General features: G+C 38.0%; 7 protein-coding genes across 8 annotated transcripts in view; 5 read left to right on the top strand and 2 right to left on the bottom strand.

Annotated features, from left to right (window-relative positions):
- Nucleotides 1-89: 89 nt before the first annotated feature.
- On the top strand, nucleotides 90-6,300 carry LOC115920725 (transmembrane matrix receptor MUP-4-like). The gene is made up of 6 exons (XM_030977245.1): nucleotides 90-137; nucleotides 1,177-1,335; nucleotides 1,867-1,902; nucleotides 2,321-2,514; nucleotides 3,337-3,492; nucleotides 4,987-6,300. The coding sequence occupies exons 1-6, from the start codon at nucleotides 116-118 to the stop codon at nucleotides 5,155-5,157; spliced, it is 738 nt and encodes a 245-aa protein (XP_030833105.1). The 5' UTR covers nucleotides 90-115; the 3' UTR covers nucleotides 5,158-6,300.
- Nucleotides 6,301-12,635: 6,335 nt separating this feature from the next.
- On the top strand, nucleotides 12,636-50,962 carry LOC100893314 (alpha-2-macroglobulin-like protein 1). The gene is made up of 32 exons (XM_011677836.2): nucleotides 12,636-12,723; nucleotides 15,787-15,964; nucleotides 16,943-17,192; nucleotides 17,568-17,757; nucleotides 18,086-18,138; nucleotides 19,072-19,270; nucleotides 19,680-19,764; nucleotides 20,307-20,427; nucleotides 22,075-22,198; nucleotides 23,181-23,290; nucleotides 23,956-24,132; nucleotides 26,159-26,380; nucleotides 27,002-27,208; nucleotides 27,913-28,071; nucleotides 28,393-28,644; nucleotides 29,332-29,401; nucleotides 29,949-30,090; nucleotides 30,891-31,107; nucleotides 37,149-37,293; nucleotides 38,577-38,677; nucleotides 39,087-39,138; nucleotides 39,583-39,675; nucleotides 40,283-40,455; nucleotides 41,230-41,478; nucleotides 42,367-42,441; nucleotides 44,187-44,346; nucleotides 44,739-44,956; nucleotides 45,459-45,680; nucleotides 47,343-47,470; nucleotides 48,414-48,578; nucleotides 49,501-49,603; nucleotides 50,139-50,962. The coding sequence occupies exons 2-30, from the start codon at nucleotides 15,825-15,827 to the stop codon at nucleotides 48,505-48,507; spliced, it is 4,428 nt and encodes a 1,475-aa protein (XP_011676138.2). The 5' UTR covers nucleotides 12,636-12,723; nucleotides 15,787-15,824; the 3' UTR covers nucleotides 48,508-48,578; nucleotides 49,501-49,603; nucleotides 50,139-50,962.
- On the top strand, nucleotides 48,564-66,206 carry LOC115920671 (alpha-1-inhibitor 3-like). Its single transcript, XM_030977040.1, has 9 exons — nucleotides 48,564-48,578; nucleotides 49,501-49,603; nucleotides 61,334-61,511; nucleotides 62,492-62,741; nucleotides 63,120-63,309; nucleotides 63,638-63,690; nucleotides 64,751-64,949; nucleotides 65,359-65,443; nucleotides 65,939-66,206. The coding sequence occupies exons 1-9, from the start codon at nucleotides 48,564-48,566 to the stop codon at nucleotides 66,204-66,206; spliced, it is 1,341 nt and encodes a 446-aa protein (XP_030832900.1).
- Nucleotides 66,207-66,940: 734 nt separating this feature from the next.
- On the top strand, nucleotides 66,941-93,642 carry LOC115918403 (pregnancy zone protein-like). The gene is made up of 25 exons (XM_030977041.1): nucleotides 66,941-67,066; nucleotides 67,970-68,093; nucleotides 69,174-69,283; nucleotides 71,954-72,127; nucleotides 72,878-73,099; nucleotides 73,718-73,924; nucleotides 74,557-74,715; nucleotides 75,033-75,206; nucleotides 75,903-75,972; nucleotides 77,084-77,228; nucleotides 78,049-78,265; nucleotides 79,429-79,573; nucleotides 80,377-80,480; nucleotides 81,969-82,020; nucleotides 82,511-82,603; nucleotides 83,211-83,383; nucleotides 84,133-84,381; nucleotides 85,406-85,480; nucleotides 88,123-88,282; nucleotides 88,680-88,897; nucleotides 89,915-90,136; nucleotides 90,947-91,074; nucleotides 91,886-92,051; nucleotides 92,850-92,952; nucleotides 93,461-93,642. The coding sequence occupies exons 1-25, from the start codon at nucleotides 66,941-66,943 to the stop codon at nucleotides 93,586-93,588; spliced, it is 3,744 nt and encodes a 1,247-aa protein (XP_030832901.1). The 3' UTR covers nucleotides 93,589-93,642.
- An 11,954-nt stretch (nucleotides 93,643-105,596) lies between these two features.
- Nucleotides 105,597-110,423, bottom strand: LOC115920625. Of its 2 annotated transcripts, none has more exons than XM_030976841.1 (2): nucleotides 108,807-110,423; nucleotides 105,597-106,848 (listed from the first exon to the last, which is right to left on the bottom strand). In XM_030976841.1, exon 1 carries the CDS (start codon nucleotides 110,387-110,389, stop codon nucleotides 108,827-108,829), a length of 1,563 nt encoding a protein of 520 aa, XP_030832701.1. In that variant the 5' UTR covers nucleotides 110,390-110,423; the 3' UTR covers nucleotides 105,597-106,848; nucleotides 108,807-108,826. The 2 variants fall into 2 exon arrangements, 1 of the variants encoding a protein (XP_030832701.1); XR_004062435.1 differs by having other exon boundaries at nucleotides 106,040-107,638; nucleotides 107,701-110,423.
- A 10,636-nt stretch (nucleotides 110,424-121,059) lies between these two features.
- Nucleotides 121,060-141,473, top strand: LOC115918155 (alpha-1-macroglobulin-like). Its single transcript, XM_030977366.1, has 15 exons — nucleotides 121,060-121,291; nucleotides 121,862-122,006; nucleotides 122,823-122,923; nucleotides 125,640-125,691; nucleotides 126,142-126,234; nucleotides 126,865-127,037; nucleotides 127,726-127,974; nucleotides 128,419-128,493; nucleotides 132,347-132,506; nucleotides 132,798-133,015; nucleotides 133,487-133,708; nucleotides 135,506-135,639; nucleotides 136,609-136,774; nucleotides 138,183-138,284; nucleotides 141,066-141,473. The coding sequence occupies exons 6-15, from the start codon at nucleotides 126,939-126,941 to the stop codon at nucleotides 141,102-141,104; spliced, it is 1,464 nt and encodes a 487-aa protein (XP_030833226.1). The 5' UTR covers nucleotides 121,060-121,291; nucleotides 121,862-122,006; nucleotides 122,823-122,923; nucleotides 125,640-125,691; nucleotides 126,142-126,234; nucleotides 126,865-126,938; the 3' UTR covers nucleotides 141,105-141,473.
- A 2,264-nt stretch (nucleotides 141,474-143,737) lies between these two features.
- Nucleotides 143,738-144,179, bottom strand: part of LOC578888 (zinc transporter 5) — a 14,742-nt gene continuing 14,300 nt past the window's right edge. The window contains exon 16 of the mRNA XM_779030.5: nucleotides 143,738-144,179. This exon is cut by the window's right edge and continues 1,826 nt beyond it. The gene's annotated coding sequence lies outside the window, so the exon portion shown is untranslated.

The following is a 144,179-nucleotide window of genomic DNA, read 5'->3' on the forward strand; positions in this document are numbered from 1 at the left end:
CGGAGATGAAAATTTCGTTGGCAATGCGACCACATTGATGAACGCCCTCTTGCAAGAGAGTATGGACAGCGATAGCCAGCCACTAATAGCAGACAATACCACTCTTCTTATCAACATGGCATCTCTTAGTGTTACAGGTATTAGATCTGCCATTGAGTCTTTTTTTGAAAGATTTATATCATCTGAAAAATTAATGAAATGATTACACGTTCATCCAGAGACGACCTTTTAGATTCACCTGTTATATTGTATTTCAGTGCCAGAGGGCAATTTACTAATAGTTGTGCCTATAAAGTCGTTCAAACATACCTAAAATACGTAATGCAGGATATGTAATTTGTGTTCTTACTACTGAAATTCAACTATTTGTAGCCGCAAATGAATGATAATATTCTTAACGAAGCAAATAAGAAAGACATATGCATAAAAAACTGTTGTCACATCACTATAGCTTATAGCAAAAGGATTACATATGGAAGTTTCTTGAACGACTTGTATAATTGCATTTGTTTACCGGGTGAAGATGCACACAAATCAGACGATTTTTATTTGATACGACATTCTAATCATACTTGAATAATTTTATACCAAATCAGTTTTTCATTTTGTTTAGATCATTAGGTATAGTCGATTGATTCTTCGTGATTTATATTGTTGTCCTTGCCTGGAAAACCTTTGAAGCATATGAGAGGGATTTGTGTGTGCAATTTTCTTTATGATGCGTTTAAATTGAATTTGGTTATGCTCAATTAAATATATGCAAGCACCCTTAGCACGTTTTTGTTGAATATCCACATAATAATAATAATAATAATAATAATAATAATAATAATAATAATAATAATGATAATAATATTAATAATAATAATAATAATAATAATAATAATAATAACAATGATAATAATAATAATAATAACAATAATAATAATAATAATAATAATAATAATTATGATAATAATAATAACAACGATAATATATTATGTCAACACCAATGATGATAGCATTCATGACTGGCACATATATTGCCAATTATGGGGATCCATTATTATTATCCCTGCTTTTCAACACGGCTGCCATTACAAGCATTTTAAGGAATAAATTCACCCAATGGTTTCCATTTTCCTCACCTGGGTCTGGTGTGGCAGATAAATAACTCTTTCGTTTTTTCGTTTTAAGAAATTACCGATGTGGATGAATGTGCTGATGGATCTCATGACTGCGCAGATAATGCTCTGTGTATTAACACCGATCCAGGACTAGGCTTTGAGTGCCTCTGTAATGAGGGCTACGATGACCTCTACCCAGCCACACTCCCTGGACGCTACTGTATGCTCGGTACGGATATATTAATCTATTGAATCCCTTAAACACTGCATTTTACGTGCATTGCTTGTCTCCACCCAGGTGGTACATGGATTCCCGGTGGGACAGATTCATTGTGGCTAGATTTAGGAGAAATGAAGTGGGCCTGTGACGGCATACTGGAATGCTTGTGAGTGGAATGGAAGATGAGCAAAATCGGCGCAGAATCGTATCCGATTCACAGTCCAGAGTATAGAGGCATTTGAGTAGTCAATATTAGAAAAGATGTTATACAACAACAAGAACAGCCTTAATCCCCAGCGTGTTAATTTATATAAATTACATTTCTGTTCAGGATTTGAAATAACATTAGAATAGAGCACTACTGTTTCATAATTTCAAGTCGCATATTCGCCCCTTTAAGCATCAAGAGCATGTTCAATTTCCATTTCTTCTCATTTCTTGCTCCCTTTCTGAGCATTTTGCCAACCCTTGATTATGCATGTTGGTTTCCACCAAAATATTCCATTTTGTCCATTAATTAAATGTTTTACCTTTTCATAGCATCTGATACAGCGGACAATACAATTAACGAGGCGGGTGAGTTCGAACAAAATGTTTTTATTTCAATATTGCAATCGGAGAAAGTGATGAAGAACTAAATGATCTACGAATGCTAATCCTTTACTCAAGCATGTGCAATATTTGTGTATTTATTCATTTTTTTAAAACGGTTAATTAAAAATAAAACGTATGCGGCCAGATGACCGAATTGCAGATTCTTTAACAATCAGAATAAATAAAAATGGATACATGTGTGTAGACAAACGACGCAATGACGCAGGGCACCGATATACATACACGTACATTAAACATGTATAAGGACAGAGAAAGCGAAGTAACATTTGATGTAAATTTATGTTCAGAACTCAACAGTACTTGGTAACTTTTGGGAACAGTGCATTACCAAATACACTGGACTTGTCCATGATTTCCAATACTTGTCGTATTCTTACAGATGATTCCTTAAACGTCGGGCTTATTGCTGGCCTTGTTCCTGGCCTGGGCTTTGCCTTGGTCCTCATCTTTGCCTGCACTGCATATGCATGCATGAACTTTGTCCGCATTCAGAGGGAGAAGCATATAGCTCAATTTGTGATGAGAGGTCGACCTTCTTCCTCCCATCACTCTAGCGGAACCTCGAACGACCAGGTAGGAATGCTTTCTTGTGGCTTTATAAGTGTGTCTAGTAACTATGAATAACTCTTTAAAAAAATTGTTTTAGAAGAATCCCTGGCATATGGAATTGCCCGATGATTTATGTAAATATATTTTGGACATGTTTCGTTTTAATTGACAGTTGTTTGGTTTGTATACGCCGTGCTGTTGTCTGTAAACTTATATCATAATTATGCAATATCTATCAGGTTCATATATTTGAAGATTTATCAAAATTGATTTAAATTCATAGCAATGATTTCACATTAAATGGCCTTTATATTTTTTGTTGGAATATGCATGCCCAAGTTTCCCTCAAATTGTTAGAGATTTTCGTTCTCTCACCCATTTACATCAGATGTAATATTATGTGGCCTAGTAAAGTGAAATTTAGAAATGTTAAACTTGTCTGAGCTAGTACCGTTACATAGTGTACCTGACCGACATTCAAAATTTATTTTCTTTCGTCTGTATCAGTGATTTTCCCGTTCATAAGTGTATAGAAAAATATATGTGAGAGGATATAATGATACAAATCTGTCAAGCCACTACGAATACGTTCGATCTTGTAGTACTTTTATGTTAATGACATGCAAATTTCAGAGTGACCTGTAGCAATTTAATCGACCTAATGTTAGAAGGTTACGTAATCATAGCCATATTAGCAAACCAAAATGAGGCAGAACGACTTTCTTGACCATGGGATACAAATATCTTGTAAGTTGTAGCACATTATATACGATTAATTCCTTAATGAAATCATTTGGCATCGTTAAATTAAAAAACAAACAAACGTATTTTCTCGTTGATTTAAAGCTGTCGTACCGCATTGAGAGCTCGCAATCAGATGTGTACTATCACATCACTGGCTCTAACAACACACGTTCAACACTTGGGACTAGTCAACGAAGTGGAGATCGCCGAGTGCCGAGTAGCAAACGCTCAGGCTCAAGTGCCCGATACAGCACAGGGGTTAGCAACCACGATTCTATTTGAGTCTGCAGTCTTAAATAACAATTTCAGTTCTAGTTACGCTATGCCGAAATGGATCTTTAACGACTACGTCGACGTCAAGTACTGTCCACGTATAGGTCATACACCTAAATGATAATGACAATGGGGCACTCATATACATTTTGATAATCTTGTTCTTTTTAAAACATAATTCTTTAAATTATATATACACTGTCGCTCATAAAGGTGGAATATTTTAGTTTTACCCCAATTCATGGAATTATTTTAAAAATTATTTAAAAATAATAGATCTAGATAATAGTATACATTCTCAGATTTTATTGAATAATAATTTTCCAATGTGTGTTTTGCGGGACTGCTAAAGCATGTGTATGCTACTATGCTAATTAACTAGGGGACTTACGCCCTCAAGTCATAAATGACAGTAATGAGGATTAATGCCCCACAAAAGGGCACTAATATAGCACATCGACACGGTTTTGATCCTGGGGCCTTACAGTTACGAGGCCATTGTTTTGTCACTGAACCACGACTGTACGCAGCGGGGGCCAGGGTAGGGGGCAGTTTCCATAAATAAAAAAAATCACAGAAAATGCAATACATTTTCAATAATTTATTGCATTTTACCCCGGTCCCCAACATAAAAAAATCCTCTGGACAGTCATGCATTATGGCTCAAGGCATGGGCACACAGAAGATTTGTTTATGTTGGGGACCGGGGTAACATGCAACAAATTATTGAAAATTTATTGCATTTTCTGTGTTTTTTTTATTTATGGAAACTGCCCCCTACCCTAGCCCCCGCTGCGTACAGTCACGGTTGAGTGACAAAGCAATGGCCTCGTAACTGTGAGGCCTCATGATCAAAACCGTATCGATGTGCTATATTAGTGCCCTTTTGTGGGGCATTAATCCTCATTACTGTCATTTTATGACTTAAGGGCATAGGTCCCCTAGTTGATAAGCATAGTAGCATACACATGCTTTAGCAGTCACGCAAAACACACATTGGCAAATTATTATTCAATAAAATCTGAGAATGTAAACTATTATCTAGATCTATTATTTTTAAATTATTTTTAAAATAATTCCATAAATTGGGGTAAAACAAAATATTCCACCTTTATGAGCGACAGTGTACATATATTAAAAACTCTTTACTATGGTTAGCAACAGGACTTCAAGACTGATTTCGTTGACAAATACCATTTTGATTACTTGTCTTTTATCATAACCTTCAACGAAATTATATCGTTATTGTAATACGTAAAAAGCAAATGATCATGCAATTTTGAAAGTATTCTAAAATAGATTAAATCATCTCATGACAGATGAGTGTACAAAACGAGTAAGACCTTGATTAGACTGCACTATCTTTTACCACAGCATACATGTACTTCAATACCTTCCTCAAATTATAACATTCAATTGTAACACAAAACAATAATTCAAGTGAAAATAAAAAACTTCTTATTTTTTTTTAATTTAAAGTTGCCTCCACGCATGGGAAGCTCACAATCCAATCACTACAACAAGTACCCAGGCTCTGACAGCAAACGTTCTATTAAGGGGTACGGTCAGCGAAGTGGAGATCAAGTGTCGAGTAGCAGACGTTCAGCCTCGAGTGGCTTTTACAACAGCGGTCTCACGATCCATGAATGAACAGGGAACTTTTAGGTGTACTGTTAGAAGCTCTACTGAAAACTACACTGTGTTAATGCTACATGTATATAATGCCCTAAAATTAAAGTACTTGGCTATTTCATTTCCCATACGAGTATTGTGTTGTTCTGCCGATGAATCGATATGAAATGTATTATTTCACTTGATATTTAATCTTACCTAAACAATCAATGATCAGATATTCTAAAATCTAAGATGTGGTAAATAACGTATGGAACAAACAGTCTGGAATATCGTAATATCAATTAAATAGAATCAAAGGCCTGGAATTAATTCACAGATTGGAGAACGAAGTTTTCAAAACATTAACCTGGTAATATAAAATAGGTTACCACGTAAATTGTTTTCCATTACGGTAACTCCTACTAAATCATTTAAGAAACATTTTAAAACTAGTTTATACATATGTAAATGTTAGCATTGTAGTAGGATGTGTTATTGTTTTGAATATTCTGGACTCGGAGGTTTTGATGCTGTTGGTAATCTGCTCTGTAAAGCGCTTTGATCAGCTTTGAATCTGATATAGCGCTATGAAAGAACCTAAATACTGTCATATTTTGTTATTCCTAATGTTTGAAGTGTTGAATGTTAAACATGCAAAACCTTGGAATGTAATTCACTCTATTATTCGTACAAGTGCATCTATTTAAACAAATATCAATATATTATAAAAAAAACTATATATGTAAATAAAACCCTCGTCGATGTATCGTATATTTGAAGACATGGAAAGTAAGTGAACCTTAATTTAGAACTTTAACTAATTTACTTACTATATATGTTTATATTTTGAGGATATTTTTCTATATCAAAGTTTTGTATTCATATATGTATGAATTGTTGCATATTATACAATGGGGATTTACTATTGGACTGTGATAAAGCTGTAATTAAGATGTATCTTACATGTAGTTCCGTTCTGCTATGTCTTAGATTTCATGAACGTTTTGCGAATTCAAAACTTTGGAACATACTATTCTTGAATTAAATGTTTCTAGTTTAAATTCTTAGGAATCATTCTATGAAGCTAGAGTAGGTCGTATGATCAATATTACAAATATAAACTAGGATCACAATTAATTTTGGTCATAAGTGTTTTCAGTGATTTAATTTAGTTTCCAAGAACTGCATAATCTTGATACAGCAGATAAAATATGTACAGTAATTGACTATACTCTTTAACTGGTCCATGTTATTTGCAAGATTATTGAAATGTTATATCCTTTCTAATATATTATAGAATATGGTAAGTTTTTACAATCTGTATCAAACTTGGTGATAAATGAACTCCATTTAGAGTGAAATTATTTGGGAGTGCAGTAAAAAAAAAAAAAAAAATTAATATGATGTATAGAATACCATGATACTCATGTCGTATTATGGGTTCTAGGAAAGACCATTCGTATGCTAAATATACTTCGTCGTTACTCGAAAGGCGTAGAAAGAGTACCATCCTAAAACGACCTAAAACGGTGTTGACTAAGTGGATAAGTAAGGTTATGATGTGATGATGGCATCCTTACAGATTATATATAGTTAAAACTGAATTATTCATTATCATTCGGTTATGAGTCTACTAGGTGCACAGCAGATAGAGAAGGGACATTTTTACCTTTTCATGGGCCTTTGTTCTATCTGTATCACATGCGTGGAATTTGTTCACACAGAAACGTTTTTTTTTGTAGCAGGAAGGGGACTTGTCTTGATTTGTTTTTAAAAGGAAGGTAGCTCCTCTCCTCAGCCCCGTCCCCCTCCTTTCCCGGCGCTACAATTCTTAGTTTGGTATCTCGTTTAACGTTACTGCTGTTATGGTTCACGCCCTGTTCTTATCCTTCGATCTGAATGAATGGGTCCTATTATGAAATTAGTGATGACATAATCTGTTGTTTTAGGAATGAGGTATATGACGAGATGTTCTTACATTTGTTTTATTGATTCTGTTTTACGTCATCAGGTATTATGTACATTTACAAAGGGTAAAAGGAGGTCGTTTTGATGGTAAATGTGAATCCAGGTACTACCCATAATTCAACTCAGTTGAGCCTAGTCGTGTCAATAACAATTGTATCTATTGTGGTCAAATATACGGCAAGCCTCTCACAAATTTGATAGCTCCAACCAAACTGGAACTAGATTTTGCCGACACCAACAAGCCAACCACAAATTGACCAGCAACTGAAAACCTAATTATGTAATACCTACCGGCCCGCAATTTTTTTCTTCCCAAACAGGTTTGAAAATTACTAATATTTCCGGTCTTCTGATTCGCTGATATGTTAAGGTGTGGTGCGAGTAGTGCCGTATCAGCTCAACGTACCAAGGAAATTCACCTACCAAAATTCACATTTGATATTGGATATTTTGCAAGAATGAACAAGCACTTTCAGAATAAGTACCCATGAACATAAGATTACACGGTGTGAAGGGTTCAAGACAAAATTGCAAACACCAAATCAGGAAAGATCACAAATATAGACCCCCCTCCTGTATTGTAAATGTATCCACCTTCCCCTATTCTTTACTATTCTATCATCATTATTTTGCATTTGCTATTTCTATTTCGATTCTATTTTATTATTGATGTACTTCTTTTAAAATCGTTTTTGTTGTTGATCTGTGTTTAACAAACTGTTTTTCTTTACGGACCACTTCTTTTCGACATGTTCAATGTTTTTATAACTTTCTTGTTATTGTCCATGAATTTTATGAATAAATCTTAAAATCTTGAAATATTGAGACTTATAAATATTGTTCGAATCGAAGTACGTACGTGTGTGCAACTTATAAACTGTGTGCATAAGCAGCTATAGACGCACGAGCCAGTCGTTTTTAGGAAATTAAGATTCACATAATTTTAAAGCTAGTAAACACAATAAACACAAGATAAACACAAGATAGCCAACATAGTGGGATTTGGGGTGTATATATTTATCTTAGACTTTCATCTATCAATGAAAACTTTCTACTTTTAATTAATTAATTAATGTTGGTAAGAATAATTTTTGGATTGTTTTTAACCCGTTGTCTTCTGAATCAAACAATACAGGGACCATTCAGCTACCGTATACAAAGTGTTAAATTGACTTGCTAACATTGTTAAAGGTTGATGAATAAACGGTGTAATCTTTGAATGATATGTTACTTTACATTCCTTGTACTGCACTTACCATCGAACAGGCAAAAAATCCAGAAAAAATTCTTAAACCACAAATATATTTATGGTTTGATTTGATATCATCACTGTGAAACACCCTCTATCAGTGATTAACAGTAAATTCTCCCAACCTGTTTTGATTTTCCAAACCGTTTTTCCTTGAAAATAAGACATAAGACAGGCTTTAAAAATCTTTCAACACTTAAATGTCTGGAATAATATAGAGCTAAATCATTCCTTTTTGACAATTCACATTCACCAAAAATGTAATTAGATTGTAATAATATAGTTGGGAGAATTAAGGAATCGATCAAATCAGTTTTTTCCGATTTGTATCATTATTAATGGTTCATTTTCACTCAAACTTTCAGATTATCTTTAATTTTACATCTATCATTAAAGTCAGTACCTTAGCACCATTTCCCCTCATCTGAACAATCTTACCAAGTCCCTATAATGTTTTTTCTAGAGGCCTTTTCCAAGGTGCTGTACCAATATCAACGAACTATTGGTTGTTTGTTATAGCACAGCTGTTATACTGTTATGTAATTAAAACTTGAGAACACTGCTATCTCAAATTGTTATATGGGCTATATTTCATGAAAATGGCAACGCGTGTTGAGGTCTTAAAGTGTAACATGGTCTAAAGTGTAACACGACTCCCTAGCTCCTGAAAAAATAGTCGCTGCGTGCGCGCGGCGCGTACGCACAGCTGTAGCTAGCTAGCTGTACATGATTGTATGTGTAATATGCTCGCTCTCGCTTATGCTACGGTCACAAATGGTTCGTACGAACGATAATTTCGTACGAATCTCCCTGTTTTTCCATTGTCTTCTCGAATTTCCATTGTCTGAAAATCGTTCGTACGGCGTTCGTAGCAGTTCGTAATGGCATTTGTGACCGAGGCTTAAATTGGGCTAACTAGCTAGTTGGCAGCAATAATTCAACATCTTAAAAAGAGGGAATAAAGACCGATCAGAGCACATAGTTCCATGAGTAGGTATTTTTTGTTTATCCCATACACAAAACGTTGCCAATATAGGAGGGAAAATGAGATAGAAAAGAAAGGAAGAATAGAAAGAAAGTAAAAAGAATTAAATAAAAACGAAGACACATAATTATTTATAAAAAAAAAAATTATGGAAGAAATGAAGAATATGGGAAAAACGAACTACCAAAAAAAAGAAACATGAAATGTTTTATTAAAGAAAAAATGAATTGAAAGGAAAAGAAATAATATGAATGAAAGGAAGACGACAGAAGAAGGAAACGAGGAAGAGTTACATTAATACCATATGTCTTCTATCTTTTTTTTTATTTATTTTATTCATTTTCAGTTCTGAATACAAAAAAACATCAGTATACATTAAAACATACATAAAGAAATATGAATATATTTTAAACAGAACTGGCCAGTGCTCCAAGATAAACAAATGTTAATGCCTTGTGAGCGCTGACAATTAAGTAGATGTTCAAGCAAAATGCATACATTTGGAGTACCTGATAATGCAAACGTACAGCAAACAGATTAAGAGAAGAATATTAGGTAGAAAGAATGAAACAAAATGCAAATGGCAAAGGACGATGTTTCAAGTGCTGTGCAGAGCAGTGATATAACGAAATCTTTGCTATATAAGGTATAAAATTGATAAGAAGACGAAGGGGATGGAAGAGAATTGGTTTGCGTCAAACAAAAATTATAGATTAAAGTAGGAATAATAAGCAGGGCCCAGGGAATGACTTTAGTAAGGATGCGAGGTGCTGACAAGCAAGGAAAAAGTAGGAAAAACACAGATCCTAAGATAATAGGTCCTGTAAATTTGCCCGAGTGTGAAAAACGAAAACAAGTCATTATAAAAAAAAGGGAATTATATAGAAAGAGAAAAGGGTCCTCGTCTCTTGACAAACGTAGGCCTAAAAAGAGTTTCTTATACACTGGCCAGGATAGTTATGCAGCTGTTTGATGTGCTTGCTAGCTAGTTTTCAAAGTACAAAGTGCGTCTGCGAGCTCCACGTACGCATGTTCAACGCAGGGACTATTTTTTCAGGAGCTAGGGAGTCGTGTTACACTTTAAGACCATGTTACACTTTAAGACCTCAACAAACGCGGCTGTCTCATACTGTTATATTGGCTATATACATGTATCATGACAATCATTAAAAGGTATCTGTCTCCCTGAATCCCGCACCCCCTCCACCGGCGCCACAATTCTGAGCTTGATATCTCGTTTAAAGTTTCTGCTGTTATGATTCACGCCCTGTTCTTATCCTTCGATCTGAACGGATTGGTCCTATCATGAAATTAGTGATGACATCATCTGTTGTTTTGGGAAGGAGGTGTGGATATGAACAGATGTTTATGGAATTTGCTTATCGATTCTGTTTTACGTCATTAACACCATTATGTGAAATAAATAAGATCAGTGATTAATCCACTAAACTATGCATCAGGTACATGTACAAAAGGTCAAAGAAGGTCGTTTTGTTTACGTGAATCCAGGTACCACCCAAACTTCAACCCAGTTAAACAGAAGGTTTATTTATGCAAGGGGAGAGGTGAGCAATTATTTGTCAGCGTTATTATTGTTATTTTGCAAGCGTAGAAGAACATTAGAGAAAAAAATGTTCCCTGAAAAACAAGGCTCTTCAAATGCCTCCATATCCTAAATATTACAAGTAACAGTTTAAAAGCGAGGTCCGAATTTTATGCCACATGGTTGTGTAGTCCCATATACATCTTTCTGTGCACAGTGCTTCTTACTTTACCAAGACTGGGCCAAATGTCTTATCATTTTGATGACTCCAGAACCTTGCAGTACGCACCAATACTTATATGCTACATGATCAACCTTTTCTGATCGATTCCAAACCGTTTCTTTCACAATGCAATCGCACGACCAGAACCTAACTATATCTTTGAGCCCAGTCGTGTTAATGATAATTGTATCTATTGTGGTCAAATACTATGGTCAAATATCTATTATGGTCAAATAAACCTCTCAAAATTCGACAGCTCGTATATATTTGAAACTAAACTTCGCCGAGGCACATAACACATAATATATAATACTGACCGGCCCACGAGGAAAACTGCCAAACCGCCCAGTAATGATGATGGTGATGATAATGATGATTAAGAGAATGTTGACGATTTCGACATCAAACTGTAAGGATGATAGTGATGATGATTATGGTAACGATAGCTCTAATGGTGATAGTGATAATAATGATGATGATATAGTGATGAAAATGATGGTAGTTATAATGATGATGATGATGATAGTGATGCAAATGATGATTAAGAGAATGTTGACGATTTCGAAATCAAATTGTAAGGATGGCGGTGATGATGATTATGGTAATGATAGGTCTAATGTTGATAGTGATAATAATGATGATGATGTAGTGATGAAAATGATGGTAGTGATAGTGAAGGAGATGATGATGATGATGGTGGTGGTGATGATGATTTATGTATCTATCTATCTATTTCTGATATTTAGACAGGGTGACTCATTATCACCAACAATACTTCCATGAGGCCCTATTAAACATAATAAGGAACAATAATATGAAGGAAAAAAAAATAATAGTATGAACCTAAATTCTTAACAGCAATAGAGAATAAGTAAGAACGTGTAAAACATATGTACAAAGTAATTCCTCGTAATGGATGAATGGTTTGTTTATTTTCTCTTGCTTTGCTATTTCGTTCAAGAAAACGTTGTTGCATATTTATAATATCTTAATGTTACATTATAGTATAGACGGTAATACGTTTTTAAATCCGATGAAATGTTACTATTAGTATATTTCGGTATGTATTCAACTTTGAAAAAAGAAAACATATACTTTTGAGAGTTCATAAACAAAGTACTGAAACTACTTAGGCTCAGTTAAGAAAGAAATTAGGGATATCATTTGTTTAAATCAAATTTGTATTAATAAATTGTTATTGTCATCATGATGATCATGATGGCATTGATAATTATGATGATGATGGCTTAGAAGATAATTGATCATTTTAATATACAAATATGAGTGATTTCGATTATATGCCAAGAATGTCCACGCAAAAAAGTTGATATCAAATTAAATATTTGATATGACGCTATTCACCAGCACAACAAACGCCAATTCCAATACAGACATCAGATCAGACTTCAAAGTGTTAAAACTGCTAAGTGAGGATTATATCGATTTTGAGGAGGGGACCGAAATGATGACAACGATATGACCTTGTTTTGATCGGCAAAATCTGCATACTTTTCACAGATAAACTGAGCCTAGTTGTTCGCGTGGCATAACTGATTCTGGTTCTCGATCGGGTCGGACAAGAATTTTGTTTCTTCCGAGTCTGCATTCCAGATTGGGCTATAATCATCAGTAAGGTAGGCATCACTTTGTTAATATCTTATTTGATCTAAGACTTATTTGTGGCGCAATCCAAGAGTTTAGCAAAATGTAAGAACGCCTGTTGATTCAATAACCGTAATGTTCATTATTTATCAATGGATATAATTTCAAATACCTTGCTTCAAATGTCCCATTTTCTTCTTGTGTTGTTTTGCTTATCTTGTCATGTATTGTCTTGTAAGAACAAAAAGCTTTATGAATTTCATTTGCTGATATTATGGAAATACATAAAATGAATAAATGTAATGAATGAAATAAAACGCGCTCAGCGAGTTCATACGTAAAAAAAGGGAAAATTGTTATAACTGTACACTAATAGGTTTCGGGCATTTTGGAATTTCGAAACAATCGTGTATTTCATGGACGTTTTACTTTTAACATTGTATTCTTAATCGAAATGTAGCTTTTTCACGTATCTCACATTTCCGAAATAACCCAAACAAAGGATCATATAAAAGCTGTACATCATGCCTCATCTTTATTTTACTTTGTTCCCAAAGGTATTTGTAAGCTTATTGTATTTGAAATTAAGTAACACATGCTCTTTATTACGCACATGGTAAGAACCGTGCTAGGAAACAAAAGTTAATCAATTTCAAGATGCAATTAAACAATTAAAACAGACAATAATGATAAGGAATATCTCGTATTTTTTATATAAAAATGATTAAAGAAGAAGTGCGGAATGAAAATCGTCAATTGGTTGATGGATTTTCTTTGATGTATCATTTGCCATATACAAATAAGTGATTTAGCCTGAAAACATGGAATAATATCAAAATTGCACTTCAGAAGAGGAGGCAGGGTCACAGACGGGAGAATAAAAGAGAAACCCTCTTCCCCCTGAAAAAAATGCGCACCCGTTTGATAATAATCCTCCAGTGACACTCAAATCAAGGAGTTTTAAGAGATAGAGACCCAACTGGCAACAAATTATTCCAAGCAGCTGTCGTTTTCTACGGTTGCACAATAGAATCTACTGGTGGGCTGTTACCTTAGATGTCCGAGGTTCGAAGCCGCCAATATCATTGGAAAGCTTGAGTAGTGATTTTTGTCACAAAGAAATATCCTTAATATTTCACTTTTTATTTGAACTAACAAGGGGAAAATGGAACAGATAATAAAATATGAATACAAAAGCCTAATTGTGTCAAGAAATTTGCTGACATTGTATATATAATAGCAGCTTTAATTTTTTTTTTTAAAGTAAAAATTCACAGTCCTAAAACCTACAATTTGACACTTTTCCGATTACTTGCGGCTCGCGAAAATACAGAGTGAATTTGTTCATGTTCAGTTATTTATGATGTCATATGTCAGATTAGTGCTTTTAATATAATGATTAATATTTTAGAAAATTTTGCTCCATTTCCTTTTGCTTGTCTCCTGTAAAGGTTAACACTGTGTACTGCTCGTATTATCAGACGAGTGGTAGCGAAAAGTAATTATCATTACAAAAGCATATTTCCCTTTGAAGGGGGCACGTTAGTTCGTAGCTACGCAGGAATCTTTTGTCTACGTATCTACAAGGAAGATCCAGTTAAACACATGCCTGACATATTTTCTCCTGGCAGCATATGTCGAAGATGGTACAAAGGGAATGAGCTAGATAGGACTCCATCTCTTAAAACTTCTTGCTCAAATCACAAAACTTTCTGACGTAGAGATAACTCTCTGTGTTGTGCATTGTCTTTGGGGGCAAGGGAGTGACCGCTTTCAAACCAAACTGGCGTACCTGTAAAACACAACAATTTTGGCCTGATTCATTGTGTCTTAAATTGGATGGAATTGATGCCACCACCCCTTTATACAATTTTGTGATCTTCTCCCGCTCCGGGTTAAATGTATAAGAAAACGTTATTATCTTTTAGGGGTGAGAATCCCTGGGATCAGGGATCCGAAGCGGGCTTGATATGTGGTGGTTCTTCTTAGAATCGAATATAAAGGCTATGAATTAATTATTACATCAAATAAAATCAGCAATTATTACTATACTATTTTTTACCCTTTTATTGTTAGTTTTTGAAATAATCATACTAGATTATATGAAGAATGATTTTAGTAGGTTATGGGTCATAATGTATTAAAATACGAATCCCCGACCCGTTACGTGGCATTAACAAAACAAAGCTTGAAATTCTGAAGGCATTCGTGCAATATTATTCCAGGTGTTGATTTGAAATATCGATTTTTAGACAATAAAGCTTTTGTAGCTGATCAATGAACCTTTCCTGTTTACTCGGAATTGTTTTTGAAAGATGAGATAGGGGAAAAGAGGGAGAGCAAAACAAATTTGGATTGCTTTTGTGAAATTTGTGTTCAAGCTTCTTCTCTACATATATCTATACCAATATACAGACTTACCACTGCAGGCCATTAGTGCATTCTTGAAAGGTGTTTCAAAACATTATTTTTAACGTGAAGGTACAAAAAGAAAACGAGATTTGTTCCTTCAATTTAAAGTGTTAATGCATCTTCCTTCAATGGCGTATCCATACACCAATTAATACGGGCAGAATCCTCTACGGACATGGGCGGGGCGGAACGCATATTACCCAGAACTGCCTATTATGCTATAAGCCTTCATATGCAACTTCTCTTGATTGTTGTTTCTTCATGGGCTTCAAACTTGGAGAGAGGCCGTTCATCGATCGTACTATGAATAGTGTGATACTGTTCACCCCCCCCCCCCCGAGGCGGCCCCAAATACTTGAATAATGATAACAAATGGGATAATGCAAACAAGAAAAAAGAAAGAAATAGAAATATGGAAAGAAAGAAAAAGACAGAAGCAAAACAATATGCCCCTTCCCCGAAACATATTTAGTAGATATCAATGCAAAAATGTCGGCAGATCTTGATCAAGACACCCCTATCAAAATGGCACCCCTATTAAGGTTTGGTGGATATAGAAATGGTGAATAAATTATAACGAGTTGTTACAAATGAGGTAATGCTAGAGTTGTAGCAAAAATACGCCCTTCGTCCTTTTCACCTTTTTCATCTTATTTTTTGTTTTATATCTGTTGATATCATAGAGAGGGTTCACGTTTACTCGATCACGACTACCACCACGATGAGGCTTATCGTAAGTCTTCTCATCTTCACTATCGCAGTGATGGTGAGAGGACAGGAAGATGGAGATGAACTGCGGGTGGCTCTCACTTTACCTCCAATTGCCGAAGAAGTTACACAACTACCCGAACCGACTACAACGTAAGGCTTTAAGAAAATATAGTAACACCAATTTCAACAGACATTCGAAAAATCAACTTTAATTCATAATTGCCCTGCCCATCTTCTTTTGAAGGAACGAAGATTACAATGGTGTATTGCGTTATCCGATCTAAGTTGATTTTTCGAAAGTCCTTGCGATATATTCATTTAGAAACTTTACAATCATATTATAACATGAGTCTACCATTAATCTTTTAAAGCATATAATAACAAGGATTTTCTTTTTCTTTTTCTAAAAGAGTAATCTATTTAACGAACTTGCATTAAGGGTCGATTGTTTACATTCATATTTCGTTTCATGTTCACGGTTATACTATGTAATTTTACATTAGATTTATGTATAGACAAGTAGAAAAGGAGTTCCATTTTGTGTTTTTCACTTTTAGTCTTTCGGACAAGTTGGGGGTAAATTAAAAGAGGCAATATGACAATTTCCCAGAAAAAACTGCAAAGAACAAAATAACAAAAACAGAATTGATTAACACATAATCTTCTGGCATATTTCATTTTCTATCAACAAAATGTTAGCCTCAAGATTCATATTCGTCTTACCTGCAAACTTGCTTGAGCCGCACTTCCAGCATGACCAAGCTGACTTTAGGTAGCATTAAAGATGTTTGAAGCCAGTCGAGCGAAAAGGGTGGATATGAAAGTGTCGAGGATAATTTTTTTTACAAAGGCCAAGTGCAGTAAATCGTTTGCTATATTTTAGTCCACTTATGATTATAACAATCACATGTTGATGCAATATAAACATGACAAAAGTAATTATATGCTTTGAAAGAATATTTAGAAACAAAGCGGATACCAGAACATAATTTAGTCTAACAAATGTGTACCCCATACGAAGTTATTAAAGCAAACGTCATGCTCCACCTTACAGTGAAATGAAAGTGTTAAAGGTGGACAGGTGAATGGGTGAAATAATTCTTCATCTCATTTATTTGCGATGTACAGTCCAGCACTACCACTAAGCCCTGAGGAACTCCGAGAAGAGGATTTCAACAAGGAAATCTCCTACCTCTTCCTAATCCCTAAACTCTTCTACGTGCAAACCAAAGAGAGGATATGTCTCCTGGTAACCAAGAGCGACGGTCTCCTGGACTACCGGGTGTCTCTCCAGAAGATAAATGCAGGTCAATACGAAGAATACTGGAGTCCTGGAGAACAGGAGGCTAAACAAGGAGAGAACTGTTTCGAATTTGATGTAAGTCATAGATTGTCTTTTTGAGTAACAATATATCAATTCGAAGAACACTTTGAAAGGTGTCCGTCGTTATGTTAGTAACTAAACGCAATTCATGCTTGCCTGTAAAATAAACGTCGATTGAATGGGAAGGCGTGCAAAAGATTCCTTGTTTCATCAGTTGTATACAACATGATTGAAAAATCAAAATCAAGTCACCTATTGCATGAATTGAAATGCGCGAACATAACAAAATATATTATTACACAATGTGATCATTTATATAGGGGAAATAATTATAGGGTTTTGAAATGACGCTTTAATATCAAAGTTGATTCCATGACAGTCTTTGCGACCATGATAAACAAGTTATAAGTCGATGCCTACTCTTTTCAGGTACCAACGATCGAGTCGGGATCCAATCAAAGACAGAAAGTTCGTCTTCAACTGCGACGAAAGGGAGCCGAAGACTTGAACGAGGACGGATATGAAGTCACGAAAGAGAGATTCGTGAGGATCCAGGCCCAAGGCGGGTCGAAAACTTACGTCCAGACTGACAAACCCATTTACCAACCCGGTCAGACAGGTAAGTGTCTAATCATAAGATTAACCCGTTGCCACACAAGTTATCTCCACGTGCCACATTGTATTTGTTATGGAATAGATTATACTGTTTCCCGTACAAGATTAATCTATATTGGTGTTAATAGGGTTATCATGGAACTAATAAAGAACTTTGTAATTTTACAAATTCCTTCATAATTATTCTTTCATATTATTATTAAAATATTTCATATTCATTCATGCATGACAATGACAAAACAAAAATCAATATCCACGTTTGTTTTGTGTATGATTGTTCTTTAATTCTATTGAGCAGGCATGCATTTTGTATGATATTCTTGTTTTCCCAGTGAGATTCCGTGCTCTGACATTGAACAGTGAACTGAAAACCGTCACAGAACCAGTAAGTATTAATCAAAGTGTTCACCATGAAGATAAAGTTGAGTCGGGCAAAAGTCAGAAAATAAAATATTTTCCATTCTATTTATGATAGTTTGGAAAATCCCTCCATATTCCATATCGTAGAGGACCTCTATGCCAGCCGCATATAAACCTACACATTATTGTGTGCACTGCACAGTCATTACTTTCAACAAAATTGGGTCACTTTCATGTCATTTTGATTATGTTGATAATTCCCAAGCCTTAAAGTATGCGCCAATTTTTATGTACTGCACAAAATTAGCCTTTTCAAATGACTTCCAATTCATTTTACGCTGTAATCGCTTGACGGGGCCCTGCCTAATAAACAGATGCGATTAATAACAACTAATGTGCGATTTATATACATTGCAGCTATAAACATAAAAGATAGGGGACTGCATACTTATGACCGATTAGAGAATTAGCGATTGATCGAAATCAATCGCAAATCTTAATAAGACTGGGCCCAGAACTCAACCTCATATTTCAGAATTTATTTACGTACTAGAAAAAAATCATGTTATAATTCAAATCTATTCTGATATTGATAGTTTAAAATACAGGACTATAATGTCTAGTTGAATTTGGAATATTGGTTCGAGTAGACAAGAGAAGGCTCAGTAAGCAGACCAATGGTCCTTTTACTTGAAAGTCTTTCAGAGAGGACTTAAATCCGTTGATCTTTTTGTTGCATACTTGATATCATTCAAATGATTTTAACAGCAGTCAGGTAAAGAATACCGTCAACCGTAAATTTGAAGGAGAGGCTAATTAACGCAAGTAAAAATGACGCCTTGTTTGCATAAGGCGTTAGCTTAAGTTCAATAATGATTACCTTCACTATTGTACCCGGTCAAAATACAAATAACTTTGATTACCGTAATGTAATAAATGATAATCCATTTCCCCATAGTTCGATTCTGTTATAGTGGAGAGTCAGTCTCGCCAGCGCGTCAACCAGTGGACGGACGTCAAGGGTGAGGAAGGGCTGATTGAACTCGAGCACGAACTCCCGGACGAGCTCCCGGACGGGATCACGAAACTGACTTACTACATCAAGGTCTTGCGAGGCACCGAATCAGTAACGCAGACATTTACTGTTGAAGAGTACGGTGAGTAGTGTCTACTTTATTCCGTGACATAGTTGTATACCCAGAAACGTCACCACCTGTCCCTTTCTATTTAAACCTGTAGTTAGCCCATACGTCAATAATTCAAAACGATGTTTACATTGTTCATTTACAATCGCTGTGTCTACAATGTCACCCCCACATGGTGCGTCAATGACACGACAAGTTATTGACGCACACTTGTGTCAAATAAAATTGACGTCTCTGGCGAAGTCGGGTAGTCGGCATTCGAATAAAATTCCGTAACACTACGTGTTTGGGAGGCTGCACGTTTGTGTATTTTCCGTTATACACTTCCCCTTCATTCTATCCAGTTATAATAATATCACGAAAAGAAGACAATAACCAAGCACTGATTCAAGCGATGTTGATTTATCTTCTCCCATAACAGTTCTTCCAAGGTTTGAGGTTGAAGTTATAACACCTCCGTACATTCTCATCACCGATCCTACTTGCACAGTCAAGGTTTGTGGAACGTAAGTGAAACTTGTAAAAATCACAATGGACTCATATTGTTACTTTTATCATGTCTGTATCAAGTTTTATATATATATATATATATATATATATATATATGTCATACAAACTAAATAGGCCGTGAGTGTTTTAGTGTAGGTATCAGACATCAAGATTCGCCATGATCTGGCGGAAGACGAGACATCACATTAGGCCGACATTAGGCAACGGACAGACGGTCCACGAAACCGACAATGTCTAGTGAACCCTAACAAAAGTTGACAGGCATATCGTTGCCGTAGCCTCTCGATCTTTTAGGCCGTTGGTTTCATGGGGTTCTGACTATTTTTTCACAGATGTTGCGAGACCGACCATGTCTGTCTCGTGGGCTGTCGGTTTCGTGGGCTGTCGGTTTCGTGGGCTGTAGCCGGGGAGGATATTCCGCACATTGTCTTAAATTTTTTAGCTATCTGCAGCTCCACCTGTCGCAATTCGAGTGCATTATAACTGCCATGTCAGAGTAGCTTTTGACAATCTTTGCTCTTTTTTAATCATTGGGCAGTTACACCTATGGTAAACCCGTTCAAGGATCTGTGCAAGCAAATATCACTGCTGACGGGGGGCGATACGACTACAGGACTAGAACTCGGTCTTCTAGAGAGGTTCTGCCGTTCGCCATACCGGTACGTTTTTATGTGATTTATTTCCTCTTCTCGTTATTAATCACTAATCCGTGTAGAACCATCAGATTTAAAATTTCAAATTTCAAATCAAAACCCCACACTCGTGAAATTAGCCCGTATTTGCTATGGGTTTATATGTTTACAGTCTGTGTAAAAGAGGACATCTCAAATTTCAGTCCTCTTTTAGACGTTTGCTAACAATAAATACTTTTTTTTTCTATTCAAATTTAGTATGAAAATATTTCCTACCGTTGTCTGTTTTGTAATAATAATATATTTCGAAAGGAAATTACGCAAACAACTGTGCAATGGCAGAAGCCATGCACATTCGGGATCATCCTGTTGTGAATGATATTTTATAGTAATACTCAAAACAATTTGGACTTTATAGTCAAAAGGTTGACAACTAGCTCTATGCAAGCATTTGAGAGAAGCTGGGGGGCTAAAGGTTATCACAACTCCAGTTTCGAATAAAAACACCATCAAACAACATAAATATATAATTAAATATCAACGATTTAAAACGAAACAATACAAACAAATAATCTGGTTTATATAATCGTTTCGGCATACACAAAATACACTCAATATACAAATAGCAAATGGAGCGGATCACTCTCCTAGACGTCTATAATTATCACAAAAATAACATTTAGTCTCCTGTATATTGCAAAAAGCAATACAATAATTAATAGGATTACAAGTTATACAAAGGAGTAAAAAACTCACCCCGAGGTTAATCACCGTCACGATCAAATAATATACAATCATACAAACACAACAATAATTAATCAGCAAAAATCAAGCGCAAAAGCGCACATCAAATAATTCTGCAAAGATTCAAAAATAAATACATCAAACCAAAACAGCATTCACGGCGAAGTCAAGAATCATGTTGCAGACGTACGACGGCGAAATGGGGGCAAAAATAATGGTGACAATGATGGCGATGTTAATGAGGCAGACCATGATGACAGCGATGATGATGAGTGCGATGATGTTGTTGTTGATGATGTCAGTGACAATGTTGATGAAACAGTCAATAGACGAATTCAGTTAGGTTGTCGATGACAATGATTAGAAGATGATGGCAATCATGGTAATGACGATGATAATGATCGAAGAGTCAACACAACACAACGGATGACGGCAATTGAAGAGCCAGAAGCGTGATTGGTTGAAAATAATTTGAAATACGCGTATATTATTAACATACTAGCATACGCGCTGTACGTAACAATGGAATATCTACGTCACAAACAAATATATTAATATACCAGCCAGAACAGATTTGAACATGTCTGCAAAGCCAGACATGTGGAGCGGAAAAATGTCACGCGAGGGATCGCCATTTAAAAAATGGCAAAGCAATACATAACGAACATGTTCAAATCAATGCATAAAACTTGTAAACGTTATTACACATGAACAAATAAGATACAATCTCAACAAAAGTTAAAAATCGTGACATTTGGTCACTACATGCATTTTTCCAAATATGTCTTTTTTTTCTCTTGATAATTCATAGTTAAGCATTATCCGAATATTTTAATCATATATATCTGTTTATAAACTTGGTTATGTTGTTTTAATTATCACGTAGGTTACTCTTTAATTTGTTGTTGTTTTCTATTTTGTTTTTATTAGAGTACTGACGCCGATGGTTGTGCTGTTATCAATGTTAATCTCACACGCTTAGAGCTCACATCGAGAAAGTTCTATATCTATGGAAATCTGCAAGTATCCGCCAGGTTTACCGAAACGGCTACAGGTACGGATGATTGGCGTACGACACATGCTCTTACGACAATTGATCGCTGGTCTTTACCCTATATTAACTTAATTCCTAACTTTAACTCTAGTTTCAAAGAAAAAGTATTGAAACTGTACATAGCCTCACTCATAACCCGCACCCTAACCAACACACAAGTGTAATCACAACATCAGCCCTACATCTCTGATGAATGAGGCCCGGGCAATTTAGTGGCTGTGGTAAAAGTTTAAAGTTTCAAGTTTTTTCCAAGTTTTTATTGTTCCACATTTTACAGAAAAATAGACATACATTCAAATCAAAACAAATTATACAATACATGTAGTATAAATGAGCAGTCTCAATGATTCTCAATTCATATAATAGATTCTCAATTCATATAATAGATTAAGAAGAATATAAGAAACCTATTAAAAAGCAGTGCTTGTATATCATAGGTTCCTGGAAATATAAGTATTGTAAAATGAAAAAAACGTAGCAGTAGAGAAAGACGTAATTTAGAGGGGAGAATCTAAAACACAATGGAATAAGGAAATTTGTATACAAAATAATGCATTAAGCCTATATAGGAGTTGGATTGCATCCGATTAAATTTCCAAAATGACTTGTGAGCTTTTCCATTAATTTGTTTTGTACACAACTTGTGTAAGGACAAGCCGTCATCCGATGATCCCGCAAGTTGTTGTTGTTTTGATTGTTTTGGGGCTCCTGAAATTGGAAAATTACGTCGTCAGATAGTTTATTCTGAATCAGTGGCTTTAGGGGGGGGGGGGGGGGGGGAAGGACCAATTTTTTTTTTTTTTTTTTTTTTTTTTTGGGGGGGGGGCCTCCTTTAGAGCACTTTTTTTTGGGGGGGGGGGGGACGGGAAGGAACATTCTTTCTAACCTCCTTTAGCGCCCCCCCCCCAAAAAAAAAAATATGATGATAATGCCCATCGTTCTTTCTGTTATATTGAGTTAAAGTTGTGTTTTGTCTTTGAAGGTGAAACGCTGACTGATAAATCTACGTCCCGTATGAGCTCATATACACTAACCATGAGGGCTATAAACAAAAACAATTTCTTCAAGCCTGCACTACCATACTTTGGAGCGGTATGTTCAAGATCATTGCTCAACGAACAATTTTGTTACAATTTAGGGGTGACACCCCATAATTACCCATAATTATTATCTTCTGCCGGCAAATATTTCAAATAAAAAGGCTACTCGAAATTCTGCATTTACATATATATATATTGTTTATATTTATTAATAAGTATTGTGTATTACTATTTAAAAAGGAAACTCGAATATTCCATCAATTAATAGAAAGAAATATCATTCCTGATAGAGTCTTATTATTCATGTCAACTTTCCAATTCATCCTCTTTCATAATTTTGATACCAAATATGTTATGACATTGTCATACATAAATGAATATGAAATATTTTAATAAGTGGGTTATGTCAGTTTGTCTATTGTAATTCTGTTTAAATACAATGCAAGGAAAGCAAAGAAAATATAAAGACACAGGACAAAGATCAAAATAATTTATTGTGTTTCTTTATCCATCTTCCAATATGTTTTGCAACCTGGAATGAGACATGAGTCCATGATTAGCCCAGGCAAGCGGCCTCGTCTATGTGATTCGTGTACCATATTCTATTTTAATTCGTTATGGGAATTAGCAGTTCCACAAAGAAGGAAACAAAAGAGATGTTAGCTGATCACCCTTACCATACCTACTGTATTCCATTCTACTCTGCGTTTCTATCAGGTCGAGGTGACTAATCCCGATGGAGCCCCAAAGCCTGGTGAGAGCATTATCGTGCGATGCAATGCTTTGGATTCCCCTGTAGAAGCCACTTCTAATGACCAAGGATTCGCTGTGTTCACTTTACCACTTCAGGGAATCTACGAAGGATTCGATAGTGGAAACTCTCTCAGTTGCAATGTAAGATGGCGAATCTTACTTCTTTTTAGCCCACAAGTCAAACCAACATTTGTTTTGAAATAAATCAGGTGGCTCTTATTTGTTCTTTTATGAGGCACATAGGAACATACACAACTCTCTGCCTCCTGAAATCAGAAACCCGAGATCATTGCATTTATTTAAGAAAGCTGTCAAACCTTGTTAGTTACTGCGTGTGTTGTTATTGTCATATGTTACTTTTGTACGTGTACATCCTTATAAGATTTTCGAACGAAAGATAAGGTCGTATTCTACTTGTCACTATTAAGGAAGGGATATTTAAGCTGTCATGGTGAAAGGACTTTTCTTTACTTATAATACGGGTAAGGTAGAATTCACGAGAAAAAAAAAGAAATCATATTTAAATGACCTATATCCTTGCATTCTTGCACTTACCCATGATAGAAAAACAAGTTAACCCAATAAAAAGTGAATATCGCATGTGATACCATAAAGAATCGAACAATCACAGATTCATAATCCCATATTCGCCTGAACCCAGTTCTACCACAAATCACTGTTTCGGGCTGCAACCCGATTTTGAAACTCACTTCGAATAGTGTAAAAAATGAGGTGAAGGGTCAGGCTTTGATGGAGCTGGCAATGACATTGGTATAGTGCACATTGCTCCGTGTAAATATGTTTCCTTTATGGAAACCCACGTTTGTAACCGTACCTCGGCATTTTGCACTCAAGCAGCTGTAGGATTATAGATGTAATGTACTTAAAACAGAAGAAGATACTAAGAACTTTATGTGCCAAATCCGAAACGGCCTGACAAGATTTATTTCTTCTCTCTTTACCTCTTCAGAGGGACTTTATTGTTACATTTAAAAATACATATATATTATTTACAAAACAAGTAAAATGAACCATATAAATTATGTACAAGATAATATAATTTCTTAAATGATCATTATACATTTCTAATACTTTCTTAGCTTCTTCATTATCGAAGTATCTTATATTTTCTTTGTATTTCAAATATTATTTCAATGAAGAAATAAAATTATTTAATAACCTCTTTGGATTGGTTGGTACTTCCCTAAAGTTCCGCTTTACGCAGTCTTTGTATATTACCATTTGAGCATAATTTATCAAAAATAAATTAAAATAAATTTTCTATTATCTATTTTATATCCAATCAATAACATTTTCATATCAATTTCAATTTCTATTTTAAAGATGAAATATATAATTCTTATGATAATTTTCCAGAAAACTCTTAATTTCTTGCAACGAAATATAAAATGTTCAATAGTTTCTTTTTCACGACAAATTTCACATTCGTTAGGCTGTACGATTTTTCATTTAAAGAGATTGTCTTTAGAGGGCAATATCCTATGAATTAATTTGAAATTAAATTGTTTGATATTATCGTCTCTTATCTTATTAAATTTGAACTGAAATACATCTTTCCAAACAAATGTTTCTGGCAGGCCTAACATATTTTGCCAGAAATGGAAACCAATTTTTCTTTTTTCCTTTCTAGCATTTAATTATAGTAACTTGTCGCTTTGGTACGTTCAACGTTTATAACATCTAAAATTGTCTCAACGTACATTGTTTCATTGACACTTAAAGCTTTGTTTAAACGTAAATTTTGTGACCAATATTTTGGGAATGCTTATTATAATTTTGACATTTTGAATAAAAACAACAGATTCTTTACATCAAAATAGTTATTGAATAGAGAGTTATATATTGATGTACCTTGATTTATAATATGTTTGATTTGAAAAATTCCTTCTTTTATCCACGACGAGAAATACAGAGGTTTATTATCAATTACAATATTACTATTATTCCAAATTTGTTCATTGGGAGTATCTTTTACTTTTATTAATTTATGTACATAACGAATTTCTGACCATATGCAAAGCAAATCCATATAAAACATTGGTAAATTTCTTTTTTTACATATCATTTTCATGTGTTTATTTGACAATTATACTGTAAACTCACGACAAGATATGACATCTAACATTGCGCTATATTTTCCTCCTAGGTGACAGCCAAAGACTTCCAAGAGAACATTCCATATGACCCCGATGTCTGGACCCTGAATCGACCAATCACTTACTTCAGTCTGAGTCCTATGTACTCCCCGACCGACAACTATCTGGAGGTCGAAGCGGTGATCCAATTTGGCAATCCAATACAAGTTGGCGGCAGCGTATCTATTTCAGTCCACATGACCAAGGATTGCACTGATGGACCCAAGATACTGGTGAGCATGTGCAGTAATCTCTTTAATCTTTTAATAACTCTCACCTTGGATCAACACGGCTAGAATAGACTCCCACATTGTACCAACACAGGTTGACTGTGGCTCTCTCCTGCTCGTTCCGTTGGTCAGCCAGCAAAAAGCTGATATATTAATATATAAATAATATAATTAACGATCTATGAACAAAATTATTACCCCCAGCACTACCAGATATCCAACAATCTACAACTTGGGTCGATAGATACAGATATGGGTCGAACCTGGGTTCTCTCGGATGATAACCAAGAGCCTTTCCTTATGTACCAACTAACCACAGCTAGGAATCCATTCTGTCACGGCTGATGTCAGTTTCATAGCGAGCTTAAAATTAAAAAAAAGTCAGGCTTTTGCTTCGACTAACATGACTAAAAAGTTTGTTTGACAATTTTATTCCTCTGTAAAGAACACCTCTAATGTAGATTTTAATTAAGATACAAGACACAAGAAAACAAAATAGATACAACTATGATGAATATAATTTTCCCCTCCGAAACTCTCTAACATACTATTAGAACATACTAAATCTTGAAAATAAGCATGTTTCAGGACTTACTTTCGAGTAACTTTTTACCATGATCATAGGCTGTGTCTCGAGGGAACATCCTCCAGGATTTCGAATACAAGGCATCCCGTCAGGAGAGCGCAAACGGCATCATTTATGACGTCACCTTTGTTCTCACGCCGTTAATGACCCCGTTTCTCGACCTTCTAGTCTTTGGTATCCTTGATGACGGAGAGATGATCGCCGATAGTCTGGAAATCGAAAGCAAAGCCGTCTTTGAGAATGAGGTAACCACCAACACGTCATTAATCTTTCATTTGCCAAAATTACCATCTGTCATAGTCGTTCATTTGCCACACGTGCCAATGGGCACAAAACAGTGGGAACAAATAGGCTTAGAAGAATTGTTTGTGCAACACAAAATAGTCGCAAATAACAGATCTCGGTCTTGATTAGGTACGTGACAACACCATTATGGATAATTTAGAACTCCAGATGTAAGGAAAATATGGGAAAGATGGGAACTGGTCATGCAGTTTAAGTCTAAATTTTTTTTCTTCTAGAGGCTATCATTAATGACTGATAATATGATTTTTGGAATATAAACATTATACATAAGCCTATAATACACAGCAAATTATGTTACATGAGGTCATAAAAAATAAATATTATTATTATTACATACCATTACATATATAGAAAAGTGAAAAGATATAATCACTAACCCATGACAAACACCTAGCACTTGTCTGGGTGCAGGGGTTAAATGAACATGTGGCACCAGGATTTATTTGTCAACGTTTTAAACTATTTTGTATAAAATACTCAAATATGCATATAAGATCATTAGAAGAGTATTTCATTTTAGTATAAATTTACCTGTTTCTTCTTTCATAATTATCATCATAGGAAATACGAGAAAACCCAAGATTCTTTTCATACAATACCAGAAGTATTCTTCCTCTTTGGATTTTGACATTTCTGTTCCCAGGTTCACATCCAGGTCGCCGACGGACAGGATGCCACACTCGAGCCGGGGGCACGGACGAGCATCGAGATCATAGCATCCCCCGGATCGTTGTGCGCTGTCGGAGTGGTCGATAAGAGCGTGCATATTCTCGGAGGCAACAACCAGATGAAGACCAGCGACGTAAGAAAAATTATTTACAAATTAAAAAATAGAATCGGGCGAGGCCACAGCCGGGGCCACAGCCCACTATTGAGAATAAAATAAAAAAAAGTATCCGTTTGGGATAGGCCTATACACCCCTTGAAGCCATGCTCGGAGATTGTAGGGATGGGGTCACAGACGGTTAGACCAGTTATTTTATATTTCGTTTTGGAGAATTTATTCCCGAATAGTGATTTATTTTTAATTGTCGAGTATGAATAAGGAGTTCACAGAAGAAATATGAAGAGACACTTTCTGCATGCCGTAAGTTGTGCAATACTCTCTATTCTCTCATTGTAGGTGGTCAGCTTTCTGAACACATTCCAGTTGAGCTCAGGTGACAATGATAATCCGCGGTGCCAGGATCACGAGGACGAACCAATCAATATTGATGATGGCGGAGTTGGCGGCCCTATACCTTTTATACCGCGGCCAGTATTTGAAGTAGCACTGGAACCCCAAGTATTAGCTCGCAAGAAGCGACAGTTTGGTTTCTCACCGTATCGTAGAGATCCATATCCGTTATACTCCGACGTGACCAGGGAATTTGAGGTGAGATTATGTTTAAAAAGTAATAATCAGTCATCAAAACGTAATAAACAACAAAGAATTTTGTGTTTAATATAGTACGAAAATGATTCACACAGAGCTCAATGATATTTGTCTACGTTCTATCCGGTTTGAGTCGGAGGGAAACTTCAATGGCTCTCAGGTGTTCAAGCATTACAAAAATTTTCCTCCGGATTTTAAGAAATAAAACACAGATCTAAAATTCGGTATATCTTCTTGTCACATAACTTGGCAGCTTGGCAGACTGGGTGGCTTTGGGTTTTTTGCGTTGATGGTCTTCGTGCGCCTTGCTCAAATTGGTATTTAATAATATACATTCATAATTTTATTTATTTATTTGTTTCGGGGGGGGGGGGGGAGGGGATCGAGCTGTCCCTTTTCCCTGTAAAATCATTGATGCAGTCAAGCCTGGATTTGAAGCGTTTAATAACCGGTTATAAACTGATAGTATGATTATATCAACCTCAAGCTTTATCAAGGTGATCGAGAAGAGGTGGTACGTCTCAAACTCAAAATCGTTTTTATACCAAGTGAACGATCTTTACGACTTAACTTCCCTTTTTCATTAGATGGGAAAAGAAATTTGATAGTCAAATTAATGTTGTTGTAGACACGTGAGGATTCAGAATATTTCATCTGCGTTTTTTCCCTTCTTTTTCTTCATTCCAGCAACTGGGTCTTGTTCGGATTTCTAATCTTAAAGTCGAGACGAGTCCATGTCAGACGCCAGAACCCTATCGTAAGAAATATAACGTGTAATTAAAAACGTGGTCGCACAGACTTTGAAGAAATCAACTGTAGGCCAATTTCATAACACCTTTTGTACTTTATATTTAAATTTGTACGGATTATATTATATATATATATATATATATATATTTATTGTCACATTCTCAAACTTCCATAGGTGACTCACATGCCTACCGAAATTGTCTTTTGTTGAATTGTTAAAGTCTTAGCGATCGTGTTTCATAGGGTATTTACTCCGTGATGTCTATTACCTATCGTGCTGTATAGAAAAAACATGGCATCCTTTGAATATGAATGATGGAAATTATATATCGCTATGAATGTTCTCGTATTACGCCTGATTAGAAATATAATGGAAAACAACATTTCAAGGATAGAGACAAAATTACGTACATGAATAAACTCTGCAATTATTCCGGTATCATATGTAGATGTTGTAAGATTTTTTTCTAAATAAAGGTTATTTTCCTAAGGTAAGAACACATTTTCCTACAAATAATCCTTTCTGTTCGTAAATTATGTTTCGGTCCAAACAGCATATTACTTTCGGAATGAAGCGTTCGCGTTTGCTGCTCAGGCAGACTTTGCACAAGCACTTTCAGTTTCGGCGGTTTCAGCAGGTCCAGCCATTCGTAAATATTTTCCAGAGACTTGGCTCTGGTATATGCAACGTCCAGAGTAAGACACATTAACATTACACATCATTCTCACCCCAGTACAGATGTGGGGATATAGTCATTTATAAACCATGTGTAGGACTATTGTATATGAATTTAAATCTCTAAAGTTAATTAAATCCTGAAGAGACAGACTATAAATGGAATAAAACTAACTAAGAGATTTCATAAAATTGAACATCTCTCGGAAACGTATAATGAATAATTAATTAGGGTTAACAGTTGCATGGCTCTCACAGTTTTAGGATAAATGCCTTGCAAAGTCAATTATTAAAATTTTATTTACAGCTAACAACTAAATGATTAATTCCCTTAACAATATTATTATCCCGATGAATGTTGTTTGAAAATGTGAAATATTTAAGCTTACGCCTAAAAGTAGTCATCAAAATATTATTATTCAATCACTCCATCTTTGATTTAAGAGTTATGAAAAAAAGAACCAAAAAATCCAGTTAACAATGATTTAATGGTTAACTGTACTATTACAGTTCTTACTGTTATACATATGTTATTGGTATAATGTTACTATTATCATCGTAATAATCGTTATTATAACTATGGTTATTATTATTATTATTATTGTTATATTATTATTGCTATTATTATTACTATTATCATTACAATTATTATCGTTGTTTCTGTCATTACTATCATCATTTTCTAAGCAGCAGAAAGAATGGTGGTAGTAGTATTAACAATATAAGTAGTAGAAGTAGTAGTAATAGCAGTAGTAGTAGCAGTAGTAATATCGTTTAAATCAAATCACCATACCCATCATTATCTATGTATCTTTCCTAGGGAATCCCCAACCGTCACCGTCCCTGATACCATTACAGAGTGGGTTGGAAGTGGGTTCTGTATCTCCTCAACAACTGGCTTTGGTATCTCCGAACCCTTCTCAGTGACAGCTTTCAAACAGTTCTTTGCGGATTACAATCTCCCTTACTCTGTCATACGAGGCGAAGAGCTGGAGCTTCAAATTAACATCTTCAACTACTTGGAAAAGTGCTTACCGGTACGTGATAATAATACGATGTAAAATTGATAACCAATCACTGGTCCGCTTTCTTGGCCCGTATAGAGATACTACAGTGGAGCAACGTGAGGTGGCAGTGGAAAGAAGGGTGTGAGGGATGGGGCGGTGTGTAGGAGGCGGGGGCACCGGTCTTTCTCGGAAAAAGAAATGCGAATCTACAAGGCTACATCAGGGGCAGGGAGCTGGAGTCTTCTTTCTCCCTTTTTCTCTCTTACCCGCCTTCGCTCTTCTTCATTGCCCTTTCTATCTCTCTCTCTCTCACTCTCTCTCTCCTTCTTCTCCCTTGCCCTTTCTCTATTTTCTCGTTTGTTCCTTCTGTTTTTCACCACCCGACTCGATTGTAGGCATGGGTGTAAAATGCCACTGTATGTAAAGAGAGAATGAGAGAGAAACAGAGAGAGAGAGAGAGAGATGGGGGGGGGGGGGGGGGAGGTGGTGTGTGTGTGTGTGTGTGTGTATGTGTGATAGAGAGAGAGAGAGAAAAAGAGAGAGAGAGAGAGAACACGTTTCTCAAATGTGTACATAATATGATGAAGAGACAAACTGGACCAATGGGTTCAAGAATGACCACGGACCACCCGATAGAGCGCATACGCATTATGGTCCAGCAAGAAAATTGCTTTTAACACATTGCCCTATAAAAGTGACAGCAAAAGTGACTCCTTTATACACAAAAGGACCAAAGACCGACCCTGGAAATTACAGGCCCATTTCTGTTCTACCGGTCATTGCAAAGTCTTTGAGAAATAAGCTAATGGTCGTCTAATGAATTTTTTAGAATCTAACAGGATTTTGTATGAACATCAGTACGGTTTTCGCAAGCGATATAGTACGAAGTTATTATTGATAAATCTTGTAGATGCACTTATAAATTCAATGGATAAAGGTAAACCAACGCTAGGTATTTTCATAGACTTTAAGAAAGCTTTCGATACTATTGATCATGAAATCCTTTAGGAAAGTTAAACAATTATGGAATACGAGGCATAGCATTACAATGGTTTCAAAGTTACCTTTCAAATCGATCGCAAGTCTTATGCTACAAGGAAATAGTATCAAGTAGGAGAAGGATAACATATGGTGTCCCTCAAGGTTCAATCCTCGGGCCCACTTTGTTTTTACTATATATTAATGATTTACCCTCTTCTACTAAATATTTTGTATTTTAGATTATTTGCTGCTGATTCAAACCTATTTCATACTTTTGATAAAAGACAGAAAGAAATAGATATGAATGAAGTGAATAACATATTTGTGGAAGTCCAAAAATGGGGTTTTGTTAATAAGTTGACAATAAACTTAAAGAAAACAAACTATATGCTCATTAAAGGTACTATGTCCCTTTTGCAGCCAACCTCAAATTATGTAGAACTTTGCAGGAATTATGAATATGTCATGTATGTCCTATCTGTGAAATTTAAATGTTAGCAGTGTCCTCATATTCAAATTATGCAAGGAAAACCGTTTACTTGCTAGACTTCACTGTCAGACACTATTGAGTGACTGACTGGCCTTTTTCTTCTTTGGTAATAACATACATGAAAAGAGTTGTAAAGGGTGCATGAGCATTTCTCTACATCAATAACCTACTTCTTGTGATGGCCAAGATTAAACTGATTGAATCTTTGCGCAGCATAAAACGTATGACCATTCGGTACAATTGTCTAAAAATCAAGACTATTACTTTTGGGCTCTATAGCCCTAAAGTCGATTTGACAACTAATAGTCGTTATTTTCTCACTTGAAGACATTTTCAAGCCCCACTTTTTTTAGGGAAGTTCTAAATTAGTAATATCTTTCAAATACAATTGGAATTTAACTTTTTCATTTATTTGGCCTGCAAATGGGACATACAGTACACGCCGAAAATCTCCGCAACACGATTTACACGATTCAAAATTTACACGATTCGACTGCTCGCGGGAATCGTGTAACCATTTATTTTTACACGATTCGTTTTTTGCCAATGAAGCGAAATTTGAATCGTGTAAACGTGTAATCGTGTAAAATTACACGATTCCTCAATTCAGGTCGAATCGTGTAATCGTGTAATCTTCCCGCCGAAAATCTCCGCAACACGATTACACGATTCAAAATTTACACGATTCGATTGCTCGCTGGAATTGTGTTACAATTTATTTTCAGTGGTGATGGTGAGCAGGTTAAGGATGTCTAGTTCAGTAAAAGCAAGAAGTTACTTCTTGGTTGAACGAGGACAAGTGGACGATACGGGCGGATAGCGAACATTACGCTTTCTTTCTCTTGTATATATTTTAAATTGCAGTGTCTTGTCTCTAGTTTTATTATAGACTGTTTGAAAGTTAAAAAAATCAGTCCACTTCCCGAAAAGCACTCTCGGATTTAATCCTCGGTGAGAAAAAAAGAAAAAAGCGATGAACGACGAAGGAAGGGGGGAATTTTGTTATTCCTAAGTTGTAAATAAGTCAAAATGATTACAAAATGTAAAGGAGGGCTAACATAATTAAGTATGTTGTGATACTCTTACATTACAAGGCTGTACCAATTAGAATTATGTTCACCACCTCATTCGTTACTATGAATATCGTTATACTTTTTTTTTTATTCAATCATTATCCATTTTACAAACCTGGTTTGTAAAAACGCGTCAAAACGCGTCATATGACGAACAAAGACCAAGGTTTGACGACAAACCTCCTTTGTGAATTCGGGCCTTAGACTTTGATCACTTATTGGTTTTTTAGCGTTCCTCGATCATTTTCGTAAATTACCTTTTACAACATTGCATTATTCAGCTATATGTATAAAGAGCTACGGTCAAGGCTTAAGGGCACACTTCCTGTCACATACAAAAGAAGCTTACTCTGAATGTGGCCTGCCATTGACCCTCGCCGGGGACAAAGGCCGTTGCCCTAGCTACAGGCAGAGATCCTTACATAATACCTATTGTTCAGGGGGTTCCCCTTGAACATAGGATCCCCCTGAACAATAGGTATTACATGTACGTAAGTATGTAAGCCACTGGCTACAGAGTGTAGGGAACAGTTGCAAGCCGAGAATGAATAGAATAAGTGAATGGCCAACTGTCTTTGAGTTAGGTTTAGCTCTAGAGCGGCACAGTGTCCCCCACTTTTTCAAGTTCCCCCAAAGTGCCCCTTTGAGTGTAGGAAAAGTACCTATTTTACTTTGACAAGTGTCCCTATTATTTGTAAAAGTGCCCCTTCCCCTTTCAACTCTGATAAGTGCTCCTTTTCTTTTGACACACGCCCCCTTTCCTTCGACGAGTTCCTATTTTCCTTTGCAATAAGTGTCCATTTCCATTCTCATTAGCGTCCTTTTAATCTCTAGTAAGTATCCCCCTTTAAGTACGAGAAGTGCCCCTCTTCACTTTTGATAAATGCCCCATCAACTCCGATAAATGCCCCTATTAAAATCTGATCGGTGCCCCTTTTCTTTCAACTAAAGCTTTTTTATCGCTCTTTCTCTCTCTCTCTCACTCTCTCTTTCTTTCAATATCTTTCCATTCCCCCATATCTTTCTCGCCTCTATTTCCCTCATTATGTTCCCCTCTTACCTTATTTATTTGTCTCTATTCCTCTCCGTTTCATAGCCTTCTCATTTCTGTTAATTTTACTATGTTTCGCCCTACTTTTTTATCACTCTATTTCACTCTTTCTTTCTTCCGGTCAACTTTTTAGTTTTCCCATTTTTCTCTCTTGCATAATTTTTTCTGTTTATCTTTATCGTGCCTCTCAACCCTCATTTTCCTTTTATAATGTTCCCTTCTCCTCGTAGCTATCTTTTTTTCCTTTACTTTTTCATCTGTCTTCCTGTTTCTGACGTTTTCCTACCTTGTCTCACGGATTAGTATACGATACATGTTAGTGGAAAGTGCTGAGGTTTATACACGAATATAAAGTACAGTAATTAACTGATGTACACTGAAGGTAAGTTGTGTATAAAGCAATTGGTGTAAGCAGGATACGATTTAACGATTGTTGCAGCTTGTCGCATCGTTCTACCAATGCCCTTATAACCCTAATAACTATTTACACGATTACACGATTCAGAGCGACATTCTTCAATCGTGTAAATTTACACGATTACACAGTTACACGATTGTTGCATCTGGTCGAATCATCCGACCAATTGGCACTTAACTATTTACACGATTACACGATTCAGAGCGACATTCTTCAATCGTGTAAATTACACGATTACACAGTTACACGATTCAGGTGAATCGTGTAAACCGTGTAATCCTAAAAATAAATCGTGTAATCGTGTTGCGGAGATTTTCGGCGTGTACTGTAGTACCTTTAAGGGATAAAGGCAATCATGTGAAATTAGGGGCATTTTAAAACTAAGTGATACAGTGATAGATAGAGTCAGTGTAGCATCTTTCGTAGGAATTCAAATTGATGAAACCTTGATGTGGAAGGAGCAAATTCAGAACATTAATAAGTGTATACGGAGGAAGATTGGACTGCTGTGTAAGTTGAGACACTATGTCCCTAAGCACATTATCATGCTCTTGTATAAATCCTTTATCCAGCCGCACATACTTTATGGTATTGAAGTTTGGGGAAGTTGCTATAAAAGTCATTTAAATTGCATACTATTGGCACAGAAAATGGCCATGCGTGTGATAACATTTTCCCCATTTAAAACAAGTTCAAAGGCACTGTTCGTAAGTCTACAGGTATTAGATGTGCATAATCTGTTCAAGCATTCAGTATCGACATTTGTATATGACCTGCAGAAAGGACAATTTACCACACTCGTTAATGGATTACTTTGTTTTAATGAATCACATGCATAGAACAAGAGGGAGAGAACATTTAATGCTACGATTACCTAAATGTAGTACGACACATGGCACATTTTCAATTTATTTCATTGGAGCAAAGCTGTGGAATAATTTGCCAATAAAAATAAGAGAAAAAAAACAAACAAGATCATCATTTCGTCAAAATCTCAGAATTAAACTCCTAAGCAGAGATGAATCATGAGGATCAAATAATATGATATTAAGTCAAAATAAATATCAATATGAATTTGCGTACAGTTTTAGAAACTTGGAGAACCAATCCCGACTAGCACTCGTGCTAACTTTTGGATCTCCCTTTAACAACATTTTAAGTTTGTAAGTTTAAAAATATCCTTTATTTGAATCACTTACACGCTATTGGAACTCTGTGAATTTCAATTACAGCCACAAATCTTTACGTATTATTAAGTTATAGCTAATTCACAGGTTTTGATATGACATGGTATATGATTAATTTAATTTGTGCACATAGTTCAGCTATGGATATTTTCTCTTTCTTTGTAACTCATGTACATGGATATTTTTGTTATTTTGTGACCCACTTGAATACATTTGTAACATTGTGTTATGTTTTTGTTTTGTTGTTGTTAATAAATTCAAATTCAAATTAAAAAATTATGATAATCAGTATAAAAAAGGCCCGTCAAACAATTAATTTGACTTTATATCGCTCTCATAATTTTATCTCTCTCCGCCTCATCGTTCCCTGGGAGCTCCCTCTCCCCTTTCTCTCTTTCTCTCACCCAGTCTATCTCTCTACGTCTCTGTCTTCCACTTTATTATATCCCTTGATATTTTCTAATTCTTTATATTGTTTGTTCACGATTCACTCAGCCTTATTCTTTGCTCTTTCACCCTCCTTCTATATTATCTATTTCTAACATCCAAGTTGCTATGTAAGTTCATATGCTATGTTATATATTATTTACGTATATTTCAACATTTCATTTAATATACTATACTTCGAACCAGCTTCCTTAGTTTCACTCCGTCTCTCTCTCTCCCATACACACACACACGCACACACACACACACACACACACCACCTCTCACACACATTATCTCCACACCCCTCCCTCTATCTCTATCTTGCTCTCTCCTCTCTTCTTCCACGCCCGTCCTATGTATTTCTGCAAGTGTCTCGTCTTAAATCAGTTAACCGCCTGTCCATATTTATAACATTTTCCCCCTGTCATTGTTGTTCATAAAGGTTAAGGTAACTCTCACTGCGTCTTCTAAATTTGAGATCAAAGAGGAATCCAACAGCAAATACACTTGCGTATGTAGCAGCTCTGAACCAACCCAAGTGACCTTTAACGTTCGGCCCACAGCACTAGGGGACGTTGATCTTGAAAGTAAGTATACCATGCACCCCTGTCTATCAGTTTTGAAATAATGAGCGATGCCGTAAAGTATATGTCCTTTACGACATATCTTTCATCTATTGCACCACTAAGCTTTTTGCAGACGATTGCATGCTGTACCGTCCAATTAAATCAGTAAACGACGTGGACATCCTGCAACAAGACCTAGATGCAATGGTGGAGTGGTCTCAGAAATGGGGCATGAAATTCAACCCCAAAAAGTGTGAATCAATGCGTGTCACCAGGAAGAAGAAACCGGGTAAATCTTCATACAACCTCCTTGGTGTCACCCTGGAAGAATGTAAGCAGACAAAGTATTTTGGTGTTGTGATCCAGAACGACCTCCGATGGAATGGCCAAACTCACCTCGCTACAACAAAAAGCTATAGGAGTATTGAGTTTTCTGAGACGCAACTTTCATCACTGCTCAACTTCCATAAAGGAGAAACTCTACCTCACCCTCGTTAGACCACACTTAGATTACGCAGTTGCTGCTTGGGACCCACACACAGCTAAGAACATTTCTTCGATCGAACGAGTCCAGAGGCAGGCAGCCCGTTTTGTCACAAGCACATATCAGAGAGAAGCAAGCGTCACCCTCCTAAATTCTCTTTAATGGAACTCTCTCCAAGACAGACGCGAAGCTCACCGTCTAAGCTGTGTCCACAAAATGTTACATGGCCAGCTGGACATAGATGCCCAAACACACATTAAACCTAAACCAGATCGTAGCAGACGCGGGCACTCAAGTCAGTTCGAAATACCATTAGCCAGATTAGATGTATATAAAAACTCTTTTTTTCCACGCACAACCAGAGCATGGAATGATCTCGATTCGGCATTAGTATCCCTGACTGACTCAGCAAAGTTTAAAGTAGCACTCCTTCCGAAATAAGTCCACCCTCTGCCACCACGACCTCCGGTTTAAATTCCACTAGGAATATTTTGGAGAAACAACAACCAAGTACCAAGTATTGAACCCCTCCTCTCCAAAAGGCCTGCATCTATGGCCTTCATACATGTACATACACACACACGCACACACACGCACATAACCGCACCCATCCTCACACTCCCCCACCGGCGTATACACACGCTCCGTAAAAAAAGTACCTATACGCCTTGTTCTCATTGCTACATGCTTAGTTTTCGTTATTATGTCGAATGCCTGAATAATTTGTTATTGTTTTAAAGTTTTCTAAACTAAAAATTGAATAAAGAACTGAACTGAATTTCACATTCATATAACATAATATAAATATGTCTTCTCTCAGCAACCGTGATCGTTGCGTATGACCAGACTGTATGCAGAGGGAAACCTGTTGAAACTGGTGTGACACACAGTGATGGACTAAGCAAGCCTATTCTCGTAGAGGTAAGATGAAATATGTAACTGCATCAAAATGCCCAGTGCTGTATAAAGGTAGCCTTAAAAACCAAAGTAACGCTGTATTAAACTAAAATGACCTATTGGTAATATTATATTATATTATACTTTGACGGATGCCATTTCTATATGCATCGTATAATTACCCGGCAGTACGTGTCGACACCGTCGTTAAATCCCAATGCCTCACAAACCAGACCAACAGCCCGATCAAACAACGATATTATGTCCAACGGCCAAGAATCGGTCGGTTTGGAGTCGGTATGGATTCAGTCTGGCGGTGTGACTGAAGGTTAAAAAATGAATGTTTTATTGTTTAACGGTCAACTGAGAGCTCTTTACCTCCACCCAGTTTGCCATAACAATTCCCTCTAACTGCTTGTTTGTTTCCTTACAGCCTGAAGGAGAGGAGGTGGAGGAATCACTTAGTTTGTACTTCTGTCCAAAAGGTAAGCACTCATTGGTCATGTGATCATTTTGGACAAAATAAGGCTGTGGTGACGAATTGAAATATGATCTTAAGTTTGTACTCTCAACACGGTAAATGGGTATCGCGGGGAACATTTCTAATGTTTTCAGCACCTTTGGTCAGCTTGGCCAAAGCTAGATAGGGTAATAAATAATTTGTAAGACGACTTGGAGTTGATGTATAAGCAATATGAAATTCATCAATATCCTCATTTTATCAATACTATTATCATCATCATCAGTATTATCATTACTATTGTAATCATAAGTTGTAGTAGTGATATTACCATATTCTATTTTTTCTTCTTTTAGTACTATATAGTATTATAAGCATTTTAATAGTATTAGCGTTATTATTGTCATTTTTTTTGTTTTTATCGTTATTATTCTTACCTATATACTCCGTATTATCCCCTATTTTACAGAAGAGGAGGACGGCACATTCAGGCATACATTTGAGATCTCAGTTCCGGTGGAGTATGTTGCGGACTCGGGCAGAGTTACCATCTTCATGTCAGGTATTTAAAGAACCGTTCTGATCTATTACGCCATCTACTATTCAATATATTCCACCCAGAATTTGATAATAGACCAGTTCGTAGATAGCACATGGTACAAATCAGCCCTGAACAACAAACCTACACCCGTGTATCATAGGCTGTACCCTCGGTGCATAATTGCTTCATAATTACATGAATTTAATGGACAACTATTCAGTATTCATCTCGGTGGTTTTACACAATTACAAATGAACTGTAAAATGACGTGCGCAGGTAATACCTACGAGATGGTTTATATACATGCATGCTGGATGATTTGTATAAAATAGACCTACCTTTAGAACAAAGCAATGTTTTATCAGATTTACAGTAACACAATAAGCATAGGAATATATATATATTGCATAGTTCTGGTGTCTTTTCACTCGGAAATTAATTTCCCATTTCCAAGCAACACTGATTTTCTTGAGGGGCCCAGTGCTGAAGCACCCCACTACCCTCCGGCTCCCAGGGCTATAGACTTTGCTCAAATCCATTATTCAGGTTACCAAATGATTGGTACTAATATATAACCAAGTCTATTCCATTTTAATAATCGGAATCTCCTTCTATTCATCCAATCTAGGGGACATCCTCGGCAATAGTCTTGCGAACATCGACAGACTGCTCAGGATCCCGTCTGGATGCGGTGAGCAGAACATGATCGGGTTTGTACCAAACATCTACGCGCTCCAGTACCTCCAAGCGACCGAACAAGCTGACCAATCACAAGTCAACAAAGCCTTGTCAAATATGAGGGTAATTATAGTGTTTGTGTTCTTGAAGTTTAGTGTACCACGTCAGTTAACATTCATCATTATGAAAGACTATGTGCAGTTTCAAACTCAAAAATGTTGATTCATAGGAACCAAGCAGACACAATCTACCTACTGGCAATTGATATGGCGATAATCACATCAGATTGGTTTATACCGATCGCAACTTGATATCAATCGCAAATCTGTAGGAAAGAACCCTGAATGTGATTGTATATCGTGTTTGTTCCTGAGGGGTTGTTTCCTGTGTGAGATGACCTAGTATCCTAAAAATCCTTTTTTACTTAAGAATATTTGAGATGTGGGAATATTGGAAGAAGTAAATTAAACAGCGATCATAACTAAACCCATATTCATGATAAGTGAGAAACTATTAAAAGAAACGTTGATGGTGATCAATTACGTTTATGCATAACAAAATTAAACCATTCATATAATGGATTAATTAACGTGTGTTAAACCTACGATGCATACAATCATACAAAGAGTATCCATTATTGCAAACAAATACATGAGTAAAATAACGGAAATTAAAGGAACTACGTGATTCAAGAAAGAGGCGGAGAAGACGTAGCAGTAGAAAAATGAAAACAAATGATGACCACGACGATAATGGAGAAGAAGAAGAAGAAGAAGAAGGAGGAGGAGGAGGAGGAGGAGGTTGACCAAGAGGAAAAAAGAGAAATTAGTAATTTTATAAAAGTTGAACATATTTGTACTTGATTTAGACTTTTTCCCCCATTTTCATAATTTTCAGAAAGGATACCAGAAGCAGCTCAATTACCGGCGTAGTCGTGGGTCTTACTCGGCGTTTGGTAACAGGGACCCAGCAGGTAGTGCATGGCTGACAGCCTATGTGATTCGCTCCTTCGCTCAGGCCAGTCAATTCATTTCCATCGATACAAAGGACCTTGACGTCAGTATTAATTGGCTGTACAACACCCTCGGACAAGAGGAGAATGGGTGTTTCCGGTCAAGGGGTCGCGTAATCCACAAAGAGATGCAGGTATAAAAAGCGGGCCGCCACCCTGATATTAAATTGGTTTTATTAGAAGCAGATTCATGAGAGAAACAAGTCAGGGAAAGTTTGAGCACAAATTTATTAGAAATAGGAAAGTTATAATTTTTGAAGGTGCGATCATTCAAACGCAAATTTCCAACAATGTGACGAATCTTGCGTCACCACCCAGTTGCTCCCTGTACTAAAATAACTTCAAAAATTTAAATTTTCCCTTGAGAAAACTTTCAATCATACATTCACCTAAATGTATTATGAATGTCTACAAATAGTATGAAGCAAGCCCATTTCGTCATCAATAACTAAACAAAGAAAACTTTATATAATGTTCTTTTTACAGCAAATTGGAAAGGAGCTGTCAAGAAACGTTTGTCTTTCACTAAAAATGTATTAGAAAGTTTGTAACTGTGTAATTTTTAATTGAATATTGCTCAAATGTGTACTTATTTGTTATTTTTTTCTTTATTTTTTCTTTCATTAAACAATCCAAGTTGATATCACGTTGCATGCTAAATTGAGAAAATAATGTATCAGAGACTTCAGTCTTCGCACACAATATTGTTTTCAAATTAAGAAATGAAAAACTTTGTTTCATGTGATAAATTGCAGCATCTTATGTTCAACATGCATACAGATCGAGCATTTTGATCCAAGAATATTTAGCCATATATAATATCCCTTTTCTTCGTTTAACAGTTTAATTCACTGCTATCATCTTGGATGAAGAATGTGCAATGTTCACTCCCATTTTTTAAAATAATTTCATTGATTTACTTAATAATTCATTTATTTGCTGCAAAGAGCTAAGCTACATGACTTGTATGTATATATCTTCCACGATTATTTCTAATTTGTCTTCTCTTGACCTCTCTTTAGGGTGGAGTGAATGATGAGGTGACTTTGACAGCGTTCATAGTTGTCAGCTTACTGGAAGCCCAGCAGCCTTTGGAAGTACGTATGGTGGGCTTATTTCAAATCATTTTGTCATCCCGTCGGGTCGGGTGGTCGAGTTTCCCGACCTTTTGTCAAGACGTGTCCCTTTATTCGCGAAATGTAGGGGGTAATGGTTGTGATTTCACGAAAACGCGACCACCAGGCCAGACGCGATGATCGGATGATTCGAAGTGAGCCGTATGGTGCATTCACCGTTTTGAATTAGCAAGTAGAACCAATATGTGCATGTGCAATCAAATCTGCGTACACTATAAATATGACGGACAAAGGAAGAGGACAAAATATAAAGTTCCCAGGTAGACAAAGGAACATCCCTTCACTGCTAGTATGTAAAAAGTAGTAAAACAGATGAATATGCATGTGACACCTGTTCTGCACATTTGCACATAATAGCAGTGAAGGGATGTTCCTTTGTCAACCTGAGGGACTGTATATTTTGTCCTCTTTCTTTGTCCGTCATGTTCATAGTGATAATAAAGACCACAACTCCAAACAAATGAATAATGAATTTAATTGTGGCTTATAGGAAAAGAAATTTTAGAACACGAAAATGCACTTAAATGAGACAACTTACAAAATCTGGGTAGATCTACTAAATCTAGAGATGAGTTTTGATTTTTATTTAGTAATGCACACCTGTCATATTACGTACATTTTCGTGGAAAACGATTTGTTTTAGGTATGGTCAGACCTTTGCATATTTCCTGAATGTTCTGTAATTTTCATCCAAGTGAGATTATTTTCAGAGAGAAATAAAGGGGCGGAGTGGATTTATTATTACAAGCCTTTTACCAGTTCTGCATACTCTGTGAAAAAAAATTGAATCGGACAACAATAAAATAAAATTGATTCTTATTTATATTCAGTTCCAATAAACAGCTTAGTAATACTTGGTAAAGACTTTACCATAGACTTAACAGAGATGTCGTGGACGAGTGGATATTTTACCGGACTGTGGATCACAAGGTCCGCGGTTCAAGTCCCGCGGTTCAAGTCCCAGTGCGGCACTAATGTCCTTTGGCAAGTCTTTGATCTACATTGCCACTCTCCGCCCAGGTGTTAAATGAGTAGGCGGTAGGATGTGAAAGCTAAAGTGCTTAGATTAATAATTATATTTGCTTTTTATATAGCGCCTAACACTTACTTTATCAGAAGTCTCTAAACGCTCTACAATAATGCTGTATAATTACCCTGGCTTGAGCAGTGCAGCTGGTACGCGCGCTGCATTTCAAGGAATAAATTCCTACAGGGTCCCCATTCACTTAACCTGGGTGGACTGTGGAAATAGTAGATCAATGTCTGGCCAAAGGACATTAGTGCCGCGATGGGATTCGAATCACGGACCTTGGGATTGACAGTCCAGCGACGTATCCACGACACGACACCTGATTAGATTAGCATGTGTGCGCTTGGAAAAATGACGCCTGGCTGGAATGCCCCCAGGGAGTGGAGAATGTGCATACATTGTGTGCGAGTAAGCCTGAATCTATAAGGCGCTTTGAGAGGGCCTTCGGTCCTGAAAAGTGCTATATAAGAACTAGCTATTATTAATATTATTATTAAACTTTCCCATGTTGATAACAATCTAGGGGTTTCACCGATAGAACCAGAGACAAATAAAAACTTGAAATAGTGTAAATTTTTTTTTAAAAATGATAACCTATGTACCTAATAATGTAACAGTGCATGTCTATGTCTTTGTTAAGTTACCGAGAAGTAATGATTTTGATATTCTCTTTCAGACCCAGGCTATTCAAGACGCGTTGTCCTGTATCACCAACTCTATCGGCAGTTTGGAAGACACGTACACTGCCGCCCTCATCGCCTACGCCCTGAGTATAGCTAAGGATACCAACGTCGTTCAAGTCCTGGAATACCTCGAATCAGTCGACAAAAATGAAAGTACGTGTACTTTAGGGATGGTTTTATCTATATAAAACAGCGAGAATAGACCAGTGTGTAATTAGCTTATGACTACGACATATAGATGACCCCGAATATTATAATAAAGTGCTTTAAATATATAGTATTAACCCGGTCATTAGATTCAATACTTACCCACACACATTGTGTGCACAATCCCCACTCATTCCAGCCAGGCTTTACGTGGCGCTCAAAAATTGTTCCACCAACAATGACGGTCGCATCCTATCGGATACCCATTTAAAGACTTATAGAAAAGTCACTGCGAAAGAGATGAGATTTTAGTTTGTAAACGGGGGCCTTTTTTAAAGGGGCATTTCGACTCCAGTAATGATCTTGTGCTTTCACACCTTTGGAATTGATGTTGACAGTTGGAGTGAGATACTGGGTAAGCAGCCGAACGCAGACCCCGGGATCGCGTAGGTACGGCCGTGGTGCAACCGCTTCCTCCCTCAGCATTGAGATGACAGCGTACGTACTCCTAACCTACATCAATGTTTACGGTCATGACGCCATAGCTCGCGGCTCGGCTATCTCCAAGTGGCTTGTCTCACAGCAAGGACCTCACGGAGGGTTTAAATCGTCTCAGGTAACATTTTGAGGAAATTATGATGAAACGTTAATGCATTTTTACAGTTTTAGGACTATTTAGATATTCCCATCCTTATTAAACCTCTAAACTCATTGTGGTCATTATTGTTCTTGCGTTTCAGAAGGAGCATTTGGAATTATTACCATACAACCCCCCTGACAATTAACTAAACCCATTTCTAATCAAACTTCTGGGGGAAAATACCCGACCTCACACAGCAGACGAAGACTGTAGCTGAACAGCTGAAAGAAAACAAAAAAGTGGGGGGGGGATATTTTGTATTGGGATCAAAAGTTAATATCCCCAACAGACTTGAAGCTTTGTTCAGAGAGTTTATGAGAATATGACTCAATTTTTTAAAGAGCAGTTATTTAGATAATATAAGATAGCTTTTGGTTAATAGTCAGTAAGTTCTCTCATGCTGAATGGTAATCCAAGTAATGAAAGAAGGACATCATGCAACTATTCAGAATATTCTTCAAACCACTTTCTTTCCCAGGACACCGTCGTCGCCATCCACGCTCTCGCTGAGTATGCCCGTCTTGTGTTCGGCGGCGAGTCTAACCTGGGCATTGCGTTCAGCTACAAGGAGCATTGTTTGTGGAACTCAATATTCGTCATCCATGATGGAAATCGTCTCGTTCTCCAGCGGGCCGACCTCGACCAACTCCCAAAGGCAATCGCAGTCATCGCTACTGGCGAAGGATGTGCCCTTCTCCAGGTAAAGTTCATTTTATTTGATGTCGGTAATGACTGTAACAGGGGAAAACAAAAGAAAACCAGAGCAAAGCAAGATCAAGTATAACCGAATTATAGAATTTGATTTGAAGATTAAGCTTGAATCTATGGAGAAAAAAGAGAGAGAGAGAGAGAGAGAGAGAGAGGAAGTGAGAGAAAGAGAGAGAGAGAGAGGGGGGGGGGGGGAGATTGAGATTGAGATTGAGGGGGACCCGCACAAGCTTTTGATACAATATTTTTATACATACAGGCTTAATTTGCGTTTCGTTCATTAATTTAGCATCGAGAAAACTCTCTTCCTTCACTTCTTCAGTCAGTAGCGCTAGCAGCGCTGATGTGGCCATCACAAGTTTACGCGACCTTCTATGTACGTCTGATGTTGCTCTCGTTGCCTTTGACAGCTTTTTTCCTGTCCATATGTGGACGTCTTTCAACCAGGAAATAGCAGGTCTGTCTCTTTTTGCCTGGCTTCCACTGTTCTTAGGGACATTCCAAGACCATCCCTCCTTACTACATTGGCAAAAAACTGCAGTATACTTCTGGCAATACTCTTTCTGAGCAACATCTCTGTATCCAGCTTTTCCAGTATTCATCGATTTGTTCTTCTTTCTGTCCACGGAACCCTCAGTATTCGCCGGTATACCCACATTCTAAATGCATCTACTCTCTTTTTTAAAATCTCTTTTGGTCATGGCCCATGTCTCATTTCCGAAACAATGGGAAACATATAGATTTTAATGCTATCTTTAAATTTAAACTGTTATTTATTCCCCGGTTTCTCCAGATATTCCTTGCATTCCTTGCCATTGCTAATCTCATTTTGATTTCTTTCTCACTTGATCCTTTAGCACTTACAAGTGATCCCAGGTATATACAATCCTGGACTTCAGCAATGTTTTTCTCCATCCAAAATAAAATCTCTTCGTTTCGTGTCTATTACTAATATCTTTGTCTTCTTTGTGTTTTTAAAAGAGGAGATCCTTTTCATATAAACTGGCCTGTTTTGTTCTTCTCATCATGTCTAGCAGCTCTACCTTGCTGGTACATATTAAAGTTGTATCATATGCATACCTGAAATTGTGCCTTCTCTTGACTATGGAACAGGTAGTACTGGTTTTTATGTTACCAGTAGCAGACCAATGGAGTCTGACCTGACATACTATAATAATACCTCAATATCATAATGATTTTATTTAGCCTTTGGTTACCTAGCAGGGTTAATAGGGAAAAGACGTATTCTTCATTATTTTCCATGCTTAGGACTATCTGTCCTTAGTGGGAGCTTGTATAACGTAACGAGCAATGGTTTACAACTTCCGCAAACAGAGATAATCAGAGTCAAAAGGCATATTCATCGTGTTTTCACTATCCACTGGACAGTTTTGTCATGTTTACAAATCATCTGAAAGGATTCTTGCGCCTAATCCAAGTTTCAAAAGCGGTACTCGCCTAAGAAACAAAAACATAACACGCAAAAAAACAAACATAAAAACATCGAAAACAAATCCAAAAGCAAAACGCCACATGTTAGGTTAAACATCCACAATAAATGAATTTGTTTTCAATATTCTCGTTCCATTCCCGTCAGTTGTAATACTTACACCATACTTCTCTTTGCTTACGTTTTCTTTCAAATCATTATCAGGTGATCATTCGATATAACATTCATCCGGCTCTCCCTCCCGCACCAGCCTTCGAGATCATTTATAACGTGGGTCCTACGACGCAACAAGACGCCTGCCAGGGAAGCTTTAATCTCAATGTGTGTGTGAGGTAAATAAAGTTGGAAACCTTATTATCTTAGAATTTAGATGAATTTAAAGTGCACTGTAATAATGATCCTTCGTTTAGGTCTTAAATTATATCTACCGTCATCAACTAAACAAACGACAATAAAATCAATCGAATAATTATTAATCGACTTGTTGTTCCATCATTTAATAACTCATTCGTTTTTATCATCTCACACTAATTTTAGCATCATAACAATATGTCGTTCGTCTTTTGGATGAAAAACTAATCCTATTTCGGATTTGTTGTTGTTCGGAATTACGAAGTCCATTTAATTTTTCTGAAATATGAACACTATGTCAGTTTCGGAAATATATCCTTCGGAAGAAAAAAAAAACACGAGATATAACCAACCAAACAACCAACCTATAATATGAACCAGCCAACCTGCCAACCAAATAACAATCAACGACCAATACCAACCAAGCCTCGAGCCGCCTCGACGGGACGACGGGACGGCCTACCGACCAACCAACTAACCAACCAACTAACCAACCAACAACCCAATTAATCAACAATCTACCTTACGAACTATAACTTTGACCAAATCAACTATTACCCACCCGCGGACCATCAACATATCAAACTTACCCAGAAACCGAATTTAACTAACCAAATATTACGCATCAAAGCTAAATTTGTTAATCGGCCCACATAACCTACCGACCGAAGTCAACCAACCCCAACCATTCCACTGACTAACTAGCTAACCGATGAACGAACAACCAACCAAACAATCAACCAACTAACCAACCAACCAACCAAACCATCAACCAACTAACCAACCAACCAACCAAACAATCAACAACTAACCAACCAACCAACCAAACAATCAACCAAATAACTAACCAACCAACCAACTAAACAATCAACCAACTAACTAACCAACCAACCAACTAAACAAGACAATGTGTCGTTTTAACAGGTATCTCGGTGATGATGGATTTTCCAACATGGCCATGGTCGAGGTGAAGCTAGTTACCGGTTTGTTCCTGAGCAAAATTCCTTTAATTTGCTGAGGAATGGGTTCTACCCAGAACTCACTAGGGCTGAATATACAGGCAAGACGGTCGCCATGTATTTCAACCAGGTATCTATCTGTCCCACCCTTCCTACTCTTAACAGTATGCAGTGTATGCTATAATTATGCTTTAAGCTACGGTCACAAAGGTTCGTACGAACGATAATTTCGTACGAATCTCCGTTTTTCCATTGTCTTCCCGAATGTCCATTGTCTGAAAATCGTTCGTACGGCGTTTGTAGCAGTTCGTAACGGCATTTGTGACCGAGGCATTAGATACATTAGTAGAAAGGGCAGAAATCACAGAAAAGTTTGAATGATTTCCAATGCAGTACGTTGTGCAGTTCTTAAGTAAAAGCAATTCAATAGTAACTAATCATGAAAGCCTCTCAAGTGAAAATGAATATAATTATATAGAATCTTGTGCCAAAATTAGTAATTGTCAGAATGGTTCATTTAAGAACACTTTATTCTTCAAACAAGGAAGGGTTGGAACATAATATTAATTGTTGGGGGAGGGTAAACTGATTAATCTAATGAATAAGAAAACTCTAAACTGCTATGCCTATGGGTTACTAAGAAGTTTAAATGTAGTTGTATCGGGATTTGTCTTTGAACACTTTTTTCGGGGGGGGGGGGGGGGGCAAGGATTGCAATAGTAATGAAAAATAATCAATAAGGTCTATATTGATAAGTGTAACATCTATATGGCATATTAAACTGTATTCAATTCTTCCTAGAAATCAACATTATAAAGAGCAATATCATCATTATAATGCCTTCAGAAATCATTTTCAGCATATGCAATATGTCACTGTAAGTTCCGCACACAGTATTTGAAATCGCTACAGAGTGATTATGTCGAAAGTCTTTGTGATCGTTTTTTAGAAGAAATAATTACCTCGACGCCATTTTAAGTATTGTGTTTCCGGAAATTACCAAAACTTTTTTATCATTACACTTTATCATATTTTCTTTCATTCTATTTCAGTTTACCGCCACACTGTTGTGCTTTGATCTGGAGGTTAGACGTGTCCATCACGTCACAGATCCCAAGCCCGGTCTCATCACGGTTTACGACTACTACGCGCCAGGTAAATAGTCAGCTTTTAAAAGTATCTCGTCAAACAATGTACGATGGCACTGATCGTTTAAGTACATCCAATGTCACCTACATGTATGTGTGTATGGTGTCGTATTATCTTTAAACTTGAATCTATACGTCTATTTAAATCACGAAAAAACTACGCGGGTTCACATGGCACCGATACAACAACAGCTCGATCTTTTAAACTACAGTCGATATTGTTCACCCTTGAAGTTAGTTTGTAGGCACGGAACGTAACTTCGAATAGCTGCAACCGCCGTTAACCATAATACGCTCGTATTTTGAAACTTCGAGGAACCATCAAGTTCCCACCTGCGCGTTACATGATTTTTAACTACAATATATTAACCGCAAAGTTTAAATCTACGAAAAGAATTTCACATTTGTTTATTACCTGTCTTGTAAACGTGGTATCGTACAGGTTTCGTGAGAGTGAGCTGATTAATGACTTTCGTTCGAAATTGATATATTTATATGCTTTCCTCTATAAATCATTCGCCTACCATATTTTCATATCATAGATGTCATTCTCTCAACCGAGTACAGCATGGCTTGTCAATCGAATGGTCCACCTATCAAAGTCCTACCGGTCGAAGAGCCCGAGAGGCCTATCCAAATCCTACCGGTCGAAGCACTACCAGAGTAGGAGGTAATCCAAGTCCTTCCCGCTGATGAAAACCAGGTTTAACTTGATCATGAACCCGGTGTCATTGGTCACATGTTAGAAGTCTAACAATAAATCGAATATTGAATTAATGTCACAATGTTCTTCTAGCATAATAGGTGAAGGGTAAATAAAATATTGTTTTGAGAAATGTCACATTTGGTTTAAGTTTATAGTTTTATCATGATATTGGTTATACTTACAGGAGCATTATAAACATAAATTAAGTCAACTGAGACATTCAGTAGGCCTTAGGTACTGGGCAGAAATTATTTAATTGTTAAAAAGAAAATGAAATAAAAGTAGTGAGCTTAAGATAATTATCATGAAATACATAAAGTTATTCGGATTAGGTATAATTGTCAATGATTTCATATTCGTTCTATATTCTTTAATCATCACCTTAAAGCACAAGGGGGGGGGTAATCGAGCTAGCAACGTTATTTTTGTTTCGATATGATTATAATTATCTGGAAATAGAATTAATACCAACTGAAATTTCCACCAAAGTTAACATTTAGTTGAATGGATAAAGAATCGTAGAAACATAACGTCCGTTATATCATCTTAAAAGGCCCCTAAAAAACATTATCTTAATTACTACTCGATCTCAGAATGTCCTTCAACATCCAATTTTCTCTCTCTCTCTCTCTCTCTCTCTCATTTCTCTTACTTCTTTCTTCTTTTCTCAATCAGTCTCCCCCTTCCCCTCCTCCTCACTCACTCTCTCCCTACCCAATCCCTCCTCCTCTCTCTGTCATTCTCCCCTCCCCTTCTCCCTCTGTACCTCCCTCTTGATCCCTGACTCTTTTATATCCATGATGGTTTTCCACTATCAAGTATCATTTGCTAATTATATATCAATTTACTACTGTATAAAATCATAGGATCACAGGATTTCTATCAATAATTGTTTTCCACTATCAAGTATCATTCGCTATTATCAACTATTTATCAATTTACTAGTGAATAAAATCAATAAATACCTCTTCCCCTTACCACTTTTCTCCTTGTTCCATTTTGTTCAAGTGTGTCCTAAAAGAGTGCTATGAATTAAAGTGAAATTAGATTTAGATCGCAAAATGTTGAAAGAAAATCATTGGCAGACACATTTCCTTCTAAAACTTTTAACATTTAAAATTAATTTATTAATTTTACACAATCTTCTTCTTGATACAATAGATGAGATATACTAATCCATTTCTGTTAACCGATTCATCTATCCTCGCTTGTTGAATAGGCTTCATACAGACGTAGAGTACAAGCAAGAACACAAACTATCTAGAAGTTAATTATGAGTACCTACTACCATCCAAACACTACCTCTCAAACAAATCAATAACAAAACATAATTGCGTCATTAAATATTGAATAAATTAAAACGAGATTTTGTAAACTTGATTGCCATTTGTTACCACAGTCACATCGACAAGAGAAACATCAGACCGAATAAAAAATAACAAATTACCCAGAATGGCTGAGAATTGGTCGGTTTGGGAATCAGTGTGGAGATGAGATGGCTTTGAGGCGTGAGTGTGACTAAGTAATGATACCGGGGGGGGGGGGGGTTTACAAAGATCCCAAGTTGAACTTAACTCTAAGTTGGACTAAAATATTATGGAGAGCCATTTGTAGCCTTAAAATAAAACATATTTAAAAGGGAAAATTCAAGTATTTTAAACTTTTGTTTATAAATTCCGCATCAAGTACATGAAATCTCCTTGATAAAAGAAAATATGAATGATTTGAATCAACATGTTATGCCTTTTAAAATAACTTATACAAAATATTTTCATAGATGCTAACGGCTTTCTTGTTAAGTCCAACTAAGAGATAAGTTAAACTTAGGATCTTTGTGAAACACCCCTCCTGGACCCCAACAAATAGAAGACATTTAAGCAAATTTCCTTGTGTAATCTAAAGGCAATTATGCCTACATGATCAGAGTAAAAACAGACTTTCAAACACATCCATCTCACAATCTTAAATATACCAATACAGTCCTTGTTTTTAGGGATGCCCGTACATTGTGATGAGATCTGAGATGCCATTGTTACCATGTGTGCAAAAGCATAAGAAGGTGCCAAAAAGAAATCTAAGTCAATTTGTAAACTTTTTGCTTGAGTTTAGGCAACTAATTAATTGCATAATAGCCCTCGTATTAATGTTTGTAATAACAATCTGAACTCCTTTAAAGGTAATCAATAATTTGAACATTTAGCACAACAAAAACTATTCATCGTGCCATGGGAGATCTCGCTAGCATGATTTGAAAAGAAAACATTTCACAAGCAACTTGTAAAATATTGATTCTGTAAAACATCCTGCAGAGATTTTGGTAAATTTGTTGACAGAAATTGGAATGAATGACATGCATGCATATTAACCCTGACAAATGTATTAATATGTGTACAATCCTACATTTAAAACACAGATGATTAACTGTTCCATATTACCTGAAATACAGTAAAAACAAAGTAAATTGTAAACAGTAAATGCACAAGTTGTACAAATATGAGCACCCCTTTTCAGAACATATAAATTTAGACAATGTGTTATGTTAAGATAACATAGGATGACCATTGTGTTTTGTTTACTACTCTATGGAATAACAGATTTAATACGTCTTCTACCTCAGCAAAACTAAATTAAACACGTGTATATAGGAAGTCATTGTGGCTGAAAAGAACTAATATAATCCCGTATTTGATACACATGTTTCATTATTTAGGAAGGGAGGTGTGTATGCTTGCAACATCCTGAGTGCCACAAAGGACACTTTGGTTTCTAATTTGTATAATTTGACATTCCTTGTATTTCCTTATGAAACATTCATGTTTGAGAAAAATAAACAAAAATAGAATTTGAATAATGTAGCTACTCAATCGCACGAAAAATAGGCTGGTGTATTCAAATCAAATTTTTGTCGCAAGCATCCAATTTCCAATGGAACAGAAGACACATAATGGTAAACACCAAAAGGCCAATATTTTAAACAGCCTTCATAATATGCAGCTGGGAGACATTTGACCTAGACATTTATAAAACTTCGGCTTCAAAGAACCCGGACATAACGTGCATGCAGAAAGACACAATAAGCACAAGTTAAACTTTAAGTAGCTTTGATATCATACGTGTGATAGCTAGGAGTCCAAAATGGTTGATATAATGTATCTGATAATACTGAGAGCTTGAAAGACCTTAATTCAGAGGCGGTGCTCCCGGGGGCAGCGGGGGGAGGGGTGGGGGGGGGGGGCAGTCTCCCATTTGTTCAAGTACCCCAAAAGTGCCCCTTTAAATTTGTAAGAAATGCCCCTTTTTACATATAAAGTGCCCCTTTTACTTTGAAAAGTGCTCCTATTAATTTTTTAAAATGCCCCTTCCCCTTTCAACCTCTGATAAGCGCACCCCCCTTTTTTTTTTACACTGACCCCTTTTTCTTTGACAAGTTCCCATTTTCATAAGTGCCCTTTTAAATATCTAGTAAGGCCCCCTTTTCTGGTACGAGAGGCGCCCCTTTTCATTTTTCATAAGCACCCCCTTCACCTCTGATAATCGCTCTATTCAAATATGAGAGGTGCCCCTTTTACTTTGACAAGTGACCCTTTTCTTTTGAAAAAAATGCCTCTTCCCCTTTTAATAACTACCCCTTTTAAACTCGGATAAGCGTACATTATATGTGCCCCTGCCCCTTCTCATGCCCCTTTTCACCAATGAAAATAGTACCTTTAACTTTGACAAGTGCCCCTTTTCCTCCTGAGAAGTGCTCTTTTCATCTCTAATAACTGCCCCTTTTTATTTTGACATGTGCACCATTTCCTTCCTAATAAATGCTCTTTTTCCTTCTTTAAGTGCTCCTTCCACTTCTCATAATAACCTCTTTTCATCTCTAATGAGTGCCCCGTTCATTTGAACATATGCCTCTTTTTCTTTTTAATAAGAGCCACTTCCCCTTCTCATAAAATCTCCCTTTCACCTGCGATAAATGCCCCTATTTAAATTTGATCGGTGCCCCTTTGCTTTCAACAAATGCACATTTAAATTTATTATTTAGTGCCCCTTTTTCATTCTCGTAAGTGTCCCTTTTCAGATGCGATAAGTGTCCCCTTTCACCTATGATAATTACCCTATTAAAATATGATGGGTGCCTCTTTTCCGTCGACAAATCCTCATTTCCCATTCTCATAAGTGCCTTTTTCATCCCTGGTGGGTGCCCCTTTCTAAGGTGTAGGAGGTGCCCCATTTCACCCCTGATAATTACCCGTTGTAATTTGACGGGTGCTCTATTTCTTTTTGATTAAGTGTCATCCCTTTTGATAAGTGTCCCCTTTTCCTCTCATCATTAAACGTGCCCTAATTTCAAGCGACTTAGAGCAATATCCCCCGAAAGCTCGACGCATTTATAGATGTTACAATGATGTTACTTATCAAATGTCTTTTCAGTCTACTGTTTAATATGAGAATGTGCTTGTAACCCCATCAGAATTGGGTTTTTTTCTCTTTATAAGATGTAAATGTTCTCACTGCGTCTTCATAAATCTTAAAAATGTTCCTCGCTCGCTTTGCTCGCTCAAAAAATGAGTTTTTAAACCACTACACCCAACTGCAAGGTATGAAGCTTAAGCAATATCATTTTCGTTGTATAAAGAGAAACAAATATTGAAATCATCCCTCATAATGCAGTCGAAATACAGGGGTATATTCCAATGTCTAAAAAAATGTAAATTTTCGCTTAAAGATATCCCTTTGTAAGTGCCCTTTTTCCCCAGAAAAAGCCCTTTTGTGTTGGTGCCCCCCCCCCCCCCCACTTTGGAAGTCGCTCCGTCGCCTCTGCTTTAATTGATACGCATATAGGCAATTGGTCGATCTCTTGTAACAGAGTTAAGATTCCTAAATATCATATCTGGCTGATCTGCTATATGGTCGGTCTTCTTAAGCCGACCAGATAGCAGATCTTTTTCTCACAAATTAGACAGCTCGCACCAAACTGGAAGCAAACTTCGCCGAGACCAACTAGCCAACCACAAATCGGCCAGCAACTCAACACATAATACCGACCGGTCCACGGGGAAAACTGCCAAACTTCCCAGTAATGATGAAGGTGATGATACTAATAAAGAAGATGAAGTTGACGATTTCCATATTAAAGTATAAAGATGATGTTGATGGTTAATTGGTTATAATAATGATCATTATGTTGAAGATAGGTTTAATGATGATAGTGATAATAATGCGCATGATGATGATGAAGGCGTCGACATTTATGATGATGATGACCTTGAAGGTAAATGAGCATTGAAAAATACATGTACAACATTCGGGGTTCCGATTTTTTTTCCCATATGCCAAGAATGTCCACATTTAAAACTATTTTCTAGTAAACTAGTTTGTAAATCAGAATGTATGACGCAGTTCACCGTCCCATCCCAAGATAAAATAGATATGACGCCATGCCCCAGCACAACAATTAAAATCCAGACATCCGATCAGACTTCAAAGTGTCAAACCGGCCTAATAGTGAGGATTATATCGATTATGACAACGACAAGACCTTGTTTTGAGAGGCAAAATCTGCATACCTTTCACTCATAAACTGAAACCAGTTGTTCGCGTGGCATAAATGATTCTGGTTTTTGATCGGGTCGGACAAGGATCTTGCTTCTTCCGAGTCTGCATTCCAGATTGGGCTATAATCATCAGTAAGGTAGGCATCAGTTTGTTAATATCTTATTTGATCTAAAACTTATTTATGGCGCAATCCAAGAGTTTAGCAAAATGTAAGAACGCCTGTTGATTTAATAACCGTAATGTTCATTATTTATTAATGGATATAATTTCAAATACCTTGCTTCAAATGTACCATTTTTCTGCTTGTGTTGTTTTGCTTATCTTGTCAGGTATTGTCTTGTTTTGCACTTCCCGTTTGTATCACCCTATTTTCCCCATCTTTTCCTTGCATTTTCTATTTTATAATATTATGATATTTTATATTAGGGAACCCAAATTACAAGCTATGCTTTTCTATGTTTTCCTCTGCAATGAAGCAAGCAATTATCTTCTTAGTATCAACTGTATACTTTTATTGCATTGCATATACCATATTATGTATATTTCTCGTTCGTTAATATTTTAATTGGAATGACTTGTAAGAACAAAAAGCTTTATGAATTGCATTTGCTGATATTGTGGAAAAACATGAAATGAATAAATGTAATGAATGAAATAAAACGCGCTCAGCGAGTTTATACGTAAACAAAGGGAAAGTTGTTATAACTGTAAACTAATAGGTTTCGGGCATTTTGGAATTTCGAAACAATCGTGTATTTCATGGACGTTTTACTTTTAACATTGTATTCTTAATCGAAATGTAGCTTTTTCACGTATCTCACATTTCCGAAATAACCCAAAGCATCATATAAAAGCTGTACATCATGCCTCATCTTTATTTTACTTTGTTCCCAAAGGTATTTGTAAGCTTATTGTATTTGAAATTATGGTAAGAACCGTACTAGGAAACAAATGTTAATCAATTTCAAGATGCAACTGAACAATTAAAACAGACAATAATGATAAGGAATATCTCGTAATTTTGATATAAAAATAATATAAGAAGTGCGGAATGAAAATCGTCAATTGATTGATGGATTTTCTGTGATGTATCATTTGCAATATACAAATAGGTGATTCAACCTGAAAAAATGGTATAATATCAAAATTGCACTTCAGAAGAAAAGGCAGGGTCACAGACGGGAGAATAAAAGAGAAAGCCTGGTTTTTGGTTCAACTGGCATACCCTCTTCCCCCCTGAAAAAAAATGCGCACCCGTATGATAATAATCCACCATTCACACTCAAAACAAAATCTTTCCGACGTAGTGCTAACTCTCTGTGTTGGCATTGTCTTTGGGGGAAAGGAAGTGACCGCTTTCAAACCAAACTGGCGTACCTGTAAAACACAACAACAATTTTGGCCTGATTTATTGTGTCTTAATTTGGATGGAATTGGTGCCACCACCCCTTTATACAATATCGTGATCTTCTCCCGCTCCGGGTTAAATGTATAAGAGAACGTAATTATCTTTTATGGGTGAGAATCCCTGGGATCAGGTATCCGAAGCGGGCTTGATATGTGGTGGTTCTTTTTAGAATTGAATATAAAGGCTATGAATTAATTATTACATTAAATAAAATCAGCAATTATTACTATACTATTTTTTACCCCTTTATTATAGTTTTTGAAATAATCATACTAGATAATATGAAGAATGATTTTAGTAGGTTATGGGTCATAACACTGGCGTACTGGTGGGGCCGTGGCCACTAACAGTAACACTAGTAAAACAAATCCTTTCCAGAAGCAACTGTGACAGGCACTGTCGGGCGTTCCATACTTACATCATGTAACACTGCACATGTACCGTTAAGGGGCCCAGTGGGGAAATCGAATTCAGACAAGATTAAGAGTAGAGAACGGTAGAACGAATCGTCTTCTTTCTCTTATTATTTAATGAAACGGCAAAGCTTCCGCTCTTCAGGAGGGGGGGGGGGGCAACTGAAGTCAGACTAGGATTAAGAGTCGAGAACGGTACAACGAATCGTCTTCTGTCTCTAATAATTTAATGAAGTGTCATAGTTTCCGCGCTTCGCGCGGAGGAGGGAAACTGAATTCAGACAAGAACACGATACAACGAATCGTCTTCTTTCTCTAAGACTTTAATAAACGTGGAAGCTTCCGCGCTTTGCGCGTAATGGGCGAAAATGAATTCAGACAAGGATTAAGAGTAATAATTTTTTAAGAGGGAGGGGGGGGGGGGGGGGGGAGGGAACTGATCCCAGAAGAGGATTAAGAGTCAGGACCGGTACAATGAATCGTCTTCTTTCTCTAATAATGAAATGAAACGTCATAGCTTTGCGCGGTAGGGGACAAACGGGAGGGGGGGGGGGGGAACTGAAAAATAACTTAGTTTCTGGCCCCGGGTTTAAAGGGTTAAATTTGTAGACATTTGGACATTGGCATTAATATATTTGTCGGTGATTGGTTGCTCGTTTTGTCGGTAATCGGTGGCCTCTACACCCTCCCCACTCCCCCACTGATAAAGATATAGCGACGCCCCTGATAACGACACAGTGTATACACTCGAGATAATTTTTGCAAGTACTACTGATGAAGTACCGGACCACCGTCGTTGTGCATTGTGCGGCATCAAAGCATATACAACGTCTCACGACTTGACTGATGATCAGTGAAATATTTTAATATTAGGCAGAACCCTCACTTAAAGGGTAATGATAAATTTGTAATTAATTCTGGCTACTGGTATCTTTCATATAGCCTTGAAGAAAAGTAAAAGAGAAATCCAAAACCTGAAAACTAAACAATTTCGGTGTAAATCTGGATTTCTGCTGTCCAGATTGAAATAATTTGTTGATCATCACTTTTCTCTAACTTTTTACCAATCAGAAGGCCTCGTTTTTTCCAGGAAGTGCCGGTGAATATTAATGCGCCACATGTGGTTCTCAAATTGCAAAAGATTCCTACTTATGGAAGGGGTAGGAGAAAGCAATTTTACGTCATATTACTCCAGGATGTGCCTGAAAATGCATCTAATTTGGTTCTAAAATTGCAAATACTTCTTACTCTGGGAGGGGGCCCAAACCCCCTCCCAGACCCATCCCTGCTTAGTTGCTCCGCTCCCTCGCCGCTAAAGCCTGGTTCTGTCACTTCATCGTTTCAATTATATTTAACCCCATGCCATTTTGTGCCCCCCCCCGGTAAGAAATTCCTGGATCCGCCACTGATGCCCATACCCCTTGAGCTTCGGAGGCTCCGCCCTAGACCCCACTTTGCGAAACGTTCAGCGGGGCCTGCATGTTAGAGTGGGGTGATGCGGATTTTTTTTTTGTCAGCCCCCCCCCCTATTTTTGGTTGATTCAAAATTATTACATTTCTGGGTAAAGTGGTTATTACATTTGTGGGTGAAATTATTAAATTTGTGGGTAAAGTGTTATTACATTTGTGGGTAAAGTGTTATTACATTGGTGGGCGTTATTACGATTTTTTCCCGAATTTACGTGGCAGTACGAAAACAAACCTTGAAATTCTAAAGGCATTCGTGCAATATTATCCCAGGTGTTGATTTGAAATATCGAGTTTTAGACAATAAAGCTTTTGTAGCTGATCAATGAACCTTTCCTGTTTACTCGGAATTGTTTTTGAAAGATGAGATAGGAGAAAAGAGGGAAAGCAAAACAAACTTTGATTGTTTTTGTGAAATTCGTGTTCAAACTTCATTTCTAGATATATCTATGCCAATATACAGACTTACCGCTGCAGGCCGTTAGTGCATTCTTGAAAGGTGTTGGCATAATAGAAAACTATTTCATATTTCAAAACATTTTTTTCAAAATTATTTTTAACGTGAAGGTAAAAAAGAAAACGAGATTTGTTCCTTCAATTTAAAGTGTTAATGCATCTTCCTTCAATGGCGGATCCATAAACCAATTAGTAGGGGCAGAATCCTCTACGGACATGGGCGGGGCGGAACGCATATTACCCAGAACTGCCTATTATGCTATAAGCCTTCATATGCAACTTCTCTTGATTTTTGTTTCTTCATGGGCTTCAAACTTGGAGAGAGGTCGTTCATCGATCGTACATTTCTATGGCAACGCCTTTGGATTCGTTCTATTAATTTGTGACGCAGTTCACGTTCCCCTCCGAGGCGGTCCCATATATTCGAATACTGAAAGATAGAAAGAAGGAAATAAAGCAAGAAAAAAAATATGAACAACAAAACAAAACAATATAAAAGCAAAACCACAAATCCTTCCCCCGAAAATTGAAATGAAAATCACTGCAAAATTTCGTCAGATCTTGATCAATACACCCCCAGCTACCCACTTCCGTAATATATATATATATATACACTGTTGGTTATAATGGTGGAATATTTATTTTTACCCCAGTTTAGGAAGGATTTTAAAAAATATTTATTTCTGATAGATCTAGATAATGGCATACATTCTCAGATTTTATTGAATATTAATTTGCGAGTGTTTGTTTTGCGTGACTGCTTAATCATTTGTGTGCTACTATGCTAATCAGCTAAGGTACCTACGTTCTTAAATCATAATTGACAGTAATGAGGATTAATGCCTCACAAAAGGGCACTATTAAAGCTGATCAACACGATTTTTATTCTGGGGTCTCACAGTAACGAGGCCATTGCTTAGCCCCTGAATCATGACTGTACGCAGTGTTTGCTAGGGTACGCGGCCCCTTCCACAAATCCCCCAAAACGAAGAAAATGCAATAAATTGTCAAAAATTCATTGCATTTTCCCCCGGCCCCCAACAGGAAAAATTCCTCTGTAGGGCCATGCATTATGGTTCAAGGCAAGGCCACACAGAGGAATTTTTCCTGTTGGGGGCCGGGGGGAAATGCAATGAATTTTTGACAATTTATTGCATTTTCTTCGTTTTGGGGGATTTGTGGAAGGGGCCGCGTACCTTAGCAAACACTGCGTACAGTCATGATTCAGGGGCTAAGCAATGGCCTCGTTACTGTGAGGCCCCATGAAAAAAATCGTGTCGATCAGCTACATATTAGTGCCCTTTTGTGAGGCATTAATCCTCTTTACTGTCAATTATGACTTAAGGACGTAGGTCCCTTAGCTGATTAGCATAGTAGCACACAAATGATTAAGCAGTCACGCAAAACAAACACTCGCAAATTAATATTCAATAAAATCTGAGAATGTATGTCATTATCTAGATCTATTAGAAATAAATAATTTTTTTAAATCCTTCCCTAAACTGGGGTAAAAATAAATATTCCACCATTATGACCAACAGTGTATATATATATATATGTATATAAATAAAAACCATTGAAAAAATGACAACTCCATTAACGTTTGGTGGATATAGAAAAAGTGAAGAAATAAAAACGAGTTGTCACGATAAAGGTAATGATAGAGTTGAAGCAAAAATACGCCCTTCGTCTTTTTCAGTTTTTTTCATCTTTTTGTTCATATATCTTTTGTTATCGTAGAGAGGGTTCACGGTTACTCTATGGCGACTACAGCCACGATGAGGCTTACCGTAGGTCTTCTCATCTTCACTATCGCAGTGATGGTGAGAGCACAGGAAGATGGAGATGAACTTCTGGTGGACCCCGTTATACTACCAATTGTCGAAGAAGCTGAAAAACTACCCGAAGTGATTGCAACGTAAGACTTTAAGAAATACATCGATACCAATTTCAACAGACATTCGAAAAACAACTTTAATTCATAATTGCCCTGCCCATCTCCTTTTGAATGAACGAACATTACAATGGTGTATTACGTTTTCCGATCCAAGTTGATTTTTCGAAAGTCCTTGCGATATATTCATTTAGATACTTTACAATCATATTATAACATGAGTCTACTATTAATCTTTTAAAGTATATAATAACAAGGATTTTTTTCTTTTTCTAAAAGAGTAATCTATTTAACGAACTTGCATTAAGGGTCGATTGTTTACATTCATATTTCGTTTCATGTTCACGGTTATACTATGTAATTTTACATAAGATTGATGTATAGACAAGTAGCAAAGGAGTTCCATTTTTTTTGTTTTTCACTTTTAGTCTTTCAGACAAGTTGGGGGTAAATGAAAAGAGGCAATATGACAATTTCCCAGAAAAAAACCGCAAAGAAAAAAATAACAAAAACAGAATTGATTAACAAATAGTCTTCTGGCATATTTCATTTTCTATCAACAAAATGTTAGCCTCAAGATTCATATTCGTCTTGCCTGCAAACTTGCTTGAGCCGCACTTCCAGCATGACCAAGCTGACTTTAGGTAGCATTAAAGATGTTTGAAGCCAGTCGAGCGAAAAGGATGGATATGAAAGTGTCGAGGATAATAATTTTTACAAAGGCCAAGTGCAGTAAATTGTTTGCTATTTAGTCCACTTTTGATTATAACAATCACATGTTGATGTCATATAAACATGACAAAAGTAATTATATGCTCTGAAAGAATATTCAGAAACAAAGCGGACACCAGAAAATAATTTAGTCTAAAAAATGTGTACCCCATACGAAGTTATTAAAGCAAACTTCATGCTCAACAATACGGTGAAATGAAAGTGTTAAAGGTGAAAGACAGACAGGTGAATGGGTGAAATAATTCTTCAGCTCAATTATTTTCGATTTACAGTCCACCACTACCACCCAGCCCTGAGGAACTCCGAGAAGAGAATTTCAACAAGAATATCTCCTACCTCTTCCTAATCCCTAAACTGTTCTACGTGCAAACCAAAGAGAGGATATGTCTCCTGGTAACCAAGTACGACGGTGTCCTGGACTACCGTGTGTCTCTCCAGAAGATAAATGCAGGTCAATACGAAGAATACTGGAGTCATGGAGAACAGGAGGCCAAACAAGGAGAGAACTGTTTCGAATTTGATGTAAGTCATAGATTGTCTTTTTGAGTAACAATATATCAATTCGAAGAACACTTGGAATGTGTCCGTCGTTATGTTAGTTACTAAACGCAATTTATGCTTGCCTGTAAAATAGACGTTGATTGAAGGGGAGGGGTGCAAAAGATTCATTGTTTCATCAGTTGTATACAACATGATTGAAAAAAAGAAAACAAAATCAAGTCACATATTGCATGAATTGAAATGCGCGAACATGACAAATATATTATCACATAATGCGATCATTTATATAGGGGAAATAATTATAGGGTTTTGAAATGACGCTTTAATATTAAAGTTGATTTCATGACAGTCTTTGCGACCATGATAAACAAGTTATAAGTCGATGCCTACTCTTTTCAGGTACCAACGATCGAGTCGGGATCCAATCAAAAACAGAAAGTTCGTCTTCAACTGCGACGAAAGGGAGCCGAAGACTTGAACGAGGACGGATATGAAGTCACGAAAGAGAGATTCGTGAGGATCCAGGCCCGAGGCGGGTCGAAAACATACGTCCAGACTGACAAACCCATTTACCAACCCGGTCAGACAGGTAAGTGTCTAATCATAAGATTAACCCGTTGCCACACAAGTTATCTCCACGTGCCACATTGTATTTGTTATGGAATAGATTATACTGTTTCCCGTACAAGATTAATCTATATTGGTGTTAATAGGGTTATCATGGAGCTAAAAAAGAACTTTGTAATTTTACAAATTCCTACATAATTATTCTTTCATATTATTATTAAAATATTTCATATTCATTTATGCATGACAATGACAAAACAAAAATCAATATCCACGTTTGTTTTGTGTATGATTGTTCTTTAATTATATTGAGCAGGCATGCATTTTGTATGATATTCTTGTTTTCCCAGTGAGATTCCGTGCTCTGACATTGAACAGTGAACTGAAAACCGTCACAGAACCAGTAAGTATTAATCAAAGTGTTCACCATAAAGATAAAGTTGAGTCGGGCAAAAGTCAGAAAATAAAATATTTTCCATTCTATTTATGATAGTTTGGAAAATCCCTCCATATTCCATATCGTAGAGGACTGATTCTCAAAGGCCCCTATATTGATGAAAAATAGCTAGACAATTTGGACCACACCTCTATGCCAGCTGCATATAAACCTACACATTATTGTGTGCACTGCACAGTCATAGCTTTCAACAAAATTGGGTCACTTTCATGTCATTTTGATTATGTTGATAATTCCCAAGCCTTAGAGTATGCGCCAATCTATATCTACTACACAAAAATAGCCTTTTCCCAATGACTCTTCCCATTTATTTCATGCTCCAATCGCTTGACGGGGCCCTGCCTCATAAACAGCTGCGATTAATCGCAAGTTATTTGCGATTTATATAAATTGCAAGCATGTACATAAAAGATAGGGGACTTTAACCTTGTGACCGATTAGAGGACTTGCGTTTGATCCAAATCAATCGCAAATCTTAATAAGACGGGGCCCAAAACTCAACCTCATATTTCAGAATTTATTTACTTACTACAAAAAAAAATCATGTAATAATTCAAATCTATTCTGATATTGATAGTTTAACATACAAGACTATAATGTCTAGTTGAATTTAGAATATTGGTTCGAGTAGGCAAGAGAAGGCTTAGTAAGTAGACCAATGGTCCTTTTACTAGAAAGGTCCCGGTTCGAAACCGATCGGATGCCTTAGTGCCTTTTGATAAGACATTAATCCTCATTTTCAAGTCTCTCAGAGAGAACTTAAATCCGTTGATTTTTTTGTTGCATACTTGATATCATTCAAATGATTTTGTCAGCAGTCAAGTAAAGAATACCGTCAACCGTAAATTTGGAGGAGAGGCTAATTAACGCAAGTAAAAATGACGCCTCGTTTGCAGAAGGCGCTAGCTTAAGTTCGATAATGATTACCTTCACTGTTGTACCCGGTCATAATATAATTAACTTTGATTACCCTCAATGTAATAAATGATAATCCATTTCCCCATAGTTCGATTCTGTTATAGTGGAGAGTCAGTCTCGCCAGCGCGTCAACCAGTGGACGGACGTCAAGGGTGAGGAAGGGCTGATTGAACTCGAGCACGAACTCCCGGACGAGCTCCCAGACGGGATCACGAAAGTAACTTACTACATCAAGGTCTTGCGAGGCACCGAGTCAGTAACGCAGACATTTACTGTTGAAGAGTACGGTGAGTAGTGTCTACTTTATTCCGTGACATAGTTGTATACTCAGAAACGTCACCACCTGTCCCTTTCTATTTAAACCTGTAATTAGCCCATACGTCAATAATTCCAAACGATGTTTACATTGTTCATTTACAATCGCTATGTCTACAATGTCACCCCCACATGGTGCGTCAATGACAGGACAAGTTATTGACGCACACTTGTGTCAAATAAAATTGACGTCTCTGGCGAAGTCGGGTAGTCGGCATTCGAATAAAATTCCGTAACACAACGTGTTTGGGAGGCTGCAAGCTTGTGTCTTTTCCGTAATATATTTCCCCTTGATTCTATCCAGGTATAATGATATCATGAAGAGAAGAGAATTATCAAGCACTTTTTGAAGCTATGTTGATTTATTTTCTCCCATAACAGTTCTTCCAAGGTTTGAGGTTGAAGTTATAACTCCTCCGTACATTCTCATCACCGATCCTACTTGCACAGTCAAGGTTTGTGGAACGTAAGTGAAACTTGTTAAATCACTATGGACTCGTATTGTTCTTATCATGTTTGTATCAATTTGTATATATATGTCATACAAACTAAACATGCCGTGAGTGTTTTAGTGTAGGTATCAGACATCAAAATTCGCCATGATCTGGCGGAAGACGAAACATCGCAATATGCCAAAAGGCCATGGACAGAAGGTCCACGAAACCGACAGCTTCTGGTGAACCGTAACAAAAGTTGACAGGCATGTTGTTCTCGTAGCCTCTCAATCTCTTAGGCCGTCGGTCTCATGAGGTTCTCACTACTTTTAACAGATTTAGCAAGACCGACCATGTGTGTCTCATGGGCTGTCGGTTTCGTGGACTGTAGCGGGGAAGGATGTTCTGCACATTGTCTTGAAATTTCTAGCTACCTACAGCACCACCTGTCGCAATTTGAGGGCATTTTACTGCCATGTCAGAGTAACTTTTGACAATCATTGCTTTTTTTTTTTATCATTGGACAGTTACACGTATGGTAAACCCGTTCAAGGCTCTGTGCAAGCAAATATCACTGCTGGCGAGGTACGATACGACTACAGGACCAGAACTCGGTCTTCTAGAAAGGTTCTGCCGTTCTCCATACCGGTACGTTATTACGTAATTTCTTTCCTCTTCTCGTTATTAATTGCTAATCCGTGTAGAACCATCAGATTTAAAATTTCAAATCAAAACCCCACACTCGTGAAATTAGCCCGTATTTGCCATGGATTAATATGTTTACAGTCTGTGTAAAAGAGGACATCTCAAATTTCAGTCCTCTTTTAGACGTTTGCTAACAATAAATACTTTTTTTCTATTCAAATTTAGTATGAAAATATTTTCTACCGTTGTCTGTTTTGTGATAATAATATATTTCGAAAGGAAATTACGCAAACAACTGTGAAATGGCAGAAGCCATGCACATTCGGGATCATCCTGTTGTGAATGATATTTATAGTGATACTCAAAACACTTTGGACTTTATAGTCAAAAGGTTGACAACTAGCTCTATGCAAGCATTTGAGAGAAGCTGGGGGGCTAAAGGTTATCACAACTCCAGTTTCGAATAAAAACACCATCAAACAACATAAATATATAATTAAATATCGACGATTTAAAACAAAACAATACAAACAAATAATCTGGTTTATATAATCGTTTCGGCATACACAAAATACACTCAATATACAAATAGCAAATGGAGCGGATAACTCTCCTAGACGTCAATAATTAACACAAAAATAAAATTTAATCTCCTGTATATTGCAAAAAGCAATACAATAATTAATAGGATTACAAGTTATACAAAGGAGTAAAAACTCACCCCGAGGTTAGTCACCGTCACGATCAAATAATATACAATCATACAAACACAACAATAATCAATCAGCAAAAATCAAGCGCAAAAACGCTCATCAAATAATTCTGCAAAGATTCAAAAATAAATACATCAAACCAAAACAGCATTCACGGCGAAGTCAGGAATCATGTTGCAGACGTACGACGGCGAAAATGGGCGCGAAAATAATGGTGAAAATGATGGCGATGTTAATGAGGAAGACCATGATGACAGCGATGATGATGAGTGCGATGATGTTGTTGTTGATGATGATGTCAGTGACAATGTTGATGGAACAGTCAATAGACGAATTCAGTTAGGTTGTCGATGACAATGATTAGAAGATGATGGCAATCATGGTGATGACGATGATAATGATCGAAGAGTCAACACAACACAACGGATGACGGCAATTGAAGAGACAGATGTAAACATAGAAATATAACGGTAATGCCGATTAAAAAGTCTCTCCAAATAAAAATATAAAATAGAGTCAAAAATAAATCTCGCGAAAAGAAAGACGTGGTCCGGGGACGTGGTGCGGGCAAATCCACCGCCAGAGGTGCGGGGACAAAGCGGGACAAAGTCGTTCGATTCCTTTGTAAGACAAATATTAAACCGGCGTTATTTATATAAAACGCAGTACTAGTGCCGATACAAAAAAAAAAAACCTTTTGGTGCTCACGTGGTGAGAAAAGCCAGAACCGTGATTGGTTGAAAATAATTTGAAATACGCGTTTATTATTAACATACTAGCATACACGCTGTACGTAACAATGGAATATCTACGTCACAAACAAATATATTAATATACCAGCCAGAACAGATTTGAACATGTCTGCAAAGCCAGACATGTGGAGCGGAAAAATGTCACGCGAGGGGTCGCCATTTAAAAAATGGCAAAGCAATACATAACGAACATGTTCAAATCAATGCATACAACTTTTTAAACGTTATTACACATGCACAAATAAGAAACAACTCAACAAAAGTTAAAAATCGTGACATTTGGTCACTACATGCATTTTTTCATGCATTTTTTCTTGATAATTCATAGTTAAGCATTATCCGAATAGTTTAAATCATATATATCTTTTTATAAACTTGGTTATGTTGTTTTAATTATCACGTATGTTTCTCCTTGATTTGTTGATGTTTTTTACTTTGTTTTTATTAGAGTACTGATGCCGATGGTTGTGCTGTTATCAATGTTAATCTCACACGCTTAGAGCTCACATCGAGAAAGTTCTATATCTATGGAAATCTACAAGTATCCGCCAGGTTTACCGAAACGGCTACAGGTACGGATGATTGGCGTACGACACATGCTCTTACGACAATTGATCTCTGGTCTTTACCCTATATTAACTTAATTCCTAACTTTAACCCTAGTTTCAAAGAAAAAGTATTGAATCTGTACATAGCCTCACTCATAACCCGAACCCTAACCTGACACACAAGTGTAATCACAACATCAGCCCTACATCTCTGATGAATGAGGCCCGGGGAATTTAGTGGCTGGGGTAAAAGTTTAAAGTTTCAAGTTTTTATTGTTCCACATTTTACAGAAAAATAGACATACATTCAAATAAAAAAAAATTATACAATACATGTAGTATAAATGAGCCTCAATGATTCTCAATTCATATAATCGATTCTCAATTCATATAATAGATTAAGAAGAGTGTAAGAAACCTATTAAAAAGCAGTGCTTGTATATCATAGGTTGCCGGAAAAAATAAGTATTGTAAAAATGAAAAAAAAAAACCGTAGCGGAAGAGAAAGACGTAATTTAGAGGGGAGAATCTAAAACACAATGGAATAAGGAAATTTGTATACAAATAATGCATAAGAACCTATATTGGAGTTAGATTGCATCCGATTAAATTTCCAAAATGACTTGTGAGCTTTCCATTAACTTGTTTTGTACACAGTTTGTGTAAGGACAAGCCGTCGTCCGATGATCCCGCAAGTTGTTTTTGTGTTGTTTGATTTGATTTGATTTGACCAATATAAAAACATATAAATAACAATATACATGATAACATGAGAAAATAACATTGGATGGATCGCCCTGCTCAGCTGTGCCAATGCAGTACAGTTGGGGGAAGGGGGGGGGGGAAAGGACCCATTTTTTTTCTTCATTTTTTTCTTTGGGGGGGGGGGGGTGGGCATCCTTTAGAGCATTTTTTTTTGAGGGGGGGGGGGGGGGAGGGGCCCGGAAATTCGAAAATTACGTCGTCAGATATTTCGTTCAGTGGCTTGGGGAGGGGGGGGGGGCGGGACGGGAGGGAACATTCTTTTTAACCTCCTTTATAATTATAATGATGCCCATTGTTCTTTGTGTTATACTGAGTTAAAGTTGTGTTTTGTCTTTGAAGGTGAAACCCTGACTGATAAATCTACATCGCGTCTGAGTTCATATACACTCAAAATGAGGTCTATAAACAAAAACAATTTCTTCAAGCCTGCACTACCATACTTTGGAGCGGTATGTTCAAGATCATTGCTTAACGAACAATTTTATTACAACTTGGGGGCGACACCCCATACTGTATTTCTTCTGCCGGCAAATTTTTCAAATAAAAAGGCTACTCTAGATTCTGCATTTATATATGTTTTTATAATATTGTGTATTACTCTTTAAGAAAGGAAACTCGAATATTCCATCAATTAATAGAAAGAGATATTATTCCCTTAGAGAGTCTTATTATTCATGTCAACTCTCCAATTCATCCTCTTTCATAATTTTGATACCAAATATGTTATGACATTGTCATACATGAATGAATATGAAATATTTTAATAAGTGGGTTATGTCAAAGGCAGTTTGTCTATTGTAATTCTGTTTAAATACAATGCATGGACAGTTTTGTTTCTTTATCCATCTTTCAATATGTTATGCAACCTGGAATGAGACACGAGTCCATGATTAACCCAAGCAAGCGGCCTCGTCTATGTGATTCGTGTACCATAATTCTATTTTAATTCGTTATGGGAATTAGCAGACGTTCCACAAACAAGGAAACAAAAGAGATGTGAGCTGATCACCCTTTCACATATACACTCCGGGGCCCGTACGGCGAGTAAAAACAGACATTTTGGGAATTTTCGGCCGGTGTCCGGCCGGTTGCCGTAAAGTTCCTACGGGCGCCGGGACCGTTTTTTTAACCGTACGGGCGCCGTCGTGCTGAGTTGGCTGCTCCCAATTCTCCCGGCGTTTTTATCTGACCGTTAGGCCGTAGAAAGCCCGTAAAGGGCCAGTAGGGCACCTTACGGGTCCCATGCGGGCTCCGTACGGTGCCCGAACGGGCCCCTCACGATTTTGGGGGTCAATTTTCATGAAAAATCTTTACGGACGCCTTGCGGTGCTCAAGGGTTCCTTACGTGTACCCTACGGCGCCACCACGGCCACTCAAGAGCCCTGGGTGATATGCACAACAACAGGCGTCTGCCGTCCGGGGGCCGTTTAAAATGAATATTGCCCGTGCGGGTCCCTCACGGCGGCATCTCGAAATGTACAACGCAGTTTTAAATACAGGAGGTGCGGATACCAGAGGACACATACTGAGTGAGTCAGAAAAAATGTTCCACTTTTTAAAAGTTGTATTGTTTGAAGTATGAATAGTTAATCATGAGTTTCATGATATGTCTTGATAGAGTTATCCTCCCGGTACATTTAGGTACCATTTTCATATGAATCTCTGCATGCATGACCGAACATCAGACAATCTTTACAAGACTGCCAGATCTCACTTGCGCCAAGTTGCTAGGTTAGGATGAAAATAATGTTTTGATCGTGACAGTTTTTTCAATTATCCAATTAGCCAAAGAGACAAAAACACACAAACACACGCACACACACGCACGCACCCATCCACACACACACACATACACGCACGCACACGCACGCAAATGAGCATTCTATTCCCGTCAAGGCCCACCCAAACTGTTACTTTTTGTCGGGAATTCTTCTTGTCGTACGAAAAGTTGAGTGGCCGCTGTCCTCTTGGTGCGGATGTTGTGCTTTATGATGATGATGATGATGATGATGATAATGATGATGATGATGAAGATTAAGATGATGACAATGATGATGATGATGACATGATGGTGGTAGTGAATGTGTACAAAAGGGAAAGATTTTTAGGGTTATACCAGCGATCTTGATGAAAATCAATGCTCAATCAAAAAAGGGGTAATCATGAAACAATTCTCACCGTGTGTGTTGTGTATGCGTGTGTGTGTGTGTGTGGGTGTGTGCGCGTGTGCGCGTGTCTGACTGTCTTTGTTTAATGCACTGTTTTATTCCTCACCCAGTAACTTGGCGCAAGTGAGATCTGGCAGTCTTGTAAAGATTGCCTTTTATTCAGTGATGCATTCAGAGATTCAAATGAAAATGGTACCTACATGTACTGGGAGGTTAACTCTATCAAGATATATCATGAGACCCATGATTAAATATTCATACTTCAAACAACACAACTTTTAAAAAGTAGGACATTTTTTCTGACTCACTTTGTAGTTCAGTGCACCGCACGGCACAAGGCCGGGCCCCGACAGGGCACCTTCCAGGAGCCGTCGGTACACCTGCTCATCGGACGGAGCCCGTAAGAATACCGGCCGGCACTCTGCCGGCACCCTGTCGGCACTCGGCCGGCACCCTGCCGGCACCCTGCCGGCACCCTTACGGGCGCCTTGCATTTCACTCGACCAATTTTCTCCGGGCACCTCCCGGGCGCCGCAGAATATGTGACCACACATGCCGTAGAAATGAAAATCGGACGGTTCCCGTACGGTCTCTAAATCCACGGCAAGCCGCCGGGTAGGGAAAATCGTACGGGGCCCTGTAATATGTGACCTAGGCATACCATGCCTCACTATGAACATGACAGACAAAGAAAGAGGACAACATATACAGTTCCTCAGGTAGACAAATGAACATCCCTTCCGTGCTATTATGTAAAAATGTGTAGAACAGGTGTCACATGCATATCCACCTGTTCTACACATTTATACATAATAGCAGTGAAGGGATGTTCTTTTGTCTACCACAGCAATTGCTGAGGGTAGAATGAGGAACTGTATAATTTGTCCTCTTTCTTTGTCCGTCATATTCATAGTGCCTACTGTCTTCCATTCTATCCTGCCTTTCTATTAGGTCGAGGTGACTAATCCCGATGGGGCCTCAAAGCCTGGTGAGAGCATTATCGTGCGATGCGATGATTTGGCTTCACCTGTAGAAGCCACTTCTAATGACCAAGGATTCGCTGTATTCACTTTACCACTTCAGGGAATCTACGGATTTGATAGTGGAAACTCTCTCAGGTGCAATGTAAGATGGCGAATCTTACTTCTTTTTAGCCTACAAGTCAAACCAACATTTGTTTGTAATAAATCAGGTGGCTCGTATTTGCTCTTTAATTAGATACACATAGAAACAGACATATAAAACTCTCTGTCTCCTGAAATCAGAAACCCGAGATCATTGCATTCTTTTCAGAAAGCTGCCAAACCATTATTGCATGTATTCAGGCGCGTACACAGGGGGGGGGGGGGGGGGGGGGTAGGGGGGTTAACCCCCCCCCTTTGGTAATTTTCTGTGTAAACCCCCCATAAACCCCCTAAACCCCTCGCCCTTTGGATTAAAAAACAAACAAACAATTATTCTAATGGCTGACCTAAAAAAGGTGACCTTACCCCCTCCCCAAGGGAGCAAAATGTCAATTTTTCAAATTTCGAGACCCCCCCCCAAAAAAAGTGTCCTCTTACCCCCCCCCCCCCCCCCCCCCCCCCCCCCCCCCGCTCATTCAGCGGTCGGCTGAGTCGTTGCGATTTTTTGGGGGACTCAAATTACATCAAATCAATTACAATATCACTATTTTTCCAAAGTATTTCATTGAGAATATCTTTTAATTCAAATTTATTTACATATCGAATTTCTGACCATGTGCAAAGCAAATCCATATAAAACATTGGTAAATTTCTTTTTTTACATATCATTTTCATGTGTTTAATTTGACAATTATACTGTAAACTCACGACAAGATATGACGTCTAACATTGCGCTTTATTTTCCTCCTAGGTGACAGCCAAAGACTTCCAAGAGAACATTCCATATGACCCCGATGTCCGGACCCTGAATCGACCAATCACTTACTTCAGTCTGAGTCCTATGTACTCCCCGACCGATAACTATCTGGAGGTCGAAGCGGTGATCCAATTTGGCAATCCAATACAAGTTGGCGGCAGCGTATTTATTTCAGTCCACATGACCAAGGATTGCACTGGTGGACCCAGGATACTGGTGAGCATGTGCAGTAATCTCTTTAATCTCTTAATAACTCTTTATTCACCTTGGATCAACACGGCTAGAATAGACTCCCACATTGTGCCAACACAGGTTGACTGTGGCTCTCTCCTGCTCGTTCCGTTGGTCAGCCAGCAAAAAGCAGATATATTAATATATAAATACTATAATTAACGATCTATGAACAAAATTATTACCCCCAGCACTACCAGATATCCAACAATCTACACCTTGGGTCGATAGATACAGATGTGGGTCGAACCTGGGTTCTTTCGGATGATAACCACGAGCCTTTCCTTATGCACCAGCTAACCACAGCTAGGAATCCATTCTGTCACGGCTAATGTCAGTTTCATAGCGAGCTTTAAAAAAAAAAAAAAAAAAATCAGGCTTTTGCTTCGACTAACATGACTAAAAAGTTTGACAATTTTATTCCTCTGTAAAGAACACCTCTAATGTAGATTTTAATTAAGATACAAGACACAAGAAAACAAAAATAGATACCACTATGATGAATACAATTTTCCCCTCCGAAACTCTCTTAGAACATTTTAAATATTCAAAATAAGCATGTTTCAGGACTTACTTTCGAGTGACTGTTTACCATGATCACAGGCTGTGTCTCGGGGGAACATCCTCCAGGATTTCGAATACGAGGCATCCCGTCAGGAGAACGCAAACGGCATCATTTATGACGTCACCTTTGTTCTCACGCCGTTAATGACCCCGTTTCTTGACCTCCTGGTCTATGGTATCCTGGATGACGGAGAGATGATCGCCGATAGTCTCGAAATCGAAAGCAACGCCGTCTTTGAGAATGAGGTAACCACCAACACGTCATTAACCTTTCATTTGCCAAAATTACCATCTGCCATAGCCGTTCATTTGCCACACGTGCCAATTGGCACAAAACAGTGGGAACAAATAGGATTAGAAGAATTGTTTGTGCAACACAAAATAGTCGCAAATAACAGATCCGGTCTTGATTAGGTACGTGACAGCTTCTTTAACACCATTATGGATAATCTAGAACTCCAGATGTAAGGAAAATATGGGAAAGTTGGGAACTGGTCATGCAGTTTTAGTCTAAATTTCTTTTTCTTCAAGAGGCTATCATTAATGACTGATAATACGGAATATAAACATTTCATATAAGCCAGATATAAAAAAGTGAAAAGAGAAAATCACCAACCCATGAAAAACACCTCGCACTAGTCTGTGTGCAGGGGTTAAAAAAAACATGTGGCACCAGGATTTATTTGTACAACGGTGTAAACAACTTTTTGTTTAAATACTAAAATATGCATATATGATCATTAAAAGAATATTTCATTTTGTGATATTTTTACCTGTATTCTATTCTGTCATAATTATCACCGTAAGAAATACGAGAATCTTTTCATACAATACCAGAAGTATTCTTCTTCTTTGGATTTTGACATTTCTGTTCCCAGGTTCACATCCAGGTCGCCGAAGGACAGGATGCTACACTCGAGCCGGGGGCACGGACGAGCATCGAGATCATAGCATCCCCCGGATCGTTGTGCGCTGTCGGAGTGGTCGATAAGAGCGTGCATATTCTAGGAGGCAACAACCAGATGAAGACCAGCGACGTAAGAAAAAATATTTACAAATTAAAAATAGAATCGGGCGAGGCCACAGCCGGGGCCACAGCCCACTATTGAGAATAAAATAAAAAAAGTATCCGTTTGGGATAGGCCTATACACCCTTTGAAGCCATGCTCGGAGATTGTAGGGATGGGGTCACAGACGGTCAGACCAGGGCATTATATTTCGTTTTGAGAATTTATTTCCAAATAGTGATTTATTTTTAATTGGCGAGTATGATTAAGGAGTTCACAGAAGAAATATGGAGAGACACTTGCTGCATGCCGTTAGTTATGCAATACTCTCTATTCTTTCATTGTAGGTGGTCAGCTTTCTAAACACATTCCAGTTGAGGTCAGGTGACAATGATAATCCGCGGTGCCAGGATCACGAGGACGAACCAATCAAGATTGATGATGGCTTGGTTTGGTTTGGTTTCTCTCCGTATCGTAGAGATCCATATCCGTTATACTCGGACGTGACCAAGGAATTTGAGGTGAGATTCTGTATACAAAGTAATAATCAGTCATCAAAACGTATTAAACAAAGGATTTTGTGTTATAGTACGAGCATGATTCACACAGAGCTCAATGATATATGCCTACGTGCTATTTAGATAATTCTAATCATGATAATCGGTTTGAGTCGGACGAAAACTTCAAGGGCTCTCAGGTGTTCAAGCAATACAAATTGTCTCCTCCGGATATTAATAAATAAAACCAAGGTCTAAAATTCAAAATATCTTCTTGTCACAGAACTTGGCAGCTTGGCGGACTGGGGTGGCTTTTGTTTTTTGCGTCGAAATACTACGTGTGTAATGCTTTAATTAGTATATAATAAAATCAATGTATACTTTTATTTATTTGTTTTGAGGAAAGAGGGATCGAGCTATTAGTTTTCCTTTTAGAATCACTAATTCAGCTAAGCCTGAATTTGAACAGGTAATAACCGGTTATAAACTGATAGTATGAATATCTCAATCTACTAATTAAAGCTTTATCAAGGTGTTTGAGAAGAGGTGGTACGTCTCAAACTCATCGTTCTTATACCAAGTGAACGATCTTTACGACTTAATTTCCCTTTTTGTATTAAATGGGGAAGGAAATTTGATAGTCAAATTAATGTTGTTGTAGACACGTAAGAATTCAGAATATTTCATCTGCGTTTTTTGTCTTCTTTTTCTTCATTCCAGCAACTGGGTCTTGTTCGGATTTCTAATCTTAAAGTCGAGACGAGTCCATGTCAGACGCCAGAACCCTATCGTAAGAAATGTAACATGTTATTAAAAACACGGTCGCACAGACTTTGAAGAAATCAACTTAAGGCCAATTTCATAACACCTTCTGTACCTTTTATATAAATTTTTACGGATTACGTAATATTTTATTGTCTACTCGCAAACTTCCATAGGTGACTCGTATGGCTACCGAAATTGTTGAATTATTAATGTCTTTGCGATAGTGTTTAATAGTACATTTATTTCAGGATGTAATAAATATCGTGCTGTATACAAAATGTGTCATCTTTTGAATATGAATAATGGAAATTATATATCGTTATGAATGTTCTCGTATTACGTCTGATTAGAAATATAATGGAAAACAACATTTCAAGGATAGAGACTAAATGACGTACATGTATAAACTCTGCAATTATTCCGGTATCATGTGTAGATGCTGTAAGATTTTTTTTTCTAAATTAAGGGTTATTTTCCTAAGGTAAGAACACATTTTCCTAAAATTAGTTTCAGTGCGATCATCAACTTGTCTCAATTGACCAATGGTGTTTTGTTTAAAGATTCCCAAGGCTACTGTTCAAATATTGTTTACAATCCAAGTACCTTTTCGACCACTGTACAATTTAATACGTCTCTAAACTCGGGCATGACCTTCGCTATAACATGCTATCCCTCGAGAGATTGGTAATAGCAGATCAGTTGAAGTGTATAAACATAATCTTAGAACGTTTCTGTCTAATTCGGCGTATAGTTATTTGTTCTTTCTTTTCTGTAAGTCTCATCTTACTGCTGTTCATTTGCTTATAAGGCATAATCCATTTCGTTTTGTTTGTGTCACAAGTGCTCCTTGAGGATTTGCTTTCAAGCGGATTCGGCACCTTACAAATCTCATATGCTATTTCTATACAAGGCTATTTGAACGTTGTCATGATGTTACCATTGCCTTTCCGCTGAATATTTGTAGCTTTATTTGTTTGAGACTTAATCAAATGAACATTTTCATTCATCTTCAATTTCGGCAGATTTCATGCCCTTTCTCTCGTTAAGTCTTATCTTTAGGCGCCGTTATTCAAATCAAAACATGTATTTTCAAGTAAAATCCTTTCTGTTCGTGAATAATGTTTCTGTCCAAACAGCATATTACGCTCGGGGTCAGGTGCTTGAGAGAGCTGATTCTGAGCCAGACTTTGCACAAGCATTTTCAGTTTCGGCGGCTTCAGCAGGTCCAGCCATTCGCAAATATTTTCCAGAGACTTGGCTCTGGTCTATGCAACGCCCAGAGTAAGACACATTGAAATTACTCATCATTCTCACCCCAGTACAAATGTGGGGGTATAGTCATTTATAAAACCATGTGTAGGACTATTGTATATGAATTTTAATCTCTAAATTGAATTCAATCCTGAAGAGACAAACTATGAATGAGATAATACTAAGAGGTTTCATAAAATTGAACATCTCTCGGAAACGTATAATGGATAATTAATTAGGGTTAAAAGTTGCATGGCTCTCACAGTCTTGGGATAAGTTCCTTGCAAAGTCAATTATTAAAATTTTATTTACAACTAACAACTAAATGATTTATTCCCTTAAAAATATTATTATCCCGGTGAATTTTGTTTGAAAATGTGGAATATTCAAGCTTACGCGTGAAAGTAGTCATCAAAATGTTATTATTCGATCATTCCATCTTGATTTTAGAGTTGTGAAGCAAAAAAACCTCCAGTTTACAATGATTTAATGTTTAACTGTACTATTATATTTCTTACTATAATACATATGTCATTGGTATAATTTTACTATTATCATTGTAATAATCGTTATCATAACTATGGTTATTATTATTATTATATTATTATTATTATTGCTATTATTATTACTATCATAATAACAATTGGTATCGTTGTTTCTGTCATTACTATTATCTCTAGCATTATCATTTGCTAAGAAAGAGTGGTGGTAGTAGTATTACCAGTAGAAGTAGTAGAAGTAGTAGTAATAGTAGTAGTAGTAGTAGTAGTAGTAGAAGTATTATAGTAGTAGTAGTAATATCGTTTAAATCAAATCACCATGACCATTATTATCTATGTATCTTTCCTAGGGAATCCCCAACCGTCACCGTCCCTGATACCATTACAGAGTGGGTTGGAAGTGGGTTCTGTATCTCCTCAACGACTGGCTTTGGTATCTCCAAACCCTTCTCGGTGACAGCTTTCAAACCGTTCTTTGCGGATTACAATCTCCCTTACTCTGTCATACGAGGCGAAGAGCTGGAGCTTCAAATTAACATCTTCAACTACTTGGAAAAGTGCTTACCGGTACGTGATAATAATACGATGTCAAATTCATAACCAATCACTGGTCCGCTTTCTTGGCCCGTATAGAGATACTACAGTGGAGCAGCGTGAGGTGGCAGCGGAACGAAGGGTGTGGGGGATGGGGCGGTGTGTAGGAGGCGGGGGCACTGGTCTTTCTCGGAAAAAGAAATGCGAATCTACAGAGCTAAATCAGGGGCAGGGAGCTGGACGTCTTCTTTCTCCCCTTTTCTCTATTACCTGCCTTCGCTCTTCTCCGTTGCCCTTTCCATCTCTCTCTCTCTCTCTCTCTCACCCACCTTCCTTCTTCTCCCTTGCCCTTTCTCTATTTTCTCGTTTGTTCTTTCTGTTTTTCACCACTCGACTCGATTGAAGGCATGGGTGTAAAATGCCACCGTATATAAAGAGAGAATGAGAGAGAAACAGAGAGGAGAGAGAGGGGGATAGTGTGTGTGTGCGTGTGTGATAGAAAGAGAGAGAGAGAGAACACGTTTCTCAAATGTGTACATAATGTGATGAAGAGACAAACTGGACCAAGAGGTTAAAGAATGACCACGGACCACCCGATAGAGCGCATAAGCATTATGGTCCAGCAAGAAAATTGCTTTTACACTTTGCCCTTTATGATAATCAGTATAAAAAAAGGCCCGTAATACAATTAATTTGACTTTATATCGCTGTCTTAATTTCTCTCTCCGCCTTACCGTTCCCTGGGAGCTCTCTCTCCCCCTTTCTCTCTTTCTCTCACCCAGTCTATCTCTCTACGTCTCTGTCTTCCACTCTATTATGTCCCTTGATACTTTCTAATTATTTGACCCTCCTTCTCTATGTTATCTATTTCTAAAATTTAAGTTGCTATGTAAGTCCATATGGTATGTTATATTTTATTTGTGTATATTTTAACATTTTATTTAATATATTATCGTTCGAACCAGCTTCCTTAGTTTCACTCCGTCACACACACACACCCCCACACACTGACACACACACACGCTCTCTCTCTCACACACTATCTCCACACCCCTCCCTCTATCTCTCTCTTGCTCTCTCATCTCTTCTTCCACGCCCGTCCTGTGTATTTCTGCAAGTGTCTCGTCTTAAATCAGTTAACCGCCCATCCATATTTATAACGTTTTTTTTTTTACCTGTCATTATTGTTCATAAAGGTTGCGGTAACTCTGACTCCGTCTGCTAAATTTGAGATCAAGGAGAAATCCAACAGTAAATACACTTGCGTATGTAGCAGTTCTGAACCAACCCAAGTGACCTTTAACGTTCGACCCACAGCACTAGGGGACGTTGATCTTGAAAGTAAGTATACCATGCACCCCTGTCTATCAGTTTTGAAATAATGAGCGATGCCGTGAAATATAAGTCCTTCACGACATATCTTGTGCGACCAGTGGCGTACGCAGGATTTTTTCAAGGGGGGGGGGGGGGGGGGGTTTAAAATCGGGTCCAAAATTTCGCAACGACTCAGGAAAATTTGAAAATCGCGCCGGGCAAAAAATGGCTCAGTGGGGGGGGGGGGGGGGGGGGGGGGGGGGGGGGGGGGGGGGGGGGGGGTAGAGAGGACATTTTTTTTTTTTTTTGGTCTCGAAATTTGAAAATTTGACATTTTACTTCGCTGGGGGGGGGGGGGGGTAAGGTCACCTTTCTTAGGTGAGCCATGGGGGTAATTTTTTTTTTTTTTTTTTAATTTTTTTAATAATAATAAAAAAAAAAAAAAAAAAAAAAAAAAAAAAAGGGGGGGGGGGGGGGGGGGTTTAACCCCCCAAACACCCCCTGCGTACGCGCCTGTGTGCGACATATCTTTTATCTATTGAACCCATACCCTCAAAGAGGCCTGCATCTATGGCCTTCATACAGGTGCGAACGCACACACACACACACACACACCACCGCACACACCCTCCACCGGCGCATACACACGCTCCCTGAAAAAATATACCTAGCCTTTTTCTCATTGCTTACATGCTTAGTTTTCGTTATTATGTCGAATGCCTGAATATATTTTAATGTTTAAAAGTTTTCTAAACTGGAAATTGAATAGAGAACTGAACTGAACTGAATTTTACATTCATATAACATAATATAAATATGTCTTCTCTCAGCAACTGTGATCGTTGTGTATGACCAGCCTGCATTATGCGGAGAGAAACCTGTTGAAACTGATGTGACACACAGTGATGGACTAAGCAAGCCTATTCTTGTAGAGGTAAGATGAAATATGAAACTGCATTAAAGTGCCCAGTGCTGTATAAAGGTAGCCTTAAAAACCAAAGTAACGATGTATTAAACTAAAATGACCTATTGGTAATATTATATTAAGGATATATTGACTGCTTTGAGAGGCATAGTGGTTTCTATAGGGTCAAGGGAAACTCACAACCTGCTATGACCCCAAGGCGCTTGCGCCGCGGGGTCATAGCAGGTTGTGAGTTTCCCAAGACCCTATAGAAACAACTATGCCTCGAATATTAAAAGCAGTCAAAATATATTGTATATACCGAAAAAAAGGAAAATGTTGACTCACCCATTTAGGTTTCCATCTCTTTGAAGTCATGAATATTAACACCAACAATAACTTGTGTACAGTATGAAATCCAACAAGCTGTGCTCCAGTAGAACAGGGAATACCAAACACGTTTACACGAAAATTCTTGACGAATTTGCAAAGTCTTCATGCTTGATAATGTCCACAGATTTAGTATTGAGAAAGTGACGCTGAAGTCCGAATCTGATCGTTAGCATTGATTTCTTGCTGTAATAATCGCCGTTCTTCTGCCTGCAACCCGCATAGAATTTTTGAAGGATCTTGTCCAGGTCTGCATTCGGAAGTCTGTTTACATCTCCGAGGTCCGTGTTGACATTTCGCAAGAACTCTTCAAATATTTTAATGCCGTATTTTACTGCATACTTCGTATTTTTGCTATCAGCAGAATCGATTAAGTCTTGCAGCTGAATGTCATCCATAAGTTGAAATCTTGGCATAGCTGTGTCCTCCATTTTGCCTCTTTATTGGCAAAAAATTGGAAACAAAAAACCCCAGTATTTTGCGATCGAGACTAGTACACAAAATGGCGATCGGTCGTCTGCGCTGCGTGGATTGGTAGATTCGTCGCCTGAATGCAGCGACCAAAATCGAATTGCACTCAAACACCGTTAACGGTATTGCGCATCGGTCATCGCACAAAAGAAACTTATACGGTAACACGTAAACCAAAATGGGGATCGCAGCAAAATGACGTCACGTTTCACAGCCATGGAAAAAGTGCTATGAAAAATGGATATAAACCGGTAGAGCCGGGAAAAATGACTATGAATTTCAATTAGCGGGCATGGTTAAGAACATGACTGCATTTTCAACCAATCAGAAGACAGGATTAGTAAAGAATCTTAAAATCAGGTATATAATACATTATACTTTGACGGATGCCATTTCTATATGCATCGTATAATTTCCCGGCAGTACGGGTCGACACCGTCGTTAAATACCACAGCCTGACAAACCAGACCGACAACAGAGCGATCACACAACGATATTATCTCCAACGGCCAAGAATCGGTCGGTTTGGAGTCAGTCTGGCGGTGTGACTGAAGGTATCTAATTGAAAGATTAATTGTTTAACTCTCGACTGATCTCTTTACTTCCACCCAGTTTGCTATCACGATTCCCTCTAATTGCTTGTTTGTTTCCTTACAGCCTGAAGGAGAGGAAGTGGAGGAATCACTTAGTTTGTACTTCTGTCCAAAAGGTAAGCACTCATTGGTCATGTGATCATTTTGGACAAAATAAGGCTGTAGTGACGAATTGTACTATGACGAATTGTAATATGACAAATCGTTATATGATCTGAAGTTGGTACTCTCAACACAGGTATATAGTAAATGGGTATCGCGGGGAACTTTTCTCATGAGTTCAGCAACTATGGTCAGCTTGGCCAAAGCTTGAAAGCGTATTAAATAATTTGTAAGACGACTTGGAGTTGATATGTAAGCAATATGAAATTCATGTACTTGTTATTAATACTATTATCATCATCATAATTATTATTTATATTATTATTATCATCATTAGTATTATTGTAATCATAAGTTGTAGTAGTGATATTACCATATTCTATTTTTTTCTTTTAGTACCAGTATTATAAGCAGTTATTAGTATTAGCGTTATTGCCATTTTTCTTGTTGTTGTCGTTATTATTATTATCTATTAGCTACTCTGTATTATCCCTTATTTTACAGAAGAGGAGGACGGCACATTCAGGCATACATTTGAGATCTCAGTTCCGGTGGAGTATGTTGCGGACTCGGGTAGAGTTACTATCTTCATGTCAGGTATTTAAAGAACTGTTCTGATCTATTACGCCATCTACCATTCGATATATTCCACCCAGAATTTGATAATAGACCAGTTCGTGGATAGGACATGGTACAAATCAGCCCTGAAAAACAAATCTACACCCGTGCATCATAGGCTGTACTATCGGTGCATAATTGATTCATAATTACATAAATTTCATGGACAACTTTTCAGTATTCATCTCGGTGGGTTTACGCAATTACAAAGAAACTGTGAAATGACGTGCGCAGGTTATATCTACGAGATGGTGTATATCCATGCATGCTGGATGATTTGTATAAAAAAGACCTACCTGATGATCGAAGCAATGTTTTATCAGATTTACAGTCACACAATAAGCATAGGAATATATATATATTACATATTTCTGGTGTCTTTTCACTCGAAAATTCATTTCCCATTTCCTAGCAACACTGATTTTCTTGAGGGGCCAAGTGCTGAAGCACCCCACCACCCTCCGGCTCCCAGGGCTATAGACTTTGCTCAAATCCCATATTGAGGTTACCAAATGATTGGTACTAATATTTAACCAAGTCTACTCCGTTTTAATAATCGGAATCTCCTTCTATTCATCTAACCTAGGGGACATTCTCGGCAATAGTCTGTCAAACATCGACAAACTGCTCAGGATCCCGTACGGATGCGGTGAGCAGAACATGATCGGGTTTGTACCAAACATCTACGCGCTCCAGTACCTCCAAGCAACCGAACAAGCTGACCAATCACAAGTCAACAAAGCCTTGTCAAATATGAGGGTAATTATAGTGTTTGTGTTCTTGGAGTTTAGTGTACAATGTCAGTAAACATTCATCATTATGGAAGACTATGTGCAGTTTCAAACTCGAAAATGTTGATTCATAGGAACCAAGTAGACACAATCTACCACTGGCAATTGATATGGCGATACTCACATCAGATTGGTTTAGACCGATCGCAACTTGAAATCAATCGCAAATCTGTAGGACAGAACCCTGAATGTAATGTTATGTCGTGTGTGTTCCTGAGGGGTTGTTTCCTGGGTGAAATGACCTAGCATCCCACAAATCCCTTTTTACTTGATGAATTAAGAATATTTAAGATGTGGGAATATGGAAAGAAGTAAATTAAACAGTGATCATAACTAAACCATATTCATGATAGTAAGAAACTGTAAATACCTGATGATGAGGAATTACGTGTTTTCATAACAAAATTAAATCATTCATATAATGGATTAATTAACGTGTGTTAAACCTACGATGCATACAATTATACAAAGAGTATCCATTATTGCAAACAAATACATGAGTAAAATAACGGAAATTAAAGGAACTACGTGATTCAAGAAAGAGGCGGAGAAGACGTAGCAGCAGAAAAATGAAAAAAAAATGAAGACGACGACGATGATGGAGAAGAAGAAGAAGGTGGAGGAGGAGGAGGAGCCCAAAAGAAAATAAGTAATCTTGTAAAAGTTGAACATATTTGTATTTGTTTCACACTTTTCCCCCGTTATCATAATTTTCAGAAAGGATACCAGAAGCAGCTCAATTACCGGCGTAGTCGTGGGTCTTACTCGGCGTTTGGTAACAGGGACCCATCAGGGAGTGCATGGCTGACAGCCTATGTGATTCGCTCCTTCGCTCAGGCCAGTCCATTCATTTCCATCGATACAAAGGACCTTGACGTCAGTATTAATTGGCTGTACAACGCCCTCGGACAAGATGAGAACGGGTGTTTCCGGTCAAAGGGTCGCGTTATCCACAAAGAGATGCAGGTATAAAGAAGCGGGCCTCCACCCTGATATTAAGTTGGTTTCATTAGAAGCAGAATCATGAGAGAAACAAGTCGGGGAAAGTTTGAGCACAAACCGATTCGAAATAAGAAAGTTATATTTTTTGAAGGTGCGGTCATTCAAACGCAAATTGCCAACGCTGCGACGAATTTTGCGAAGACACCACCCAGTTGCTTCCTGTACTAAAAAAACTTAAAACAAAATAAATCCTCCCTTGAGAAAAATTTCAATAATACATTCACCCTAAATATATTAAGATTTTTTGCAAGTATGTGTTCATTCAACCCCAATAGGAAACGAGCCTATTTTGTCATCAATAACTAAACAAAGGAAAAGTTTATAAAATGTTCTTTTCACATCAAATTGGAAAGAAGCTGGCAAGAAAAGTTTGTTTTATACTAAACATGTATTTGAAAGTTCGTAACTGTTTTTATTTTTAATTGAACATTGCTCAAATATTTTACTTATTATTCTTTTCTCTTCATTTTTCGCTTTCATGAAAACCAAGTTGATATCAAGGTGCATGGGGGTGGGGGTACGGTTGATACACAATTACGGAGTTCGTCCTATTATCAGGAGTATTAGTATATTGGGTATACACCTGTGTACGACTATATGACAGAAATACAGATCTTGCTAAATTGAGAAAATAATGTATCAGAGACTTCAGTCTTCGTACGCAATATTGTTTTCAAATTAAGAAATGGAAAACTTTGTTTCATGTGATAAATTGCAGCATCTTATGTTCAACATGCATACAAATCGAGCATTTTGATCCAAAAAATATTTAGCAATATTAAATATCCCTTTTCTTCGTTTAACAGTTTAATTCATTGCTATCACCTTTGATGAATAATGTGCCATGTTCCCTACCTCCCTTTTTTAAATATTCTTTTGTAATACTTTTCATTGATTTACTGATTAATTCATTTATTTGCTGCAAAGAGCTAAGCTACATAATCTTCCACGATTATTTCTAATTTGTCTTCTCTCGACCTCTCTTCAGGGTGGAGTGAATGATGAGGTGACTTTGACAGCGTTCATAGTCGTCAGCTTACTGGAAGCCCAGCAGCCTTTGGAAGTACGTATAGTAGGCTTCCTTCAAATCATTGTGTCATCCCGTCGGGTCGGGTGGTCGATTTTCATACCCGACCATTTGTGAAAACGTGTCCCTTTCGCGAAATGTCGGGGGTAATGTTTGTGATTTCACGAATAACGCGATCACCAGGCCGGACGCGATGATCGGATGATTCGAAGTAAGCCGTGTGGTGCATTCACCGTTTTGAATTAGCAAGTAGAACCAGTATGTGCATGTGCAATCAAATTTGCATAATAAAGACCAAAACTCCAAATAAATAACATGAATAATGCATTTGATCGTGGCTGGCTAAACGGAAGAGAAATGTCAGAACACGAAAATGCACTTAAATGAGACAACTTACAAAATCAAAGTAGATCTACTAAATCTGGAGATGAGTTTTGATTTTCATTTAGTAATGCACACCTGTCATATTACGTACATTTTCGTGGAAAACGATTTGTTTTAGGTTTGGTCATACTTTTGCACATTCCTGAATGTTCTGTAATTTTCATCCAAGTGAGATTATTTCCAGAGAGTAATAAAGGGGCGGAGTGGATTTCTTATTAAAAGCCTTTTACCAGTTCTACATACTCCGTGAGAAAAAAAATTGAATCGGACAACAATAAAATTGATTCTTATCAGGTGGGCTGTATAACGTACAGACCACCTTATAATTTCGTTAGAATTGCCTTTATTTATTATTTATTATTTATTATATATTTTTCTTATTTCTAACCACTTTTTTGTGAAGAAGATAACTTTAAAATAGCTCGATGAAATGCCTTCAAATTTGGCACACATTTGTATAGGCATATGTACAAAGCACAATAACGTTTTCAACATTGACCTTCACTGATGACGTCATCTAGGCGCCATTTTGTAAAATTTTACGAAAAACAACTCATGATCATATCTTCATAACCAAATAGTATTTCTCATTCATATTTATCATGATCAAGGTCAATATCCGTCCGGTATATTTCAGGTCAAATAACGCGCGCGTGCGCGTACGTCCGCGCGTCAATGCGCGTTTTCGCGCGTAAAACTATTGCACAACATAGAATCGCCATTTTGTTTTCTTTCATAATATTCCACATACATGTACAAACAAATTGATACCATGTTTGTCTCTTTATGACTATTAATAACGGAATTATCGACCGTTTAACAAAAAATTCCGTGCGCGCGAGCTCTTGTAATACATAGCATTTATGGGCAAAAATATGCCTATATTAAATCCATTGTAACTCTTTAGGATGCGAGGTGACCCACAAAAAAAAAAAAATCATATTTTGATAGAGTATGAGTCGGAAATATGAGTTCATGTCTCATTTGACCCTCAATTAACTCATAACGTAATCATAATGACCTCCGAACTCATAATTTCAATTTGCATATTATAACGTTATCACATTTTTAGAAAATTGATTGTTTCTCTGTAAATATTGATCGATTGTCTTCCAAATTTTGATATGATCTAGCTGAGACATTTGTCTACAAATATAGTACCCTCTATTTTTCATTTTGACAAAGGCATCATGGCTTATATTTGCGATTAAAGGTGGCATGTCAATTGTTCACATTTTGCGTGTATTCTCTAGGGGACATTACTTTTTCTCAAAACTGGGTTCTACATTTCCATCTTTCGCGAGCAATATCTCCGTCGTTTTAGCTTGGTTTACGCTGAACTTCGAGTATGTTGTAGCTGAGACAATAAGTTATCTTAAATGTGCCCTTGATTTTGTCTCAAATTTTAGTTGGATCAGCCCACCTATACTTGTTCCAAACAAGTATTACTAATCTAGTTTATATTCAGTTCTAATAAACAGCTCAGTAATACTTGGTAAAGACTTTACCACAGACTTAATAGAGATTTCGTGGACGAGTGGATATGTCACCGGACTGTGGACCACAAGTCTTTGATCTACATTTGCCATGTGTTAAATTAGTAGGCGGTAGGATGCGAAAGCTAATGTGCTTAGATTATACTTATATTTGCTTTGTATATAGCGCCTAACACTTACTTTATCAGAAGTCTATACACGCTCTACAATAATGCAGCATAATTACCCTGGCTTTAGCAGTGCAGCTGTTTTGCGCGCTGCATTTCAAGGAATAAATTCCTACCAGGTCCCCATTTACTTAACCTGGGTGGAGTGTGGGAATTGTAGATCAATTTATGACCAAAGGACATTAGTGCCGCGATGGGATTCGAACCACGGACCTTGGGATTGACAGTCCGGCGACGTATCCACTCGACCACGACACCTGATTAAATTAGGTGTGCGCTTGTAAAAATGACGCCTGGCTGGAATGTTCCCCAGGGAATGGAGAATGTGGATACATTGTGTGCGGGTAAGCCTGATCCGATGTAATATATATTATGTAAGGCGCTTTGAGAGGGCCTTCGATCCTGAAAAGTGCTATATAAGAACTTCCTATTATTAATATTATTATTAAACTTTCCCACGTTGATAACAATCTAGGGGTTTCACCGATAGAACCAGAGACAAATAAAAACTTGAAATAGTGTACAAAAAATTAAAAAAAATGATAACCTATATGTACCTAATGGTGAAACATTACATGTCCATGTCTTTGTTAAGTTACTGGGAAGTAATGTTTTTGATATTCTCTTTCAGACCCAGGCTATTCAAGACGCGTTGTCCTGTATCCGCAACTCTATCGGCAGTTTGGAAGACACGTACACTGCCGCCCTCATCGCCTACGCCCTGAGTATAGCTAAGGATACTAACGTCGTTCAAGTCCTGGAATACCTCGAATCAGTCGACAAAAATGAAAGTACGTGTACTTTAGGGATGGTTTTATCTATATAAAACAGCGAGAATAGACCAGTGTGTAATTAGCTTATGACTATGATATAGATGACCCCAAATATTCACAAATCATTTAGCGCTTAATACATGTACGATGTCTTTAAGCGCTTTAAATATATAGAATTAACCCGGTCATTAGATTCAATACTTACCCACACACATTGTGTGCACAATCCCCACTCACTCCAGCCAAGCTTTACTTGGCGCTCAAAAACTGTTCGACCAACAATTACGGTCGCATGAGAAAAATCACTGCGAAAGAGATGAGATTTTTTGTTTTTAAAAGGGGGCCTTTTTCAACGGGCATTTCGACTCCAGTAACGATCTTAACGCTTCCACACCTTTGGAATTGATGTTGACAGATGGAGTGAGATACTGGGTAAGCAGCCGAACCCAGACACCGGGATCGCGTAGGTACGGCCGTGGTGCAACCGCTTCCTCCCTCAGCATTGAGATGACCGCGTACGTACTCCTAACCTACATCAATGTTTACGGTCATGACGCCATAGCCCGCGGCTCGGCTATCTCCAAGTGGATTGTCTCACAGCAAGGACGCAACGGAGGGTTTAAATCGTCTCAGGTAACATTTTGAAGAAATTATGATGAAACGTTAATGCATTGTTACAATTTAAAGGTAATACAAAGTTTTGGTATGGGGTCATGAATTTGGTTCAAATGAACATAATGGAAGCATATGCGATCCTACAATATTCAGTGATCGTTATCGCGGTTGAAATCGAGTCTAAAGTTAGGAAATTGTAAATAATTAACTCTTTATGTTGTATAGCTCCCTCTCAAGGCCAAGATATTAATTAAGCTATAAAACAATGCTTCTTGACTAAAATCGACCGATTAGCTATTCCCGTCTGGAAATTTTATATCACAATTACATTTTCTGAGATTTTCATGGTCGCAGCAACTATTGTACGGCCGTAGGCGCTATTTGAAATTTATCAAAATTTACCGGGAGCACCGGTAAATTTTTATATTCAAGTTTTCTCGAAAGCAGAAGCGTTTTAGGGACTAAATTTTCTAGTGCTTATAATTCATCCACAGGAGCATCCAAATATATCAAAATTGAAAAGAATCACTATCAACCCAATTTTCAAAATGTCCCAAAACTTTGTATTACCTTTAAGCACTATTTAAATATTCCATCCTTATCAAACCTCTTAACTCATCGGGATAATTTTTGTTCGTGCGTTTCCAAGGAGCATTTGGAATTATTACCGTAATATCCCCTCCCCCTGACAATTAACTAAACCCATTTCTAATCAAACTTCTAGGGGCAAAAACCCGATCTCACACAACAGACGAAGACTGTAGCTGAACAGCTGAAAGAAAACAAAAATGGGGGGGGGGGGATATGTTGTATTGAGATTAAAAGTTAATATCCCCAACAGACTTGAAGCAATGTTCAGAGAGTTATTATGAGAATATGACTTAATTTTTTAAAGAGCAGTTATTTAGATAATATAAGATAGCTTTTGGTTAATATAGTCACTACATTCTCTCATGCTGAATGGTAATCCAAGTAATGAAAGAAGAACATCATGCAACTATTCAGAATATTCTTCGAAACCCCTATCTTTCCCAGGACACCGTCGTCGCCATCCACGCTCTCGCTGAGTATGCCCGTCTTGTGTTCGGCGGCGAGTCAAACCTGGGTATTGCGTTCAGCTACAAGGAGCATTGTTTGTGGAACTCAATATTCGTCATCAATGATGGAAATCGTCTCGTTCTCCAGCGGGCCGACATCGACCAACTCCCAAAGGCCATCGTGGTCATCGCTACTGGCGAAGGGTGTGCCCTTCTCCAGGTAAAGTTCATTTTATTTGATGTAGGTAATGACTGTAACGGGGGGGGGGGGGGGGGGAACCAAGGCAAAGGAAGACCAATAATACCCGAATTATGGAATTTGATTGAAAGATTAAACTTGAACCTATGGAGAAAAGAGAGAGAGAGAGAGGGGGGGGGGGGGGGGGGAGATTGAGATTGAGGGGGACCCGCACAAGGTTTCGATACAGTACGTTTATCCATATAGGCTTAATTTGCGTTAAACGTTCATTAATTTAGCATCGAGTATCCTCTCTTCCTTCAATATCTTCTTCTTCAGTCAGGTAGCGCTAGCAGCGCTGCTGTGGCCATCTCAAGTTTACTTAGTTTATTTAGCCTTTGGTTACCTAGCAGGGTTAAAAGGGAAAACACGTATTCTTCATCATTTCCCATGCTTAGGACTATCTGTCCTTAGTGGGAGCTTGTATATTAAACGTAAAGAGCAATGGTTTACAACTTCCGCAGAGATAATCAGAGTTAAAAGGCATATTCTTCGTATTTTCACTATCCACTGGACAGTTTTGTCATGTTTACAAATCATCTGAAAGGATTTTTCGCCTAATCCAAGTTTTGGATTTTGGAGTTTTGGATACTCGCCTAAGAAACAAAAACATAACACACAAATAAACAAACATAAAAACATCGAAAACAAATCCGAAAACAAAACGCCACATGTTAGGTTAAATATCCACACTAAATAAATTTGTTTTCAATATTCTCGCTCCATTCCCGTCAGTTGTAATACTTACACAATACTTCTCTTTGCTTACGTTTTCGTTCAAATCATTATCAGGTGATCATCCGATATAACATTCATCCGGCTCTCCCTCCCGCACCAGCCTTCGAGATCATTTATAACGTGGGTCATACGACGCAACAAGACGCCTGCCAGGGAAGCTTTAATCTCAATGTGTGTGTGAGGTAAATAAAGTTGGAAACATTATCATCTTAGAGTTAAGATGAATTTAAAGAGCAATATAATAATGATCCTTCGTTTAGGTCTTAAATTATATATATACCGTCATCAACTAAACAAACGACAATAAATCAATCGAATAATTATTGATCGACTTGTTGTTCCATCATTCAATAACTCATACGTTTGTATCGTCTAACACTAATTTTAGCATTATATCAATATGTCGTTCGTCTTTTGGATGAAAAACTAATCCTATTTCGGATTTGTTGTTGTTCGGAATTACGAAGTTCATTTAAATTTTCTGAAATATGAACACTATGTCAGTTTCGGAAATAAATACTTCGGGAGAAAAAAAAACACGAGATATAACCAACCAAACAACCAACCTACAATATGAACCGGCCCACCTGCCAACCAAATAACAATCAACAACCAATACCAACCAACCCTCGAGCCGCCTCGACGGGACGACGGGACGGCCTACCAACCAACCAACTAACCAACCAACAAACCAATTAATCAACCATCTACCTTACGAACTATAACTTCGACCAAATCAACTATTACCCACCCGCGGACCATCTAGATATCAAACTTACCCAGAAACCGAATTTAACTAACCAAATATTACGCGTCAAAAACTAAATTCGTTAACCGGCACACATAACCTACCGACCGAAGTCAACCAACCCCAACCATTCCACTAACTAATTATAGCTAACCGATGAACGGACGAACAACCAACCAACCAAACAATCAACCAACTAACTAACCAACCAACCAACTAAACAAGACAATGTGTCGTTTTAACAGGTATCTCGGTGATGATGGATTTTCCAACATGGCCATGGTCGAAGTGAAGCTAGTTACCGGTTTCGTTCCTGAGCAAAAATCTTTTAATTTGCTGAGGAATGGGTTCTACCCAGAACTCACTAGGGCTGAATATAGAGGCAAGACGGTCGCCATGTATTTCAACCAGGTATCTATCTGTCCTACCCTTCCTACTCTTAGCAGTATGCAGTGTATGCTATGATTATGCTTTAGATACATTAGTAGAAAGGGCAGAAATCACAGAAAAGTTTGAATGATTTCCAATGCAGTACGTTGTGCAGTTCTTAAAAGCAATTCAATAGTAACTAATCGTGAAAGCCTCTTAAGTGAAAATAAATATAATTAATATATAGAATCACTTTTTCTTGTGCCAAAATTAGCGATTGTCAGAATGGTTCATTTAAGAACACTTTATTCTTCAAACAAGGAAGGGTTGGAACATAATATATTCATTGTTGGGAAAGGGTAAACTGATTAATCTAATAAGAAAATTCAAAACTGCTATGCCTTTGGGTTATTAAGAAGTTTAAATGTAGTTTTATCGGGATTTGTTTTTGAACACTTTTTTTCGGGGGGGGGGGGGGCAAGGATTGCAATAGTAATGAAAAATAACCAATAAGGTCTATATTGATAAGTGTAACATCTGTATGGCATATTAAACTGTATTCAATTCTTCCTAGAAAGCAACATTATGAAGAGCAATATCATCATTATAATGCCTTCAGAAATCATTTTCAGCATATGCAATATGTCACTGTAAATTCCTCACACAGTATTTGAAATCGCTACAGGGTGATTATGTCGAAAGTCTTTGTGATCGTTTTTTAGAGTAAATAATTACCTCGACGCCATTTTAAGTATTGCGTCTCCGGAAATTACCAAAACTTTTTTAGTTCTATCATTACACTTATATCATATTTTCATATTTTCTTTCATTCTATTTCAGTTTACCGCCACACTGTTGTGCTTTGACCTGGAGGTTAGACGTGTCCATCACGTCACAGATCCCAAGCCCGGTCTCATCAAGGTTTACGACTACTACGCGCCAGGTAAATAGTCAGCTTTTAAAATTATCTCGTCAAAGAATGTACGATGGCACTGATCGTTTAAGTATATCCAATATCACCTACAGGTATGTGTGTATGGTGTCGTCTTATCTTTAAACTTGAATCTATACGTTTATACATGGCCCCGATACAACAACAGCCTGATCTTTCAAACTACAGTCGATATTGTTCACCCTTGAAGTTATTTTGTAGGCACGGAACGTAACTTCGAATAGCTAGAACCGCCGTTAAACATAAAACGCTCGTATTTTAAAACTTCGAGGAACCATCAAGTTCCCACCTGCACGTTACATGATTTTTAACTACAATATATTAACCGCAAAGTTTAAATCTACGAAAAGAATTTCACATTTGTTTACTACCTGTCTTGTAAACGTGGTATCGTGCAGGTTTTTTTGAGAGTGAGCTGATTAGTAACTTTCGTTCGAAATTGATGTATTTGAATGCTTTCCTCTATGAATCATTCGCCTACCATACTTTCATATCATAGATGTCATTCTCTCAACCGAGTGCAGCATGGCTTGTCAATCGATTGGTCCACCTATCAAAGTACTACCGGTCGAAGAGCCCGAGGAGGGGCCTATCCAAATACTACCGGTCGAAGCACTACCAGAGTAGGAGGTAATCAAGTCCTTCCCGCTGATGAAAACCAGGTTTAACTTGATCAGGAACCCGGTGTTATTGGTCACATGTTAGGAGTCTAACAATAAATCGAATATTGAATTAATATCACAATGTTCTTAATAATAATAGGTGAAGGGTAAATAAAATATTGTTTTGAGAAATGTCACATTTGGTTTAAGTTTATTGTTTTATTATTATATTGGTTATAAAGGAGCATTATAAACATAAATTAAGTCAACTGAGACATTCAGTAGGCCTTAGGTATTGGGCAGAAATTATTTACTTGTTAAGAAAATGAAATAAAAGTAGTGAGCTTAAGATAATTATCATAAAATACATACAGTTATTCGGATTTGGTATAATTGTCAATGATTTCATATTTGGTCTATATTCTTTAATCATCTCTTTAAAGCACAAGGGGGGGGGGGTGGGGGATAATCGAGCTAGCAACGTTATTTCTGTTTCGATATGATTATAATTATCTGGAAAAAGAATTAATACCAACTGAAATTTCCACCAAAGTTAACATTTAGTTGAATGGATAAAGAATCGTAGAAACATAACGTCCGTCATATCATCTTAAAAGGCCCTAAAAAACATTATCTTAATTACTACTCGATCTCAGAATGTCCTTCTAAATCCAATTCTCTCTCTCTCTCTCTCTCTCTCTCATTTCTCTTACTTCTTTCTTCTTTTCTCAATCAGTCTCCCCCTTTCCCTCCTCCTCACTCACTCTCTCCCTACCCAATCCCTCCTCCTCTCTCTGTCATTCTCCCCTCCCCTTCTCCCTCTGTACCTCCCTCTTGATCCCTGACTCTTTTATATCCATGATGGTTTTCCACTATCAAGTATCATTTGCTAACTATATATCAATTTACTACTGTATAAAATCATAGGATCACAGGATTTCTATCAATAATTTTTTTCCACTATCAAGTATCATTCGCTATTATCAACTATTTATCAATTTACTAGTGAATAAAATCAATAAATACCTCTTCCCCCTTACCACTTTTCTCCTTGTTCCATTTTGTTCAAGTGTGTCCTAAAAGAGTGCTATGAATTAAAGTGAAATTAGATTTAGATCGCAAAATGTTGAAAGAAAATCATTGGCAGACACATTTCCTTCTAAAACTTTTAACATTTAAAATTAATTAATTTATTTTACACAATCTTCTTTTTGATACAATAGATGAGATATACTAATACATTTCTGTTAACCGATTCATCTATCCTCGCTTGTTAAATAGGCTTCATACAGACGTAGAGTACAAGCAAGAACACAAACTATCTAGAAGTTAATTATGAGTTCCTACTACCATCCAAACACTACCTCTCAAACAAATCAATAACAAAACATAATTGCGTCATTAAATATTGAATACATTAAAACGAGATTTTGTAAACTTGATTGCCATTTGTTACCACAGTCACATCGACAAGAGAAACATCAGACCGAATACAAAATAACAAATTCCCCAGAATGGCTGAGAATTGGTCGGTTTGGGAATCAGTGTGGAGATGAGATGGCTTTGAGGCGTGAGTGTGACTAAGTAATGATACCGGGGGGGGGGGGGGGTCACAAAGATCCCAAGTTGAACTTAACTCTAAGTTGGACTTAAATATTATGGAGAGCCATTTGTAGCCTTCAAATAAAACATATTTAAAAGGGAAAATTCAAGTATTTTAAACTTTTGTTTATAAATTCCGCATCAAGTACATGAAATCTCCTTGATAAAAGAAAATATGAATGATTTGAATCAACATGTTATGCCTTTTAAAATAACTTTTACAAAATATTTTCATAGATGCTAACGGCTTTCTTGTCCAAATTAGAAATAAGTTAAACTTAGGATCTTTGTGAAACACCCCTCCTGGACCCCAACAAATAGAAGACATTTAAGCAAATTTCCTTGTGTAATCTAAAGGCAATTATGCCTACATGATCAGAGTAAAAACAGACTTTCAAGCACATCCATCTCACAACATTCTATACCAATACAGTCTTTGTTTTTTAGGCATGCACCTGCATTGCGATGAGATCTGAGATGCCATTGTTACCATGTGTGCAAAAGCATAAGAAGGTGCCAAAAAGAAATCTAAGTCAATTTGTAAACTTTTTGCTTGAGTTTACGCAAGCAATTAATTGCATAATAGCCCTCGTATTAATGCTTGTAATAACAATCCGATCTCCTTTAGGTAATCAATAATTTGAACACCTAGCACAACAAAAACTATTCATCGTGCCATGGGAGATCTCGCTAGCATGATTTGAAAAGAACACATTTTACATGCAACTTGTAAAATATTGATTCTGTAAAACATGCTGCAGAGATTTTGGTAAATTTGTTGACAGAAATTGGAATGAATGTCATGCATGCATATTAACCCTGACAAATGTATTAATATGTGTACAATCCTACATTTAAAACACAGATGATTAACGGTTCCATATTACCTATTACTTGAAATGCAGTAAAAACAAAGTAAATTGTAAACAGTAAATGCACAAGTTGTACAAATATGAGCACCCCTTTTCAGAACATATAAATTTAGACAATGTGTTATGTTAAGATAACATGGATGACCATTGTGTTTTGTTTACTACTCTATGGAATAACAGATTTAATACGTCTTCTACCTCAGCAAAACTAAATTAAACACGTGTATATAGGAAGTCATTGTGGCTGAAAAGAACTAATATAACCCCGTATTTGATACACATGTTTCAGTATTTGGGAAGGGAAGTGTGTAGGCTTGCAACATTCTGAGTGCCACAAAGGACACTTTGGTTTCTAATTTGTATAATTTGACATTCCTTGTATTTCCTTATGAAACATTCATGTTTGAGAAAAATAAACAAAAATAGAATTTGAATAATGTAGCTACTCAATCGCACGAAAAATAGGCTGGTGTATTCAAATCAAATTTTTGTCGCAAGCATCCAATTTCCAATGGGACAGAAGACACATAATGGTAAACACTAAAAGGCCAATATTTTAAACAGCCTTCTTAATATGCAGCTGGGAGACATTTGACCTAGACATTTATAAAACTTCGGCTTCAAAGAACCCGGACATAACGTGCATGCAGAAGGACACTATAAGCACAAGTTAAACTTTAAGTAGCTTTGATATCATACGTGTGATAGCTAGGAGTCCAAAATGGTTGATATAATGTATCTGATAATACTGAGAGCTTGAAAGACCTTAATTTAGAGGCGGCGCTCCCGAAGGCAGGGGGGGGGGGGGGGGAGGGGGGGGGGGGGGGGCACAGTCCCCCCATTTTTCTAAGTATCCCAAAAGTGCCCCTTTTACTTTCAACCTCTGATAAGTGCCAATGAGGGTCCATTTTCCATTTTCATAAGTGCCCTTTTGAATATCTAGTAAGTCCCTTTTACTTTGATAAGTGACCCTTTTCTTTTGAAACAAAAATGCCTCTTCCCCTTTTAAACTCAGATAAGCACAAATTATATGTTCTCATGTGCCCCCTTTTCATTATGATAAGTGCCCCCATTTAAAAAGAGCCCCTTCCCCTTCTCATGCCCTTTTTCACCAATGAAAGTAGTACCTTTAACTTTGACAAGTGCCCCTTTTCCTCCTGAGAAGTGCTCTTTTCGTCTCTAATAAGTGCCCCTTTTTATTTTGACACGAGCCCCATTTCTTCCTAATAAATGTTTTTTTTCCTTCTTTAAGTGCTCCTTCCCCTTCTCATAATAACCTCTTTTCATCTCTAAAGAGTGCCCCGTTCATTTAAACATATGCCTCTTTTTCTTTTTAATAAGAGCCACTTCCCCTTCTCATAAAATCTCCCTTTCACCTGCGATAAATGTCCCTATTCAAATTTGATCGGTGCCCCTTTGCTTTCAACAAATGCACATTTACATTGATTATTTAGTGCCCCTTTTTCATTCTCGTAAGTGTCCCTTTTCAGATGTGATAAGTGTCCCCTTTCACCTCTGATAATTACCCTTTTAACAATGATACGTGCCCCTTTTCCTTTCTTATAAGGAACATATCCCTTTTAAATTTGTATAAAAGCCCCTTTTCACTTCTTATAAATGCCCCTATTAAAATATGATGGGTGCCTCTTTTCCGTCGACAAATGGTCATTTCCCATTCTCATAAGTGCCTTTTTCATCCCTGGTGGGTGCCCCTTTCTAAGGTGTAGGAGGTGCCCCATTTCACCCCTGATAATTACCCGTTGTAATTTGACGGGTGCTCCATTTCTTTTCGATTAAGTGTCATCCCTTTTGATAAGTGTCCCCTTTTCCTCTCATCATTAAACGTGCCCCTAATTTCAAGCGACTTAGAGCAATATCCCCCGAAAGCTCGCTCGCTACACTCGCTCGCATTTATAGATGTTACAATGATGTTACTTATCAAATGTCTTTTCAGTCGATAATGTGCTTGTAACCCCATCAGGATTGGGTTTTTTTCTCTTTACAAGAGGTCAATTTTCTCACTGCGTCTTCATAAATCTTAAAAATTTTGCTCGCTCAAAAATGAATTTTCAAACCATTACACCTAACTGCAAGGTATGATGCTTAAGCAATATCTTATTCGATGTCTAAAATGTCTAAAATGTCTAAAAAAATGTAAATTTTCGCTTATAGATATCCCTTTGTAAGTGCCCATTTTTTGTGTTGGTGCCCCCCCCCCCCACTTTGGAAGTCGCTCCGTCGCCTCTGCTTTAATTGATACGCATATAGGCAATTGGTCGATCTCTTGTAACAGAGTTAAGATTCCTAAATATCATATCTGGCTGATCTGCTATCTGGTCGGTCTTCTTAAGCCGACCAGATAGCAGATCTTTTTCTCACAAATTAGACAGCTCGCACCAAACTGGAAGCAAACTTCGCCGAGACCAACAAGCCAACCAAAAATCGGCCAGCAACTCAACACATAATATCGACCGGTCCACGGGGAAAACTGCCAAACTTCCCAGTAATCATGAAGGTGATCATACTAACAAAGAAGATGATGTTGACGATTTCCATATTAAAGTATAAAGATGATGTTAATGGTTAATTGGTTATAATAATGATCATTATGTTGAAGATAGGTTTAATGATGATAGTGATAATAATGAGCATGATGATGATGAAGGCGTCGACATTTATGATGATGATGACTTTAAGGGTAAATGAGCATTGCAAAATACATGTACAACATCCGGGATTCCGATTTTTTCCCATATGCCAAGAATGTCCACATTTAAAACTATTTTCTAGTAAACTAGTTTGTAAATCAGAATGTGTGACGCAGTTTACCGTCCCATCCCGAGATAAAATAGATATGACGCCATGCCCCAGCACAACAAAGGCCAATTAAAATCCAGACATCAGATCAGACTTCAAAGTGTCAAACCGGCCTAATAGTGAGGATTATATCGATTATGACAACGACATGACCTTGTTTTGAGAGGCAAAATCTGCATAGTTTTCACAGATAAACTGAAACCAGTTGTTGGCGTGGTATAACTGATTCTGTTTTTTGATCGGATCGGACAAGGATCTAATTGCTTCTTCCGAGTCTGCATTCCAGATAGGGCTATACTTATCAGTAAGGTAGGCATCACTTTGTTTATATTTTTGTTAATCTAAAACTAATTTGTAACGCAATGCAAGACTTTATAACAATGTAAGAACGCCTGTTGATTCAATAACCCGTTGATCGTAATGTACTTTAAGTATTAAGGGAGATAATTTCAAATACGCTCAACGAATTCATGAAGAAAAATAAAAGAGGAAAGTAGTTGTAACTGTATATTGCGTATCCAAATAAAGTATACCCAACTTTGGTAACTTTGTGACCTTGAATCATATATCATGTCCAAAGGTAACTCATAACTTGTCTAATGATACCTTTTTCATAATGGTGCTGCCACGAATGACCGAGCAGCAGACCTTTAAAAAAGTATTGTCAAAATCTTCTTGTACCAACTTTGGGCTGAAGCAGTGAATGCGGATCAAAAGCCATTATGTTGGTGTTATTTCATTCCAGATAAAATGTATCAATTATTTACACTGACTATTGGGCAGTTGAAAAGAAATGATTTTGATATCAACTCAAACACAAGGAAATTCTTATTACGAGCATCATTTATGATATTCTCTTTGTTATGATGATAACAATCTTGACTTCCTTCGCATTTTTTGTTTTAGAAAATCCTTCTCATTGAGTGATACAAAATAGATAAATTTTATTTGGGATGTTATCTTTTTTATAAGAGTCTATAGTAAATTTCTTTGATACTTATCATCATATGAGTTCTTTCTTGCATTTCGTTACCTTTGAGTTTTCAAAGGTTACGAAACTGGTATTCGAGATAAAAACATTATGCTCCTTACGCGTGTGAAATGGCGCAGCGGACAAGTTAGCAGAGAGAACTTACATATCGTGAGACAAGAAGTTGGAAGGCTGCTTCAAATAATATAAAGATTATTCAATGAATTGAAACGAAATTCTGTGAAAGCCTAGATACATTGCCTCATTTTATAAAATAAAGCACCAAATCAGGAGGCGAAATTTAACTTTTAAAAGGAAATAAGGCCAAAGAAGCAAAGGCAAAGATCCATATTATTTCCATTAGCCCAAACGTGCTACAACACTTTTAAAAGACCCGGTGTTCAATCAACCGTTAAACATCTATTATGAATAAGTTACTCTTTATCATGAAAAATATTTCAAAGTCGTATTGGTTATGAATTTTTGAATAGGAGCTTTTATGCGCACTGTTCAATAACAGGTTCCGGACATTTTGGAATTTCTTAGAGTAGCTTTCCCATATGGCGCCGGCTAAGCCTACCGCGGGCCACCGGGTGGTAAATTTCGTACGGACGATGGAACACGGTGAGGGCACGTGGGTGGCCGGTGTTACCCGGCGAGACATGGCAACAATTCTGGGCATGTGCCACCGCTTGTACCAACACGCTGAGAACCCGGTAAGAGGACGATACGATGACTGTATAAGGACGTTGGGCCGGTACGAGGATGTTATGGACCCGTTCGTGGGGCGGTGACGTCGTGTCATATTTTGTTCAACGGATAGTTACCGTGTTCATACCGGCCTCGTACCGGGTTCTCACTGATCGCTCAACGTTGAACCACCGCCTCGTACCGGCTGCATGCCGGCCCCTCACCGGTCTATTAACTTCCAACCGCTATCTTAACGACCTAATACCGTCCTCTTACCGTTCAGAAACCGTGCCAGACAACGTGACTCTATATTTTACTGTATAAAATACTTCATCTGTTGTTTCCTGCGGATCGGGAAGCTTCCTAGTTTTCCCCCTCCTCGCAGCCCAGGTCGAAATTCCAGTTGATACCAGTTAATACCAGTAAGGATTTTCAACTGGTATCTACTGATTCGAACTGGTGTGAATTGGTCTCAACTTGTACTAGTAGTCAAACCAGTTGATACCATTTGGAAACCAGTAGAAATACCAGTTTGACAAAAAGAATACCAGTTGTTACTGGGACCAGTAGATTACTGGTCTAAACTGGTGAATAATATATAAATCGCACTTCAGAAGATTAGGAAGAGGGTCACAGAAGGGAGAATAAAAGGGAGAGCCTGATTATTGGTTCAACAAGCATACCCCTCCCCTTAACAAAAAAGTCTAACCTTATCGTAATAATCCTTGGGCATCATCACCTCCCAGTGACACTCAAACCTCCAATCTTCTGACGAACACTAACTCTCTATGGGGGCATTGTCTTTTGGGAGGGGGAGGGATCCGCTCTTTACAACCACCTTTGACACCCAACTAACGTACCTGGAAAACTCAACAACAATTTTGGCCTGATTCATTGTGTTTTAATTTTGATGGAATTTGTACCATCCCCCTTTTACAAAATATGTTGATCTGCTCCTGCTCGGAGTCCATTGTATATTCACACGCCCCTGGTATATTAGAGAACGTAATTATCCATTAGGAGTTGGAATCCCTGGGGTCAGGGGTCCGAATGTAGCTTGACAGGTCGTGCTTCTTATTAGAATCGAATATAGATGCTATAAATTAATTATTACATCAATTGGAATCAGAAAATATTTGTACCCTTTTTTCTTATTTTTTAAAAGAATTATACCAGATTATATAAACAAATACTCTTAGTAGGCTACGATTCATAATTGAACAATGCGAATTTCCCACCGTTCCTTTACGTGACAGTACCAAAACACACCTTCAAATTGTGAAAGCATTCGTGTAGTATTAGCCCAGATGTTACTTTGGAATATCGATTTCTAGACAATGAAACTTTTTTCGCTGATCAAAGAACCTTTCCTGATTACTTGGAATTGTTTGTGAAAGATGAGATCGGGGAAAAGAGGGAGAGCAAAACGAACTTTGATTGCTATTGCGAAATGTGTGTTAAAGTTCCATTTCCAGAAATCTATGCAAATATACTGACTTACCACTGCAGGCCCTTAGTGCATTCTTGAAATATGTTAGCATAATCGAATAGTATTTCATATTTCTCAAATTTATACTCAAATTTATTTTCAACGTAAAGGTACACAAAAGAAACGATATTTGTTCTTTCGATTCCAAGTGTGTGTAGGGTTAATGCATCTTTCTTTCAATGGCGTATCCAGTAATCAACAAATAGGGGCGGAGTCCTCCACGAACACGAGGCGGGACGCATATTACTAGTTAGCCTTCATATGCAAATTCTGTTGAGTTTTTTCTTCATGGGCTTCAAACTGGTAGAGAGGGCGTGTAACGATTGTGCATTGTCTACGCTTTTAGATTCGTTCTACGAATGTGTGACGCAGTTCACCCCTCCCGAGGACGTGGCCCCAAATACTTAAATAATAATAACAAATGGGATAATGCCAAAGAAAGTTTTCTCAAAAGAAATAATGTACATAAATAAATACAAACAATAAAACTAAAAGTGGTGTAGCGAACCCATGAAGATTTGGTGATTATAGAAATGGGGAGGAAATAAATATAAGTCGTAACGTGTGAAGAATTGATAACAAATTGTAGCAAAACTGCGCCCTTCATTCTGTTTTCACCCTTTTCATTTTTGTTCATATATCTTTTGTTATCATAGAGAGGGTTCACGGTTACTCTATGACAACTACAGCCACGATGAGGCTTACCGTAGGTCTTCTCATCTTCACTATCGCAGTGATGGTGAGAGGACAAGGGGACGGTGATGAACTGCTGGTAGACCCAGTACCGCCAATTGAAGAAGAAGTTAACAAACTACCCGAAACGACTTTGGCGTAAGGCTTTAAGAAATGCAGTAATACCAATTTCAACAGACATTCGAAAACTCAACTTTAATTCATAATTGCCCTGCCCATCTTCTTTTGAAGGAACGAACATTACAATGGTGTATTACGTTTTTCGATCTAAGTTGATTTTTCGAAAGTCCTTGGGATGTATTCATTTAGAAACTTTACAGTCATATAATTATAAAGTGGGTCAACTACAATTATTTATTTAAAGCATAATAAAAAGTAAATGTCTTTTTTTCTTCAAAAAGAGCTTTCTATAATATCGAACTTGAAAGAGGCAGTATGACAATGTCCTCGAAAAAGTGCAAAGAACAAAATAGCAACAATGGAATATATGAAGACATAGTATTCTGCAATTTTTTTTACATTCTATCGACATGTTACCCTCAAGATTCGTATTTGTCTTGCCTGCAAACTTGCTTGAGCCGCATATTCAACATGAACAAGCCGACTCTAGGTAGCATTAAACATGTTTGAGTGAAAAAGGGCTGACATGAATGTGTCTAGGGTGTTGACTTTCACGAGGGGCTAAGTGCAGAATAACGTTTGGTATTTTTCCAACTTTTGATTATGATTATCACAAAATTATTTCCTATAAACGTGGCAAAAATAGTTACATACTTTAAAAGAATATTCAGAAAGAAATGGAATAATAGAACTTAATTTAGTCTATCAAATGTGTACTCCATACGAAGTTATTAAAGCAACTTCATGCTCCATCACACGGATGTAGTGAACGGGTACAGACTGTTTACAGGTGACAGACAGGTTAATGGGTGAAATAATTTTTCATCTCAATTTTCGCAATGTACAGTCCAGCACTACCACCAAGCCTTGAGGAACTCCGAGAAGAGGATTTCAACAAAAATATCTCCTACCTGTTCGTCATCCCTAATCTCTTCTACGCGCAAACCAAAGAGAAGATATGTCTCCTGGTAACCAAGTACGACGGTGTCCTGGACTACCGTGTGTCTCTCCTGAGGAGAAATGCAGAAGGTCAATACGAAGAATACTGGAGTCCCGGAGATCAGGAGGCCGAACAAGGAGAGAACTGTTTCGAATTTGGTGTAAGACGTAGATTGTTTTTTGAATAACAATATATTAATTAAAAAAAAAAAACATTTTGAAGGTGTCCACGTTAGTAACTAACCTTGGACCTTTATTTCGCCCTATTTGTCTCCACTATCACAGAAGCTACATACTTCTTACAAATTGCTCTGGATAGTCCGAGAGAAGCTCTTTCGTTTGAACCGTATAAACACGTGCGTCATCGCACGCACATCGTTGTGACACGATTACATGTCTAGTATTACAAATTGCGATAATTTCTATATGGATAATAACTATATGGTTTGAAATTACGCTTGTATATTAAATTTGATATCTTGAAAGTCGTTGCGACCATGGTATACAAGTTTAAGTCCATGACTACTTTTTGCAGGTACAAACGATTGAGTCAAGATACAGTGCGGAAAGCCATAAAGTTCGCCTTCAACTGCGACGACAGGGAGCCGAAAACTTGAGCGAGGACGGGTACGAAGTCACGAAAGAGATATTCGTGAGGATCCAGGCCCGAGGCGGGTCGAAAACATACGTCCAGACTGACAAATCTATTTACCAACCCGGTCAGACAGGTAACTGTCTAATCATAAGATTAACTTTTTGCCACACAACTGTTTCCAGAACAAGATTTATGTATGTTGGTGGTAAAAACGTTATCGTGGAGCTTATCAAGAAATTAGTAATTTTGCAAAGCCATTGTGTAGCACAAAGCGTTCGAATTCCTACATAATTATTCTTTCTTGAATAACTAAAAAAAAAATTAAATAAAAATCAATATCCAAGTTTATTTTGTGTATGATTGTTCCTTATTTCTATTGAAGAGACATACATTTTGAATGATATTCTCCCCCCCCCCCCCCCCCCAGTGAGATTCCGTGCTCTTACATTGGACAGTGAACTGAAAACCGTCACAGAACCAGTAAGTATTAATCGAATTGTTCACCATGAAGACCAACTTGAATTCGGGCAAAAGTGAAAGAGAGAGAGAGAGAGACAAATACGAGCTTTCCCTTTTTTTGTAATCAAATGATAGTTTGAAAAATCTCTCCGAATTCCTCTATCATAGAGGACTGTTTCTCAAAGCCCCCCACATTGATGAAAATACATGTAGCATACAATTAGTTTGGACCAGACCTCCATACCAGCCCCATGCATGGCTACACATTTCTGTGTGCACTGCACAGTTCTGGCTTTCAACAAGAATGGACCACTTTCATGGTATTTTGATCATGCTGCTGATTCCCAAAGCTTAGGCAATGCACACATTCCTATGTACATAACAAATGTTCTGATCATTATCTTTACTGCTGTACTCAGTCAAAATAAATATAACTTTAATAGTAAGATTAAACGAGAACTTACCGTTTGAAGTTTGATCTTTATTTTATGAATATTTAGGAGGAAGTTATTACATGAGATCCCGCCAAGCGCATGCGCAGTCAATATTCAAAGCTACAAATGTGGCTACTCTCAATAGTAAGGAACAGGGAACTTACACTTAAGTTTGAAGTTTGGGTGGGTGAGGAGGGCATGTAATAACTTCCTCCTAAATATTCATAAAATAAAGATCAAACTTCAAACGGTAAGTTCTCGTTTAATCTTACTATTTTATTTCATATTTCGTCGTTCGAAATTACATGAGATTTTGAAGCATAGTAGTCACATTTGGAAAAACCAACATGTACGGAAAAGTGAACACTGATTATGCAGATTGAATTGAATGCTTCTAATCAATGACTCACCATATTTGACATTTATTGTAGTCTGTTCATACATGTGGCAAAACATTTCACATACAAGACGTCCATATATAAGATGTCATAATGTTGCAAAAACATTGTTCGTTTCTGTATCTAGTTTTTTCTAGACATCTGGTTTCTTAATCCCAGTTCTATTAAATAGACAGCTGGTCTCTTAATGCCAGTTCTATTGAAAAACCTTCTGATGCAGTTCTTAAAGCAGTGTGCTATCTTGTAAGACTGCCTGGGTAAAGTTTCTCTTGTTTTCAAAAGGTTTCCTGTAGAACTTCCTAAACGTTTTCTCTGAAGACCATCCTGCTCGGGCTAGGATCTGGTCCATTGGAAGTGCTGCCTTGGCAGCTGCTGAAGTTGATGCTGCCCGCGTTGAATGAGCCTTATAAACGTTTGTATCCACACCTGCTCTTTGCAAGCAGGTCTTGATCCAGCGAGATAAGGTTTGAGTTGTTACTCTATTATGAGGTCTGGTGTAACTTACAAAGAATGAGTTCTCATTCCCACGAAGTGGTCCTGTGCGCTGGACATAATGTTTCACATATTTTACAATACACAATCTTCTATCAGGTGGATATGCTTCCAATTTAAAATTAAAATCGGTATTTCCTGGTTTGCTTTGCTTCAAGTGTTCATCCAAATGAAAAACCACAAAGCCCCCTTTTAGGGTCATCTTGTTAGTCTTCAATATATGCAAGGTTTGCACTCTCTGTGCCGATACAAGAGCCATTAGCATACATACTTTGAGTGTTAAATCTCTGAGGTTTAAGGAGTTTACTGGAGACAATTTTCTTAGAAAATTGAGGACTGGACTAATATTCCATATTTCTGTATATCTAGGTACGACAGGTTTGAGTTGAAAAACACCTCTCATCAGTCTGGTTATAAGTGGGTGAGTACTTATTGTCTGATTACTGTCAACGAGAATCAGAAAAGTGGATAAAGCGCTACGAGCTGTATTGATCGCACTGTAGCTAAGGTTCCTGTCATGAAATAAACTACTAAGGAATTCTAGTACCGTTTCCACCTCGGCTTGGAGGTAACTCGTATTCCTGCTGTGGCAAAATCTTCGCCACTGTGTGATGTACACTTGGTACTGCTTGCAGGTTGATGCTCTCCATGAAGCTGTAATGATATCCACTGTTCGTCTGCTTAGTCCCCGATTCTCAAAATGTTGCCGCATAACCTGCAACATAGGAGGTCAATATTAGCATTAAGAGGGTGGGTGGTGTTTAACACAGGAAGGAGTAGCAAATCTTCTTGCCTCTGGATAAACAGTGGCTCTCCTTCCATCATGCTAACCAACTGAGGGAACCACGCCTGAGTAGGCCAATTAGGGACCAGAAGTAACCCTCTAGCTTTATCCTCTCTGATTTTTTGCAAGCATTTGGGGATCATACAGAACGGTGGGAATGCATAGAATGCAAAAGGTTTCCAATCTAGCGTAAATGCGTCAACTGCAAAAGCCCCAGGGTCTGGGTGCCAAGTGACATATTTCTCTACTTGAGCATTTAGTCTCGAGGCGAACAGGTCTATTTCTGGTACACCAAAGTGGGAAACTATTCTATCGAACACTTGTCTGTTTAGTTTCCATTCTGTTCGATCATTAAATTTCCTGGATCTTTCATCTGCTATAGAATTGAGCCGACCAGGTACATGGGCTGCGGAGACCCAAATATTTCGAGAAATGCACCACTGCCAAATTTCTCTCGTCATCTTGTCACACATTGCGGACTTGCAGCCTCCCATGTGATTTAAATAAGCCACTGCAGTGGTATTATCTATTCTTACCATCACATGAATGTTACGCTTATTCATGCAAAAGGATTTTATCCCCAACCCAGCGGCTAGGGTTTCCAGGAAATTTATTTCATTGTTTCGTGCCCTTTCTGCCTCAAATTCATTCCAACGACCCCCTGTTTGCTTCTGGAGGTCAGTAGCTCCCCATCCAAGGCCACTGGCATCTGTGTGCAATTCTAAGTCAGGTTTTTTCCTAACAATTGGGGAGGAGGCCATAGAAACATTGTTCATCCACCACTTTAACTCCTCTTTTGCCTCAAGGGACAACTTCATCTTTCTGTCAAAATGACCCCTGTTTTGTCTGAGGGCTGCAATTTTGTCCCTTTCCATTGATCTATAGTATAAGGGGCCATACTCAACCGCAGGGAAAGTTGCTATGACCTTCCCAATCACTCGTGCTACCATTCGTATTGATGGGAGGTACGTGCCCATTAATTCACGGCATAAATCTTTCACTTCTTGTGCCTTTGTTTGAGGCAATTTAACAATCATACTCTCAGTGTTAAGAATGAAGCCAAGAAAGGCTAGTTCACGTGTTGGGATGAGCACTGATTTTTTAGTGTGAATGAGGAATCCTAATTCTGAGAGGATCTTGGTTGTTGCACTCACACTCTCTTTCAGCTTTTCTTTTGTTTCACCAATAATTATGGTGTCGTCCAAATATCCTATGACTGTATGACCTGCTTGTCGCAGTTCGGCAAAGACTGGCTTCAGCAATTTTGTGAACAGTCTGGGGGCTGTGCTGAGCCCATTAGGTAAGGCTGCAAATTGCCAGCGCTCACCCTGCCACATGAACCTCAAGTATTTTCTACTATTTGGGTCTACTGGAATGGAGTAATAAGCATCTTGGAGGTCGATTGATGCAAGATAACAGTGCGGAGAAATCAAGTGCTTGGCAGTGTGGATGTTATCCATCTTAAAGTGTTGTACATTCAGACTTTGATTAAGCTCTGATAAGTCTAAGATCATACGAGTACCCCCATCTTTCTTGGGTCTCGTGAAGATGTTTGAGAGGAATTCTCCCTCTTCAAATGAGCAAGGTTCTATTACGTTTTTTGCTTGTAGAGCCAAGATTTCTTTAGTAATCTGATTTATTTCTAAAGGGCTCTTTTTGTAACCGTAGAGGGGCTTATTTCTTGAGGGAACCCCTTTCGAATAATCAAATTCGATCTCATAGCCTCGCACTGCCGATAGCAGAAATAGATCTGACGTTAATTCACGCCATCTACGATAGAAATATATCAATCGACCTCCAACAGGCACATTTGAGATGCATTCTTGTTGTAATGTACATGAAGTAGAAGGAGCATTAACATTCTCACAATATTCATATGTGCTACTTACCTCTTTGGGTAATGGTGTAGCTATTTCCTCCTTGCTGCCTGTGGCCGCTGGAAGGATTGGGTCTGTTTTCCCATGCTCATCGTCTGGGTGTGAGGCGGAGCTCTGTATGGTCTGCCTCGTTGGGTTCGCTGGCCTAAAAAAGGCGTGTTGTAGTTCCCACTTGCGGGCCTGCTACTTGGAAAAGTTTGTGATGTGCCGGTGGCACGGTTCCATCCTTGTCTGCGGTATTGAAAAGTGCTGGACGCTTGCGTCCTGTACGGATGGTACTGGGGGCGGGGTGTACGTTGTCCACGCACCACGCCAGATGCAGCTTTTTGTTGTTCTGTAAGATCTTTGACTCTCTTTGTTAAGTCATCGCCAAATAAGTACTGACTCACTGGTGTGGCAGGTTTGCAAAGATGTGAGTACTTGGCATTTAGGTCTGGCTTAATCTGATCTTTGCGTAAGCAGTTGATTTCAAAGTTTGTGTTACACAGCAATGCCAATGCATCCTGTTGTGTCTCAGATAGGCTATCGGGGGACAGAGTTTGAATAAAAGCTGTGAGTCCCCTTGTCAAAGGCTTTTGGATTCTTTGCAGTTTCAAATCACGGCTTCTCGTTTGCGAGGATAGGTTTTCCCATATTGCTGCATTCACTTTGGGGCAACACAGTGGAGTACAATTGCTTGGAGGAGGGTATTTCCCTCCAGCTTCCTCCAACACATTTTCCTCTAGCTGGTGGGACATGAGGTACATGGCAGACTTTGCTAAATCATCGTGGATCGCGCCACCAACCCCAGTAGGGATAGCAAATTTCTGAGCCAGGGCAGGAACTTTGTCCTCATTCTCCTGGTCTAAACCTGGTGCAACAGTTTCGTTGACATCACCCTCATCCATGCTGCCAATGTCATATGAGGTAGGGCATTGGCCCATGTTTCCAGTGTCAATATGCTCAAAATCATCATCATCATGTTCAACTTCACGAAATCTCACGTTCGTCGCAGCTGTATATGCTGTCGGTGGTGTATCCCCTGTGGGGCGAGTTGCAGATTGACAAGGCAAAAAATCCACCATTCTCTCCATTAAGGATTCCAATTTGTCAAGTCTTCCTCGTAAATCCGTGAAGTCCTCCTTTTCTTCAGGCTTTTTGCCCTTCTTTTTAGGCCCAGAGTTCTTAGACTCATTCGAGGCAGGCTTTGCCAAGACACTTTTGCGTTTCGTATCGGAGGATTTCACTGCCGATGAGCGCTTTGGCTCAGGCTTCGTAGAGGGGCCCGCGGCGGTTTCGCCCGGGGAAGTTCCGGCTTTAGCCGTGCTCAGCGTATCGATGGTTTTCTGCTTGGTGCTGCCTGACGGAGACGCCATCGTGTACGTGGAAATCGGAACAAAACTTCGATTTTTGATATAAAAACAGCACAGATTCTCAAAAGTCTTCCAAAAACATGAAAAAGGAGAGTTTCTCTCCCTAATGAAGTATTTTTTCGAAACCGGTGGTCCGAAAAAACGCCGAAAATTAGGTATTTTGACTGCTGAGGGAAAGTTACTTTCCCTGTAAAAATCAATTGCGCGGCGAATTGACTGCGCATGCGCTTGGCGGGATCTCATGTAATTTCGAACGACGAAATATGAAATAAAATGGTAATTAATAAGAATCCTTTTCCCAATAGTTCGATTCCATTATAGTGGAAAGTCAGACTCGCCAGCTAGTCAACCAGTGGACGAACGTCAGGGGAGAGGAAGGGCTGATTGAACTCGAGCACGAACTCCCGGACGAGCTCCCGGACGGGATCACGAAACTGACTTACACCATCAAGGCCCTGCGAGGCGCCGAATCAGTAACGCAGACATTTACTGTTGAAGAGTACGGTTAGTAGTGTCTACTTTATTCTGTGACATAGTTGTATATACTCAGAAACGTCACCACCTGCTCCTTTTTATTTAAACCTGTAATTAGCCGAAACGTCAATAGTTCCAAACAACGTTTAAAGTGTTCATTTGCAATAGCTGTTTCTACAATGTCACTCGCACACGACGTGTCAATGACGAGACAAGTTATTGACGCACACTTGTGTCAAATAAAATTGACGTCTCCGGTGTAGTCGGGTAGTCAGCATTCGAATAACATTCCGTAACACTACGTTTTTATAGGCTGCACGTTAGTGTCTTTTCTGTAATAAATTTCCCTTCATTCTATCCGGTTATAATGATATCATGAAGAGAAGAGAATCATCAAGCAATTATTCAAGCTATGTCAAATTATCTTCTTCCATAACAGTTCTTCCAAGGTTTGAGGTTAAAGTTATTACTCCTCCGTTCATTCTCATCACCGATCCTACTTGCACAGTCAAGGTTTGTGGAACGTAAGTGAAACTTTTAAATCACTGTAGACTCTCATTGTTACTCTTATCATATTTGTATCAAATCGTTATAATGTTATACGAAACAAAAATATGCCGTAAGTGTTTTTCGACGTGTTTTGTGTACGTTTTAGACATCAACATTCACCCTGGTCCGGTGGAAGACAAGACATCGCAGTCGGCGACAGGTCACAGACAGACGGAACACGAATCCGTAGGCATGTCTGGTGAGCCCTGAACATAGCCTGACAGACATGTCATTCTCGTAGTCTGTCGATCTCGTGAGTAGTCGGTCTCATGTGGTCCTGACTATTTTTCAAAAGGTTTGTAAGACCGACAATGTCTGTCTCGTGGGCTGTAGCCGGGAAGGTTATTCTGCACATTAGCTACCTGTAGCACCACCTGTCGCAATTCGATGGCATTTTACTGCCATGTCAGAGTAACTCTTGACAATCGTTACGTTTTTTTTTCAATCATTGGCAGTTACACGTATGGTAAACCCGTTCAAGGCTCTGTGGAAGCAAAAGTCACTGCTGACGGGGGGCGATACGACTATAAGACCAGAACTCAGTCTTCTAGAGAGGTTCTGTCGTTCTCCATACCGGTACGTTATGTCTTTCCCTTCTCGTTATTGATTGATAATTCGTTTAGAACCATCAGTTTTTATTTCAAATCAAAATCCCACACTCGTAAAATTATCCCATATTTGCTATGGGTTGATATGTCTATAGTCTGTATGAAAGCTGCCATCTCAAGTTTCAGCCTCTTTGGTCCTGCGATTTGTGCGCTAGGGAATATCCTTCTCAGGGACGTTTGCTAATAATTTATACTTTTTTTATTTTCAAATTTATTATGAAAATATTGTCTAGCGTTGTCTTATTTTGTGATATTAATATATTTCTAAAGGAAACAACGCAAAAAACTCACATTCGGGATCCTCCTTGTGGGAAAGAAATTCGTGATAAACAAAATACTTTGGACTTTCTGGAAGGCAAAAGATTTATCATGATAACAACAGTTTAAAAAAGGGTCTTCATTTTTCACGTAGGTTACTTTTTATTTTGTTGTTTTTTTATTTTGTTTTTATTAGAGTACTGACGCCGATGGTTGTGCTGTTATCAATGTTAATCTCACACGCTTAGAGCTCACATCGAGAAAATTCTTTATCTATGGAAATCTGCAAGTATCCGCCACCTTTAATGAAACCGCTACAGGTACGGATGAATATCGTACGACACATGCTCTTACACCAATTGAACGCTGGTCTTTACCTATATCAACCGTATTCATAACGTTCCTTAACCCGCCTAGTTTAAAAGAAAAAGTATTGACACTGTACATGGCCTCATCCCTAACCCAAACCCTAACCTAAAACTCAAGTGCATGCCTAAAACTAAACCTACACCTCTCTAAAGCATGGGAATTTAGTCACTAGGGTAACAGTTGGAGCGCATCGGATTATATATCTCCCAAATGACCTGTGACCTTTTCCATTCATTGGGTTAGTAGCACAGAGCTTGTGTAAGGGCAAGCTGTCATTCGATGATCCCGCAAGTTGTTGTTCGTGCAAAAAGCATATTATAGAAACTATGTTTGTATGCCATGCAGATACAAGAGATGGCCCCTTGGAAGATCATACTCGATACTGAAAGGACCGCACCGCATAACAAGAAAGAAACTACAAATATTAAATAAATAAATAAAAAGAAGATATTTTGTACATGAAAACATGCAAATTTGGGAAAAGCTGAGAAAAAGATGTATTGAATGAAATTTACATTTTTCGCGATTGATTTACTCAGTTTTTCTGTTACCCATTATCCGTTATGTTACATTGAGTTAAAGTTCTGTTTTATCTTTGAAGGTGAAACCCGGACTGATAAATCTACGTCGCGTCTAAGTTCATATACACTCCGTTTGAGGTCTATAACCAAACACAATTTCTTCAAACCTCGACTACCATACTTTGGAGCGGTATGTTCAAGATCATTGCTTATGCACAATCTTATTGCAACTTGGGGGCGTCACCCCATAACTATATTCTTCTGCCGGCAAGTGTTTTAACCATAGGCTGTTCGAAATTCCGCATATATATATATAAAATATATATTTACAGTATATTACTCTTTAAAAAGGAAACTCGAATGTCAAATGTACAATGCAAGGAAAATATAAAGGTACAGAACAAAGATAAGGGCAATTCTTATGTTTCCTATCCATCTTCCAATATGTTATGCAATTAACCTGGAATGATACATGAGTCTGTGGTTAGCCCAAGCTGACTCGACTATGTGACTCGTGAACCAATAATTTTGTTCAATTCGTTATGGGAATAAGCAGACGTCCCCTAAAGAAAGAAACACAAAAGGTGTTAGCATACACTCTTTACCATGCCTACTGTCTTCCATTCTATCCTGCCTTTCTATCAGGTCGAGGTGACTAATCCCGATGGGGCCCCAATGCCTGGTGAGAGCATTATCGTGCGATGCAATGATTTGGATTCCCCTGTAGAAGCCACTTCTGATGACCAAGGATTCGCTGTATTCACTTTACCACTGCAAGGAATCTACCAAGGATTCGATAGTGGAGACTCTCTCAGGTGCAATGTAAGATGGCGAGTCTTAGCTTTTTAGCCCACAAGTCAAACTGACATTGTTTTTTGAAATAAATCAGGTGGCTCTTATTTGCTCTTTTATTAGACACATAGGAACAGACATGTGTGACTCTCTGCCTCCCGATATCAAAAACCCGAGTTAATTTTATACTTTTCAAAAAGTTGTTAACCAATATTAATTATTGCATTTATTGTTATTGTCATGTGTTAAATTTGTACACATCCTTAAAAGATTGTCAAACGAAAGAATGAGGCTGTATTTCAGTTTCATTAAAGGAAAGGCTATTCAAGTTTTAAATGGTGAGAGGACTTGTCTTCACTTATGATACGGGTGAGGTAGAATTTATGATATTAAATTATATTTAAATGACCTTTACCGTGCATTCTTGCACTTAACAAAGTTGATAAAGAACAATGTTATCACAATTAAAAGTGAATATTGCATGTCAGACTATAGAGATGCGAACACTCAATTACGATTCACAATCCCATTCGCCTTAACCCTGCAATGCTTCAGAATATCACTATTTAGGGCTGTAACCCGATGTTGGAACTCCCTTCTACAGGGCCTGCATTGTAGACTGCACCCCTTCAAATCATGCTTGCTTTTTTGGAGCTGGCATTCTTATAGTGCACATTGCTCCGTGTAAATATGTTGCCCTTATAAAAACCCGCATTTTGCACTCAAGCAACTGTAAGCTAATAAATAGAATGTACTTAAACGGACGAAGAAGAAGACAGGTCAACGCAAAGCGTACCGTCATCTCGCAGGGTACAAATGGCAAGTTACCTCTATTGGACTATACTATTATATTACTAGGCAAAGAAGTTCACCACATTTCTCATATATAATTATCTTGGACTATTTAGAGGAATTTGTTAGAACTCTGTAGGATCTAGGATAGTGGAGATAGGAAGGAAGAAGAAAGGCCTTAAAGGTAATACAAAGTTTTGGTATGGGGTCATGAATTTGGTTCAAATGAACATAATTATGAAGCATATGCGATCCTTCAATATTCAGTGATCGTTGTCGCGGTTGAAATCGAGTCTAAAGTTATACATTATTAATAATAAACTCTTTATGATGTATAGCTCCCTCTCAAGGTCAAGATGTTAATTTAGCTATGAAACAATGTTTCTTGACTAAAATCGACCGATTAGCTATTCCCGTTTGGAAATTATGTATCACAACTACATATTCTGAGATTTTCAACGTCGCAGCTACCAGTGTACGGCCATAAGCGCTATTTGAAATTTATCAAAATTTACCGGGAGCACCGGTAAATTTTTATATTCAATTTTTCTCGAAAACAGAAGTGTTTTAGGGGCTAATTTTTTTAGTGCTTATAATACATCCACAGGGCATCCAAGTATAACAAAATTGTAAAGATTCACTATCCACCCAATTTTCAAAATTTCCCAAAACTTTGTATTACCTTTAAAACGTACCAAAAACAAACAAATAGCACCTAGACGGTTATGCATGAGTGATTTCGAAAATCGAAGATTGTAGTGACCTTGATGAGATGCTAGAGACTATGCCTTTGAAATTTGAAAGGAAACGGACATGAGGAAAGGGCTTAACTAGTGATAAAACGATAAAACTCCGAAACCCTGACCAACACACGACAGGCTAATTAGACATTGAACATTGCACTATATTTCCTCCTAGGTGACAGCCAAAGACATCCAAGAGAACATTCCGTCTGACCCCAATTTCTGGACCCTGAATCGACCGATCGCTTTCTACGTTCTCAGTCCTTTGTACTCCCCGACCGACAACTATCTGGAGGTCGAAACGGTGATCCAATTTGGCAATCGAATACAAGTTGGTGGCAGCGTATCTATTGCAGTCCACATGACCAAGGATTGCACTGGTGGTCCTAGGATACTGGTGAGCATGCGTAGTAATCTTTTTAACTCTTTATTTACCTTCGATCAACACGGCTAAAGTCCCACAATTTGACAACAAAAGTTGATTGTGGCCCTCCCCTGCTTGTTCCCTTGGTCGACAAAAGCCAGCAAATAGTCGATATATTAATATATAGTGCACCCCCCAAAAAAGCAGAGAATTATCGTTAATTATCATAACTTATAATCAATAAAAGACATATATTTGTAAAGCTTAGATCCTCCTCTTTCACGTTTGTTATATTGATTTTATATTTAAATTGATTTTCTGAATTTTTCTCTAATCTTCGTGTCAGACTTTTCCATCTACTATAAACATGACTAATAAGTTTATTCGACAGTTTCATTTCTCTGCAAAGAACGCCTCTACTGTATATTCCGTTGAGATACAAGACATAAGAATACTTACAAATAGTTAATTGATGAATACGATTTTTCACTCCGAAACTCTCATAGAACATATTAAGTATTCAAATTGAGCATGTTTCAAGATTTACTTTCGAGTAACTGTTTACCATGATCACAGGCTGCGTCTCGGGGGAACATCCTCCAGGATTTCGAATACGAGGCATCCCGTCAGGAGAACGCAGAAGGCATCATTTATGACGTCACCTTTGTTCTCACGCCGTTAATGACCCCGTTTCTCGACCTTCTGGTCTATGGTATCATTGATGACGGAGAGATGATCGCCGATAGTTTGGAAATCGAAAGCAACGCCGTCTTCGAGAATGAAGTAACCAACAAACGTCATTTACCTTTTGCCTAAATTATCATATGTCATAGTCGCTCAATTGGCACAAAATAGTGGGAACAAAATACCCAAATATAACACAAATTAATCGCAAATAACAAATTCCTCATCTTGATTAGGTTCGTGACAACCTCTTTAACACCATTATGGAATATCCAGAACTCCGGATGAAAAGAAAAGATAACGTTGGAATCTAGTCATGCAGTTTCAGTCTGAAAAAAAATAATCACCAATTAATGAAAAACACCTAGTCTGGGTGCAAGGAAATACATGAACATGTTGCACCAGAAGTCATTTGTCCAACATTGTAAACTACTTCTTTTTAAAATACTGCAAAAGGCATATAAGATTATTAGAAGAGATTCCGTTTTGTGATTACTTTACCATGTATTCATTTTTTTCATGTCGTAGAAAATATGAAGAAAAAAAAAATCATATTTGTTTTCATACATTACCGGAAGTCGCCTTTTCTTCGGATTCTGACATTCTTGTTCCTAGGTCCACATCCAGGTCGCAGAAGGACAGAATGCTACACTCGAGCCGGGGCACGGACGAACATCGAGATCAACGCAACCCCTGGTTCGCTGTGCGCTGTCGGAGTGGTCGATGAGAGTGTGCATATCCTCGGAGGCAACAACCAGATCAAGACCAACGACGTAAGAAAAATTATTTTAAACGTCATAATGGGATCGGTTGGGGATTACGGCCTACTGTCGAAAAAAAAAGTTAAAAAAGTCTCCATTTAGGATAGGCCTACGCCCCTTGAAGCCAAGCTCGGAGATTGTAGGGGATGATGGTACCAGACCAGTTATATTCTATTTAGTTTTGGAGAATTTATTCCCAACTTGTGATGTATTTTTGATTGGCTAGTTTTATAAAAGAGTTCACAGAAGAAATTTGAGGGGGCACCTCGTGAATGCCCCCCCCCCCAAAAAAAAAAAGAAAGAAGAAAGAAATAGCCGTTGGTTGTGCAGTACTCTCTATTCTCTTATTGTAGGTGGCCAGCTTTCTGAACACATTCCAGTTGGACTCAAGTGACTATCAAAATCCGCCTTGCCAGGATCTCGAGGGCGTACTACTGCCAGAGTTTGATAATGGCGGTAGAGGCGGCCCTAATCCAATTCCGTTATACTCAGACGTGACCAAGGAATTTAAGGTGAGATTCTCTATAAGAAAGCAATAATCAGTCATCAAAAGGTAGTAAACAACAAAAGGAATTGGTGAAATGATACGAGCATGATTCACACAAAGCTCAATGATATACGCCTACGTACTATTCAGACCTTTCTAACAATGATAACCGGTTTGAGTCGGACGGAGGGGTCTGAGCTTTCCCTTTTTCCTCTAAAATCACTGGTGTAGCCGAGTCTGGATTTGAACTGTCAATAACCTATTATAAACTGATAGTATAATTATTTTCCAAAGGTACGAAAGCACGTTCAGATTTTCAATCTACTAATTAAAACTTAATCAAATCTAATTTTGGTATGAGATTTAAATTATAGTTAATGGTACCAAGCTATACAAAAAGGAAGGAGGAAAGTGTGTATGCAGGGGCAGATCCACGTAGCGATTTTTCCGGCCTGGGCCCCCCCCCCCCCCCCCCCCCACAGTCCCCCCAAAAGGTTTAAGAAAATAGAATAATAACATAAAGTTAACCTTTTTTAAAACAAAAAACAAAAGCGGCCCCCTGACCCCCCCCCCCCGTTTATTCACCGACCAGCTTAGTCGGCGCTAAAAAAATTCTGAAGATTTTGACCACCCCCCCCCCCCTTGTCGCCGGCTGGATCCTCCGCCGGCAAACTGGATCTAAAAAACAAACAAAAATGTGCTTTTACCCCCCCCCCCCCGCCCGGCTTAGTCGGCGCTAAATTTTTTCTTAAGATTTTGCCCCCCCCCCCTTGTCTCCGGCTGGATCCTCCGCAGGTGCGTATCCACGGGGGGGGGGGGGGGGCCTGACGGTTCAAAAAAAAAAATTCTCACAAATTAAGCCAAAAAACAAAAACAGTGCTTTCACCCCCAACCCTCCCCCCCCCCCCCCCCCCACTTATTCACCGGCTGGCTGAGTCCGCGCAAAATATATACTGGAAAATTGGACCCCCCAAAAAAGTGTCTCTTACCCCCCCCCCCCCCCCCCCCCCCCCCCCCCGCTTATTCACCGGTTGCTAAGTCGCAACTAAATGTTTTCTCACGGATTGGGCCCCCTCTTCCCGCCGGCTGGATCCGCCACTGTGTGTATGTGCGTGTGGGTATGCGTGTGAGTTGTAGGTGATTGAGAAGAAGTGGGTACATCTCAATCTCCCTGTTCTCATACCAAGTGAACGAGCTTGACGACTTTATTTTCCCTTTTATCAAGAAATCGAAAACGAAAAATGTATGTACACGTGAGAATTCGGAATGTTTCATCCCTTTTTTATTTTTTTGTTCTTCATTCCAGCAACTGGGTCTTGTTCGGATTTCTAATCTTAAAGTCGAGACAAGTCCATGTCAGAGGCCTAAACCCTATCGTAAGAAATATAACATTTGATTAAAAACCCATTCGCAATTAGAACGGTAACATGTTTATATGTTGTAGGAATATTTATAAATTAAAGGTTATTTTCCTAAGATAAGAACATCAATACCTAAAATGAGTTTCATATACGAGCTTTAACTTTTCTCGATTGACCAATGGCCGTTTAAAAAAAAAAGATTCCCATGGCTATTGTTCAAAATTATAAACGATTCGTTTTACATCCCCCCAAAAATTGTGTTCGGACACGCTGTATTAAAGTAAGCGAACACACACACAATTTCATCGTATAACTATCCCGAAACGATATAGCCTTACCGTTTCGGAATAGTTATACGATAAATCTGTTGTGTGTGGACACAAGGTGTAAATATACGTATTAAGCGAAAATTCAACGCTAACATTATTTATCAAAGTAATATTGTACTTTGAAGAAGAGTCATGGACACAGAAATAAAAGCAAAATATTTTTGAAAACAATGCGTTCACTCATGGGCAACCAATGGAGTGCTTTAGGAACTGGTGTGATGTGATTGTGTTCGGTGGAGAGTGTCAATGCGAGCAGCAACATTTTGTAATTTGTGTAACCGTACGAGCTGATTTTGAGGTAAGTTGAAAAAAAAGAGCATTTCAAAAATCAAGACGGGATGAAATCAAAGAATGGATGATCTTCACTGTGGCACTGCGAGTAACGTATTCACGTATGAATCTCACGTTACGCAAGTGACACCGGAATGAGTTAGAGACGTATCGTTAGTAAGCGTACACACACACATATTCATCGTATGGACACGGGGTAACGATACGTCGTATAACGAAACGCGGGTCGAGGTATCGTTTCGAACTAGAACTCGATAAAGAATCACGGAATGTGTTGTGTGTGGACGTATCTAGTATAACTGGTCGAATTAGAACGGTATAACTGAGCGGGGCTTAACGTGACCGCGTGCGAAAGGAAACCTGACCTCTCATTCCGCCTCCGTTTCATGAACACAGTAGCAAACTACGCACCTATACGACGTTTTGCTGTATAGTTTCTGGATTATTTTCTTGTGTGTGTGGAAACCCCGGAATTTATGAGATGATTCTTTATACGACGTTTCTTAATAGAGTTTTAGGGAAGAAAAAATTGTGTGTGGACACGCTGTTATTTGTGTTTGACTTTTTAAAATGAACAATATATCCATGTACAACTTCCGGCAGATTTCATGCCCTTCATCTCGTTAAGCGTTATTTTTAGACGCCGTTAATCAAATCAAAACATGTATTTTTTAGTAAAATCCTTTCTGTTTCTGAACAATGTTTCTGTCTATACAGCATATTTTTATCAGTTGGGAATCCCCTTGTCCAGAAATGCACCTTTGCCGGTTCCAGCAGGTCCAGCCGTTCGTAAATATTTTCCAGAGACTTGGCTCTGGTATATGCAACGCCCAGAGTAAGACACAGTGAAACTAATCATCATTCTCACCCTAATCGATAATCGATTTTCTTTTTGTCTAGTTATTTGTAGACCATGTGTAGGATCATTCAACATGAATTTGAATATTAAAGCCAAATCAATCCTGATACAACTAAAAGTATAAAAAGTATAGATTTATCTATTAAAGGAGTAAAACTAACTTACATATTCCATAGAATCGAACCCCCCTGGAAACGTAATGGATAATTAATGGGGGTTTAAAGTTGACTGTTTCTTCACATTTTATAGAAAAGATCTTTCCAAGTCAATTATTACAATTTTGTAAAAATGTATTATCTTTCTTACTATTATTACTGTTAGGCCTATTAGTATCAAATTCATTATCATCATTATCGTAGTTGTTCTTCTTCTTCTCCTTTTTCTTCTACTTCTTCTTCTCATTATAACGATCATTATCATGATTATTATCATCGTTTAATACTGACCAATATCTTCAGCATTGTCAGTTTTTAGTAGCAGAAGTAGTAGTAGTGGCGGCAATATTAATAGAAGCAGTGAAGTAGTAATAGGAGAAATGGTAGTAGTCGAAGATGAAGTAGTAGTAGTAGTAGTAGTGGCAGGAGAAGAAGTCATGATATTGGTAGTAGTAGAAGTCATGATAGAGGTAGTAGTAGTGATATTGTTTGAATAAAATCATCATATTATTATCTATGTATTTTTCCTAGGGAATCCCCAACCGTCATCGTCCCTGATACCATTACACAGTGGATTGGAAGTGGGTTCTGTATCTCCTCAACGACTGGCTTTGGTATCTCCGAACCCTTCTCAGTGACAGCTTACAAACCGTTGTTTGCGGATTACAATCTCCCGTACTCTGTCATACGAGGCGAGGAACTGGAGCTTCAAATCAACATCTTCAACTACTTAGAAAAGTGCTTACCGGTACATGAAAATAATACGATGTCAAATTCATAATCCGCTTTCTTGGCCAGTATAGAGATAATATATTGAAGCAGCACTGAAACGAAGTGTTTGGGGGTGTGGGCAGTGTGTGGGCGGTGTGGGCGGTATGTAGGAGACGGGGGCACCGGTCTTTCTCGGAAAATGAAATGCAAATTTACAAGGCTGTATCAGGGGAGGGAGCGAAAGGTAATCTAGGACGTCTTCTTTCTCTCTTTTTCTCTCTCACCCGCCTTCGCTCTTCTCCTTTGCCTTTTCTCTGTTTTCCCGTTTTTTCTTTCTCTTTTTCACCACTCGACTCGATTAAGGCATAGGTGTAAAATGCCGCTGTATATAAAGGGAGAAAGAGAGAGTGAGAGGGAAACATAATGTGATGAAAAGACAAACTGGACCAATGGGATCAATTATTACTTTCTGATATCAAATTTAACAAAAGTAAGAACAAACAAATCAAGGAGAACGATGTTATATCACATGCATTATAAAGAATGGCCACGGACCACCGCCCGTCCATATTTAAAACATTCCCCCCTGTCATTGTTGTTCCTAAAGGTTGAGGTAACTCTGACTCCGTCTGCTAAATTTGAGATCAAAGAGAAATCCAACAGCAAATACACTTGCGTATGCAGCAGCTCTGAACCAACCCAAGTGACCTTTAACGTTCGGCCCACAGCATTAGGGGACGTTGATCTGGAAAGTAAGTATACCATGCACCCCTGTCTATCAGTTCTGAAATAATGAGCGATGCCGTGAAGTATATGTCCTTTACGACATATCTTGTATCTATTGAACCCCTCCTCTCCAAGAGGCCTGCATCTATGGCCTTCATACAGGTCCCCTTTTTTCAATAGTTTTTTTTAAATTTTGTTTTATTGATTCCAAACAATACAAATCAATCTTAGAAATCCAAAAAAAGTTGTTTTTCCTTGACATGAATTCAAAATATTTTCATTACATAGATTGTACGATTGATGGAAACAAAAATTAAATCAGTTGTAACATAAAACAAATAACCCCATCCAACCAAACACATTACTATCCCCCTCCCCCACAATGCGACACACACACACCACCCGACCATACTTCCACCACACACTGTCACTAGCCTCCTCAGAATACCCCCAAATTGGAGCGACAAACAGAAACAATCTATTATTTTTTTTAAAATCATTTGAACGAGGCTACAATAGCCCAGTGTTAAAAGTTCATGAAACGCGCGCGAACGCACACATATACACACACACACACACACACGCGCGCGCACGCATAGCCGCACATACCCTCACACTCCCCCACCGGCGCATATTCGCACTCCATAGAAGAAAAAATTGTGAACCTATACGCCTTTTTCCCATCGCTTACATCCCTTACATGCTTAGTTTTCGTTATTATGTCAAATGCCCGGATACATTATAATGTTTAAAACGTTTTCCAAAGTGGAAAATGAATAAAGAACTGAACTGAACTGGACTTCACAATCATGCAACATAATATAAATGTGTCTTCCCATCAGCAACTGTGATCGTTGTGTATGACCAGACTGTATGCGGAGAGAAACCTGTTGAAACTGATGTAAGACACAGTGATGGACTAAGCAAACCTATTCTCGTAGAGGTAAGATTAAATATTTCACTGTATTAACGTACCCGATGCTGTATATCCAGTAAGTGCCAAACACGGGGGTGGGGTATAAATCTTCCGTCCATGAAGAGGGCAGCTTTTTTGTGTAGTGGACTACCGCACGTTTTCTTAATATTTCTACACGCCATGTTGGATACGCCACCCATTAGAGCAGCAAGAATGCTTTTACTGCACCTGCACTATTTCAGATGATCCAAAAACTGAAATTCATTCCACCCATCCATCAACGTGAATTGATTGTGAAATAACACGATTATTATGAAATATATTCATGTCATGTGTTCTTTATCTGTCATTAATATGCTTTTAATATGTATAGTCTTTGAACGAAATTCCCATTTGCCCATGGGCTTTTTTTATAGATCCATACGCTGTTTTGTATTGAACCTTAATATTAAGTGTTTTATCGAAATAAAGTTTAAACAAGTATTCGGGAACTAACAGATTTTGCAATCCACATCATTCTTCTACTTTTAATTGTAATCCTGGTATAAACATTTAACATCTTTAAAACAAATTAAGTCTTGTTTGGTTTCTTTAAATAAGTCACTCCGGAGACAGCAGTAAAAAGCCCCAAATATACACGGACCATTTACGCATGGATACGTCCAAATTTGTGCATTTTCGAATGATCATGGCCTTTTTTTGTGCCCTCTTGAAAAGATTTCTTCCACCTGCTATCATGAATGTACCATCGGTGCATAAATGAATAGTTATTACATAACGTGTTATATGAACACGTATCTAGCAGTCGTCTCGATGGGTTTTTACAGTTTTGTACACAATTAATGACCTATTCGCATAAAGTATCTTCGAAGTGGCTCATTTGATTTAGCCTTGTTATCTATCATCTCCATTTTCAAGTGTCAGAAGGTTCCTTTTTGTGAACAAATAATGGTTTCTTTTTACCCAAGCAACGCTGTATTAGACTAAAATGCCATGTCGGTATGTCCTCACAATAGGGACTTTTAGATTTGCACGTCAACAGCTTTGACTGCAACGTGTGACGTCATTTTAAGGCACTGCGCATGCGTTACGTCGTCTCAGTCTGCGATCGAGAATGCGTCAACCTAGATTTTCCTAAATCTAGTACATAGTTACATACCTACATATTGATATTTATATAGCGCCTTTACAATGCTCAAGGTACTAGTATGCCGCGTGCGCATAAAATATACAGTTCCTCAGGTAGACAAAGGAACATCCCTTCCCTGCTATCATGTAAAAAATGTGTAGAACAGGTGTCACAATCAACCATATTCACCTGTTTTGCAGTGAAGGGATGTTCTTTTGTTGAGGGTAGAATGAGGAACTGTATATTTTGTCCTCTTTCTTTGTCCGTGATGTTCATAGTGTTACTTCCTGCATGCATGTATATCGTCGAGTGCAAACTAAAAGATTTCTGTAGTCAACATGGGCAGTTAAGTACGTTGACACGCATGATCAGTCGGCGTTCGTCGTGTTCTCGTCCACTCAATCTAAAAGTCCTTAATATTGTACTTTGACGGATGCCATTTCTATATGCATCGTATAATTACCCGGCAGTACGTGTCGACACCGTCGTTAAAGTAGATATTCATTGATTTTAAATCTAGCTTTATTTTCATTATTGCAAAGTTGAAACTTTGATTCGACAAGGTTATCAAAATTCAATGCTTGGAAACATTCGAAGTAATGATTATTATAAATTACTAAACGCTTAAATACAGCCCCGGCATAGCACCTGAATAGCTCTCCGAACGCTGCTGAGATGTGTGAGATCACAACAGGGACATGATTTGCACAAGCAGACGATGTCTCATGACATCTCACACATTTTCAGTGCCTGTGTTTTCATCTTCTCTTGAGTTCTTTCTCTTACTTCACTACCGTCAGGCTAAATGTATAATCTATTGCCTCACTCTAAACCCCGCGCATGTTTTTATTTTGATGACAAATGCAGCGATACAAAAATAAAGGAATCTGTCGCTTGCAAACAAAATAAGACGCCATTGTATATTCAGCTGCAGACACCGCGGTATGTTCGGCGTTTTAAGAGGGAACAAATGCCGTCCTTAATATCAATCCGGGGGCTTTTCAATTTGAAAGTCTGGTTTCTTTGATTGTTAATTAACCCCTATCCTGTGTATTTACAAGTAAAAGATTTTAGTTATCAGAATCGGGTCATGTCCCCTTTTGATCGGTTTGACGTGCCAGTACATTTATATACACTAAACTCATTATAATTTGACAAATGATAGCTTTGCAATTATGTTCATTCTTTATGGGATGTCGTCTGCTTGGGCAGTATTGGTCCCTGTTGTGACGTCATTAAAACATCGTTATTTTTCTGGCGAATCTCTCGTATATCCCAGCTGCTATGGAGGTGGTTGTATTTTTATTTTTATAAATCACCCGATATGTAGCTGACCTCTAACTTGTACGATGGCCATCTGTTAGCTTACCAGTTACTAGTGATACATTAGTTGACATATTTGTGATTTTCTTTGAATTTCACCTTTAAATAATACAGTCTCACAAACCAGACCGCCAAGAATCGGTCGGTCGGTTTGGAGTCGATATGCAGTCAGTTTGGAGGTGTGACTGAAGGTATGCAATTGAAAGTGTTATTGTTTAACTCTCGACTGAGCTCTTTACTTCCACCCAGTTCGCCATCACAATTCCCTCTAATTGCTTTTATTTCTTACAGCCTGAAGGAGAGGAGGTGGAGGAATCGCTTAGTTTGTACTTCTGTCCAAAAGGTAAGCACTCATTGGTCATGTGATCATTTTGGACAAAGTATGGCCATGGTGACGAATTGTAATATGACGAACTGTAATGTGATCTAAAGATGGTATTCTCAACAAAGGTATAGTAAAAATTTATTGCGGGGAACTCTTCCCATGTTTTCAGCAACGTTTGGTCAGCTTGGTCAGAGCCAGGTAAGGTAATAAATATGACTTGGAGTTGATATGTAAGCAATATTAAATTCATGTAGATATTATCAATAATACTATTATTATCATCATTATTATTATCATCATCATCATCATTCTTTTTGTAGTCATAAGTAGTAGTAGTGATATCGACATATTCTATTTTTACTTTTAATATTAGCATTAAAAGCATTATCAAATCAGTATGAGCGTTATTATTGTAATTTGTCATTATTATTATTATTAAACTACTCCGTATTATCCCCTATTTAACAGAAGAGAAAGGCGGCACATTCAGGCATACATTTGAGATCTCAGTTCCGGTGGAGTATGTTACGGACTCGGGCAGAGTTACTATATTCTTGTCAGGTATTGGAACTATTCTGATCTATTACGCCATCTACTATTCAATATATTTTACCCTGAATGTTATAATAGACCAGTTCGTAGATAGCAAACGGTACAAATCCCCGCTGAAATGAAAGGAATATTTACACCCGTGTATCATAGGATGTACTATCGGTGCATAAATGAATCATGATTACATACATTTCACGGACACTTATTCAGTATTCATCTCGGTGGGTTAACACAATTACAAATGAACTGTAAAATGACATGCGCAGATAATATCTACGCGATGATTTATATCCACACATGCTGGATGATTTGTATGAAGTAGACCTACCTGATGATCGAAGTAATGATTTATCAGATTTACAGTGACACAATAAAGCATAGGATTGTATAAATAATTTGAGTACATTTTAAAAGTATCTTTTCGCTCGAAAATTCGTTTTTCCCCATTCCCTGACGAAATCTAGCAACACCGATTTTTCTTTAGGGGACCCGGTGCTGAAGCACTCCTCTACCCTCCGGCTCCCAAGGCGATAGACTATGTTTAAATCCACTATTGAGGTTACCAAACGATTGGTTCTAATATATAACCAAGTCTTTACATTTCAAATATCGGCATCTCCTTCTATTCATCTAACCTAGGGGACATTCTCGGCAATAGTCTTGCGAACATCGACAGACTGCTCAGGATCCCGTCTGGATGCGGTGAGCAGAACATGATCGGGTTTGTACCAAACATCTACGCGCTCCAGTACCTCCAAGCGACCGAACAAGCTGACCAATCACAAGTCAACAAAGCCTTGTCAAATATGAGGGTAATTATAGTGTTTGTGTTCTTGAAGTTTAGTGTACCACGTAAGTTAACATTCATCATACTGAAAGACCATGAGTAGATCCAAACTCGGACACAATTTACCCACTGGTAATTGATATGGCGGTAATCATATCAGGGTCCGGTAATCTAACAAAAAGAATGATGGGTTCAGAGCGATCACAACTTGATATCAATCGAAATCTGAAGGACAGAATCCTGGATTTAATTGTATGTCGCGTTTGTTCCCAAGGGGTTACTTAACCTAGCATCACACAAAGCCTTTTTTTAAATATTTTACTTAGAAGAATTAAATAGAGATCATAACTAAACCCATATTTATGATAAGTAATAAACTGTGAAAACCTCGATAGTGATCAATTACGTTCATCCATAACCAAATTAAACCATTTATATAATGGCTCGTGTGTTGAACCTACGATGCCTACAACATATAAAAAACATCCATCATTGCAAATAGATAAATTAATAGGAACTACGTCATCCTAGAAGGAGGCCGGGAAGATGTAGCAGTAGAAAAATGAAGAAAAATGAAGACGACGACGATAATGGAGAAGAAGGAGGAGGAGGGTGAAAATAAGAGGTTGCCAAAAGGAAAATAAGTAGGCAACGTAAAATGTAAACATTTATGCACTTGTTTCACACGTTTTCCCCGTTTTCATAATTTTCAGAAAGGATACCAGAAGCAGCTCAATTACCGGCGTAGCCTCGGGTCTTACTCAGCGTTTGGTAACCGGGACCCATCAGGGAGTGCATGGCTGACAGCCTATGTGATTCGCTCCTTCGCTCAGGCCAGTCCATTCATTACCATCGATACAAAGGACCTTGACGTCAGTATTAATTGGCTGTACAACACCCTCGGACAAGAGGAGAATGGGTGTTTCCGGTCAAGGGGTCGCGTAATCCACAAAGAGATGCAGGTATAAAAAAAGAGGGCCTCCACCCTGATATTAAGTGGGTTTCACTAGAAGCAGATTCATGAGAGAAACAAGTCAGGGAAAGTATGAGCACAAACTGATTAGAAATAGAAAAGTTGTACTTTTCTAAAGGTGCGGTCATTCAAACGCAAATTGCCAACGCTGCATCTAAAAGCACATATATGTTCAACATGCATACAGATCGAGTATTTTGATCAAAAAATATTTAGCCATATTAAATATCTCTTTTCTTCGTTTAACAGTTGAATTCACTGCTTTCACCTTGGATGTAGATGTGCAATGTTCCCTCCCATTTGTTTTTGTTTTACTTTTCATAGATTTACTTATTAAATCATTCATTTGCTGCAAAGCGCTAGGCTTTATATACATGTATCTATACATCTACCACGATTATTTGTAATTTGTCTTCTCTTGACCTCTCTTTAGGGTGGAGTGAATGATGAGGTGACTTTGACAGCGTTCATAGTCGTTAGCTTACTGGAAGCCCAGCAGCCTTTGGAAGTATGTATGGTGGGCTTGCTTCAAATCATTGTGTCATCCCGTCGGGTCGGGTGGTCGATTTTCATACCCGACCTTTTGTGAAAACGTGTCCCTTTATTCGCGAAATATCGGGGGTAATGTTTGTGATTTCACGAATAACGCGACCACCAGGCCGGACGCGATGATCGGATGATTCGAAGTAAGCCGTATGGTGCATTCACCGTTTTGAATTAGCAAGTAGAACCAATATGTGCATGTGCAATCAAATCTGCATAATAAAGACCACAACTCCAAATAAATAACGTGAATAATGCATTTGATCGTAGCTGGCTAAAAGGAAAAGAAATGTTAAAACGTGAAAATGCACTAAAATGAGACGACTTATAAAGTCTAAGGGGATCTACCTAATACTGTAGGTCTACAGATGAGTTTTTAATTTGTATTTCTTAATCCACACCTGTCATATTACGTACATTTCGTGGAAAATGATTTGTTATAGGTATGGTCCTTTAATAATAATAATAATAATAATACATATGATTTATAAGGCGCCAAATCCACTTGACAGTCAAATGCTCAAGGCGCATTTCCTGAATGTTCTGTAGTTTTTCACCAAGTGAGATATTTTTCAGACAGTAATAAAGGGGCGGACTGGATTTCTTAAAAAAGGGGGGAATAGCATGGCAAATACTGGTTAACGCCATATACGACTTCTTTTGGACAGCTGCGCGTAAACGAATGTACTTAATTGACGGTCAGCGCGCGCTAGCGTTCGCGAAACGGATGCTCCAGTTTCTCGTATGCTGCACGCACGTGAATAATGCGGTCGCGTCGTCCGTAGTTGATTGGACCCGAGTCAGGCCACTGAAAAGACAAGTAGTCTCGACATGTTACACCCCTTTAAAAACCACTTTCCAGTTAAACATGTAAGAAATAAATTATCGTGTAGAATTTCTTCAAGAATGATTGGAAAGGAGAATTGGAACTGAACTAGTTTAAAGTTGTATTTTCACAGATTATCGGAACTGAAGGCCTAGATCTACACGATATTAACATTCTAATTTTTAGCAATACATGATTTCCCCTCATTTGTACAAGTCAAAGCTTGTTTAACCCATAGGCCTACGTTACCGATCATAATTATTCAAAAATGTCAGCATATGTGTCGATTGTATCAAGCCATGAACCCTATTAGTGCTTGAATCGGACAACAATCAAATAAAAATTGATCTTTATTTTTTTTAGCTATATTCACTTTCATAAAAAAAAAAACAGTTCAGTAACATACAAATAATGCACAGCAGTGAGGGCATTAGTAGGAATTACCCACACAAGGTAGGCCTACCTTTGGAACAGTCTAAGTGTCTAAGACCCCTGTTACAGTGAGCAAAAGGCCGGGCCTGGCCTCGCACTGTAAACGCGCAAAAGGCCAAATGCGAGGCCAAACTGGCCGGGCATTTGGCCCTGCTCTGGAGGTAGTCTCGGCCGCGGCCTGGCCCCGCATTTTCTCACTGTAAACGCACGTAGGGACAGGCCGCGGCCTGGTCCGGCTTTTTCTCACTGTAAACGCACCAAATGCGCGGCCAATTGCGGGGCCAACTGTTACCCCGGAATTGTGTGCGTTTACAGTGCGAGGCCAGGCCGCGGCCCGTCCTCGCACTGTAAACGCACAAAATTGCGGGGCCGGTCCACGGCCTGGCCCGGCCCCGTAATTTTCTCACTGTAAACGGGGTCTAACACGCCCGAGGCATTAGCCGAGGGTTTTTGGACTGTTTTAAAGGTACCGAGTGTGGGTAAATTTACTGATGCCCGAACAAAATGATGTTATTATGTTTATAACATTATGATGTGGATCCTTGTTATTTAAGAAATCGCCCTCATCTCGAGGTCCATAGGCCTACATTAATACTATATCTACTGGGTCTACATCTATTGTATGAGTGTGATCTAGATCTAGATCTAACTTATTTTAAAAAACTAAGGTTTTGATCAAACTTTCTTAGTTTTAGTCTTACCTTTATCAACAGGATCATCCATCATAAACTTGTAAATCAATGCAACAGGTAATAGGAAAACTCGAAATTGAAACTCCAACTTGAACAATGAACTTCTAGATCTAGATCTAGATCGAGTCTACGACTACGCTTCGTAGAACTTGAAGTAACTGAGAGTCCGAACCAGCAAGGTAAAAATGTCTTTCCAAAGTGCAACTCCCAAACAGCGATAATGTATCTGTAGAATAGTTTAAAAAGCTGAAATAGTCAAACTGAAGCCAAACATATGTAGATCTAGCCTTTTCTAGGCCTACACAAAGCCTTGTCCTGAACATTACTTGAGTTAGACTGGGGTCTCTTATAAATGTTCACCACACAATCGTGGATTTGAAAAGTATTTGAAGTCGTTGAAAGGTCCTGATGTACGTTATCCTGCGAAAGTGAAAAAGCAAGTTGTTGATGGGAATTCAACTGAGTCACGGTCCGGAACTACTACTTCAAGCGGCTGTCTGGTCGTGTGCATGGAATAGGCGCGATTGCGCATGGACCTGGTCCAGGACCAGGATCTGGAACCGATTGAGTTGCACTAGGCAAAGTGATGTTTCTTTTCTCGTAGAGATGACATCCACGATGTGAGGACATTTTTTTCTTCCGCTCGTGGCTGGGGCTAGTGTACAGGAATTCCTGAGTGACTGCGTACTGTGGTGACCACTCACTGATTGAATGTGTCGGAACTCGAAACCGGCTCTAGCCAGAGTTGTAATGCATGTTGCTCTTAGTCTTAAGCCGTGGTTTGTATACAACTGTGAGCATCTAGCTTTCTAGAATATGTGTTTTATCTTATTTCCCATATTTTTTTTGCAAACTGGAACATTGCAATACCAGTTGTCACCATCTTCTGGCTTTTTTGCACTTGGTTTCTGCAATAGAAAAGGGCAATCTTTGTTGAGCTGCGAAACGTACCGCATGAAACTCTCATTCTCAAATGGACACTTTGAACTTTGAACATCCAGGTATTTCGTACATCACTCCGCTGTTTGACACCTCATCATGACGATTATTCTTTGTCAGTTGATCTCTTCTTCCAGTCGATCTCTTTTACTGATGATGTATCGAAGCCCGTCTTCAGCTGTCTCAAGTCGAAATTCGTCTGGTTTAAGTTCTCGAAGATTTTCGCGTCCACGATTAGATCTACAGAAGTAAGGCATACAATCGACGAACACTTTGTTCTGATGTAATTAGCTGGCGTGTCACAATCGAGCTGCGACGAGTTTTGTATGATTTGCATGTCATTTAGCTGAGATCGTGGGTTCGTGCTTGGTGGAGCCTTTGTCATTCTTCTTGAGCTTCACTAAAACAGCTTAAAAACATTCTCACACTTAGTGGCCCGAATTCACAAAGGAGGTTTGTCGACAAACCGAGGTTTTTTAAACATGTTTAAATCGGGCCGAAAATGTCGCAACGACTCAACCAGTCACTAAATAAGCGGGGGGGGGGGGGGGGGGGGGGGGGTAAGAGGACACCCTTTTTTTTTTCTTTCTTGATCTCGAAATTTGAAGAAAAAAAATTACCCCCCAAAAAATTACCAAGGGGGGAGGGGGTTTGGGGTTTTTCGTCCAAAATACACACATAACAAATACCAAAGGAGAGGGGGGGGGGGGGGTTCAAACCCCCCCCCCTGCGTACGCGCCTGAATCTAGTGATATCGGGAGGTTTCAGTGATAAAACCAGAGACGACAAAAAAAATTGGAATAGTGTTTAAAAAAACAGAAAAAAACAATGATAACCTATGTTTTTAATAATGTACATGCAAAACTACAGTACAGTGCATGTCTTTTTTTAATTTACGGAGAATTAATGATTTTGATATTCTCTTTCAGACCCAGGCTATCCAAGACGCGTTGTCCTGTATCCGCAACTCTATCGGCAGTTTGGAAGACACATACACTGCCGCCCTCATCGCCTACGCCCTGAGTATAGCTAAGGATCCCAACGTCAATAAAGTTCTGGAATACCTCGAATCAGTCGCCAAAAATGAAAGTACGTGTACTTTAGGGATAGATTTATCCATATGAAACAGCTTACGAGAATAGACCAGTTCGAAAAGTCACTACGATAATTAGATGGGAATGCTTTTTGCTTTCCCAGTGTGGACATCCCTTTTTTTTTGGGGGGGGGGGGGGGGTAAACGGGGGCCTTTTTCAAGGGGCAATTTGACTCCAGTAACAATCATGCGCTTTCACACCTTTGGAATATGAAATAACACCACCTGTCTTTTGCTACCGTTCTGCTCAACTTAAATAGCTTTACCCCTGTAAATGATATTAACAGATGGAGTGAGATACTGGGTAAGCAGCCGAACCCAGACTCCGGGATCGCGTAGATACAACCGTGGTGCAACCGCTTCCTCCCTCAGCATTGAGATGACCGCGTACGTACTCCTAACCTACATCAATGTTTACGGTCATGACGCCATAGCCCGCGGCTCGGCTATCTCCAAGTGGATTGTCTCACAGCAAGGCCCTAACGGAGGGTTTAAATCGTCTCAGGTAATATTTTGAGGAAATTATAATGAAATGTGAATGCATTTTTACAAAGTAAGGATTATGGCAATATCCCCCTCCTTATTTTATTTACAACCTCTAAACTTTTGATAACTGTTCTTGCGTTTCCAAGTAGCATTTGGAATTACTACCGTATTATCCCCTCTCCCTGACGATCTCACACAGCAGACGAAGACTGTAGCTGAACAGCTATAAGTATAAGAAAACAAAATGAGGGGGGGGGGGGGGGTGGGTATTTTGAATTGATATCAAAAGTTGATATCCCCAACAGACTAGCTTGAAGCATTGTTCTATTATGACGTAATTTTTAAAAGAGCAGTTATTTAGATAATATAAAATAACTTTTGGTTAATATAGCTACTAAATTCCCTCATGCTAGATAGTATTCCAAGTAATGAAAGGAGAACATCATGCAACTTTTTAGGATATTCTTCGAAACCACTGTCTAATTCCCAGGACACCGTCGTCGCCATTCACGCTCTCGCTGAGTATGCCCGTCTTGTGTTCGGCGGCGAGTCTAACCTGGGTATTGCGTTTAGCTACCAGGAGCCTTTTTCGTTGAACTCAATATTCATCATCCATGATGGAAATCGTCTCGTTCTCCAGCGGGCCGACCTCGACCAACTTCCAAAGGCCATCGACGTCATCGCTATTGGCGAAGGATGTGCCCTTCTTCAGGTAAAGTTCATTTTATTTCATTTCGGTAATGACTGTAGATTTCAAGATTTCAAGATTTCAAATTTATTCATGTTTCCAACAAAACATTACAAATCAATTATAAGCATTTAAAACAAATTTAAGAAATACATGTTGGAAACAGAGGGGTCCACTAAAAAGCAATGCTTGTACAAGTGTGAACACCTCAAATAAAACTTAGGAATAATGAGTAATTAAATTAACTAATCTGTAACTACAAAAGGAACTACAAAATAGGGGAAAGAAAAAGGGGAATGCCAACAGAGACGAGAAAGGGACAATACAATACTTTACACGTCAAAGATAGAAGAACACGGTCATAATACAAAGACTGTAACGGGAAAAAACAAAAGAAAACCGAGGCAAAGCAATATAAACCATGAAAAAAACAAATAAATACTAAAAATATGGATTTGATTAAAGATTATAATCAAGGGCACTATGAAAAAACAAGAGATAATGAGAGAGAGAGAGAGAGGAGAGAGAGGGGGGAAACTTCAAAATAGGGCTGGTAGGATAATCCTTAAGATAAACCCTCATAATCATACTTCAACATATCAAATTCACGACCTCTTAAAATGGGAATCCCTAAAAACCAGACGTAAAAAGCACATGTACATAATGCTGTATAAGATTTTCCATAATTTAACTCCAGACTATATGCAGAATAATCTTTTACAAAGAAACCAATTATGCCCTAAGAAATATCGATAACTTAGCCTAAAACTAATTATTGTAAACGAACATTCTTTTATCGCGGATCTAAATTATATAATGAATTACCGATTAACTTACGTAGACCGAACACACTCAATTTATTTCGACAGGGCCTAAATGAATGGATGCTAGATTTTGATGTATAAACTTTTGGTGTAAACGGGGAGGGGGAGGGATGGTAACAGTCGTTTCATAATATGTTATAGAGGGTTTGGGAGGGGGTAGTAATATTATTTTTTTTAATATTTTGTGTTTTATTTCTATGTTTGATTATTTCTGGACCTCTAGGAAGAACAGAGCCATTTTAATAATGGCTCTGAATAGAGCTTTCCAGCCGTTTTTTATTCTTGATTTGTATTATTTTTAAATTGTATTCTTGTATGTATTGAATTTTTATACGGAAAATAAAACCAAACCAAACCAAGGGGGGAAGGGGGGAAGGGGGGGGGATTGAGGGGGACGGGGAACCACACAAGATTTTGCTACTGTAACAATGCATATACATAAATGGATGTAGGCTAAATTCGCGAATATAGCATCGAGTATCCTTTCTTCCTTCAATAAAATAATGATTCAATTGAGCCTTTGGTTACCTAGCAGGGTTAAAACGGAAAACACGTGTTTTTCAATATAAATGGTGAAGAGCACTTTCCCCCCCCCCCCCCCCGAAATTTGGCCGATCGATATTTTGTTCTGTTGGGAGGAGGGGGGGGGTCACCATTTTGTGGTCACCCATTAGCACAATTTAAAAAAAATTAAAAACAAAAATCGGGGGGGGGGGGGGAGGTCCTTCAAAACACACACAATAAAAAAAAATTGAGGGGTGGGGGTCGAACTCACCCCCCCCCCCCCCCCCCCCCCCGCGTACGCGCCTGGCTGCAATTGATATGAATCGCAAATAAGTTGCGATTGATATCTATAAGACGGGGCCTAGAACGCCATATGTTAGGTAGAATATCCACACTAAATTAATTGTATTCAATATTCTCGCTCCATTCACGTCAGTTATAATTCTTAAAACTTATTCTTTGCTTACGTTTACTTTGTTCAAATAATTATCAGGTTATCATCCGATATAACGTTCATCCGGCTCTTCCTCCCGCACCAGCCTTCGACATCAGTTTTAACGTGGGTCCAACGACGCAACAACTTGAAGACGCCTGCCAAGAAAGCTTTAATCTCAATGTGTGTGTGAGGTAAATAAAGGTGGAACTATTATCATCTTGAAGACGCATGCCTATGAAGCTTGATGATGGCTTGATACTCAGGGTCATAGAAGGTCGTATTCATGGAAAGAAAAAGAGGGGAAGACCTCGTAAAGGCTTTTTAGACGATGTGGAGCAACAGGGTATGAAATGCTGAAACGGATGACTCAAGACGGAGGAACTTGGAGAGACAATTGATATAAAATTTTGATTGGGTCACTGAACCTGTCATAAACTGACAGATCACTATTGATGATGATTATCATCTTAGAATAAAGATGAATTTTAAGTGAAACATAATAAAGATCCGTCGTTTAGGTCTTAAATCATATCTACCGCCATCAAACTAAACAAACGACAATCGAATAATTATTAATTGACTTGTTATTCCATCATGCAATAACTCACTAGTTTGTATCATTTAACATTTATCATGCCACAGGGCTAATCCCCATTGTGCCAAGCCCAAATCCCCCTTGTCGGGTTGTTTTTGAGATAATCTGATTAACGAGATGGTTCTATGAACAGCGAGTGCAAAACACACAGCACAGTCCAATGAGCATGAACAATTACTGCTACTACGAAAGTGTGCACGCACGCACATGGATCTCGACGGGGAGACGGGACGGCCGACCGACCAGCCAACTAACCAACAAACCAATTAATCAGCCAACTACCTTACCAACTAACTTCGACCAAATCAACCAATTATTACCCACCCGCGGACCATCTACATATCAAACTTACCCAGAAACCGAATTTAACTAACCTATAACGCGTCAAAAACTAAATTTGTTAACCGGCACACATAACCTACCGACCGAAGTCAACCAACCCCAACCATTCCACTAACTAACTAGCTAACCGATGAACAGACGAACAACCAACCAACCAACCAAACAATCAACCAACTAACTAACCAACCAACCAACTTAACAAGACAATTCGTCGTTTTAACAGGTATCTCGGTGATGATGGATTTTCCAACATGGCCATGGTCGAGGTGAAGCTAGTTACTGGTTTCGTTCCTGAACAAAAGTCCTTTGATTTACTGAAGAATGGGTTCTACCCAGAACTCACTAGGGCTGAACAAAGAGACAAGAAGGTCGTCTTGTACTTCAACGAGGTATCTAGCTTCCCTACCCTTCCTACTCTTAATCCCCATTGTACCAAGCCCAATATCCCCCTGTGCCAATTTTATTTTGAGATAATCTGATTAACGCGATGGTTCTATGAATAGCGCGTGCGAAACACACAGCACAGTACAATGAGCATGAACAATAACTGTTATTACGAATGCGTGCAAACATGCACAAGGCAGCGAAGCAATGGCTCGCTCGCATGTACAAAGCACTATAACGGTACCGTGCATGTAGCCTTTGCTACCCTTCCTACTCTTAACAGTATGCAGTTTTTACATTATCGTTGGATCCAGAATGCTAGGAATTATGATTTAGATATATTAGTAGATAGATCAAAATTCACAGAAAAGTTTGAATGCATTTCTAATGCAGTACGTTGTGCAATTCTTAAATAATAGCAATTTGATAGTAACTAATCACGAAAGCCTTTTAATTGAAAATAAATAAATCTAGAATCACTTTTTCTTGTGCAAAAAATTAGCAATTGTCGGAATGGTTCATTTAAGAAAACTGTATTATTCAAACGAGGAAGGGTTGGAACATAAAATAAATTGTTGGAGGAGGGTAAACTGATCAATCTAGAAAATAAGAAAGCTCTAAACTGCAATGCTTGTGGGTTAATAGGCAGTTTACATATAGTTGTATCAGGATTCTTTTTTAAAAACTTTTTTTTCGGGGGGGGGGGAGGATTGCAATTGGAATGAAAAATAACCTATCAGGTCTATATAAATAATTGTAACATCTATATGGCATAACTGTATACAATTCTTCGTAGAAGTCAACATTATGATAGAGCAATATCATCATTGTAATGCCTTCATTAATAATTTTCAGATTATGCTTTATGTCACTGTAATTTTCGCACAAGGTTATTGAACTTGCTACATGGTGATCATGTCGAAAGAGTTTGCGATCGTTTTGTATGAAGAAAATGTTTCGAAAAATATAATCTTAATTACCTCGACGCCATTTTTAAGTATTGCGTCTCCGGACGAGTATCCCCTGGACAATCCCTTGGATAGTTACTTGCCAAACCACCACCCATATACACCCCCCCCCCTCCAACAGCTTACCATGATAGTATTCCTACGGATGTAAATTCAAGGGTTATCGTTGTCCTAGGGAAAGTTTTTTTTAAAGGTTTTATGTACTGAAATCAAAGCCGTTCCTTTTTGTTCTCTGGCATCTTATTTGCTTGACTTGGCGTCTTCCGTACACCCATTGTAATATCCTATACGCTCTTAAATGCTACATCAAGACTTGTCACATTTATGCGTGCATGGAACGCTCGTGATGTGAATCTGACTGCTAAGAAAGCATAAATAAACTTGTTTCCTTCTATAATTACACTTTTACTGTCATATCTTCGTATTTTCTCTCATTCTATTTCAGTTTAACGCCAAACCGTTGTGCTTTGATCTGGAGGTTAGACGTGTCCATCACGTCACAGATCCAAGCCCGGTCTCATCACGGTTTACGACTACTACGCGCCAGGTAAATAGTCAGCTTTTAAAAGTATCTCGTCTAAGAATTTACGATGGCACTGATCGTTTAAAGGGAAATCCAACCCAAATAGGCACTACTCAAAAGAAAACAGAAAAATGAGAGAAGCAAACTGATGAAAGTTTCAATTAAACCTGGCTAAATATAAGAAAGTTGGGAATTTGTATAAGTTGTAATCACTTTACATAATGGGCACTTCAAATTGGCTGGGCCCGTAATGTAACTTGGTGTAGGGCCGAACTACTTTCCCGTCTGTTCCAACATAATTATAAAATCTCTAAAAATTTTAATTTTTCAAAAATGTATTGCTCAGGAGGGTCTATTCATTTTAGAGGACCTACAATAATATGCTATCTACAATATGTTTTGATTAGTGCCCCGAGAGAGAAGGAACATTGAATACGAGAAAACAAAAATTAATGATCGAACAGAAAAAAAGAAAGGAAAAGAAAAGAAAGAAAGGAAAAAAAGGAAAGAAAGGAAAAGAAAAGAAAGGAAAGAAAAGAGAAGAAAGAAAGAGAAAAAGAGTCGTCTCGTCGAGGGAGCAAGAAAGACACGGGTAAATATGTTGCTGTGTCGGGTCAGCTGTGTCGGTATTCTTGCTGGATTATCGTGTACTATATCAATACAGAAGTTTGAAGTCGGTGAGATGTATATTGTCGGTCGGCCGACAAGTTTTTTTCCCTACGAACTGTGACTTTTTATCCGCTGTGAAGACTTCGAGAGTGACTACAACTACAATACTTGTATTTTATCGAAGTTTCACTTTCCTATGATATCAGCTTAAGAAATCGGAATTTTAAAAATTTTAAGAGTCAACAACGGTACGACGGATCGTCTTCCTTTCTCTGTAATGTGATGAAACGTCAAAAATTCTGCGCTTTGCGTGGAAGGGGAAAACTTCATTTAGACGAGTCGAGAACGGTACAACGAATCGTCTTCTTTCTCTAATGATTTAAGGAAACGCCAAAGCTTCCGCGCTTCGCGCGAGAGAGGGAAACTGAATTCAGACAAATAGGGCTTATTAAAATTCAAAAACGGTACAACGAATCGTCTTCTTTCTCTAATAGTTTAAGGAAACGTCAAAGCTTCCGCGCTTCGCGCGAGAGGGGGAAACTGAATTCAGACAAAAAGGCTTTAAGAGTCGAAAACGGTACAACGAATCGTCTTCTTTCTCTAATAATTTAAGGAAACGTCAAAGCTTCCGCGCTTCGCACGAGAGGGGGAAACTGAATTCAGATGAATATAGGGCTTAATAAGAGTCGAAAACGGTACGACGAATCGTCTTCCTTTCTCTATATTTGATGAAACGCCAAAAATTCCGCGCTGCGCGCGAGGGAAAACTTCATTTAAACGAGTCGAGAACGGTACAACGAATCGTCTTCGTTCTCTAATAATTTAAGGAAACGTAAAAGCTTCGGCGCTTCGCGCAAGAGGAGGAAACTGAATTCGGACAAATAGGGCTTATTTAGAGTCGAAAACGGTACAACGAATCCTCTTCTTTCTCTAAAAACTTAAGGTAACGTCAAAGCTTTCGCGCTAAAGGGGGAAACTGAATTCAGACAATTAGGGCTTATTAAGAGTCGAAAACAGTACAACGAATCGTCTTCCCTCCTCTATATTGTGATGAAACGCCGAAAATTCCGAGCTTCGCGCGAAGGGGAAAACTTCATTTAGACGAGTCGAGAACGGTACATCGAATCGTCTTCTTTCTCTAATAATTTAATGAAACGTCAAAGCTTGCGCGCTTCGCGGTGAAGGGGGAAACTGAATTCAGACAATTAGGGCTTATTAAGAGTCGGAAACGGTACAACGAATCGTCTTCTTTCTCTAATAATTTAAACAAAACTTCCGCGCGAAGCGCAGAAGGGGGAAGCTTCATTCAGACAAGGATTAAGAGTCGAGCACGGTTCAACGAATCGTCTACTTTCTCTAATAATTTAATTCAACGTCAAAACTTCCGCGCTTTGCGCGGTGGGGGGGGGGGGGTTGGAGAAACTGAATTCAGACAAGAATTAAGAGTCGAGCACGGTTCAACGAATCGTCTACTTCTCTAATAATTTGATTATACGCCAAAACGTCCGCGCTTCGCGCGGGCGGGAAGAAACGAAATTCAGACAAGAATTAACAGTCTACTCTTATAATGAAACGTCAAAGCTTTCGCGCTTCGCGCAGGAGGGGGGGAACCTCTTTCAGACAAGGATTAACAGTCGAGAACGGTACAATAAATCGTCTTCTTTTCCTAATAATTTAGGGAAATGTCTAAGCTTCCGCGCTTCGCGCGGAGGCCTATCACCCTGACCCCCTAATGAGCGCGCTTCGCTTGCTTGATACCGCCCCTCCCTAAAATAAGATTCTAGCTCCGCGCCTGCATTAAAATATATAGCTATAAATGCTGACTGTTGACGAAATAATTCGTATATTTCTGTCGTCGTGGAAAATGACCATTTGCACGTACGCAAGTACTACAGAAAGTCCATAGGAAAAACAATTTAGCCTTCGGCCCGGGGTTCATAGGGTTAATTTTTAGATATTTGTCGTTTAATTTTGTCGGTAATTGGTGGCTAGTTTTGTCGTTAATCGTTGGCCTCTACACCCCCCCCCCCCCCCACTTGGAAAAGGTCTAGCGACGCCCCTGGTGGTATCGTGCAGGTTTGGTGAGAGTGAGCTAATTAGTGACTTTCGTTCTAAATTAATATATTTGAAATGTATACATAACCATTACACGCTTTCCTCTATAAATCATTAGCCTACCATATTTTCATTTCATAGATGTCATTCTCTCCACCGAGTGGCACATGGAATGTGTAATCGAAGCGAAAGGTGTACCTCTTCAACTACCTGCGGTCGAAGAGCCTGAGGAGCTACCACCCGGCGACCAGTTATAAGCACTACCAGTGCAGTAGGAGGTTATCCAAGTCCTTCCTACTGATGCAGACCAGGCTTAACTTAATAGGGAACCTGGTGTCATTGGTGACATGTTAGGTGACTAACAATAAATCGAATATTGATTTAATGTCTCAATGTTCTTTAAGCATATATAGGTGAAGGGTAAATAAAATATTGTTTTGAGAATTGTCACATTTGGTTTAAGTTTATTCTTTAATCATTAAATTATTTATACACATTATAAACTTAATTTAAGTCAACTGAGACATCCAGTAGGCTTTAGTTATTAGACAGATTTAAATTGTTATTTACTTGTTAAGAAAATTAAATAAAAGTAGTGAGCTAAAGATAATTATTATGAAACACATACAGTATATTCGGATTTGGTATACCTTCATGTATTAGTCAATTCTTTCATATTTGGTGTATATTCTTTAATCATCTTCTTAAAAACGAGGGAGGGGGGGGGGGGGGGGGTAATAGAGTTTATTTATTTATTTCCTTTTCAAGGAGTAAAATTATCTGGAAATATAATTAATACCAACTCAATTTTTCACCAAAGTTCACTTTAGCTGAATTGAAGTAGAATCGTACACACATGTCCATTATATCATCTTAAAGCCCCCCCCCCCAAAAAAAAAAACAAAAACAACAACAACATTATCTTAAAGGTAATACAAAGTTTGGGACAATTTGGAAAATTTGATTGATAGTAATTCTTTACAATTTTGATATATTTGGATGCCCCTGTGGATGTATTATAAGCACTAGAAAATTGGCCCCTTTAACACTTCTGCTTTCAAGAAAATAAATAATCAACAATTTACCGGTGCTTCTGGTAAATTTCAAATATTTCAAATAGCGCCTAAGGCCATTCCATAGTAGCTGCGACCATGAAAATCTTAGAATATGCAGTTCTGATATATCATTTTCAGACAAGAATAGCAAATTGGTAGATTGTTGTCAAGAAACATTGTTTGAAAGCTAAAGGAATGTCAGTCTTGAGAGGGCGCTATACAACTGTTTATCATTTACTATGTCATCACTTTAGACTCGAATTCAACCACGACGATCATTAAATATGATAAAATCGCACATGCTTCCAATATGTTCATTTGAACCAAATTCATGACCCATACCAAAACTTTGTATTACCTTTAATTAGTACTTGATCTCAAATTTTCCTTCTACATTGAATTCTCCATCTCTTTCTCATTTCTCCCTTCTGTTCTCACTCACTACCCCCTCCTCCTCCTCTCTTTTTCACTCTCCCCTCCCCCTCCTATCTCTCTCTCTCAGTACCTCCCTCCTGATCCCTGACTCTTTTCTATCAACAATGGTTTTCCACCATCAAGTATCATTTGCAAACTTTATATCGATTTACTACTGAATAAAATCAATAAATTCCTCTTCTTCCCTTACAACTTCTTTCCTTGTTCCATTTTGTTCAAGTGTGTACTAAAAGAGTGCTCTGAATTAAAGTGTAATTAGATTTTGATCGCAATTTGTTGAATGAAATTATTGGCAGACACATTTCATCTTTTTGAAGTGTTCAAACAGTCACAGAAAATTTACAATTACAATAAAAAAATAATCAATTATGTGATAAGCATATGAGAAGACGTCAGAGATATAACATTTGAAAATAATTTATTATTTTATACAATATTCTTCTTGATACAATAGACGAGATATACCAATCCATTTCTTTAACCGATTGATCTATCCTTACTTTTGGATTGGCTTCAAAAAGACGTACAGTACAAGCAAGAACAAAAACTATCTAGAAGATAATTATGAGTACCCACTACCATCCAGACAAAAAAAAATTGCGTCATTAAATACTGAATAAATCAAAACAAGCTTTTGTAAATTTGATTGCCATTTGATACCACAGTCACATCGACAAGAGAAACACCAGACCAACAACAAACATAAAAAATTACCCAGAATGGCTGAGAATTGATCGGTTTGAGTATCAGAGTGGAGTTGGCTTGGAGGTGCGAATGTGACTGCGTAATTATACAGAGGTGGGGGGGGGGGGGGGGGATGGTTGTGTGTGCATATTCCATGAAATACTACCAGAGGTGTGGGGGGGGGGGGGGGGGGTCACAAAGATCCCAAGTCGAACTTAACTCTAAGTTGGACTTAAATATTATGGAGAGCCATTTGTAGCCTTAAAATAAAACATGTTCAAAAGCAAAAATGCAAGTATTTTAGACTTTTTAAAAATAAATTCCACATCAAGCACATGAAATCCCTTGATAAAAGAAAATATGAATGATTTGAATCAACATGTTACGCCTTTTAAAATAACTTGTACAAAATATTTTCATAGATGCTAACGGCTTTCCATAATTGTTAAGTCCAACTTAGAGATAAGTTCAACTTAGGATCTTTGTGAAAACACCCTGGACCCCAACAAATAGAAGAAATTTAAGCAAATTTCCTTGTGTAATTTAAAGGCAATTATGCCTACATGATCAGAGTAAAAACAGACTTTCAAGCACATCCATCTCACAACATTCTATACCAATACAGTCTTTGTTTTTTTTAGGCATGCACCTGCATTGCGATGAGATCTGAGATGCCATTGTTACCATGTGTGCAAAATCACAAGAAGGTGCCAACAAGAAATCTAAGTCAATTTGTAAACTTCTTGCTTGAGTTTAGGCAACCAATTAATTGCATAATAGCCCTTGCATTAATGCTTGTAATAACGATCCAAACTCCTTTAAAGGTAATCAATAATTTAAACACCTCGCACAACAAAAACTGTTCATCGTGCCATGAGAATGATGAGAGAGATCTTGCTAACATTATTTGAAAAGAGCATGTTTTCAAGCGACTTGTAAAATGTTGATTCTGTAAAACATCCTGCAAAGATTTTGCTAAATGCTTTGAAAGAAATCGGATTGAATGGCATGCATGCATATTACACCAACCCTGCAAAAATGTATCAATGTGTATCATTCTACGTATAAAAACACAGATGAT

This window comes from Strongylocentrotus purpuratus, unplaced genomic scaffold, assembly GCF_000002235.5.
Source record: "Strongylocentrotus purpuratus isolate Spur 01 unplaced genomic scaffold, Spur_5.0 spur5_scaffold_9, whole genome shotgun sequence".
Classification (NCBI taxonomy): Eukaryota; Metazoa; Echinodermata; class Echinoidea; order Camarodonta; family Strongylocentrotidae; genus Strongylocentrotus; species Strongylocentrotus purpuratus.

Coding starts and splice junctions, on each gene's coding strand:
- LOC115920725 (XM_030977245.1), top strand. CDS start 116: ATGGCATCTCTTAGTGTTACAG. Junction 138..1,176: donor GGCATCTCTTAGTGTTACAG/GTATTAGATCTG, acceptor TTTCGTTTTAAG/AAATTACCGATGTGGATGAA. Junction 2,515..3,336: donor GCGGAACCTCGAACGACCAG/GTAGGAATGCTT, acceptor GTTGATTTAAAG/CTGTCGTACCGCATTGAGAG.
- LOC100893314 (XM_011677836.2), top strand. CDS start 15,825: ATGAGGCTTATCGTAAGTCTTCTCATCTTCACTATCGCAGTGATGGTG. Junction 15,965..16,942: donor CTACCCGAACCGACTACAAC/GTAAGGCTTTAA, acceptor TGCGATGTACAG/TCCAGCACTACCACTAAGCC. Junction 26,381..27,001: donor CTGATGGACCCAAGATACTG/GTGAGCATGTGC, acceptor CCATGATCATAG/GCTGTGTCTCGAGGGAACAT.
- LOC115920671 (XM_030977040.1), top strand. Junction 49,604..61,333: donor TTACGACTACTACGCGCCAG/GTAAATAGTCAG, acceptor TTGTTATCGTAG/AGAGGGTTCACGGTTACTCT. Junction 63,691..64,750: donor TGAAAACCGTCACAGAACCA/GTAAGTATTAAT, acceptor ATTTCCCCATAG/TTCGATTCTGTTATAGTGGA.
- LOC115918403 (XM_030977041.1), top strand. CDS start 66,941: ATGTTGCAGACGTACGACGGCGAAAATGGGCGCGAAAATAATGGTGAA. Junction 69,284..71,953: donor CACTACCATACTTTGGAGCG/GTATGTTCAAGA, acceptor CCTTTCTATTAG/GTCGAGGTGACTAATCCCGA. Junction 78,266..79,428: donor ACTTGGAAAAGTGCTTACCG/GTACGTGATAAT, acceptor TTGTTCATAAAG/GTTGCGGTAACTCTGACTCC.
- LOC115920625 (XM_030976841.1), bottom strand. CDS start 110,389: ATGAGATCCCGCCAAGCGCATGCGCAGTCAATTCGCCGCGCAATTGAT.
- LOC115918155 (XM_030977366.1), top strand. CDS start 126,939: ATGATCGGGTTTGTACCAAACATCTACGCGCTCCAGTACCTCCAAGCG. Junction 128,494..132,346: donor AAGCCCAGCAGCCTTTGGAA/GTATGTATGGTG, acceptor ATTCTCTTTCAG/ACCCAGGCTATCCAAGACGC. Junction 136,775..138,182: donor TCGTCTTGTACTTCAACGAG/GTATCTAGCTTC, acceptor ATTCTATTTCAG/TTTAACGCCAAACCGTTGTG.